We start from the raw sequence: 110,851 nt of genomic DNA, 5'->3' as shown, positions 1-110,851 counted from the left end.
CATCAAAACCCCAGCCACTCCTCAAGCTAGCATATCCAGTCCATGGCCTTTCTCGCAATGGGAAATTGACATCCTGAGACCTTTCCCCAAAACCACGGGGCAGAGGAAATTCGTAGTGGTGGCTGTAGAATACTTCTCAAAATGGCCAGAGGCAGAAGCAATAGCCACAATCACAGCTCGCAAGATGATAGATTTTGTGTGGGGGCATATCATCTGCAGATTTGGCATATCCAGAGTGCTTATTTCAGATAATGGCAGACAGTTTGATTGTAGCACCTTCAGAGCTTTCACCACAAACATGGGTATCTGGCATAAATTCTCCTCTGTGGCTCATCCTCAAACTAACGGCCAAACAGAGGTCACCAACAGAGCCATCCTGCAAGGATTAAAGAAGCGACTAGATGGGGCAAAGACAAATTGGGCAGAAGAACTCAACAGCATCCTGTGGGCACTCCGAACCACTCCTAGAACACCCACTAAAGAAACGCCCTTTGCACTTGCCTATGGTACAGAGGCCGTAGTCCCAGTTGAATTGCAGATTCCTACTCATCGAGTTCAATTTGCTAGTGAGAGCACTAACGATGACAAGCTAAGAAGCAACCTGGATGCCCTTGAGGAAATCAGGGAAGAAGCTCAAATCCGAACTGCTGCCTATCAACAACGGGCAGCACGATACTACAACCAAAAGGTTAGAGAAAGAAGCTTGAAGGTGGGAGATCTAGCTTTAAGGAACCTGGAAGCCACAGGAAAGAGGGCGGCAGCTGGTAAGCTAGCACCGACCTGGGAGGGCCCGTTCAAGATAACAAAAGTAGTCCGGCCAGGAGTATACCGGATTGAAGATATGCAAGGAAACCAGGAGCCTCACGCTTGGAATATTCAACACCTAAAGAGGTATTTCCCCTGATATAGTTGTAAAGAAAAACATTGTATTCTGATAAATATGAAGGAAACAAGTTCTTTACACAAATGAGATTATCTTTATTATTATCATGAATAATATTCCTCCATAAAAAAGATAGGTAGGTGTCCAGGATTCCCTAGATTTCCTGACACCACAAACCAAATTGCGAGCACAAACAGCCGGCGGGGCCCCGAGGTCACCCCGGAACAAAAATGACCAGGATCCCGTAAGATCTCCTGGAACGACAACAGCCGGCGAGGCCCCGAGGTCGTCCCGGAAATACAAAAACGACCAGGATCCCGTAAGATCTCCTGAAGCAAAAAGCAGCCGGCGGGGCCCCGAGGTCACCCCGGAACAAAAATGACCAGGATCCCGTAAGATCTCCTGAAGCAAAAAGCAGCCGGCAGGGCCCCGAGGTCACCCCGGAACAAAAACTGTAATACCCGGCTAGACTCCGGTATCGGAATTCCTACCGTCCGGTGGAACCTCGGATGTCGGAGACCTCTAGAAGGGTAGAATCATGTTTTTGTAAAAATATTTTCATGTTTTTAATGGTTTTAAGTATGAAATTAAATGAGTTTTTGCATGAAAATAGCATTGGAGGAAAACCCAGGTTCGGCCGCCGAAAGTCAAGTTCGGCCGCCGAACATGCATGTGATTAGGAGGCACGTTAGGCCCCCGAAAGCATGAGTGAGGGAATTGCAGGTTCGGCCGCCGAACCTAATGTTCGGCCGCCGAACATTGCATGGATACGGAGGCACGTTCGGCCCCCGAAACGTGGCCTGGCCAGCCACTATAAAAGGGTCCCCTTGGTCCGCACGGGCGAGCTTTTTCCCCCTTCGTCGGCCAAGGTGAGTCTCCGCCGCTCCTCCCTCAATCTTGAGTGTTTTCCTTAGATTTTTCATGGTTTTAACAAGTTTATAACTTTGGTTTTGAAGATTTTTGAGCCTTTAAACCAAGTTTTGGAGCTTTGGGAACTCAGGAGCTCATTTTCGTGGATCTCCAAGTTTAGGTCGTCTCCCTCTCGATCTTCAAGAGGTAAGAGCCGATCTTAAGCTCCTTATGTGTTTTAAGTAAGTTTTATGCAAGATCTATGGGTAGAAATGCATGTTAGGTTATATGTTGAGTTTATGGGTTATATTGATGTTTTGAACAATGTGTGTAGATTTTGTGTGTTTGAAGTGTTGTAGATGGGGTATATGCATGTTTGAGGCCCCTAGGAACTTGTATGCATGCTTTGGTTGAAAAATATGCATGTTTGGGAGGTTTGGAGAAGAAATGTACAAAGGGAGCCAAGTTTCTGCCCTTTGGCAGAAACCAGGTTCGGCAGCCGAAGGTACTTTCGGCCGCCGAACATGGCTGGGGAGGCAGGCCATTCGGCTGCCGAAGTTGCCCCCGAAAAGAGACTTTCGTCTCTGTCTGGCACTTTCGGCCGCCGAAGGTGCCGCCGAACCTAGCTGAGTTTCGTCTCTGTCCAGGACTTTCGGCCGCCGAAGGTGCCGCCGAAAGTGCCCTGTTCAGCCATTTCATGCATATTTTCTGTGATGTTTTCATGATGTTTTAGGGGGTTTTTGGGGGATATTTTAGAGTCATGTTTATATACGTTTGGTCCCTCATTGGAGTCCACCTGTGTAGGTTCGGACCCGAGGAACCAAGGACCCCAGCAGTGAGCCAGCTGCTACAGAGTTTGTCAGAGTCAGCCAGAGGTGAGTGGAACTAAACTTAACCATTTAAATTAAGAAATGAAATGCTTTTATCATGCTTCATGCATCATGATCATATTATAGGTTGTGTGCATTAGAATTCACGAATATGCCGCATTGCATTGTTGTGATAGATGTTAGTGGATGGACATTAGGATGATTCATTAGCCTTCTGAGTACGAAGTCCTGTGGTGCCCATAATCGGGCCGGGCAATAACTCCGAGTACGAAGTCCTGTGGTGCCCATAATAGGGCCGGGCAATACGAAGTCCTGTGGTGCCCATAATAGGGCCGGGCATGGAGTTGAGGGATTTTTGAATCAGTCCATCCGTGGTGTGATTTGTTTGCGCAGTGACGTATTTCATGATGGCATGTTTTAAATACTCTTTTTATAGTTCTACTCACTGGGCATCTAGCTCACCCCTCTCCCCTAACCCCCAGGTTTGCAGGTACGGGATAGATAGAGAAGGCAAGAAGAGAAAAAGAAAGTCATATGCATGTAATAGCTAGATTGTGGACATGACAATTGTATTATGATCAAATTGATATGTGAAAATATTCAGTATGTTATGTAATGAGGTTATTGAGGATAGAGTTGTGCTTGACCATAGCATATTGTTAATCCCTTTTGTATGTACATGATCTTATGTTATGATGTTTATGTAAACTAACTCAACACAGGTTGTATTGCCTTTAAGGCTTGATGAGATCCCATAGAGGGACTATGTTATGTATATGTTCAGAGTATGCACTGGTTGAGTTAGTTGGTGGCAGTATGTGAAAAGAAAAGTTTTAACTTTTATGCATGTTGTTGATCATGTATGGGATTAAACAGGTTCACAGGATGCATGTTAGGCTTGCTACGGGTCCCGGCGGCCTTAAGTCGACCCGGATCCTAGCGCCGGTAGCGGTCCGATTTTCGGGTCGTTACAGAATGGTATCAGAGCCCTAGGTTCATATGGTCGGACCTAGAGTGTCGGGCTCATAGCTGTTATAGAAGGTCAAGCACAATAGGAAAGATCATGTCCACTAGGATAGGATGTGGAGTCCTGTCTTGCATGATGATGTGAAATGCCATGATAATAAGCATGTGCATTAATGATATGCTATGATATGTGATGTATGTGATGAGGGTTCATGTGTGCCCACATGAACCATATGATGTTAATGTTGCTTGTGTTGCGCACTGTTTTTCAGAAAACAGGATGAGAGGAACTCGTCGATCAGCAAGATTGACTGGAGTACCACCTGAGGATGAGGGCATGAGCGCCCGTCCTCCAGCATTGCCTAGGGCAATGTCTAGCAGGTCCAACAGGGACAGAGTAGCAAGAGACCCTAGAAGGTCTCTGGATCTGGGTAGAAGCAGGTCAGTCAGAGGAACAGTTCAGGGAGGAGCGTCAGAGGATATGGGGGATGATATGGACGTAGAACAGAGGAGGGATGGCAGTTTGGGAGTCAGTATGCCGGAAGAAGGGATGGGAGAGTCCCAAGGAGGCACTCAGGCCTCGGGATTTGTACAGCCACCTCACTACCCACATTTCTCACAACATCCCGGGTATTCGATGGGAGGTACATCGGATTACCCTAGTTTCACCCCTTACCCCACACAGATGCCATACCCACCATACTACCCACCGTACCCTCAGTACCCAATGTATCCACCTCCACCCTACTATCCAAATCCAGAAAACCCTACCTCAGAAAATGTTGCACCACCTCCACCACCTGCAGAACCAGCAGCCCCAGTTGCTCAACCTCCTAGATCTAGCTCAGCCAGTTGGAGCAAGGTCAAGATGACAGACTATATGAAGCTGGGTGCTCCCCAGTTCGAGACCGGTAATGATCCGTTCGTGTACTTGGAGCGGGTCAAGGCAATTACAGATGAGATTGGGGCTGATGACAGTAGAGCCATTCAAATGGCCGGGTTCACGCTCAAGTGCAAGAAGGCACGGGAGTGGTTCAAAAATTATGTGAACCCGAGAGTGGACAGCATGACTTGGGAGGAGTTTGCTAATGAATTTGCAGGATGGGCTTTCCCTGATAGTTCAAGGGAATTGAAGATGATAGAATTCGAGCAATTGAGGCAAACTGATGACATGAGTGTAGACGAATATACTGACAGGTTTATGGAGTTGCTGCCATTTGCTGGGCAGGACCTTAGCTCAGATCAGAAGAAGTCGAGGAGGTATATCATGAAGCTCCATCCCAGGTATTCCTCCTTGGTACAGTCAGCAGATAGAGAGAGTTTTCATGCCATAGTAGACATGGCTAGGAGAATGGAGGCTAGTGCCATCGTTCAGGGGACAGTTAAGCAGTCAGTGGCACAGTCTTCAGGTTCTAAAACTCCGGGTGGGGGAAGGTTAGATCCCTCTACCCTGAGTGCAGCAGCTCCAGGCAGTAAGAGATGGAGTAAGCCCAAGGGTAAGAAGAATAAGTTCTGGAACAAGGTCAAGTCTAGTCTGGGATTTGGGAGTGGCTCAAGCTCTGGTGCGGATAATGCAGTTTGTGCGAGGTGTGGTAAGCCACACAGGGGAGCATGTCGGTTTGGGACGAACGCCTGTTTCAGATGTGGTCAGGAGGGGCATATGGCTCGAGATTGTCCAAGAGCAGTCCCGATGGCTCAGTCCCAGCAGACAGCTTCAGGCAGTGTAGCGCAGCCAGCAGCTCCAGCCATGACTCAGGCCAGTGGCAGAGGCAGAGGGAGAGGAGCAGCCTCTTCTTCAGCGGGTTTCAGAGGTGAAGGTCCGTCAGCCCCGGCACGGATCTTCACAATGACACAGCAGGAGGCAGACGCATCCAACACCGTGGTGGCAGGTAATCTCATTATTGGTTGTTCAGATGTGTATGCCTTGATGGACCCTGGTGCATCTCATTCTTTTATCGCTCCGAGAGCCGTGGGGAGGTTAGGTCTGATGACTTCTGGATTAGAGTGTCCTCTCTGGGTCAGTGGACCCAAGTGTGATCCATCAGTGGTAGAGTCAGTCTGTCAGTGTAGTCCAGTTTTTGTTGAGGGGAGATGCATGTCCGCCGACCTTGTGGTTCTAGATTTGACAGACTTTGACGTCATTCTAGGGATGGACTGGTTATCTACCCATGGTGCTACCTTGGACTGCAGGGACAAGGTAGTCAGGTTCAGAGGTCAGGATGGATCAGAGGTCGTCTTCAGAGGAGACAAGAGGGGTACACCTAGAGGTATGATCTCAGCTCTTCAGGCTCGTAGGTTGCTTAGGAAGGGATGTCAGGGGTATTTGGCTCATGTGAGAGAGCTTAGTATTCAGGTTAGAGATCCCGCCTCAGTGCCAGTGGTGAGAGAGTTCGCAGATGTGTTCCCAGACGAGCTGCCAGGTTTACCACCTGCTAGGGAGATAGAGTTCGAGATAGAACTGATGCCTGGAAACCGACCGATCTCTATCCCTCCCTACAGGATGGCGCCAGCAGAATTGAAAGAATTGAAGGAGCAGTTGCAGGAGCTGGTAGACAAGGGCTTCATCCGACCGAGTACCTCACCCTGGGGTGCTCCGGTTTTGTTTGTAAGAAAGAAGGATGGATCCCTTAGGCTTTGTATCGACTACAGACAGTTGAACAAAGTCACTACTAAGAACAAGTACCCATTGCCAAGGATCGACGATCTATTCGACCAGCTAGCAGGAGCGGGTTGTTTCTCCAAAATAGATCTGAGATCGGGGTACCATCAGTTGAGGATCAGGGAAGAGGACGTACCAAAGACAGCTTTCAGGACCAGATATGGGCATTTTGAGTTCCTTGTGATGCCGTTCGGGTTAACTAACGCCCCTGCAGCATTCATGGATCTCATGAACAGAGTGTTTAGCCAGTATCTGGATCACTTTGTTATTGTCTTCATAGATGATATCTTAGTGTATTCCAGGAATGCAGAGGAGCATGCCCATCATCTGAGGTTGGTTCTACAGACCTTGAGGGAACATGGCTTGTATGCCAAGTTCTCTAAGTGTGAGTTCTGGCTGAGGAGCATTTCATTCTTGGGGCATGTAGTGTCAGAGAGTGGAATAGAGGTAGACCCCAAGAAGACAGAAACTGTGGCTAACTGGCCTAGACCCACTTCAGTGACAGAGATCAGGAGTTTCTTGGGTTTGGCAGGTTACTACAGGAGGTTCGTTCAGGACTTCTCCAAGATAGCAGCTCCTATGACCAGACTAACTAGGAAGAATCAGAAATTTCTGTGGACCGACCAGTGCGAGGAAAGTTTTGAAGAGCTTAAGAAGAGATTGACGTCAGCACCAGTTTTAGCTCTGCCATCTAGTGATGAGGACTTTACAGTCTTTTGTGATGCGTCCCGTGTGGGACTGGGTTGTGTGCTTATGCAGAATGAGAGGGTGATTGCTTATGCTTCTAGGCAGCTAAAGAAGCACGAGTTGAATTACCCCACACATGACCTTGAGATGGCAGCAGTAATCTTTGCACTCAAGATGTGGAGGCACTACCTCTATGGGGTAAAATGTGAGATCTTCACCGATCATAAAAGCCTGCAGTACATCCTGAGTCAAAGAGATTTGAATTTGAGACAGAGGAGATGGGTAGAGTTGCTGAGTGACTATGATTGCAAGATTCAGTATCATCCGGGTAAGGCGAATGTCGTGGCAGACGCCCTAAGCCGGAAGTCACTAGGCAGTCTATCCCACATCACGGCAGAGAGGAGACCAGTAGTGAAGGAGTTTTACAAGCTCATTGAGGAAGGTCTACAGTTGGAGTTGTCTGGTACAGGCGCCTTAGTTGCTCAGATGAAAGTGACACCTGTGTTTCTGGAGCAAGTGGCTCAGAAACAGCATGAGGACCCAGAGTTAGTGAAGATTGCCAGGACTGTTCAGTCAGGCAAGGACAGTGAGTTCAGATTCGACAATAAGGGGATCCTCCGCTATGGGAGTCGATTGTGTGTACCAGATGACATAGGGCTAAAAGGAGACATTATGAGAGAGGCTCATAATGCAAGATACAGCGTTCACCCCGGAGCCACCAAGATGTATCAAGATCTGAAGAAGGTATATTGGTGGCCAGCGATGAAGAGGGAAGTGGCACAGTTTGTGTCAGCCTGCGAAGTGTGTCAGAGGGTGAAGCTGGAACATCAGAAGCCGGCTGGAATGCTTAACCCGCTACCTATTCCAGAGTGGAAATGGGAGAATATAGCTATGGACTTCGTAGTTGGGTTACCGGCGACGTCCAACAGATTGGACTCCATATGGGTGATTGTGGACAGACTCACCAAATCTGCTCACTTCATCCCTGTCAGGAGTGGCTATTCTGTGGACAAGCTGGCGCAGGTGTACGTTGATGAGATAGTCAGACTGCATGGGGTTCCTGTTTCTATAGTGTCAGATAGAGGACCCCAGTTCACCTCCAGGTTTTGGCGGAGTCTGCAGGATGCCATGGGTACTAGATTGGATTTTAGCACTGCCTTCCACCCACAGACAGACGGACAGTCAGAGAGGACCATCCAGACCATTGAAGATATGCTCAGAATGTGTTTGCTGGATTTTGGCGGTTCTTGGAGGCAACATCTACCTTTGGTGGAGTTTGCCTACAATAACAGCCATCATGCTAGCATCGGGATGGCTCCATATGAAGCTTTATATGGAAGGAAGTGCAGGTCACCTGTTTGCTGGGAGGAAGTTGGAGAAAAGGCCTTGGCAGGGCCTGAGTTAGTAGAGATCACCAGCAGGGTGGTACCCTTAATCAGAGAAAGAATCAAGACGGCTGCAAGCAGACAGAAGAGTTATGCAGACATCCGCAGAAGACTAGTAGAGTTTCAGGAGGGGGATCTGGTATTGCTCAAGGTGTCTCCAATGAAAGGAGTGGTTCGGTTCGGGAAGAAGGGTAAGCTGGCTCCGCGGTACATCGGACCCTTTGAAGTCTTGCAAAAGATTGGGAATGTATCGTACAAGCTGGATTTACCTGCTTCAATGGAGAGAATCCATCCGGTTTTCCATGTTTCTATGTTGAGAAAGTTTGTGTCAGATCCGGGCAAGGTTCTTAGTGAGCCTGATGTGGAGATCCAAGAGGATCTCACCTATGTTGAGCAGCCAGTACGGATCTTAGACACCCAGATCAGAAAGCTGAGAAACAAGGAAATCCCGATGGTGAAAGTCCTGTGGAACCACCACAATATAGAAGAATGCACCTGGGAGACACGGGAGTCTATGCTCCGGCAATATCCTCATCTCTTTTAAGGTTAGTCTCTATGTGTTTTATGTGTATGATATGTTGTATGCCTTGCATGTGCTAGTTGAGGAACATTCGGGGACGAATGTTCTTAAGGGGGAGAGAATGTAATACCCGGCTAGACTCCGGTATCGGAATTCCTACCGTCCGGTAGAACCTCGGATGTCGGAGACCTCTAGAAGGGTAGAATCATGTTTTTGTAAAAATGTTTTCATGTTTTTAATGGTTTTAAGTATGAAATTAAATGAGTTTTTGCATGAAAATAGCATTGGAGGAAAACCCAGGTTCGGCCGCCGAAAGTCAAGTTCGGCCGCCGAACATGCATGTGATTAGGAGGCACGTTAGGCCCCCGAAAGCATGAGTGAGGGAATTGCAGGTTCGGCCGCCGAACCTAATGTTCGGCCGCCGAACATTGCATGGATACGGAGGCACGTTCGGCCCCCGAAACGTGGCCTGGCCAGCCACTATAAAAGGGTCCCCTTGGTCCGCACGGGCGAGCTTTTTCCCCCTTCGTCGGCCAAGGTGAGTCTCCGCCGCTCCTCCCTCAATCTTGAGTGTTTTCCTTAGATTTTTCATGGTTTTAACAAGTTTATAACTTTGGTTTTGAAGATTTTTGAGCCTTTAAACCAAGTTTTGGAGCTTTGGGAACTCAGGAGCTCATTTTCGTGGATCTCCAAGTTTAGGTCGTCTCCCTCTCGATCTTCAAGAGGTAAGAGCCGATCTTAAGCTCCTTATGTGTTTTAAGTAAGTTTTATGCAAGATCTATGGGTAGAAATGCATGTTAGGTTATATGTTGAGTTTATGGGTTATATTGATGTTTTGAACAATGTGTGTGGATTTTGTGTGTTTGAAGTGTTGTAGATGGGGTATATGCATGTTTGAGGCCCCTAGGAACTTGTATGCATGCTTTGGTTGAAAAATATGCATGTTTGGGAGGTTTGGAGAAGAAATGTACAAAGGGAGCCAAGTTTCTGCCCTTTGGCAGAAACCAGGTTCGGCAGCCGAAGGTACTTTCGGCCGCCGAACATGGCTGGGGAGGCAGGCCATTCGGCTGCCGAAGTTGCCCCCGAAAAGAGACTTTCGTCTCTGTCTGGCACTTTCGGCCGCCGAAGGTGCCGCCGAACCTAGCTGAGTTTCGTCTCTGTCCAGGACTTTCGGCCGCCGAAGGTGCCGCCGAAAGTGCCCTGTTCAGCCATTTCATGCATATTTTCTGTGATGTTTTCATGATGTTTTAGGGGGTTTTTGGGGGATATTTTAGAGTCATGTTTATATACGTTTGGTCCCTCATTGGAGTCCACCTGTGTAGGTTCGGACCCGAGGAACCAAGGACCCCAGCAGTGAGCCAGCTGCTACAGAGTTTGTCAGAGTCAGCCAGAGGTGAGTGGAACTAAACTTAACCATTTAAATTAAGAAATGAAATGCTTTTATCATGCTTCATGCATCATGATCATATTATAGGTTGTGTGCATTAGAATTCACGAATATGCCGCATTGCATTGTTGTGATAGATGTTAGTGGATGGACATTAGGATGATTCATTAGCCTTCTGAGTACGAAGTCCTGTGGTGCCCATAATCGGGCCGGGCAATAACTCCGAGTACGAAGTCCTGTGGTGCCCATAATAGGGCCGGGCAATACGAAGTCCTGTGGTGCCCATAATAGGGCCGGGCATGGAGTTGAGGGATTTTTGAATCAGTCCATCCGTGGTGTGATTTGTTTGCGCAGTGACGTATTTCATGATGGCATGTTTTAAATACTCTTTTTATAGTTCTACTCACTGGGCATCTAGCTCACCCCTCTCCCCTAACCCCCAGGTTTGCAGGTACGGGATAGATAGAGAAGGCAAGAAGAGAAAAAGAAAGTCATATGCATGTAATAGCTAGATTGTGGACATGACAATTGTATTATGATCAAATTGATATGTGAAAATATTCAGTATGTTATGTAATGAGGTTATTGAGGATAGAGTTGTGCTTGACCATAGCATATTGTTAATCCCTTTTGTATGTACATGATCTTATGTTATGATGTTTATGTAAACTAACTCAACACAGGTTGTATTGCCTTTAAGGCTTGATGAGATCCCATAGAGGGACTATGTTATGTATATGTTCAGAGTATGCACTGGTTGAGTTAGTTGGTGGCAGTATGTGAAAAGAAAAGTTTTAACTTTTATGCATGTTGTTGATCATGTATGGGATTAAACAGGTTCACAGGATGCATGTTAGGCTTGCTACGGGTCCCGGCGGCCTTAAGTCGACCCGGATCCTAGCGCCGGTAGCGGTCCGATTTTCGGGTCGTTACAGAATGGTATCAGAGCCCTAGGTTCATATGGTCGGACCTAGAGTGTCGGGCTCATAGCTGTTATAGAAGGTCAAGCACAATAGGAAAGATCATGTCCACTAGGATAGGATGTGGAGTCCTGTCTTGCATGATGATGTGAAATGCCATGATAATAAGCATGTGCATTAATGATATGCTATGATATGTGATGTATGTGATGAGGGTTCATGTGTGCCCACATGAACCATATGATGTTAATGTTGCTTGTGTTGCGCACTGTTTTTCAGAAAACAGGATGAGAGAAACTCGTCGATCAGCAAGATTGACTGGAGTACCACCTGAGGATGAGGGCATGAGCGCCCGTTCTCCAGCATTGCCTAGGGCAATGTCTAGCAGGTCCAACAGGGACAGAGTAGCAAGAGACCCTAGAAGGTCTCTGGATCTGGGTAGAAGCAGGTCAGTCAGAGGAACAGTTCAGGGAGGAGCGTCAGAGGATATGGGGGATGATATGGACGTAGAACAGAGGAGGGATGGCAGTTTGGGAGTCAGTATGCCGGAAGAAGGGATGGGAGAGTCCCAAGGAGGCACTCAGGCCTCGGGATTTGTACAGCCACCTCACTACCCACATTTCTCACAACATCCCGGGTATTCGATGGGAGGTACATCGGATTACCCTAGTTTCACCCCTTACCCCACACAGATGCCATACCCACCATACTACCCACCGTACCCTCAGTACCCAATGTATCCACCTCCACCCTACTATCCAAATCCAGAAAACCCTACCTCAGAAAATGTTGCACCACCTCCACCTCGAAAAGACGCCGACCTCGAAATGACTGCTACTACTTAAAGCCTGGGTAAGAAGAAAAGGCCGAGCTCCCAGTTCGGATAGTTCTGTACCCTAACGTTCGAAGTATAAAGGCCGAGCGAAAAGCCGAGCTCCCTCTATAACAAGGCTCATAAACGAAGAAACCAGCAGGAAGATAAATGAAGGAAAAAAGGCTATACTCAAAACCCAAATCAGTTTGTCTGGAACAGACATCCGAAGTCACAACCAAGAAGAAAGGGCTAAAAATAGAAAAACAAACATGCCAGTCGCCATTAAAAGATATGAGACCTGATCTCTCAGACAATTAGCCAAGAACTGAGCTCACAACCTAAGATTGATTCAGTGGGGAAAAAGCTTATAAATGAGAATACGTAGTATAAATATTACAAGCAGAGATAAATATGAAGAACAAGAGTAGTTCAAGGGAAAAGGAATCAAAGTTTCATTAAAATAATTGTTACAATTTATTTTTCGGACGAGGTGGAAGGAAAAATAGTCCTCAAAGGACTCACATCTGTGATCACATCCTCGCCTACACTATCTTTATTTACTACACCTGGAGGAAGCACGGCCTCCTTCGGATCAGGCCTTTCGACATTAACAACAGGGGCAATCTCTGACCCTAGGGGGGGATCCTCCTTCTCAGAATTAGGGTCGTCTCCCTCTGACCCAAGAACTTCCTCGCCCCCCCCATCCGACTCGGATTCTTCTTCAGAAGATACAGCCAACGGACCTCCAACACGACAGTCCCCTCTAGGCATAGGGAAATCATCTTCCCCATATAACACTGGCTCGCCATCCGAGTCCACTTCGGGCTTACGAAGCTTTTCCAAAGGAATATCAGGAGCGTGTCTAGCCTCCCTTAAACCACGATTGTAACCGGTCACGTACATACGGAAGGCTTTCTTAAAAATAGTCGACTCCATCTCAGCGGAAGCTTTATATTCATCAAGATATGCTTCACAAGCCTCAGCTACAAACGCCTTTAATTCAGAAGAATCTTTGTAGTCCTGAAGGTGAACCTCACAGGCCTGCTCGATCTTCCTCTTCAGTTCATCAGACTCCTGATACTCCGCTATACATTGCTCACGCTCTAGCTGAGCCCTGCCTTCAACATGTTTTACTACCTTGAGAAGGGCTGAACACTTACGTTCCAAGGTTCTGACTTCATGGTTGAGCTGTTGGTGGCGAAGTTGAGACTCCTCCGCCGATGAAGCCAGGACTCTGATACGTTCAGAGCTCATGCTCAGCTCCTGCTCAAGGACTTCTACCCGAGCTAGGGCCCCTTCCTTCTGAGCTTTCACCTCCTTTAGGTGAACCTGCAGTCCTTCAGAATCAGCCTTTAAGGCCTCATATTGACGCTGGACCTCAGTTTTCTGGCTCACAGCCTCATCTCTCTCTCGAAGGGCCTCCGTCACAGAGGACAGCTGCTTTAAAACTTCTGCACAATGAGCCTCCACGGCAGCTGCTCTCTCATCAGACTCCTTGAGAACTTTGCGAGTATGAGACAGCTCTGCTTCTAAAGACTTAGTGTGCTCTGCTGTCTCAGCCGCCTTCTCTTCAGCCTTTTTAATGACCTCCAGCGCAGAGTGCAACTCTACCTGGAGGAACTGGGTATGCTCCCGAGCTGCTGCAAGGTTACCCCTGGCGTCCCTAGTTGCAGACAAATTTTCATCCAGACGCGCCTCTTCAATCCGACGGTCTACAGACTCCCGAAAGGAGCGATCACGAACATCCACCTCCATAAAGAGGCCCGTCACCTAGTAGGGAATAACAATCGTCAAGAGAGAAATAAAGCAAACTAAAAGGGAAGTGGAAAAGTAATTTACCATTAGAAGCATCTCCCTAATCGTTGATCCGAGCTCCTCACGAGAGCGCGACTGGAAGGACGCTTGTTCCTTGGTAGAACTGGCTAAGAGACCAGTCAGGGCAAGAAGACGCGGATCCGAGGCCTCGGTAATTCCGTCGAACATTCGCTCTCTAAGAAGTTCGGCAACAGCACTAGCTGGAGATTCAGACGTAATGTCCGACGCGTTTAGAGCGTTGTCAGAAGAGGACAACAAAGGCACAGCAGGAACACCTTTCTCCACCCTGTGGCGGTCCTGGATTTCTTCCGAGCAGGAGATGGGGAGGATGTTCCAGAAGGGGCTGGGCGCTTATCCCCGGTCTTTAGTGGAATGCCTTCAGATCCCTCAGGACCAATCCCCACAGAGGCAGGGGCACCTTGGGTAGGAACATCTGGGATTTGGTCCTCTGTGAGGATGATCTCCATCCCTGTCCCAGAGGCCTCCTTGTCTTCAGTGACGGGGGACTTAGATTTTCTCCCTGACACCCCTTCAGAAGAATGGACAAAACCCGACTCCACTTGCTCAATGACTTGGGTCTGCTCCACAATGGCTAAGGAGGCTTCCCTCACACCCTCTGGGGAAGCTGGAGTAGATTTAGACCCCTCAGCGGGCTTAAGAGTTGAGCTCGATCCACCACGGCTAGATGGCCGACATGATTTGGCGCCGCGAGAGCTTGATTTAGAAGCTCGAGAAGAAGCTTTGGCAGGAGGTCGGCTAACCTTTTTGGAGGAAACAGCTTGAACCACCTCCGCAGCCGCCTCAGACACCGAACGCCCAGCTGAAAAAGCGTCGAAAACTGCGTGCATATTATCCCGAGATAGGGCAAAGTTCTTGGGGAACTTGATTTCATCCATTTTAACCTCAGAAGCTGCCAAAAAAACACAAAATTATAAAGAGTCAGCATACCTTCCGATATCATGAGCAAAGAAGAAACAGAATCACTGGACAAAGCAATATACCCGTGTCCCGGATATCCCTAAGATTGGACACGAACATACACTTCTCGACGTCATACTTCCTTTCTACGGAAGTCAGTCGAAGCAACCCCACCTGCTCAATAAGGCTCAATTGGGGCAGCTCGTTGCAATCCGGATGGACATCCTCCCAACTTAGATCCACCTCCCACGATCGGGCGGACTCTAATTTTAGCTCCGCCACAAGGAAATTCTCTACCCATCCCTTTATGGAATCCTTGTAGCCCGTGAAAAGAGACAACCCACTACGGGGGGAAAAGTAATAAAAATTCTGAACCGCCCTAACCAGACGGAAAAAAGTGACAAACAGACACGCTGTGGGGGTAAAACCCCAACTCAGGCAGATAGACTCAAAATAGGACAGAAACAAAATAGAATTTGGGGATAACATCCGAGGGGTTACCCCGAAGTACTCGAAAACCTCAATAAAGAAAGGGGTAAAAGGAAACGGTAGACCCTGTAACGCCCCGGAAACCGGACCGCTACCGGCGCTAGGGTTCAGGTCGGCTTAAGGCCGCCAGAACCCGTAGCAAGCCAAACATACATCCTGTGAACCTGTTTAATCCCATACATGATCAACAACATCCATAAAAATTAAAACTTTTCTTTCCAAGCCTAACCTGTGCATACATAACATATCATAAACCCCTCATTGGAGTCCTCATCAAATACCCCAATGGGTAACATAACATGTTAGGCTTAGATAACATAAACATCATAAAAACATTTTTGGATCATATACATAAGGGATTAAAACAAACTCCAGTCAAGCACATTCTAAACTTTCGTTACATTACATCTCATACTTTTACATTACAAATAAACCATGTCTACCACTAGGCTATTACATAGACTTCTCTTACTCTGCTGACTTCTCTATCTACTCTGCACCTGCAAGACTGGGGTTAGGGGAGAGGGGGTGAGCTAAAAAGCCCAGCGAGCAGAAAGATAAAAAAACATGTGATTTAGTTTCACCCTTTTTATGTTTATTATTATTCATTTTATTATTAAGAACATTTGTTTTAGTTCCTCCATTTTTAGGTATATTATTATTCATTTTATTATTAAACTTTTTCTTTCTTTTTCTTATTCATGCTTTCATGAAATGCATCACATCACAGCTAATCACATAAAGGATGGTATTGTCACCATTAGTCCTCAACATCTCCAAGTGCCAGGGGCGTAGAATGGGCCTCACTGGTCTTTCTCTTACATAACATAACATAACATTCCAAGTGCCAGGGGCGTAGAATGGGCCTCGCTGGTCTTTCTCTTACATAGTGCCAGGGGCGTAGAATGGGCCTCGCTGGTCTTCCATAACATATCATCATAACATAACATCAGAGGACTATGGATCACCCAACAACCATCCACATCAACATCAATTTATGCAATGCAGCATATTCGTGAATTTCTAATGCAAACATCCTGGAATATTGCATGGCATAATGATGCATGAGTATGCTTTCAGATTCATTCATTTATTCATTTACTTTACTTTAAACTTAAGGAGTTGTTCCACTCACCTGGTGACTGAAGCTTTAACAACGAACTCTGAACGACTATCTCACAACCGGGGGTCTCGGTTCCTCGGGTCCGAACCTACACAGGTGGACTCAAATGAGGCACCAACAACAAGAACATAACTCTAAACATACCCCCAAAAACCTCCTAAAAACACCTCAAAACATCCCTAGAAAACATGCAAGAAAAGGCTGGGAAGGGCACTTTCGGCGGCACCTTCGGCGGCCGGAAGTCCCTCCAGAGCCGAAAGTCAGGCAAGTTCGGCGGCACCTTCAGCGGCCGAAACTCCCAGACAGAGGCGAAACTCATGCATGTTCGGCGGCACCTTCGGCGGCCGAAAGTCTCGGACAGAGCCGAAACTCCCACTTTCGGGGGCAGGCTTCGGCAGCCTAAGGCTGCCTCCCAAGCTGGTTCGGCGGCTGAAAGTGCCTTCGGCTGCCGAACCTGGTTTCTGCAAAAGGGCAGAAACTTGGTTCTTCATGCCCATCTCAACCCCCTACACAACCAATCATGCATAACCCCATTCTACAACATGCATACTCAAGCATACAAGCTCCTAGGGGCCTCAAACTAACTTAAACCCCAACTACAACACACAAGCAAGCCACATTATTCACAAATCACATAAAACCTAACATTTGCTTAAAAACTCATACATGTCATTCTACCCCATAAAACAACTTAAAACTTACTTAAAACACAAAAGGAGCTTAAGATCGGCTCTTACCTCTTGAAGATCGAGAGGGAGACGACCTAAACTTAGAGATCCACGAAAATGAGCTCCTGAGTTCCCAAAGCTCCAAAACTTGTTTCAAAAGTTCAAAACCTTCAATGCAAGCTTAAAACTTAAGAAAAATGGTGGGGATTTGAAGGAAAAACACTAGATTGGGAAGAGGGAGGTCGGAAGCTAGCTGTGGCCGAAAATGGGAGAAAGCTCGCCCATTTCGGCTAAGTGACCCTTTTATAGTGGCTGGCCAGACCACGTTCGGGGGCCGAACTTGCCTCCGCACGCATGTCATGTTCGGCGGCCGAACTCGACTTTCGGCGGCCGAACCTGAACTTCCCTCACTCATGATTTCGGGGGCCTAACGTGCCTCCAAAACGCATGCATGTTCGGCGGCCGAACTTGACTTTCGGCGGCCGAACCTGGGTTCTCCTCCAAAGACTTTTCATGCAAAACTCATTTAATTTTCATACTTAAAACCATGAAATGCTTAAAACATTTTATGAAAACATGTTTCTACCCTACTAGAGGCTTCCGACATCCGAGATTCCACCGGACGGTAGGAATTCCGATACCGGAGTCTAGCCGGGTATTACAGAAATCCCTCTGCTTGAGAAAGAACACTATACAGCGACCCCTTTGGGGATCCATCAAACCAGGAGGAGGAGGGTTAGGAAGGACTATCCTTTCATTGTGAAAAGGCGCTCGAATAAGATACAGAGGAGTATCTAAGAGCCTCTGGGAAATGTGCTTAGTTATGTTGGAAGAAGTAATATGAGACCTAAGATTAACGACATCGGGGAGCTTTGGACCTTCCATGGAAGAACAAAAAAGCATACCTGAAAATGCAATAGGATGAAAAAAGCAGAAGGAGTTACAGGACAAACAGAAAGCAGAAGAGAGCGAGTTTCCTCAGGAGACGGGGAGAATTCGAAGTGAAAGGCAATAATGAGATGAACCGTTGTTCTGAGCAGTTTTGTCTTGGAGCGGCGCGATCATTAATTGCTCTCAAAGTTTACCCTCTCAACGGTTAGATAATAACCAGCGAGAAGGTAAAGGGGCAAGGAGATGACCGCTGAGCTTCTCCACCCCTACAAAGGACCAAGCCCACGATAATAGCCCATCAGCCGAAGGCCCACACGCTATCTGCATAAGACAAACCCAAATTGTCAAAACCCTGAGACCGAGCTCCAATTGAATCTCTCACTCAGGACGACAGGACACGCAAAATACACATCATCATCACTCAGGCAGTAAAAAATAAGAAAAAAGAGTAAGTCATAGAAAGACCCAAGGAGACAAACAAGGGGAAGCATGATAAAGGTCCGACCAGCCTATCACCTAAGAAGAATCATCATTAAGCAAAGGCTAGGAGCCCAGAACGAAGCGATGAAGACACCTCAGAATCTTACAAAGTTATGGGTCAGAAGCTCAACCCATTGATTAAAAGCAAAGCTCATAGGTCAGTCAGTTCAGCTCGGAAAAAGTAAAATCGAAAGCTAAGGAAACTTAGGGCTCGGATCATTGAACACGGACAGAGCTCGGAGGTCGGATTAGTCTCGCTTGGACAAAGTAAACCGAAAGTAAGCTCGCAGGTCGGTCGGTACAGCTCGAAAAGAGTAAACTAAAAACCCAGCCTGGCTAAATGGATTCCAGGCCGGATCAATTAAAAAGCAAGAAGGAAAAAACAATATCGTAGACTTCTCAGAGAAAACCACGAAGAAAAGAGTCAACATCTCATGCATAATAAAGAACAGTTTGGATATGAACGAAAAAATGAAAATTTCATTACAGCGCGTTACAAATACCCACATTACAGAACAAAAAGCTATCCTTAGAGGATTTACATGACCAGATACATCGTCTACGTTTACATCACTATCACCTATCATTATCCTAATTTTCGATACAGAGAAACTCTTGAATACGGAAAACGAGCTCAGTAGGTCGGCCGAACCCTGCTTTGTTATTATAGGAGAACTGAACAAGTTGATTCCCATAAGCATTTCTCACTGCTCCCCTATGGACAAACATTCGGTTGCCCAAGTGTGATGCACGGTACATTCGAACAAGCTCAGATATTATATGCTGTTCGTATGTCACGCATGAAAAACATAAGTCTTCGAGTTACGGCTTCAAGAAGATCACAGAGCACGTATTCGAAGGCATCGTCGGAAGCTTGACTGAGTGCAGCAGATCTCAGCCTTTCATAATACAGGTACTTCACACCAAAGGGGGTAATAAAGTGATCATTTTCGCCACTTCCATTTATATCAAAAGCAGACAACATGGACATCGGGGAAATTTCCTTTTTGAAGGAAGATAAAGTCAAAACAGACCTCCCAGCAGCCCATAGCCTCTTTGGAGCCCGAACAACAACCAAAGGAGGAGGCCAGCCAGACGATCTGGGTAAAACAGTTTCAACGACCTGCCAAATGACTCCACCCATCGACCGCCCTGCCAGAAGGACCTCAGAAACAACATTCAGACTCCCTCGAGGTAATATCAGATTTTCAAGAGTTTTGGACTGATCCATCTTTATCTCAGGTACTGCAAAAAGTTCCAAACAAGAGAAGTCAGGATAATGAAAGCAAGGTTAAAGCAAATCCCTGAGACAGCAAAGCAATGAAGCCTCCGGCTCACCTTAATCCATTTGAAGAAAACTTCAAATACATCCTCTGCGGAAAAAACAGGAGAATCTCGCTAGAAGGAAAGACTCTTTTTCTCCGACAAAGGGCCTAGAAGTGAAGAAGAGTCAACACTGATATATACTCGAAATCTGAAGTCTTAGCGCAAAGTAACTCTAGACTCTAAGACCACAATGTCAGGATCTTTAAAAGATATTCATGGAAAAGGAAAAAGAAGCACGTCCAGGCGATGATGACAGGGAAGTAAAGAAGAGCAGAATATCTGAGAGGTAAGGAAAGGCCAGAAAGGGAAAGAGGCAGATAGAATTCAAGAAATGAGGAATGACAAAAAGATGAAAGGGAGTTATGAAGGCATTTGTACGTGAACAGGCGCGGTCATAATGGTTCTCGATATTCACCCCCTCGGCAGTCAGAGCAATAACTGCCAAGAAGGTGAAGGGGCAATTGATGACCGCTGGATTTCCCTACCTCCAATCCTGGGCCTAGATTAAGGCCATGGCCCATGAAAGGAAGGCCCGCAGGCTCTCTCAAGTAAAACAGGCTCGGATCTTCAGACCCCTGAGGCTGGACTCCATCAGATTCTTCCTAATCGAGATCGGCTCAGCCCGTGTAACCTCCCCACGGATTCTTTCTCCTCCTGGATTCCGCGTCCAGCCCAGCTCTCGGCCCAGCCCAGGATCCAGAACGAGACTCGTCTTACAGCCTGGCAGATCCGCTCGAGCGTACGCACGGGGGAGAATCAGAGGCCGTTACGCATGGAGCAGGCGCCTGGTATCCTCGTACGCCCATATCTGTATGGCAGAGACGCATGGCCCTATCATAGGAGAGCCGTAGTACGTCATCAGCAAACAGACAGAAAGGATAAAATGGATACCCCTCTAGAGAGATGGAACAAGCTTTATTCTTCAATACCAAAACCCTTGTAAAACCCTATTCTATTGGATCTCAGCTCATCAAGATGTAATTATAAAATCTTAAAATTTGAACATAAATTTATAATTTAAATATCTAAATTCAATAAATTTTAAGCACTTTCATCTTTCACTTCGATCATAATAATATAAAAAGCTGGTAATAAGAACTGAAAAAGCATAAAGAGGCTAGAATTTCATTTCTAAGCTGTTGGCAAGAACCTAGCACTCTAGACGCATGCGAGAGAGGTTAAGATTTTCAGAGAGTTTGAAAAGGTGAAACGGCAGCCAATGACTATTTTTTGCATTTCAGGGTATTAAAAAATAATAATTAAATGATAAAAGTAATTAAAATTTATTAAATATGAATATTTAAATTATGATTTATATTTATTTTAATATCTCACAATTAAATTAAATAGAGATAAAATAAGCATTGCCCCATTCAATGACAATTTAAAAAAAATGAATGAAATGTAAAAGTTAAAGGAATTGGAGTGACTATTATAAAAAATAACAAATTAATCAAAATGAAACAATTTAAAAATGTGGGAAAACGGAAAAAGGCGACTCTTGTTCTTTGATCTCAGCTGGGCCCTAAGGACTAAGACAAATACTGAGTTACAATTTTACTGTTAGTATAATTTTTTCCCTGTTTCTGCCCAAAACCAAATTCACCTGGACAAAATTTAATAATATCAAAATCGTTTCTATTTACAGGAATTAGAATCAAATTTAAGTGTCCTTTTAACTTTGATTATGATTAGATTTTGGAATCAATTTTGATTTTGTTCTGATTCTATTTTAATTAAATATAATAATTATTTCTCTTTTAAAAAATCAATTTTGTTTTCAATCAAACCGACTATTTTGGGGTCCGGTTGGATGACCACCTGTAGACTGTAGTACTGGAAAAGACATGACAGATTGTAAGGCCTGAATTGTCCTGCAAAAATTGACACTTTTTCTTGGGGTTTCCTTCATTTTTCTGATGCATCAAAACCATCCAATTTCAGAAATGATAACATGATGCATTGTAAGAAGGTCATTTTCTTCATGCACCACCATAATTTGTTTGCTACACATGTGATTAGCCCTATTTCATTTTTGAATCCTTGTGTCTAGTAGGATTTTCAATAGCTGCCCATCTCTGTCTATTGTGGAGACCCATTATTAGCACTTCCAATTTGAATCTCTTTTATAAGACCCATTAGGGTCAATTAGTTTCCACATGTTTCACAAGTGATTTCCATTGCTGCATCAACCTAAATAATTTTATCTCTTCCACTTGTGGCTTGATATTTCCATCATCATATTTCAGGGAAAATGATTTACATATAATGACTAATGATATTTTACCTTATCAATCACCAACCATACAAGTAGCATCAAAATCTACTTTTTAGATATCTGAGGCCTAAATCATCAGGAGCCTTCCAAAACTTGTGAAGTTGTTCAAGTATTTCCTTAGAATCTGTAGAGTTTGAAAATTATAAATAGGTTTTATTTTCATTGAAGCATCTGAGAATTCAATGGATAAGCATACACAAGATTCTGCATGACTGGATGAATTCATTTCAGTTGTAAACCTGAAAGATGATTCAAAGCAATCCCAGGTCGTTTATTACTTCTCCAGGTTTTTGAAAAAGTGAGTGGAGTCAATTCCCACAGAGAAAACTAGTGAAGAGAAGCAGCTCATCCGCACAAATTCAACAACAGCTGAAGCTCTTTCCCTGTTACTAGATGCAGGAGATGTACCATGTGGGTTTATTAAGTATGTGATTATCGTTTGTACCTTGTACTGCCTACACAGATTGGCATTAGCAAGTCCATCCCCTCTGGAAAAGCAAACTAATGTGCACTGATTTCTCCAATGGCATCCTTATCACATCACTAGTTGCTTACACTCAAAATACCTGGCATCTTTTTATTTCATCAGTGCTGCAAATTGGCAATCAGAATTGGTCTTTTTTCTTTCTTTCTTGAAGTTGCTGCCATCCCTGCCATTAATAACTTTCAGATTCCAGATAAGCAAATTCAATGGATTCAAACAAAAGACAGTGACCCCCACAAACCTCTTAAATCATCTGTAGACCCCTACCTTTTCCATTGAAAGAGAAAGTAGCTATGCAAATTGGCAGTGGGATACTGGGATATATTGGCTCCATTGATAGACAAAGACAAAGCACAAAAAGGACCGTTCAAAACAGATAACAGTAATAAATGACTGGGACCACTCAAAGAATTAACAGATCATATATTTACAACACTCATTATTGCAAAATACTTATATGAATCTAGTATATGTTGATCATATTAATCATGCCCAGTCCTCCATTTAGTTAAAGCTAGCTTTGGAATTAACTTGATGTGTTGCAATGTCTGTCAGGTCCTTTGTATCCAAAAAATGGGAAGGCGTGCCTATTGTTGCATAGAACTGGAAGTTTCAGGAAGATAAGAAAAAAAGGCTGTAATAAACTTCCAACAATGAGTCCATGTCTAATGATGAACATATAGAGGAAGCACATCATAAACATCACAAAATGCTTGAGAGGGGATTGGAAAGGTGTCCAATCCCAAACAAGAATCCAATAATTACATACATTTCAATTATGCTCAGAAAGCTGCAGACTTTGGAATCATTTCAAGCATGATGAGACTGTACTCAAAATGAGACTGTACTCAAATGTGGTTGTGTTAAGTTCCCTGGTTAAGGATCATGTCACGGGTCTGCGAGTAGGAGAGCTGTCTTCAGCTGTGCCCTTGCCTTTATTACATTCCCTCCTCTTCGGTGGAACCTACGATGAAGGAATATGAGAGCTCAATGGAGGGAGCTATTTTAGAGCTCATTGAAAGAGAGCTCGGGCATTTTAGAGCTCGTTGAAAGAGAGCTCCAAATCTTGAAAGAATTTGGGTAAATAGTTTCTGCTTATTTTATTCATTAGTAATAACCCCTTTTTATAGTGAGGTTTACAATGCAGATAACTAATGAAAGATAAACTTGTACTGTTGATGGACTTTTAATTCTATTTGGAGCTCTTGTTGTAGTACTTACCCATGAACGCATCCATAACATCACTCCCGCCCTGGGAAATAGCTTGTCCACAAGCGGAAAGGAAGGATAAGCATCTTGGAAATGAGATAAGGATTCTATTGAAATATCATATCAGACTTGTGATGGAAGCTGCAAAAGTTGCAACAGTCCAATAGAGTGTAAATTTTCAGTTTTTTTATCATTGGCCGACAATACATGAGGTCATAAAATCTCGAATTGTGAAATGCATTACTTGCTACTAGAAATCTGCCCGTACCCGTTGAAGGGTCTTTTGAACCTCCTCATGTGTGGAATCGTGGATTGCTGCTACAATAACATGAATTAAAGAAGAAGTAGGCAGTAAGTAAATCTTGTTTCGAAAATAAAGCAATCCATCTCGAAAAGCCCAACTATCATCCAATTCACCATTGAGTATCTTATTCCACAACTGCAACAATGTTGGTGTGTTTTTATTTTCTGCCTTCACGTCAGCAAATAATAGAGATGTTGGTTGCGAAATGGCAAACAGAGTACCATCCTGTTCATCTCGATGAGAAAGAGCATCGGTTACCTTGTTTAAAAAACTTGCCTTGTAGTCCACCAGAAAATCAAAACCCAACAATTTACTAATCCAATGTTGTTGAGGAGAAGTGATCAAATGTTGTTCAAACAAGTATTCGATGCTATAATGTTCAGTCCGGATAAGAAATTTTCTCCCCCATAAATAAGGACACCAGTGTTGGACTGCTTTCCCCAGCCCAATGAGCTCGCGATCATACGCTGCTAGTTTGAAGTGTCTTGCGGCCAATTTCTAACTGAAAAAAGCAATTGGATGACCATGCTGTTGAAGAATAGCCCCTATATCTTCTCCAGATGCACCACATTCGACCACAAATTCAGAATTAAAATCTGGCAATTAAAGGACCGAAGAGTTTGCAAGTGTTGCCTTTAATTATTGAAACATCTCTCTAGCTGCAGTAGACCATTGAAAATTATTTTTCTTCAATAAATTTGTAAGAAGACTTATCATACTACCATAATCTTTAATAAACTTCCGATAGTAGCCTGCAAGGTCAAGGAAATTGCAAAGGGCTTTAATAGAAAGTGGTTCTGGCCATTCAGTTACAGCTGAAATTTTGCTTGCATTTGCGGTCATCTCTGTGTCACTTATGACATGACCTAAATAGAAGACTTGTTTAGTACCAAAAGAGTATTTAGAGTGCTTTAGGAATAAATGATGTGAACCTAAGAAAGTAAAAACCTTCCGAATGTGGTTTAGATGCTCATCCCATAATTTGTTGTAGATTAGAATGTCATAAAAAAAGACAAGTGCAAACTTTCTCAAACGAGGAGAAAACACATCGTTCATAAATGCCTGAAAAGTAGAAGACACATTAGTAAAGTCAAATGGCATAACTAAGAATTCAAAATGGCCATAATGCGTGCGAAAAGCTATTTTTTCCACATCTCCAGTATCCATTCGAATTTGGTGGTAGTCAGAGCGCAAATCCAATTTGGTAAAATATTAAATCCCGTACAACTCATCAAGCAATTCATCGACTACGGAGATTGAAAATTTGTTTTTGACAATCTTAGCGTTTAATTCTCTGTAATCCATACAAAATCTTCATAAACCATCTTGTTTTTAACAAGCAATATCGGATATGAGAAAGGAAAGCGGCTTGGATGGATTATATCTTGTTGAAGCATGGATGCACTCGTTGAACCAAATTTCATCCTTTTGAATAAAATTTCTGCCGTCACTGGTTATGCAGATTCTGAAAACCCTTTTACAGGAATTTGTATTTTGTTTTTACAGCTGTGTATAGTATCACTGTATGTTCATATTGAGATATGAGAGAGGAGCAAATATTTATTCATTCTTGTATTGACTGGAAATGTGTTACAGCAAAGGATAATTCTATTTGATACATAGATTTATATTATCCTTTTATTAACTTTGTCTGAGAAAGGTCCATGGAAACAAGTTATTTCTATCTTGTCTGATATGTCAAATGAAATTATATTTCTTCAATGCTTTCTTACAACAACAAATTGCAAAAGAAAATATTGAACTCCTAATCATTAATCAGTCTGGTTTCTGTTCAATGGGTGAAATCACAAGTGTATTGCTCTCATCAGTTCATAACAGAGGGTTTTTTCATTGCACACAATTTGTTGAATCTCAGAATAATTCTGTACAACCACTGAAAAAAAATGTTAACTATTAAAATATTTATTTAATGAAAACACAAAAATTTATTTTTTAACGGAAAATTGCAAAATCACATATTATATATTTTTAAAGGTCAAATATATATCTAGGTTTTTATTTTTACACACAAATTTAGTTAATATCTCATTTTTTCAGTTAATATTTAATATCTAATCTTTCTAACATAACTTTTTAACTCTAAATTTCAACTTTTTAACTCTGAAAAAAAAAAAAAAAACTTTTTTAACTCTAAATTTTATAAAGCGTGAATCCTTGAAATTTACAAAAGCCTGACAAAAAATTTAGCTTTTTTTTTCCCTCAAAAATTTTTTGAAGATTCCAAGGAAGAGTTAGCTGGTGGCTGGTGGGTCGTGGGCTACCGAGTCCAGTTATTTACTTGGGTAAAATGTGTGCCTGTAGCTGCATCATCTGCGACTCCGACTCCGACTGAGGAAGCGCGCGGAATACAACTGACCCTTTAACGATCCGAAAGGACGAGGATTCAGAAGCTAACCCAGATCTCCAAGATCTCCTCTTGGTACCCTAGAGATCCCTGATAAACCACCGATTTTGACGCAATGGCCAAACTTGAACAGCTAGACGATGAACCGAAGCAGCTCAATATCAACATCAAAAAGAAGAAAAGAAATCATGGGTCAACCACTTTCTTCGTTTTTGTGGATTATTTATTCCTCTTTATCTTCCTTGGATTCCTCTGCTTCATTCTCTTCAAGATGGTTGGAATCTAATTTCATCCCTATCAGTCTCTTTCTTAAATTCCTTTTTACCAGGTAATTCTCCAAACCCACTTCCTTTTTTCTTTAATATATATGTATATATTTGCTGCAAATGATGAAAATGTGTCCAGGTTTTAGCCTGATAGGCATTGGTGAAAGAAAAAGTTTGTAACTTCAGAGTTGTGTATGAATCTGTAGATGATAGTAATTATATGAGCTAAAAGACGTGAATTCCCATCTTATGCTATTTCCATTTCATTTTCATTACGATTTTGAACATTTTTCTTTTAATTTACAGGTTGCATTGTCGCTAACCTTGCATTCAAATAGAAATCATTCTAAAATACTTGATTTTTCTACTGACATGGGTGGTAGTTGGTTGTCCATAACTTCCAAGATTTGTTTAATCTTAGCTGTTTTTTTGTGATGGCTAGAAACAGCATAAATATCTACAGGCTAAGGTGTCTGCCGGTAGTTCTAGTAGTTACAACATGAGTTGTTGAATCATTATGGTCATATGGTCCTTGAACGAATTAAAATAGAAGGAAATAAAGTAATTCATGTTTGTCATCAGTCAGTAGTGGGGAAATTGATTTTTTGGGGACTTGGCAAATTCTTACTTCATCCTTGTTTAATGACAAAGGTATGTGGTTGATATTTTTTTCCCTTGCATTTCATTTACGGTGAATCCAATTATGCTGCAAAGGATTTTCCTATTACATGTTTTTCACTCATTTACCCTCTTATTCTCTATATATGAAATTGTGCTAGAGCGTAGAAGTAAAACTATTTACCATAAGAAACCTAGCAGTAAATTTGCTGACTTTGTTCCCTTATTTACCCCATACTTCTGACATATAAGATTGTGCTAGAGCCTAGAGCTGCATCTATTTACTATAAGAAACTCTAACAGCAGATATACAGAGTCCTCCTTGGCCAACAATGAGCATAACTTTGTTGAATTTGTTAAGATTTTGTATGAATCATTCCCTTCAAACTTTTTTACACAATATAGAGAGATTTTCATATCTAATGCTATGCTTTGAAAAATTAACCTTCTTTCTTCTTGTTCTTGCTGGCACATGCATCAAAGGAACTCATGAAAATGAGGAGAACTAAGTTATACAGACTTGACGAATTTTTGTTGACATTTTGGATTCTCACTTTAATGGTTCATGTATCAGCTTTTGTTAGCTTACTTACCTGGAATTATCTTACTGATTCTGCAGGATATGTTTCTTATTAGACATTCAGATATCTAGTAGGATGTTCCAAGTTCCTACTCTAGAGGATTTGCAGTTGTTGTCTTTGTTTTCTTGACAATATCTGTCTTCATGGTGAGAATTTATGTCTTTGTTAGATTCTTGACAATCTCTGTATTCTCTTTTAGCAGATATACTTTTTACATGTATGCCTCCACATGTAGAACCTTATTTGCGATTTGGGATCTTGTGTTACTGTTGATATTCTATTTCATCTTTGGTTTACAAAAATAAACTAAACGTTATAAGTAAAATCCTTGTGACCTCTCACTACTGGTTACTTAGGCTTCCCCTAAAGAACCAAGTTGAGCAATGGACAATTGCAGCATCGAATGTCATTCCCGTGTATTCATTGGGGCGCTTTTAGCTACCAATTTCCTGGCTTTTTTTTTCTTTTTCTTTTTCTTTTCTTTTCTTTTTTTTTTTTTTTTTTTTTTTGGGGGGGGGGGGTGCTTGGTAGTGTGTTTTAACCATTATAAGTAGTACATTACTAGTCAGTGGCTTTGATTTTATTTCATTAAGGGATAGTTTGAGTACCTATATACAGAATATTTCAGTGCACACAAGCTCTTGTATTGAATTCTCAGTCATTGGATTAGATGATAGATTTTAGTGCACGGTTTTTGGGGTGTTGAATCAAACCGAAAAACCGTACTGAAAGGTTAATTTTATATATATTACACTTTATATAAATTACAAATAGTTTAACTAGGTATTATATGTATAATATAATTTGTATTAGTAACTAACTTTAAAACTTAAATGGTAATTCAAGTATGAATTTTCATGAAAAAAATTGCATAAACTTGCTTTAAGTACCGAGAATCGTACTGAATTAAACTGGAATTAAAAAATCGAAAACTATATGGAATCGGAACTGAAACAATAAAGGACCAAATTAGAATCATACCGAATTTTGGTTCGGTTCCAGTTATTAGGTAAACTCAAAAAGAAATCGGAACTGCATACTCCTACTGATATACACACTGAACGAGCTTCCTTATGCAAAAATGGAAAATTAGTTTGTAGTAGGAAGAAGAGGTGAATGTAAATACTGTTGGTAGTTAACAGCACTTAAGCTTGGTTAAAAGCACATATTTATTGGAAAATAAATGAAAAGGTGATCATATATCTAGCAATATGTATTAGCCTGGTTTAAGCACATCATTTAATAAATAAATAAATAAAATAAATAGAAGTGGCCACATGGTCAGCAGCAGCAGGAAGAAAAAGACTTGGTGATCCATATGTGCATTTAAGTTGGTCTTTATCATCCAAACCTAATAAGTATTAGTCAAGAATTGCTTATAACTGAATTGTGTCTTTTTTATCATAATCAATGATGTGTACCCTTGGATTTAGTCATGCAACGGGCTTTTTGCATTTTTAAATTAAAAAAAAAAAATCCTTAAACTCTGGTTCGAGAAAAAAAATTTTCAGAACAGAGTGAAAATTAATTTTACAGCACTTTTATGCGTTTTAAAAGCGCGGTAAATTACGAAGCAGACAATTTAATCTATGGATCGTCCATTTACATAAGCTGGATTTGGCTCTGTTACTCTTCTGATATCATTGATTTGACCTGTATGCAAAACTAATACATGAAAGGAATGTTGGGTTTTTTATCACACAATAAAGTGCAGTCTATGGATTCTTTCTTTCTTGCTTTATTTTCTTCTTTGGTTGATGTAGTGCCCTGTTGTATGTTAAACTACGAGCGCATATTGTTCCTTTGATGAACTGTGAAGAGAATTCTCCGCCTCTCTCTCTCTCTCTCTCTCTGCTCCAGGGTTGATGATAGCATATTTAGAACAATATAAATGGACATGTTTCCTTATGAAGATAGGCATTAGTGACAGCATCTAGATAATCATAATTTATTGATCAGAAGTGCAGACTTGGACTGGTACATCTTGACAATGGAAGCGGGACAGGGTTAAGGTCCCATTCTAATACTAGACTAGTACATCCAACGGTACTTATTTGCATATTAAAAAGAGAAAACTTAAAAACATATGAAGACTTCCATAAAACAAACCCCAAATTCAAACATCTATTACACTAAAAACTTACTCAGCACCTAGCATTGATACTAGCTGCTGTTTATTAGGAAGCAGCAGTGCATTCTCAAGGATGAGCAGCTGGTGTAACAGGACCAGCACTGCCAGGATTTGGGACCTCGTACCCTGGGTTTGGGACGAATGGGTTTGGGATGAATGTGTCATCTCCTCCTGGAACATAGCCTCCAGTGCCTGGACCAGAGCCACCAGTGCCGGTGTATGGACTGTGGGAAGGAACACTAAAAGCGGGTGGCGCCAGCACCCTGCCAATGCCCGGAATGAGGAAGCTATGGTCATCAGCTCTAGGGTGATGATATTTAAACAGAAAATCAGATTGTTTCAAGTTCACATCCTTGGAATCCTGTGGACTTTGGTTGGATTTCATTGGAACTCGGCGCCCAGCAAGTGCTTGCCTGGATATGGCAAACAAAACAAGTAGAGTAATAAGATACAACTTGCTTGTGTGAGCCATTTGAAGAGAACGAATGCAGAGAATAGAGATAGGAAATGTAAATATTTGATGGTGAACAAGAAAGAAGAGTTGGGTCTTCTTATACAAGTTCAGAATCCAACCGAGTTTGGCGGTGATTTACTGGCATGCATCATTCCCTCATGCATGTGTAGCGTAGAAATAAATGCATATAAGCTTCAAGGGAATGAGAAATGATAAGAGAATATATCTTTTCAATGGAACCTTTTAGGGCTGTTAGGTGAGATGATCTTTAAGGCGTTAATAAGAGCTTTTCCTCTTGAAAAAGCCATAAAATGCAGATTTGTCTATGAACATCGTTTTCAGAAAAGTTTCCACTTGAGGTATAGGAAACATTTGTTAACGAATAACTTGATGTGTCAGTTGGATATATAGAGTGATTGAAGTTGAAAGTATTGAGGTTAAACTTCATTACTAACTATTTTTACTTAATTTCATGTCTCCAACTCTTGCGGCCAATAAATTGATCACGTATTTGATTAATTTAATGTGCCTCCGCAGTAGGTGTAGGCCCACAGGATTAGAATATAAACTTGCATGGTTTTATGAGAGGATCGGTGAGAGAATCCTCCCTGTCCTTCGACACAAGATTAGATGCTAATTTCAAACACTTGCAGTCTCCCAAAAATTACCCATATCAAGTGAATCTGACTTTTAGTTACATGCCTCCACCACATAATTAGTGACTGCAAACTTTTACCATAAGCATGAGCATCAGGAAGAATTGGAGCCTCCAGCCTCTTGCACATTTGAAGATTATTCAAATATTGGTCTCATTTTGTTGTATTCACAATGGTTTTGTGGGGAATTGTCTTTTCTTAGCAGAAAGGACAGAAAAAAAAAAATCCATTATATCCTGTTGTGTATGATCACCAATTTACTGTATTTTTCAATCGAGTACAAGTTAGTTGAAGCATCAAAGGGTTTCTGTTCTAATATGATTCATTCATTCACTTTCCTCCTGGTTTGCCTTATTGCATGCAGAAATATAATCCTTGACAGCAAATGAAATCATATTAACACAACTATAATGATTCAGTTCATTTTCTTGATGAAAGCTGTTTTGCAAGGTTTCTGTAATGCACAGCAATACAAAAGGGGTGACAACAATTTACCTGCCCCATAACTTCTGAGAAAATTCCACCAGCCTAAGATTTTTCTTAAATTTAGTGAGGCTCAAAAAGCCAAAATATTACAATTATGTCAGCCCCATTTGTAGCTCTGTAATAAACAACAAAATTATGGGTTTGGTCTTTCCTCAGAAAATCTTGGAAGTTGAACAAGGGAGTTCACCCTTGTGACCCCTTCCAAACCTGACCAACTCTGATCTTCACCTGTCACTGTTTCCCCAGTTCCATCAACTTCAGCTCCTAATTTTCCATAATTGTCATTTTCTTCTGATGATCTCACAGTAAAGTTCCTTTGCAAACATGGCTCAGATTTCTGGCCATCATCTGATTCAATTGCATTACCAGAATGGTTGCTTTGGAGCGTTGCAGAAGAAAAGCACTGTTCCTCATAATCAGATTCTGAATCCATTTTCCCATCCAAAAATAAACAAACTACTGCACAATCATCCATTTTTGAAGTTGGGTATTTGAGCTTCCATTCACGAGCAGCTGAGTCCACCAAGATTCTCGCAGCTGATGACCTCGTCGGGGCTGACGATACGATCTCAACCACCTCTTCATTGCTCAAAACATCCCAAACCTGTAGTAACATCAATATAACAGTTGTAAAAACAGATAGTGATTGCTTAAAACTGAAATTTAGGAATTTAAATGAAAATAGGGATGCCAATCCTTTTAACTGGAAACATAAAACATTACAGAACAGAAAGAAAATGTTCTAAACCACACTCACTAAGCATAACTATATTTGACGTTAACAAGTATCTGAAGATGCATCATTAAGTTCTCGACTATTGGTCTCAGCTCTAATAATCTATCCAGCAATTCCTTCTGTTCCACCACAACCAAGATCATCTACTTGCTCAAAATATTTCATCTAGTTTGATGTTTATAAAGAAATATCACATCACCAACATCGGCTATTGGTCTCAGCTCTAATATTCAAGGGTAACAAACATGCAAAACTCTTGCACAAAATTATGACTCAGCATTACAGCAGCATTTTTCTGATACCTATCATGGAGTTTGCTACTTTGGTTTGAGTTAATATCATCAGTATCCTTGTTCTTGAGAAAACAAGCCACCATAAAATCAGTCAACCACATTGAGCCTTAAGTTTATATGCCTCAAAGAAAGTGATAAGGCTTGATATAAAATCAACAAAACAATTATTATTATTATTTTTCACTGCCATGATGTTAGCACAGTTTATATTCTTAGTTCATAGATTACAGAACATAGCTCAAACGAATTCATTTGGTAGTCAAGACAAAAGGCCTTGATTATTACAAGACATTAAACTTCAGAAATTTCATAGTGATCAATTCTCATCGGTTATGATTTCAATAGAATAAAGAAATTTAGATTCTCATTAACAGATGGAAAATGAAATAGGAGGAGAGAAATTGAGAGATGAAAATCATACCCCATCTGATGCAAGAACAATGAATTGATCTTTCTCTGTAAGTAGGCGGTGAGAAAATTCAGGTATGGAGATCACCCCATATTCCTTTAAACAGAAATCCCCAAATGCCCGTGCCATTGCTAGGCCAGGGGCATCATCAAATGGCAACCAAACTCTTGGTACTTCAGGTTCATCTTGCAATGCAAAGACCCTACCTTTACACCTCTTAATCCTTTCTGCTTCCCCTGTAACAATTCATTTTACATAAATTGTTGAGCTCTGGCATAGAATTAAGAGAAAAGTACAAGAATATACCATGTGATATCATCGATGGTTTACTTTTAAGGTCTGTATTTTAATTTTGTGTCAAAATAGTATTTCATGATATTGTACACTTAACGATGAATGGTAATTTCTAGATTCAGTCCTAATATGAAACTCATATCACATATTATTTGACTATAAAATTGAACCACATATTCCAAAATAAACCACAAACTCCAGACTGAAAAATCGGTAAAACCACATATTACTTTTTTTTTTTTTACTTTTCTCTAGATTCAAATCACCAAAAGATCTAATCACTAATAATGACTTACTTGGCAAATCAGGTTTCAGATCAACAGTCAACTGGATTGCAACCATAGAATCATTGTTATCCTTGGATCCCATTATTGCACGAGAATCTCCAATATATCCCATGAAAAGATTGGAGCCCTTGAACACCACAAATAAACATATATAATAAGCCCAAAGTTAAAACCAAAAGAATATGTAGAGCACTGATGAAGCTCATAGCATACCTGTTTTACTATAGTGACAGCAGTGCTACCACTGCAGAAGCAGTCCAAATTAGGATGGGATCTCAGCTCTTTGTCCATGGCCTTGTAGGACTTGAGGAATGCTTCTCTCCATGCAGAATTCAGTTTATCTTCTGTGGGTCCATCTTTCTCAGAGTCTAGAACATCTGATTTCTTTGAGTTCCCTTTAAAACAGGTTTGACCTGACCCATTTTGCTTTGATTGATTAGAGTGCAAGAATGACAGTAACTTTATTGGCAGGGCATCCCTCACCTTGCGGGCAACAAGATGGCCATGTGGACCATGGCCATCAAACACACCACAGAATGTCATATCTTCTGACATGAAATCCTACACAGATTCAAAGTTGCATAAGCAAATTAACTTTCCAATATTCTTGAATACTAATTAAAATACAATGAACAGAACTCACTTCCCAGACAATCATCGCGTCCTGGTTTATGCCCTTGCGACCCTGCTGTGTGAATATACAAGAAGTTCGGCTCTTTCCATTGGTGAAAATCCTGTTGGGTATAGAGGGTAAATGCTGCAGTGCAGCTATGTGATCAGAGAATGTTCTTTTAGTTTTCTTTTGCCCACAGAATCCAATTCCCAAGCATGGAGGGGGAACTGCATCTCCATTGCTTCTACTACTACTACAAGTACTTCGGCTACTAGTTGAGACACAAGCCCCCATTTGTTCAACAGCAGAAAGAAGACATCTGCACTGTGTGTTTAATGAACAAGACTCCTCCTTTTGACAGAACAGATCTCACATGAAACTCCAAATTTTGCTAGAATGGTCAACCAAGAAAAAGACTATCAAACACCAAAGATTCCCACCCATGAAACCACAGGTCACTTTACACCTCAACCTCTCAATATAGAAAACTGGGATCTTTTTAATTTTAGTCAATGACAATCTGGTGGAGATTACGTAAATCGACAATGAAACCAGCTGAACATAAAGAAGAAGGCATTAGTTAATTGAATTTTTTATCACAAGCATAGAAAACTCCCCTAACAAATCAAACAAAACAGGCATTAAAAAAATCTTCCATGTGACCTTGGAATAGAATATGCTTAAAAAGGTTGTCATAATCCTCTGTTCTCATGTCCAATCACATTAACACACCAGTTGGAGATATATAGAACTACTGAAGCCAACAAATCAAGAGCACACCAGGAAACATGAATCCTGTCCTCTTCTCAAACAATAAAAGCGTTAGAAAGAAATTTTGTCAAACTTTCCACAGCTCATAAACTGCTTTTATACATAGAAAATATAAAGACGCCAACGAGATCTATAATTTAAATTATCTTTTTCCTCAAACGGAGGAATTCAAACCAAAATCCTCCTTCTAAATATTAATGTTGGGAGGTATATTCAAAACAAAATAACAAAAGGAATATGTATGGATAGTTCTCAAATTCTTACCTTTACCTTGAATCCACCAAGAGAACCACACAGAAGAAGAGGTTAAAACAAAGAACAAGGAAAAAGTTATGTCCGTTTGTTTCCACAGAGAATGCTGGATTCTAGAGCAAACTACACATCTATGATCAAATTTTCAATTTTCAATTTTCAAAATTTGGCAGAAGCTTTAGGAAAGAAACCATGTAAAGAAATTTGAAATTTAGAGATCATCCCATTAAAAAAAAGGTAAAAACATTCCATAATTCTAAAAGACTAAAAGTAGACTCTACAAAGAGGGGGAGACAGAGAGAGAGTTTGACAAACTTTGAATTCCCACTGGAGAGAAAAACGAGAAGAGATAAAGGAGAAACAAAAAAGCAGAAAAGGACGAAAGGAAAGTATGATTTTGTCAAAACAGAATAAAAGATGGCCTAACAAGAAAAAGAAAAAAAAAACAAGCTATCAAGAAACTATTATGCGTAATTATCATTAAGAAAATAATTAAAAAAGAAGGCACAAAGATAGTAAAATATTCATCAACCCAGAAAATGCACCAAAAACAGAATGAGAAAGGAAAGAACTTTACCAAATTTCCATTTCTGAAGAGCCATAAAAAAAAATGGAAATCATCAGTCTACCATAAGCATTTGGTGTGGAAACTAAGTAAAGCAAAAGTTTTCATTTTTAGAAATGAAACAAAATAGTCAATAAACCAAGTCTAAAATCATGTAATTTCTTTTCGTTTCCTCAGTTTTCTCAGTAATCAAACAGAGTGTAGTAATGAAGTTTTTTAAAGTTATGAAGTGAAGATCCTTAAACAACTATACATAAACGAAGAACTCATGCATTAAGTGTTTAATCTCTAAACTAACGGTTAAACAAACAAAGACACACAAACACGAAAAGATCACATTGATGATCAAAAGATAAGCCAAAAGAACAAGCTAAATCATGACAAAACAGAAAAAAAAAAAGAAGCGTTCTTGCTGCCAGAAATGGCCACTAAAACAAAAGGGTACCTTTGATCAGGAGCGATTTCACAGTTTAAGGATCAGAATAGCAAAACCCACAAACAGAGAGAGAAGAGAGGGCCTGAATATAATACTAGAGAGAGAGAGAGAGAGAGAGAGAGAGGTGGTGTATGCATTAATTACAAAAGCAAGGACACAGGGAAAGAGAGAAAGAGATGGCCCGTGGCCGGCAGTTACTCTCTGCCCAAATGATGGCAGATACAAAAGTTGGACGCGCCAACATTAGGCGCGTTGTGTGTAATGAAAGGATTCATAGTTGCTGAGCCTTGTTGCAGTTGCTAGCTGTTTTAGTTAATAGTTAATAACTCACAGCTTGTAATAATCATTTCTTGTCTACAGTTTATAAATTCTCTGTTTTTTAAAACAACAAATTATTATCATCATCATTAACCACACAATATCATCTTTTCACACATTCTTTCACTTTAGTTTGTCCAATTATTATGCCTATTTCTGAAATTTTAAAAAAATATTATTAATATTTTTTCCCATTATTTTTTTTCTACCAATTTGGTGTTTTTTCTTCAAACAAATTCTAGATCTAAATCTTTTTGAATCCCTTTTTGGGATTAGTTTTTTCTGATCTATTATTGATAAATGGATCATTAACCATTTATGATTAGAGTTTGAATCTGCAAATATGGATAATAGTTTTTCATTATGTGGTGATGCAAATTCTTTCAAGAGTTTTAGAGAAAATCATCAAATTCACTTGTCTCATTATGAATCACTCCAAACCCAACGAGATGTATTTATTTCTTTAACAAAATTATATTTTACATAAAGATAAATATCCAGCTAAATCTTACTCATATCAGGGGAAAAAATTAATGATTTTTTGAATTTATATTTTTTCTTGTATTGATATTTCTATAAAATGAGAAAAGTTTTACTGTTAAATTCACTCAAATCAAACTAAAAAGCAGTATTAAAAATTAGAACATGAATGAGATAAATTAACTTGTTTAATTTCATTTAAATTTAATTAAAAATTAAATATGATAGATTTTTTTTTATTTTAACATATTTTGTGGGATGATGTGGCATTATTTAATTAAAAGAAAAAATTTTCCAAAATGGAAAAGGTTGCAAGTGGGAGCAAACCCCACTGAGTCACTCATCCTCTGTGACTGTGTGTAAGCTTTGCTGTCTTCCCCCTTGCTTTTGTAGGTCTCTGTTTCTTTTTCTTTTCTTTTTTTATTTTTTATTTTTTATTATAACAAATACACAAAAAAAAAATATAAATGCCTTTTTTGAAGATACGTTACTTTGCAGTGTATTGGAGAGAAAAAGTTGATGGGCCTGGCTCGGCCTTTTATTGTATGCAATATTGCCCTATCCCCTTCCTCCCATAATCATTCATTCCCATTAGAACTCAGCTGCCCACCCACTCTGTAAATAAATAAATAAATACTTTATATAATTTAATAATTATAAAATTTCTCATTCAAGATATAGCTTTGCTGATTTTTTTTTTCACCTCTGAAGTATAGACAATGAGTAATGCATGGAGTTCAAACATATGTTCACTACTCATTATGAGATATTCGCATGAAAAAATAGATTATTTATATAATTTGATGTCTAAGATTTATTTTGATAAAATTAATATGGTTTTTCTTTCTTTTACTTTTTTTTTTCCATTTATTTTATTATAAAATTTTATCCTCTTTGTAAAGTTTCAAATAATCTCAAAGATATTAAATTAGGATGATTTGTTATAAATATAAAATGTACAATAGTGAAAAAAGAAAATGTTTATTGAACCTTAATGAAATTTTTATCATGGACAAAATTTTATCCTTATTTTAAAGTAATTAGGCATTGAGTTTAATATTCATTGCCATTTCTTTCTAAATTTACGGTTAAAATTACATTAATATTAAATCTCGTTTAACGATTTTAAGGATTTAAAAAAATTGTACCACCTATATGTATATAATGAATAAGTAATGTAATACTTATTAATATTAAAATAATTTTTAAACTTTAAATTAATAATAAATTAAATACTAACGAGAGTCATTGCTAGGATGAGTAGTATTCGCTTAAAACTGAAAAAATTAATCGAATCAAATTAATTTAAAATTTTAATTTAGTTTTTTATTCATTTCGATTCGGTTTGATTTTTAATTTTAAAAATTTTGATTATTTCAATTCGGTTCGGTTTTAATCAGAAAAAAATTAAAAAAATTAAATCAAATCGATTTAGTAATAATAATATATTATTTTTAATAATATAAAGAAATTAAATCATATTAAAATTAAAATATTCTAATTAAATTTTAAAATGTTAAAAACAAAGTTTAAAAAATAAAAAAAAAATATTAAAAATTTATATCGATCAAATCAAACTGAATTAAATCGAATCAGACTAATTTTAATTTAATTCAATTTCTGACTAAAATCTATTCAATTCGATTTTTATAAATACTAAAAATTTAATTTTCAATTTATTCCATTCAGTTTCACCGAATGCGCACCCTAGTTGTTGCTTTCTATCATTTAAATACTGGGCATGTATGCCAGTTTGTGTTTTGGTACTTTTTGCTTCACAAGTCACCCGTTCCCTGCAACTTTACCTTACAAAATAAACATCCCAAAACTATATTGTTTAATTTGCTTAATTAATGTCAACTTGTTTGTCATTGCTATAATATTTAATTCTTGAAAAATTAAGCATTTATAATTTGCATTGAGATTAAATAGTTATACTTTTATAAATATTGAATAATGAAAAGATTAAAAATAAATTTAATAAATTATACATTTTACGTCAATTTAAAGTTAAAGTCGAATTATTAATCTTTATTTAGCATTCGAAAATTTAAATATATAGTATGGTTAACGATTAAATATTTACCAAATTGATGTGACGAAAATATTAAAGAGTTTTTGAGAATCCAATTGAATTTCCAAAGGATGAATCTTGTTCTACATGATGTAAAGTGAAGTAGTGGACAAAACTTTTCAATTTTCATACTGCCTTTTGTTTTTTTTTTTTTAATGGGTGTACAAAGATGAGCTTCACCAATAACAAAGAAAATATATTTATTGCTTATACTGTTTGTGGGTTGATTCATCACAAGAATTAATAATCTGTTTCCAAAAACTTTTCCCCATTCCTTTTTTTTTCACTTTTGACTTTCTATGGGGAGATGATACCATATGCATATCCACAATTCACAATTCAAATCTGATTAATTCATTTAAAATCAAAATTGTAAATTAAATTAATCAAATGTTTCCTCTTTTGATTCATTTGTAACTCGATACTCTCATATTTTCCTCTTTCTTAAACCTAATTTCTTATCTTCCTTTCTCATGAGAGACGATCTGCATCAATCGACTATCGATGAAAAATAAGATATTGTTGTCCCTATTAAGAGTTCCAGAAATATTCTGATCGTCATTTATAATTTTTGTATGATGGGAATATTTCTCACATATAATTCAATCAATTTTCAGAATATGTAGATCTCTTTGACAGATTTATGGCATCCTTTAAAGGGAGATGTTGTTGTCCCTGATAAGTTTGATGAGGAGATTGCAACCCGAATAAATCATGATGCTAAAAAAATGCCAAGAAACACTAAACATAACAATGTTACAGGTTTTCCTTTCTTTTTAACAGGATGCCTCTAACAACATTCTTGTGAATGTTAATTTGACAGGTAACAGTGAAACGACTCATCTCGTTAAAGGTCGGGATAGCTGAAAGCAATGATCGTCCTGTAACGACCCGAAAATCGGACCGCTACCGGAGCTAGGATCCAGATCGGCTTAAGGCCGCCGGGACCCATAGCAAGTCTAACATACAACCTGTACACCTGTTTAATCCCATACATGATCAACACATACATAAAAATTTTGAACTTTTCTCATTCATTTACCAAACTCAACCTGTGCATGCACAACTCATGAGCAGAACCATCAAACCCCACACTGGAGTTCTTATCAAATACTCCAATGGGGTAACATATTATATTTCAGGTTTGGTTTACATAACATCATAAAATATTTCATTAAAGGATCATGTAATCAAAAAGGGATTAACAACATACTAGGGTCAAGCACAATTCTAAACCTCAATACTCATCATTACATTACATAGATGTACTATACATTACATCATTCTCATGTCCACAACTAACTATTACATAGAACATAACTTTACTCTTGACTTCCTACTCTATCCCGTACCTGCAAACCTGAGAGATTAAGGGAAAGGGGGTGAGCTACTAGAGTTCAGTGAGCAGAATAATAAAACATTATATTTAAAGTTCATGTTTTCATGAAATGCATCGCATCACATCACAAACAAATCACATTAAGGATAAACTTGTCACCAATAGTTCTCTACATATCCAATAGTGCCAAGGACGTAGAATGGGTCTTCCTGGACTTCCTCTTACATAACATGTCATAACATTCCAATGTGCCAGGGACGTAGAATGGGTCTTCCTGGACTTCCATACCATATCATCATCATACCATATCATACGAGGACTAATGGATCATTCAATGTTCATCCACATCAACAACATAATATGCAATGCAACATATTCGTGAATTCTAATGCAAACAACCTAATATATCTCATGGTATTCATGATGCGTGAATCATGCTAAAACTTTCATTATTTGCTTTGAAACATAAAGAGTCATTCTACTCACCTCAGGCTAGCTCAGACAAGACTCTGAAACAGCTATCTCATTGCTGGGGTCCTCGGTTCCTCGGGTCTGAACCTACACAGGTAGACTCAAATGAGGGACCAAATACACAAGAACATGACTTTAAAATACTCCCCAAAAACCCCCTAAAACACCTTAAAACAATCATAGAAATCATGCAAAGGAAGGCTGAACAGGGCACTTTCGGCGGCCGAAAGTCCCTCCAGAGCCGAAAGTCATGCACCTTCGGCGGCACTTTCGGCGGCCGAAGGTTCCTTTCAGAGACGGAAACTCATGCATGTTCGGCGGCACCTTTGGAGGCCGAAACTCCCTTCCAGAGCCGAAAGTCCACTTTCAGGGGCAGGGTTCGGCAGCCAAAGACTGGCCTCCACAGGCAGGTTCGGCGGCCGAAAGTCCTTTCGGCTGCCGAACCTGAGTTCTTCCAAGGCAGAACTCAGCCTCCAATCATGCACATTTGCCTCCCAAACCATTCAATTCAAACACAACACTTCCACAACATGCATACACACATACATAAGCTCCTAGGGGCTTCAAACTATCCTAAACCCCAACTACAACACATCAAACATACATAACAACCCACATTGCTAAAAAACTCAACATAAACCCATAAACTTAAAATAACCTAAACAAGCATTTCTACCCCATAAACCTTTATAAAACTTGTTTAAAACATAAAATAAGCTAAGGATCTACTCTTACCTTTTGGAGATCGAGAGGAGAGGCGATCTAACTCGGAGGTGGGAGAAATCTCACTCCTTGGGTCTCCAAGCTCTAAAACTTGCTCTTTTTGCTCAAATATCTTTAAACCAAGATAAAACTTGTTAAAACTCGAAAGATTGGAGGAAAACATCAAAAATCAACCATGGGAGAGCATGGACTCACCGTTGGCCGAAAATGGGGAGAAAACTCGCCTGTTTCGGCCATGGAGCCCTTATATAGGGGTTGGCCAGACCACCTTCGGCAGCCTAAAGTGCCTCCAAAACTCATGCAAGTTCGGCGGCCGAACATGGGGTTCGGCGGCCGAACCTGAGCCACTTTCGGAAGCCTAACTTGCCCCCCTAAACTATCCCACGTTCGGCGGCCTCCTTGGTCTTTTTCATTCAAAACTTAATTTCCTTCTTACTTAAAATCATAAAATACATTAAAACATTTTATAAAAACATGATTTTACCCTTCTAGAGATTTTCGACATCCGAGATTCCACCGGACAGTAGGAATTCCGATACCAGAGTCTAGTCGGGTATTACACGTCCTATGTTGGAACTGCCGAAAACTCGGCAATCCTCGGACAGTTAATGCATTGAAGGATTTGATTACCAGTTACAAGCCGAACATTTTATTTTTTATGAAAATAAAAACTCTTAGATTTCGTATGAAATTTTTTCGTAATTTTTTACATTTTAATGGTTGCTTCTTGGTCAATAAACAAGGATTAGGAGAAGATCTTTCGTTAATGTGTAAGAGTCATGTGTTTGTTTCTATGGTTGACCTTTCTTCAAATTTTATTGATTCAGTTGTTTCGGAAGGTAATGTTCAATGGATGTTTACTAGTTATTATTAGTTTCCGGAATCGCAACGACGACGTCAGTCTTGAAACTTTATTCGAATTTTATCTCGTAGAAATTCTCTTCCATAACTTTGTTCGGAAAATTTTAATAATTTATACTTGAGATATGAGAAAAAAGGAGGAGCATATTTGTCAAATTATCTTTTGCAGGAATTTAATTTTGAATAATTATAAATCTTTGTTAGACTCTAAAACTGATATTTCTGTTAGATGAGTTCATCGTAATACTATTTTAAATACTCATATTTTGGTTAGAGAATCTATTAAGTATAATTATCTATTTGTTTGAGATGATATCTTTTTTGTTTGATAAAATTTTATTAATACAATTAATAGTTTTATTTTTAAAAAAAAATTAAATTAGTCAAGTAAAAATCAACTTTTTTTTTATTTTAGAATTTTAATTATATCATTGACATTAAAATTTTAATACAAAAACATCAATCCTATAAATTATCAAAATTAAATTAAAATCGATCATAATATCATATATATCATATTTGGTTAGACAAAATTCAACAATAACTCATAACATTTTTTTTATCGAAGATATCATAATTTACTTCAATTTTTAAACAATATATTATTGAATAGATAATTTATTAGATTAAATACTAAATGTGGTGGCATAATATCATTAAAGAAGAAATTATATAATCCTTTGAATGATCACATTTACTTGATAATGATGATTAAATGATAATATATTTATATGTAGGGAAACAATGAACAGTTTTTCTGACTCTTGTTGGGTTTTTTTTATTTATTCAAATTTACTATTTGTTTTGCAGTCAAAAAGAGAGTGGATATTGGCATTTACTAATGAATCAGTACAAAATAAAATGATGAAGAGAAGAGAGGGTAATGGTAAAACTTTAACTTATCTTCTTTACAAAGGAATCCATTTTTTTAAGTAAAAGAATTCCCTAAAAGCACATTCTCTCTACACAACCCATCAATCCACTCAACTCCATATTTTTAAAAAGTTAAAGTTAAAAGGCAAAACAGAATGTTGGGCCACGTCAATTTGCACATTGGGCTTCATGGGTTTAAACAAAACAAAAGCATTGGGCTCACTGGATTGCTGCAGCATTAACACTTCGTCTTCTAACAACTCATAATTTAAAAGAAAAAGATCGTCTTAGACACGGTGTCTGTCTGCCTATTTCATTATCTCTCCGATAATTATGGCAGAAAATAATGAAATTCCAGGAAAAAAAGTTGCTATTCGTTAGTCTTTACAATAAGCAATCTCTAATTTTTGAAGATATTGATGATTGACTTTTCTCTTCAACTCCTCTCTTCCCCTTATCCTTTTTTTTTAGTTCTCTGCCTAATTTTTGGCCATTTTTGCTATGCCTATTCACCATATTAGCTTACACGTATTGAAATTAAAATTGTTCAAAATAAATAATTCTATAGTATTTTCAATAAATCATTAGAATGAGTCAAATAAAAATATAATTACATTTTTAACCAATTGAAATCCCTGCTGCAAAGGGTAAAACGGTCCTTTTATTAAATTTATGTAACAGCTACTGCTAAACTTCTAACTATCTTATTTGGGGGACAATTAATGAGCTGAATATTTATACTATTTTTTATTATGATTTTTTTTTGGGCATAAAAAATTTAAAAAATATATATAATTGGATGGACGGTTTAATTCCTTCTATCAGAGTTTTAATCTCAATAATTATGTGTATAAGATTATTTTTGTATGTGAAATTCAGCATTAAATTTATGTTTATTTTTTTTAAAAACATTAAAAAAATAGAATTTAAAATTTTTTATATATATTTATCATCCGATTAAATTTATAAATATAAATTTATATTTATTAAATTTAGTATATAATTAATATAAGCTATATATATTTTTAAGTATACATAAATTTGATAGTAAATATTTAATTTAAAGTTTATTAAAATTATTATTATTATATATATAATATTTATGTAAATAATTTAAACTTGAGATTAAATAAACGTAATGAACGGGAGGAGGACAAGCATGAGTGGCTCTTGATAGGCGAAGCAGAATTGCAGAAAATCTACATCGCAAGAGGCAACATGTGATTTGCGTTTACACAGTTTTTGCTGTCGTTTTCCTCTTCTCTCACCATATATAATTATTTTTAGATTTTTTTAAAAATTACTTTTATTATGTATTTCCTTTTTCTTATTTTCTGGTTTTTTCTGGTTGTTTTTCCTCCTTTCCATCGCAATATTTCTTTCCCAATTAATTTCCTAAAATGTCAAATCAAAATATCTAACTAAAAAAAGAGCTCATTCATTTTTTTTTTGCTAAATTTAATTTTGATAACAATAATTTAAAAATTCACTCTTATCTTATATTTATAATTAGTATACATAAATTCACATATTGAATTTACAATAAATCAATAATATTATAATTTATCTTTTAAAATAAGACTTAATTTATGATAAAAAATTATCAATTTATTTAAGAAATGGCACCATCAAATTTGTTTGAGAATGACTTTGTGATATTATCTTCTTCCTCACCCTCCTTGCTTCACAATTTTGTTTCTAAAAAAAAAGAAAAAAAAGTTTCTGTCAATAGTGTTACCGTTATTATTGCATAATGTCATGTGTTGGCATTCAAAATTAAATTATGTGATAATAAATTATGTGATAAGGTTTCGATTAAAAAATAATAAATTTTATTTAAAAAAAACATTCAAATATTTCAGGACTTCAAACACTTTAATTTATAAATTTAAATATCAGCATAACGATTATAGACATCAACCGTCTCATATTTTTTTATTTATAGAATAATCACTCGCGATAAAATTTTATTGTATTAATTATTATATAAATATAAAAAAATTATAAATTATAATTAATTTCTGTATTTTAACATAAATCAATTTATTTAAAATATCTGAAAACAATCATTTTATTAACCTCAATATATCACAAAATAAAGCACTTAAATTAAATATTCAAATTAAAATTATTATTTCTAAAATATTTAACAAATATTGGTTTTTAAAATAAAGATTGAATGACAATGTTTACTATATTTTAGAAAATAATTGTAAATTACTACAAATAAATTATGAGGAGAATTTGACATTGAAAAATAATAAATAAATAAATATTTTTTGTATAATTAATAATTTTTTTTTTTGAAATCGGATAGATATAATAGTAAGAAGAAGAAATGAATTAATTAATTTAATAAAAGGTGATGAATCTGTCAAGGGAGATGCTATGAAAGAAATAACTGGTCAAAGAGGAGGGCCCACAGCATTATGCTTATTAGTTTAGCGCCATGCCGTGGAGAAAAATAACGTGTCGCTTCGTCACATTTATCTTTTCTCTATCACCTTATGACCCCATTTTTTGATTCGGTGTGTTCGTATGCACCTGCACTTTTTTTTAAAAAATCATAGTACAAATAAATTAAATAAATAATATAAATAGACTCATAAAATTATTTAAGTATTTCAAAAAAATTCACAGTGATAAGAAAAAAAAAGTATTCAATTATAAAATTTTAATATTTACGTCATAAATATGATATTATTTGGATTATGTACAATATTAAGAGAAAATCTAAAAAGGTAAAATTTTGTAAATGAGGATCAATAATATAATTTGGTAAAAGATAAAATTAATTCTCATAACATATGTAAATATCAATATTAAAAATAATAAAAATTATTAATTATTTTAAAATTCATTAACTAATATTAATTTATTAAGTTTTTAATAAAGAAGGAAAAGAAAAAGAGAATAGTCAGATGTTAGAGATGAATTTTGATTCAATACCTGCTTCAATTGGGGCGGTCAAAGGCCGTCTGAATTAGGATAGGATAATAGTAAAAATTAAACTATTTAATTTCAAATTTAATTTATATTAGAATTCATTTTAAATTTAATTAATAATTAATTTAAATTATATGAACCTGTTCCTAACTAATTAAAAATTAATTTAAATTTTTAAAATTTATTTTAAACTCAATTATTATTATTTAAATAAAATTTAAATTTATTTAATCTTATATTTTAATTAATAATTTATATAAAAAAATAATTTTCATTTAGAAATTTAATATTTTTTTAAAAATGTAAATTTTAATTTTTAAATAAAAAAATATATAAAATTTATAAATATTATTACAAAATATATTTTTTTATGTTAAATTAATTATTTATATAAATAAATTTGATAATATTACCTATAATTTAAATTCACAATAAATATTATTATTTAAATTTAAATTTATTTTAAATACGATAATAATCATTTAAATTTATTTTATTAAAATTTAATCGGGTGAAATATTAAAAATATTCAATTTATTATTATTTTTAATCCAAATTAAAATTTAACATTTTATTAAAAAAATTTTAAATAAAACTTATTATAATAAATTAAATTGAATAATTCTAAACTAATTCAAGTTCAACTCTGAATCAATCTCTGGTCAAGTCTAATGATCAATTAATAATAATTTCACAAATGAAGTAATTTTTTTTTTCTTGTGACTAATTGAAAGATTCAACTTTTTTTTCTTTTTCCAATTGGATTGCACTACTTGCTGGAGAAGCCGTGGACCCAGTTCTAAATTAAAATTAAATTTAAAAAAAAAAAGCAAATGAAAAAAAATTATAAAAATAAAATAAATGAAGGAAAAATGAAAATTTCATTGAGTTGAGAGAGACAGATGAGTCCCATAAATGATAAATCAGGTGCTTGGATGCCTTAATTATTTGGGTGGGCATCAATATTTTCACTCTCAGTTCTTTCTAGAAATCAAAAGCTCTGTGTTTGTTGCATTCGGATAATCTCTGGATATTTTTCTTTTTTTGTCTCTTTCTTGGATTAAGCACCAGCTCTGCTTTTTTCCTTGAAAGTTGATTCTTTTTACAGTTTTCCATTAGAAGGAAAATTTGCCATCTACTTCCCACTTTAGAATTCCATTAAGCTTCAAATCTTTATCAGGATTCTGTTGAAATCAACCTTCTACTCTCATCATTTACTCATTTTTATCAGATTTCTCTTTCATTCTTGGCTTTGTTGGGGTGGTTTCTGGCTTGATTGAAAGCGTTTTGCTCTATGGGATTTTGATTAAACTTGAAGAATTAACGTTGAAATTTGTGGTGTGTTGAACCAAGTTGTTTTCTTAGATTTTGAACAAGGCAGAGCCAAGAGTTGAAAGAGGATAAGGATATTGAGTTTTCTTTAAGTTTAGAGCAAAGCAACAAAACACAAACATAATTAGAAGAAACAGAACATCCCAAATTATAGCAATCACTATCTCCTTTTTTACTTTCGCCAACGAAAATGATGCCGGAAATTTGTGTTTCCGGTGGCGCTGGATTTTGACAGCATTGCCATTTACCAGCCAAGACTTTCTATTGAAACAGAGAGAGAGATATAAGTTTTGAGTTTTTCTTTTTCTTTATATTTAGCTGTCTAAACGTCAAAAAATAGAATTCTCTTGCAATTCTGTTTCTGCTCATCACTTTCTATCTCTAAAAAGAAATCAAATCCCGTCAATTTCTCCATCTCTCCCTCTTTTTTCTCTCCCTCCATCTCTTTTTGTTTCTCTCCTCTGTTTTTCCTTTTCTGGGTAGGGAGGGAAACTAAATTTCTCTCCTTTCTTTCTCTTTCTCCACCTCTCTCGTCCTCTTTGTCCTCGAAACCATGATTTTTGAGAAGGGGTCAACCCAATCAAACCTCGACTGCTTCCTTCATTGCACAACTCCAGTAGTTCCATCTCAATTCCTCCCCAAGGTTTCTTTTTTTTTCTTCTTCTTTATTTACTATATTGCTTTCTTTAATCTAAATTTTAATTTCATTTGTTGTATCATGTTTCTGTTTCTTGATTGCAGACAGAGATTAGAAACTTAAACCGTTTATGGCACCCATGGGAGAGAGACACAGTTGAGTATTTTACCTTGGGTGACCTATGGAATTGTTTTGATGAATGGAGTGCATATGGGGCTGGAGTTCCAATTGTCTTGAACAATGGTGAAACCTTAGTCCAGTATTATGTGCCATATCTCTCTGCAATCCAAATTTTCACAAGCAATTCCTCCGTGAAAGGTTTCAGGTAATTGCAATCCTCCTTTTACCCTTATTGTTTATAATTGTTGTTGATAGTATTGAACAATTGAAATTGCTTTAAAGCCCCCAAATAAATTAGTTCTTTTTTGGCGAGAATTGCATTCCATTTGTGTTATTTTGCTGTTTAGGCATAGCTTCTGAATCGTTCAAACTGTGCAATATACAAAATTGATTGATGGATTATGTGATTTTGAGGGTTCATTGTTGGAAATTGAAAGAAGTAACCTGTGGTATGTTTTGGGATTGATTTATTAGGGAAGAGACTGAGTCAGGTGATGGTGAGACGAGGGATTCATTTAGTGATTCTTGTAGTGAAGAGAGTGAGAGTGACAAGTTATGGAGGTGGGATGGTTGCTCATCAGAGGAAGGAGGATTGGAGCAAGACAATCTCTGGCGTCTCAATGATAGATTGGGTTACCTATATTTTCAATATTTTGAAAGATCAACTCCATATGGAAGAGTTCCGTTGATGGATAAGGTACTTTTGCTGATTCATTTGGTAATTTTCTGTTGTTCAAACCTTATTGGGAGTTTTTTTAGTTACTGTTGTTTTCTTTAATCAGCACTCAATCTGCCTTGTTTTCCCAAGACCATGTTCGGCTAAAAACAAAATAAAGGACCGTTACGATTGAAGAAAACAACTATAGATTTGTCAAGAATCATTTGAAATCCTTTTCATTATGAGCATCTGATAAAGATGAATTAAACTTTTGACTATTGAACAAGGAACTACATGCTTTTTGTCTCCATAGTTTCTAAAATTTATGCGTTTATTATCACTTTATACAAAACATATTAGATTCATTTTTTCCCGATTTTTAAGTTCATTATAATGTGAGCATATGTTCTGGTGTTTGATCTGTTATTTGTCTTTATTACTTTTACTGTTGTCCTTGATTCCCTTCAACAAGATGAGTTGATCTTTTGGTAGATCATGACCATTTAAACAACAAATTCTTCATGTCCCTTTCACAGCATTAAAGTAGTGTGATTCTGTTGACACCTTATGCGCATTTTGCTTGCAGATTAATGGATTTGCTCAAAGATACCCAGGTTTGATGTCCTTGCGAAGTGTGGAGCTTTCACCAGCTAGTTGGATGGCTGTTGCTTGGTCTCTCTCTCCCTCTCTCCCTCTCTCATACACGGACACATGCACGCGCACACACACACACACACACACACGACACCCACATGCATACACATACACATACACATACACATACACGTATGCAGGACATGTAATACTATTGTAGAAGGCATGTTGTCGTACTGTATATAGATGGTAAATTTTGGTTCTGCTATTGAATTTCAAGGTTGAGTTAGATACCCATTTATACTAACTAATTATGTATATTTTCACAAACATTTGCATCATTATATTAATTTAGAAGAGAAGCATATTAATGAAGAAATGATTCAATGTTCTATTCAGGTACCCTATCTATCACATTCCCATGGGGAGAACCATAAAGGACCTGTCCACATGCTTTCTTACGTACCACACCCTTTCGTCATCTTTTCAAGGTGTCCTTCCAAATACTTGAAATTTTTTATATTAGCTTTCTTTTTCACCTTTATTGATTTTTATACTGAGATAGCTGCGTCTACAAATGAGATTGACTTGCATGGTATATTATTTTGGCTTGATATTTCTGGCTATCCAGATATGGACCTAGACGATGACATTGAGAGTCCAGAAAGGAAGCGAAAGGAAGGGGAAAGCATCTCGCTGCCCCCATTTGGTTTGGCCACATACAAGATGCAGGGAAATGTGTGGGTCTCAGGCAATTGTGGCAGGGACCAAGAAAGGCTGGTGTCACTTTTGAGTGTGGCAGATTCATGGCTAAAGCAACTGAGGGTCCAGCACCATGACTTCAATTACTTCACAGGGATTAGGCGTGGCTAAAACCACTACCTTTAACATTTTAACTTTTCGAAACCCATGAGTATAGCTAATCACTAAAATCCTTCCTTTTCTCGGATTTCTGGTTTCGTGCCCAAGTGGCTTGTGTGTGAGGATTACAGCATGGGTTCTCGCTATCCAGCATCGTTGCATATAAGCTTTGTATTAGAGCTAATCCATGTATTGAAGTTTGATCATGAAAGAGGGTGTGTGAGATGACTTGACCCTCAAATCTTTTTTTTTTCCTTTCTGCTGATCTTAGTGGCAAATGGGGCTTTCCTTTGTGTAGAGTTTCGTGGATGAAGTCCGAGAGAGATAAAGAGAAAATGCTACCTCTTCAACCTCTGAACTCTTTTCTGGATTGTGTAACAGTTTCTTGACCATAATGGAACCAAAGGAAATGAGGAAAGTGTTGAAGTTTTTGCAATCTCTTGGCTTTTATTTTATTTCTTACAGATATTTGCAAATTAGGATTACTTGATTCCCTTCCTCTATTTAGAGCTTGCAGCTGATGGGAAAGTAAAATTTAAATAAAAGGATTTTATGTGGGGTCCTTAATGTTGCTTATAATGCCTCTGGTTTGGCCTGCACCAACCAATGACACCTTTTTTTTTTCCCTCTTCTTTCAGTGCAGGGAATGGAAAATAATAAAATTGAAAATTCTTTATACCCACTATAATCCTGCTTGACTTGTATCTTCCCACACCCATTAGTATCTACACACTTTCACACTTGTGGAATTGTGGCTCATGGCGCAGAAGCTCATATAAGTTGGTGCTGAAGCACATTTAAAAGTTGATTACTGACATAATAATTTAATAATGGTTAGGGGGATAACTCGGCTGTGCTTTTTTGGCACTATATGATTGGTATGTTAACTTGCATTGAATATGTTGGTTGGAAAGTCTTCCTCACAAAAGCATTTAAGTAATCAAGTTTCTTACTTAGGCTCTGTTTTTAAAAGCAATATTTTGAAATTCTATTTAGTAATTCCCACAAAAACTTGGGGGAATGGGATTGATGCCCAATGTGTGGTGAGCTTGTGTTGAAGGAAAAGGTGAATTGAAGATGAATGATAAGGCAAATTGTTAAGCATTTGTTTCCTTCAAGGCACGTTAATTACTCCAACTTCTAGTGACCCATAAATTAACTTTCATTCAATATTCTATTTACCCTTCTCCTTTCATAGTATCTCTGCATTAATGGAGGGTGAATCAACATCAATCCCATTTCACCTTTCTTTCAAGCTAATACAATTTTCCAATAATAGGGTTCACTTTTATATATATTCTGCATTCATTTTTTCTTAACCACATAGATTAAATTACTAATTATGGAATTTAGATATAAAATGATTGATTAGTGGTGGGTAATTTTGAAGTGCAGTTTAAAATAAGAGGTGGAGCTTAAGAGATGTAATAAGGAAACATGATTAGAATTCAAACACATGTCCTGCACATTGAGCTGCTAATGGATTTATTGCATTCCATTGACTTATATATATATAAAATCATAGTGGAATTAGCACTTTGAGGCACACATCTTATCCAATAACATGCAAAATTATATAATAAATCAACAAAAGATTACAACCATATGCTATAAAATTCATACCAACCAATTACAAGTGACAAATGTGTCTAATAGCTCAGATTGCTTTGAATTACACCCATTATTGCCAATAATATTTAGAAAATATTTAAATTATTAATATTGATATAATTAAAGTGTGTAAAATGAATGAACAAATTTTCAATGTAAATAATCAATTGAATTGGTTTAATTCTTTTAGATGGTATTAACCAATTTCAATTTAAATCTTTTATTAAGTTATCTATAAATATCCAATTTTGTAAATTTTACATATCAAATATTCAATTAAAATATGGATTGAGTATTGAATAAAAATACTTTTTTTATATATGACTTTGACAATTCATCTTTCAAAATATGTTTTTAATAGAAAATGCCAAAACAGTAACAGAAACTAGTTAAGAAACTAGTTAGGGTGCGCATTCAGTTGGTTTAATTTAAAATTGAACCGAACTTAATAAATTGAAAATTAAAATTTTAGTATTTATAAAAATCAAACCGAATTGATTTTAGTTAAAATTGAATCGAATCGAATCGATCTGATTTAGTTCAATTCGATTTGATTTGATCGATTTGAATTTTTAATAAATCTTTTATTTTTTACCCTTTATTTTTAGTATTTTAAAATTTAATTAGAATATTTTAATATTAATATGATTTAATCTCTTTATATTATTGAAAATAATATACTATTATCACTAATTGGTTCGATTTATTTTTTTTTTGATTTTTTTTTATTAAAATCGAATCAAATTGAAATAATTAAAATTTTTAAAATTAAGAACTGAATCGAACCGAAATAAATAAAAAATTTAATTAAAATATTAAATTAATTTAGTTTGATCGATTTTTTTGATTTGAACTCTGCTAAGAGATAATCTTTATAATGACAAACTGAATTCAAAGAGAAGCATAAATTGCATAACTATTTTTCATGAAACTTATAGCCTTTAGGGCAATCTTCAAAAAAACGGAACTTCTCTATCAGCTAGTGGGTTGGGTATATAGCAAATCTCATTTGGTAATTTACGTGCATCTTCCTAATGGTTGTTTCCCATGAAATTTAGCACAAAATCTGAAGAAAAAAAATTACAATTTGATCTATAAATTTTTTTTTTATTAATTTATCAACTGATTTTAAAAATTACATTAAAATGTTATTAAAATTTTAAAAATCTATTAATTAATTTATCATTTAATTTTAATAGTTAACTGTTATAGAAAAGTTTATAATATTCTCAATAAGTCAATGTAAAATAATTAATTAGTAGATATTTTTATAAAATTAAAAAATAATTAAAAAATTTTTGTATAAAATAAAAATTAAATAATATAATATTTAAGGATTAAAACTAATAAAAGTATTAAATTATAGATTTTTTCAAATCTCAAAAATATTTTAATATATTTTTAAAATTAAATAATTAATTAATAAGTTTTATATTAATTTTTCTATACCAGATCGATTTGAAAGTAAATTTCTGAAATCAGAATGAAAAATCTATGGGATTTAGGCAATAAGCCTGCCACATTGTCTAGCTTTACATTTTATTTTGTTTCTTTCTTTCTTTCTTATATATATTAGGGGTACTTGAGTTTGAAGAAGTTTTGTATCCATGGGCATAGCCCAAGATGTGTTGGGGGTCTTTAGTATTGATCTCTGAAATGTGTATTTGGGCTATGAGTCCATTTCATTTCTTTCCATTCAACTTGCAAATTTTAATTTATCAAGCAAGGGCCTCAAGGCCTCAAGGCCTCAAGTGTTTGAGATCCAAAGGCTTCAACAAGGTAAAGGAAATTGTCCAAGTTCTTTTTAGAGCCTCTAATCGAGAGATTAATTCAATATAAATGTTTCTTAATACATATGAGAGATTTTATATTCTATTTTTTTAATATTTAATTTTAATTTTAAAAAAAAATTTCTATTTTATCCGTGAAAAAAAAAGGAAAAACCTATTCCTCTTTTCAATTTATAAAATTAATTATTAATAAAAGAAAGTTTATAGGTGCACCTACCTCCAACCAATAAATAATTAATAAAAAGGTTTGATGAGCTAATATGATTAAGTTGGCCATCAATCTGGGTGGCTGATTGCAAAATTAGTTGAAGAATGGGACAACTGATAAAGACAAAATATACTCATTTCATTTTATGATTTTTATTTTTTAATTATTTTAAAAATATTATTTATTTTTTTACACTATAATATAAAATATTATAATTCTTTAATTTTATTTTATTATTAAATTTTTTGAAATATTTTTTAATATTTAATAAATTTTAATATTTTTTAAATATAATATAATTAAAAAATAATTTTTTTAATATGTATAAAAAAATAAAATAAATAAAAATTATAAAATAAAAGGAGTATTACATTTATCAGTAAAAAATCACCTTTTAAACTATATTAATGGGAAGTTATTAAAAAAATAATTAAAAATTTTCAATCATAAAAAATTATAATATTTTTTAATTATCTGTTTAACATCATCTAAAAATATATAATTTTTTTTTATTTTTATAAAAAAACAACAATTTTTGTCCATCAAACTACAATATTAAATAGTGACTTAAAAAAATCCACACCAACTACTATAAGATTCGGATGCTATATTTTGTCATTCTCCCTACGTCTTTTCTGATTAAAATTTTTGTATATTTTATCAATTTAATATAATTTCTTAAAACTTAATAAAATTATCCAAAAATATATAATTGATAGTTTAATAAATAAAAAAATATATTAAAATAAAATATTTTCATTAATGAATAATTTCATCACAAAAGATATAAAAGAAAAGAGAAACACCCACATAAGATCCAAGCATCCAGCATCTAGGGAAATTCACAAATGGGGTAAATTTAACAACACAGTAATTAAAATTCAAATTACAATACAACAGAATCCCTAGCCACATTAACGGCATTGGAGAATTATTGAGGATAGGCTTCAATAATGGATGTTAAAGCTGGAATCTTTATGATATTATAGCGAGGAAACCCACCTTTCTCCAATAATTTCTTCCATTCAATTTCAGTCCTCTCTTTTCCACCAGAGGAATGTGCAATCATCACCAGATCAAGCACCAATCCTGTGTCTTCAAACACTTCATTTCCCTCTGGTTTCAGAATTACTTCAACTATTATCACCTTTCCTTCTCTCTCAGCAATCGCTTTCCTGCAATTTTTCAATATCTTCACACAGTCTTCATCTCCCCAATCATGCAATATCCACTGCAATAACAAGTATTTCTCAACTTTCTAATGTTTCGTGATTTTTAGATAGCTGCAATAAGGCCTAAGTGAAAAAACAAAGAAGAAGAAGAAGAAGAAAATGGGATTTTACCTTGATGATAACAGCATCAGCATTTGGAATGGCCTCAAACATGTCACCACCAACATGGGTCACCCCATTGTACTCAGGTGCTGTAGCAACAACATGAGGTAAATCAAAGTTGATTCCTTTGATGTGTGGATGTGATTTAACAATCTCAGACACCAAATTTCCAGTCCCACCTCCCACATCAACCACTGATCCAATACAACCAAACCCATCTTTGTATCCTTCTAAAATTGCATGTATCGTTACTCTGGAAGTAGAAGCCATCCCACTATTGAACATGGAGTTGAACTCAGGATTTTGTGAAGCAAACTCAAAAACCTCACTCCCATGTTCCTTCTTAAAGGCAAAGCCACCTTCTTTCACACTTTGGCTAAAACGATGCCAGGGATCCATCATCAAAGGATGATTCTCCAGTAGAAACAAGGGTGCCAGGGACTTATCAGAGTCATTTACAAGCCATCTAGAAACGTGGGTCAGCCCGTATAGAGTCTCTCCGCCGTCTGATGGACGATGAGCAGAGAAGATCTTGCGGCGGACCAGCAATCTCATGATGCGTGTGAGGTAGGAGATATCAGGGTGGGAAGAAGAGTCCATAGAGGAAGCTATTTGGGACATTGTGATTGGGGAAGAGTGAGAGTGCATGATATCAGGTATGCGAAGCTCCACAGCACATTTGAGAGCCATGGAGTCTGCAAAGGCAAACATGTGTTGCCACAGTTGAGCTTGGCCTCTCAGCAATTCCTCAGCTTCATGGAGTTGTTCCATTCTGTGTGTGTGTATATTTGGCCTTAGCAGGAAATTTATAGAAGGGTGGGTGTATGGCAAGAAAAAATTCTTGGATTTATTGTAGATGGGGCATGTGATCTATGGAATATCTCACGTCAGATGTGATCTATGGTGTATCTCAATTTAACCATTCTAACATTATTCATACTTTAAAAAACATTATTTGGTTTTTTTTTTCTACATTAATAGTATCACAATATCAATATATTTAATTTCTATAATTTTAAATATTTATATTATTTAAAAATTCAACTAAAATTAAAATAAATATTTTAATTGACTAACACTTTATTTGATAAAAAAACTAAAAAAATATATGAACAAAAGAATTTACAATTTGATAAACTCAATATAAAAAAAAACCTATGATTTTTAAAAAATCAAAGAAGTAGCAAACTAAAACTTTAAGAAGTGTCATTATCTTTCTTTTTCTTTGGATTCTGAAACTTGGATGATTATGAATAAAAAGGGTCAATCGTTTAGCAGCAACATGTCATGAGCTTATGTGTCAAGTCCATTGCAGTGTACAAAGCTCAGATCAGCTATATATATATGAACTCACAAAAAAAGGAAAAGGTTTGTACAGATCAGCAGCTACATAAGCAACTCCAGAGTAGATATTCACAGCACAGTATCATCTCAGTTGGAGAAACATGTCTTCAAGTTCAGATAGTAATAATAATAATAATAACTAATAATGACAATTACAATAATAACATTCTACTGATACAACAGATTGTATGCTGGCAAATTTTTTATTCTATGTACATCTTCTAAAGACAGCTCTCTCTCCAATTGTTCCCTTGTTACTTTCAAAACCTCCTGCAGAAATTAACAGCAGTTCAGAGGAGTTCCTCTGGATTCAGTAATGCTTGACAAATGATTTCAACAGAAACAGAACCAGCAGTGAAAGAATTAAAAGAAGCTTGCTTGATTTAAAACTTGTTGACTGTAAGATTTTAATGAAGAGAGAATTTATACATTAAACTCCATATAAGAAGCATGCATAGCAAGCCACTGAGCATCCATCAGTTCAAAAGCTGAGCAGAACAGTACATCAAAAGCAGTTTCATCTTCTGCAATTGCAGTTAAAAATAGCTTATTATAATCTGAGAGCAAATGGAGTTTCATATATCCAAGAACACGAGAGCGTCATACAACGTGGAGCTGTTGTCTCATTACCTCCCAGTAATTTAACAAAATTTATTCCTGGAAGAGATTTTGGTTTCTCTGCAAAGTAGACAAGAAGGAAAACTGTTGTAAATAACCACAGTAGTAGGTTTTAAGCAACAGAAGTGAGCATATATAAACTTGATGGAACTATAGCTATTAGAATGAAGCAACAGCTCAAAGTTAATCTAGTAATTTGACAATAGTATACAGTAATTATGCTTTAAAAGAAAAATAAAATCTCTTGGTGGAAAACTGTTCAAGAACTTAAATTGCATTGTCCTTGAATGAGTTATATTGTTCTGTCAATGCACAAGAGGTTATGATGAGAAGCAATGGTTCTCCTCCACGTTCCCAGTGTACTCAAACTGGGGGGCAACAATATTAAGAATCTTAGGTTCAATGGAAGTCCAGAGAATTCAACTTTCAAAACTAGTATAACAAGAGAACTAGAATGATCCATTTTCGCCTTATATTGAACATTCATTCTGGTGGTTTGTAACTTCCACTTCTCTGGTCCTCACTCCCAACCCCAACTTTTTTGTAACAAACATGATTTTACTAACCTGACTGTAAATCCAACATCTGGATCAACATAAATGAAACATTAATGCCAGCAACAGCAAATGGATATTCCCAAGTTGCTCGCTCTCCACCCTGCTTGAACAATAACCTACGAAAGGATACCTTCATTTTGTATTTTCATACAATCAGTAATAATCATAGCTCACTTTCTGTGTAAATTCAGGCATTAGGGATTAAGGAAAAAAGATCACAGAATAGGTTCAAAGAAGGGGAAAAATAGATAAGAAATAGTTGCATGAATCCTTGAGATTGTGAAGAAGGCATACCGGATAAGTCCTGGCAAAAAACAGCAAGTTTTCAAGAGAAATAAATCCACAGCCCCTAAGGACAAAAGTTAACTCATTATGAGAGAAAAATGTCTAAATTCCAAAATGCAGAATGAAGTCAAAATAAAGAATAGTGTTTAATTTTATTCATAAATTTTGCTTCTGTTCTTTAGCAAACCCCCTCCCCTATTCTAATGCACTAGGGCAATAAGATCTTAGGTTCAAACCTAAGCACAGAGTGAGGAAGGGTGTTTGGAGTGCCGAGTAATTCTCTTGGTGCTAAAGTGAGGCATAATGGAATTGCTTCTTTGGCATAATAGATGTAATCCTTTCTCAAGTGATTTTCAATGCATGCCAAATGAATTAATGGAAACTTCTATATCAGTACTCCTCTATTTGTGATACTGAAGTAGTCAAGCTATCTAATTCTCTTATTTTCTATAAGTAACATACAAAAGAGGCCCACTTTAGTTATGAGAAAAACAGAGATAAATTTATAGAACTACCTAAAGTCAGTTGATGGATTAGCACCTTGCCACCCCATCTCTTTCCATTGCTCAGAGATCAGGCCTGTCAGAGCAACATCTGGAAAGGCTGCGTCCCACAATGATCTAAGAGCTTCCTGACAATGAGAAAGGAGACAAGTGACAAAGTATCAAAAAGCAATAACAAGTTGCAGAGACAACAAAGTTATAACTTTTATAAACATCTGCCCCCATCAAAAAAATCTCATGATAAAACAAAAATATGTGGATGAAATTATCATGAACTATTAGTTTATTAGTCATCTCCAAATGACAGCTAGATTCAGCATTCATGGAGGGAATGATTTAACAATGCTCTCCATCATGATAAAAACCTATGCACGAATTAACCCTTTTTCTGATCATATTCTCAAATGAAAAATAGAGGATATGGTTCACAAGTGCACCATCTAATATATTGAAAGAATCAAGAGAGTACTTGATGGTCAGGACGAGTCTCATCAAATGGTGTCTGCAATCGCTCTTGAAGCTTTTTAAGTCTTTTTTCCTGATAAGAGTTAAAATGGATCACAAATTTAGTGAAGAAGAGAATGAAAAATCAAGTAATGTTTGAGCACATATTCAAACTTCCATTAGACATTGCAATTTTTATGTTGTATGTTTCCCATAAAAATACTACTTATACTCTTCATCTCTGCACAACTTTGTTGATAAAATGAATTGTAAGTAGATTTTCATTTATACTTTTCTGTATGCATTGTCTAGGAGGGTTTGCCCTTCTTTGGCATGTGTAAGTGATACATTGAACTTGAAAAATAAATAACTGAAATTCATTGTCAATATCACAAGCTAGTACCCAAAAATTGAGGCCCTTGAAGAAAAGACAGCAAGGATTTAATTATTGGCGGTGCCTATTTACAATTACCCTTGTATAGACCAGCTACATTTGTTATTTGGTGGCACTCCGTGAATGAAAAATAAACTTAACATGTCATTGTCAAATACAAAAATGCATACAGACCAGCATAAGAATGCATATGCTCTTTCATATGGTATATGAGATTAGAGGGAAAAAATCGACCCATGATGAAATGGAAGAAGGAACATGTTTACTTATCATCTCTATTCACCTGAAAAGGAGTAAAATTCTCAAGAGATTTCTCAGGGCGTTTATTGGCTGAGCGATTGAAGAGCCCTGCTAACCATGCTCGTGGTCCGACCATAGCAGTAGCTACAACCACCAGAAACTGATTGGTAAAATAAGAAAATGGGCTTTAATGGAATGATTCAAATTTATAATAATATATCATAATCTTATCTTAGGTAATATTATTGATAAAGCCTGAACTTAGTAGTTTCACTATAAAAAATCCATTGTTTCTTCCAGTCTCTACATCCAGAGACAGGGAGAAAACAAGGTGATGTAAATAACAGAAATCAAGTTTTGCACATCATTATGTTCAAGTTGGAAACCAAGAATATCAAAAAAGCTACCGTTAGTCAACGAATAATTATTATTACTTTTCAAAGTAAAAGAAATAAACTATTATATTGCAACCTTGGAACCAATTTGGATTCTGAAAATATTATTCCTGTTCACTTCATATTGAATTTAATCATGGGAATGTTATTCTTGTTTACTTCGTATAGAATTTTATCATGAGTAGTTCATTTCATGATTTCTAAAGCACAATACTGTCAGTGTCATCATTGACTTGTTGGTATAGCAGCTTGCCAAAGGACTAGAGAGTACAGAGGTTGAGAATTCAAAGCAGTCCATGTAATCTCCGAAGACAGGAGCTATTTCTAACTAGGTTTAAGCTACATACCAATGTAAAGAAGAATAAACAAATAAAAATAAGCTACATCTAGGTAAAATAAAAATAACTTGGTGCGTAATTGCAGAAAAATTATATAATATATATGGGAAAACTATGATATAACTTCAACCAAGTGTTGATATAAAAATCTGAGAATTTACTTACTAAAACATTGAGTTAGCTGTGAAATTACGTGAGTGGAATTGTAAGACCATTCCAACTCTTCATTCCTCTTCTCCGATCTCCAATAAACTTCATCCTCATCAACCTACATTTGAATTTTGAATGGATATCATAGTATCAAATGGTTGCATCATACAAAAGACTGCACACATATTGGTATATTGACAAAATCATGAAGAGTAATTGCTCTCCAAATTGAAGTTTAATTATCTGATTTACTTAATTGAAATTTTGAAATAAGAAAACTAAACTCAATCATATGCGCAGTGGCATTGTCCTCAAGCAGGCTATACAGTGACAAAAAAAAAATCATCGCATGGATAGCTTTTAAGCTATTTGGAGGTTGGAGACTATCTAAAGGTCACAGAAATTACAAAACCAATTCAAATAATACAGACAATAAACAACTTCAAGAACCGCATAGCCTTTTTGAGACATAAATTCATCAGCAAATATTTTAGCAGGCTCTTGATAACTTAGGAATTCAATTACTTAAGAAAGACAAAGTATTAGAAGACTCTTGATGATAAATAGCAAGAAACTGTAAAAAAAAATGTTATTGAAGGCAGAAGTGCATATAAGCAGGGAAAATCAATGGCAATACTAAGTACACGAATTATGACTAATTGGTTAGCTAACTGAAGGCACAATGAAGTTGCAAGAAATTGACAATAAACACAAAATTTCCATAAATGCCACTTCTAACTGGTTCTAAACTATCGAGATTAGCCTCTGGAAAGAAACAGATAGAAAGAGTAAGTGAGAATTTTACTCTGCGAAGAGAAGAGCAAGAGGGAAAACATTGTCTACTCTTCTTCAATCTCATGAGGTGACCAAAAATTAAAGTTTCATTCTTGTTACGCTTTTAAACCGAAAGCTAAAGCCAAAAAGACAAAATGGTAATGAAAAAATGGGTGACATATGATTGCAATCAACCCATGCTCACCTATTATTCAACCTCCCATCATAGTTTCTCCCCATTGTGAGAGAAAGAGAGTCAAGAAAAGCAATGATGGATTAAAAACAGAGACACCCAGAAACCAACTTTGAGAGAGAGACAGAGAGAGAGATTAACAGCGCAATCAATGGGATCTTTATGCATTAACTTTTCACTGCAAAAGGCTAGTTACATAAAATAAAGATGGAAAATTTTGGGAAAAAGTGGGGCATGTGTCTCTTCAATATAATAACAATGGCAAACAAATGTCAAATTACAACCAACATAGAATTTACAAAAACAAAGAAAGGGGGAAAAGGAATTGCACAAACACAGAAGTTATAGAAAAGAATAATAATAATAATAAAAAAATACCTTCTATGCCATTTGAGAAAACGGCATGGTGTTGGTGATTGGGTTGTTTGATTGAGGATGGCTAATGGGACAAAGTAATGTTGGGGGACCAGAACCAGGAGGAAATGAAGAGAATGGAATTGAAGAAAGAGGGAAAGAAGGAGATGGAAGAGAAAAGGAAGAATGGCCATTTTTTTACACAGATATTTTGGAATTCATACAAGCAAATAATGGCTTTACAGGGAAATGGTGTCACCAAGTCAGGACCAGCCAATTTCCTATAATTTTGGCTACATCATAGCTGAGCTCTCAGGTCATTTTGGCATTCCCAATTTTGGATGGACTCAGCTTTGGCCCAACACATTTTTTTTTTAGTTGGATAACTCATAACTATAATCAACTGTAATCATTTTTCAGCTGGAACACCTTTGAGACCAAAATTCCCATCATACTCTTCTAATAGAAAATAAATTATAACCCTTATAAAATTGAGATGGCATGGCTTCATTCTCCATTGCAGTGGTTTCAAGTTGTATGAAATATATTTAAATAGAACTTTAAAATTTTTAAACATTAATATATACGTTTTAATTATAAAATTGTAAAAATGGCGTTCAAACAATTAAAAAAACATTTTTATATGGGAATTATGAATTGTACTCGCCTTTTTATAATGATAAGATAAAAATAAAAATAAAAATGTTAGATATTAAAAAATGAACATGAACTCTGTGATTACACAAAGAAAGGCATGATTACAGTACAAGGGAAAATTGGCAAAATTAAAAAACTAAACTAAAAAAAACATGGACTACCCTGTAAATCCTAATTAACCTACAATAGTTACAGTAATACGACAGATAATTAAACAATTAGTTTAAGTAAAGATCATGGTACAGGATAAGACTTGTTTCTACACATGCACTTATAAGCCATGGGACAAGTCTCAGCTTCTTCAAGTGATGCACACACAAAGCTCACCATTACTAGCCTGCATGGTGAGCATGACCCACATGCATGGGAACAATCAGGCAAGCTTGACCCAGCAATCTGCACAGTGTCAGGTCCTCTACTCTTTGTTGCCCTTATTTCTCTGTAGAAATTTGGATTTTCCATTGCCACTTCTTTTGGTGAAGAATGGCGATGCCCATGGCCTGTTAAAAAGAACAAATCTTTCATCAGAATATATTCATCTAAAAATAATAAATAAAAAACCAACGAGAGAGAGAGAGTTACGTGTTCTAGGCCTGCCAATGTGCCTTGCAGGAGTTACAGCAGGAAGACAAAGAAGAGCAATGACTAAGAGAGCAACACAACCACAACTGATCTTCATGGCTTTTTTTTTTTTTTATGAAATATGTATGATGTTTGCTAAGTGTTTTTCTGTGTGTTCCTTTAAGTTAGCTAGTGTGTAAGAATATGCAATAAAAGAGAAAAACTGGGATAAGGGATGAGGAAGCAGAATTGAAATATATAAAGGGTGGCGAAGATGAAGATGAGAAAGAGAGAGAGAGAGAGTACATTGAAGCAAATCACAGGCAAGAGAGGGTGGTGATGATGATGATGAAGGGTGATGAGAGAAGTTCACATGAAAAAGGGTGCACAATAGTCACAGGACTGAAGCAATAGCTATTAGTTAGCCAGCTTTAATAAATTTAGAAGAAAAGAAATTTAAATTAGGTGATTCATGAAGAGAAGCCATGGAAGAATTTAGTGAATTCAAAATGTTTGTTTTACGTGAACCTCTGACTCGAAAGTACGAAGACAATACATATATAGACATAAATGCATGGGAGGGATTTTCAAATTTTCTTGAATTTTTTGAAGAGATTCATTAAAATCTTTATAATAACAATAAATTGGGTACTGAGGATTTAATGTGATTACCATTAATGTTTTGCTGCACCTATTCCATGAGCATCCTTGGACCACCTTTACTGTGCTCTTCTCTTCCCCTCTCTCTCTCTTGAAATATTTCCAAACGAAAACTTAGCTTAAATTCATATATATTTGCCATTTATTTTGTGGGGTCTTTCATTCTTGAATTTTTCAACGAAAATAACTATGTTCCAGCTCCATGATTTATAGATGTTTATTGATTGATTGAGTTTCATCTCCAAAACATATCACCATGTACAATTAACTCTTTATGTTGATTTTTTTTAAATAAAGTTTTAATTTGGACAAATTGATTATAGAAATATTTAAGTATTTGATTTTAAAAATACAGAAATCGATCTATTAATTATACTAAAACTTTAAAATTAAAATGTAATTTATCTAAAAATTTATAACAATTAAATATATTAATCTCATTGGTTTATTTAGAATAGTTTTTTTTTAGCAATGCTATTCCTACAAATTAGCTTCCATAAGCATATTGAGTATGTCCTATAAGCTTAAAACATTGGCTAATGTGAAAAATTATAGAATATAGTAAGACGTTACAAGAGAGTGAATTTAATTTTAATGTAATTTTAATCCGTCAATACATTTTTAAATTTAATAGTATATATGTCAATTTAATAATTTAGTTTACATATTATATATTATTATAATTATTTTAATCCAAACATTTAATTTTTAAATAATGCCCAATATTCATGTTTGACCAGATAATTTTTAAAATTAAAATTAAATAATTTAATTATTAAATATATATAATTTACATATTTAATTGTGATAAATTTTATTTTACAGTAATAATTATAAATATTTTAGAATAATTATATTATTTAATTTAAAATAACTACATATATAAAATAATTAAAAAAATAATATATCTATTATAAAATCTTTATAATTAATAGTTATATATGTAATACCCGGCTAGATTCCAGTATCGGAATTCCTACCGTCCGGTGGAATCTCGGATGTCGGAAGTCTCTAGTAGGGTAAAACCATGTTTTTATAAAATGTTTTAATGAGTTTTATGTTTTAAGCATGAAAGAAAATGAGTTTTTGCATGAAAATAGCATTGGAGGAAAACTCAGGTTCGGCCGCCGAACCTTAAGTTCGGCCGCCGAACATGCATGCGTTGCGGGTGTGCTTTAGGCCCCCCCCGAAAGCATAAGTGAGGGAAGTCCAGGTTCAGCCGCCGAACCTCAAGTTCGGCCGCCGAACATGGCATGCATGCGGAGGCACATTCGGCCCCCGAACGTGGTCTGGCCAGCCACTATAAAAGGGTCCCTTAACCGAAAACGGGCGAGCTTTTTCCCCATTTTCGGCCAAGGTGAGTCTCCGTCGCCCCTCACCCATCTTTGGCGTCTTTCCTCTAAATCTTTCAAGATTTTCATTTGTTTTAGCCTTGTTTTGAAGATTTGAGCATTTGAGCAAAGTTTTGGAGTTTGGAGGTTCAAGAACCCAATCTCTCCCAACTTCGAATTTAGGTCGTCTCTCTCTCGATCTTCAAGAGGTAAGAGCCGATCTTAAGCTCATTGCATGTTTTAAGTAAGTTTTAAGTAGATCTATAGGATAGAATGCATGTTTAGGTTATGGTTATGTTTTTGGAGTTTATGGGTATAAATGTATGTTCATGAACAATGTGGATGCTTGATGTGTTGTAGATGGGGTTTATGATGGTTTGAGGCCCCTAGGAACATGTATGCTTGTGTATGTGTGTTGTAGAATAGGTTTGATGCATGTTTGGAAGGTTTGGAGGCGAAATGTGCAAAGGAAGCCAAGTTTCTGCCCTTTGGCAGAAACCAGGTTCGGCAGCCGAAGGACTTTCGGCCGCCGAACATGGCTGGGGAGGCAGCCTTTCGGCTGCCGAAGCTTGCCCCCGAAAGGAGACTTTCTTCTCTGTCTGGCAGTTTCGGCCGCCGAAGGTGCCGCCGAACATGCATGAGTTTCGTCTCTGTCTGGGAGTTTCGGCCGCCGAAGGTGCCGCCGAACCTGCCTGACTTTCGGCTCTGGAGGGACTTTCGGCCGCCGAACCTGCCGCCGAAAGTGCCCTGTCCAGGCCTCCTTTGCATGTTTTTCTATGGTTGTTTCATGATGTTTTAGGGGGTTTTTGGGGAGTAGTTTATAGTTGTGTTCAGGTATGTTTGGTCACTCATTTGAGTCCACCTGTGTAGGTTCGGACCCGAGAAACTGAGGACCCCAGCAGTGAGTTCAGCTGCTTCGGTGTTGTCAGAGTCTGCCAGAGGTGAGTGGAACTAAACTTAATCTTTTAAATTAAATGTTTTATCATGTTTCATGCATCATGATTATGCAATAGGATGATTGCATTAGTTTCACGAATATGCCGCATTGCATCGATTGTTGTTGATGTGGGTGAATGTTGGATGACCCAATTAGTCCATGACAGGAAGACCATGACCCCATTCTACGGCCTGGCACAGAGTAAGGAAAGACCAGGATCCCATTCTACAGCCTGGCACGGTTATGGGACTCGAAGACCAGGAGCCCAGAGGAGGCCCTGGGGTAATGGTAAGTAATGTATGTTATGACAGGAAGACCAGGACCCCATGTTACGGCCTGACACAGAGTTAGCTTGGACTAATTGGTGACAAGTTCACCCAACCCTTATGTGAATTGTCTGAGTTATGATGCATTTCATTGGAGCATAGTGTTAATATGTTTTATAGTTCTACTCACTGGGCTTTTAGCTCACCCCTCTCCCTTTTACCCCCAGGCTTGCAGGTACAGAATAGAAGAGGAGGTCGGTTAGAGTAAAGCTTGTATATGTAATAGATAGAATGTGGACATGACAAATCGTAGAACGATGTAATGTAAAAGTACAGTATAGTTATGTAATGATGTTTATGGATATTAGAGGTGTACTTGACCATAGAATGTTGTTATCCCTTCTAATGCATGATCTTGGATATTTTATGTCATTTATGCAACCAACTCAACATATGTTATGTCACCCTTTTGGGGGCACTGATGAGATCCCACAGAGGGATCAATGTTTAGGATTTATATTATTTACAGTGCATGCACAGGTTGAGTATGGTTGATGTATATGGAAAGAAAAGTTTTAATTTTTATGGATGTTGTCGATTATGTATGGGATTAAGCAGGTTCATAGGATGCATGTTAGGCTTGCTACGGGTCCCGGCAGCCTTAAGTCGACCTGGATCCTAGCGCCGGTAGCGGTCCGATTTTCGGGTCGTTACAATATATATATAATAATTAAAAAATAATATATTTATTATAAAATCTTTTCATTTACTTTTGAAATTATCTACTATATATTTAATCATTAAATTATTATTATTTTTAGAATTAAATATATTATTTAATTATAATATACGTATGAATTGATATTATTTATATATATATAATTAATTTATATTTAAAAAATAATTATAAAATATTATATTTGACATTTTATTTAAACTCTTATATTTTAATATTATAAAATTAATTAAAGTTACATTTAAATATAAACATTGGATAATAAAATAAAATTTAAATATTTAAATTAAAATAATGTAAACCTTATGTTTTTTTAGTTATTTAGTTATTGATTTATATAAAAGTAATAATAATATCAAATTGAGATATATTATTAAATTTAAAAATTTAGTTAAAATTATATCAAAATATAAAAATGAAGCTAGTTAAATTAAAATTAAAACATAAAAACGTGCAAACATTAAATTTTTTGGATCAATTGGCAACAAAAAATAAAGATAATTCAAAATTACATAAAAAATGCAAAGAGAAGTGTCAACTTTTTACTGTTAGAAAAAACAGTACTAAATAGGTGCAAGAGAGTAAGTTAAATATTAAATCTAAAAAAGTTAATTAGTTTTGGTAATATCTATGCTTACTTTTTTTAAAATAAAAATTAACTATATTTTACAGAATTTTTATATTTTATTATTATTTTTAAATGAGATTGAAGATCGAAAAAGTAGAATTTAAGATTTCTCATATTTACTCAGATACACTTACTATCGAACTAAGTTCGTAGTGTATTTTACTTTAAATTTTTTTAAATTAAATTTATTTTTCATAATCAATGATAGTATAGAAAATATATGATGTTAAAGAATAACAAAAATAATTCTAAAAATATATAAACATAATATAAAAAAATAAAAATTGAAATCTATAATATTTATATTATAAATTTATATGAATAATATATATTTCTGTAAAGTAATTATTTTGTAAAAAAATTATTAAATTAATAAAATATAGTGACATTTTCAAAGATATAAAAAAATTAACATGTAAAATATAAAGATAATAATATCTTTTTATAAATAAAAGAATAAAATATTATTTTCAATACATAATATATTAATTTAATAAAATAACATCAATATATATATAACAAAATAATGACTTTGCAAAATAAAGAATCACCATACATAAATTTATAATAAAAATATATAATTTTCATAAAATTTAATTATTTTTGTAATAAAGTAAATTTACTTTATTTTAATTCAAATAACCATAGAAATACCCATTAGTTTTAATTTAATTCATTATATGATATCTATTGAGATTTTAAGTTGTTAAAATTCATGTGAGATTTTTTAGTTATATTTTAGTTGTATAATGCCACCATAATCAATAAATTTTATAGATTATTTGGTCTAAATACATTTCTTTTCAGTTTCCTACTCTAAAAGCCAAGAGTTTTTTTTTTTTTTTTTTTAAATCATGTAAAAAAAATAAAAATCATGCATAATCAAAAATATTTTTGAATTCAGAATAAGTGACATACTTATTTTGGGAGGTTTCAGATTTCATCCCATCCCCTTATAAAAAAAAAAACTTCTATCAAGCTATTTCTCTTTTTTTAGGGGAAAAAAATAACATGGAATAAAATTTACTAAGTGCATTATTAAAGCAATGATATAGTTGGATATTCCTAAATTTAGTATATATTTGGAGGGGCTTAGCAAATATCTACAATTTGAATAACTTTTTGCCAATAAAAACAAGGTAAAAATGACTTGGGTGTCCAAAATAGAAAAGAGAGTTACCTAACAGCCAAGCAAAAATGCCCAATATTGCTTCATGTCCACACACATGTAACAATGTACTTAATCAATGGTGGAAATTTTCCTTCCACGTCCAAGATTTTTGGCTGAGAAAGAGAAGAGCCTTCCTTTTTTCTTCTCCTTTCCCTTATGGAATATGGTCACCTCAAGGTCCACCCTTCCTCTGACCTTGGGCAGCAGCAATGGAAAATCCACCACCTTACCAGCCAAAATATGTGATGCTGAACAGTAATAATTCAACAAACCTAAGAGCTCCTCCCCAGAGGAGAAATGTTCCTAGGTACCACTCAAGCGATCCTGGTAAATCCAAGGGAAGCTGTTGCCTAAAATGTTTGTGTTGTTGCTTTATCTTCTGGTTTCTGTTGATCATCCTTCTTGGTGGTGCTGTTTATTATCTTTACATTGTGTTGCAGCCTGAAATCCCTCGCTATAATGTTAAAGGTTTCGAGGTCAATGCTTTCAATATTCAGCATGATTTTAGTCTCCATACTGAACTTGCTGTTACTGTCAAATCTGAGAATCCAAACCAGCACATAGGTTTCCTATACGGAGAGGACAGCTCTGTTCTTGTAACATATAACGACTCTATTCTTTGTGCTGGAAAACTTCCCACCTTTCTTCAACCTCATGCAAATACAACTATTATTCAAATTCTTTTGAAAGGAAATAGTGAATTTGGTTCTTCTCTTCAAGAAGCTCTCATGCAAAATCGAGAAGCCGGAAAAATCCCTCTACTTGTTGAGGTAAAAGCACCTGTTGCTCTGGTCATTCAACAGTTCCCAACGAGACTAGTCACGGTTCTCGTCAACTGTTCTTTGGTGGTTGATAGCTTGTCAGCTAAAAAGGAAGCCAAAATTTTATCAAGTACTTATCACTATGGAGTGGAACTTTAAAATCCAAATACTTATCCCCCCTTTTCTTCTTCTTCTCCTTCTGCTTAATATTCTTGATGAAGCAGAAAAGGGTAATATCACTTGGACCCAATTGCTTCCCTCAGAAATGAAATCAAAATCATCAGAGGACTTGGCGATTGGATATCAAGGAAGTTCATCTTACAGACTAATATTTTCATATATCTGCAAGTTTAGATCATATAATATAGGCTCTCGTTGGAATTGGAATTCGTATGTGTTGTTTCTGGAGAGGATTTGTTGTCATACAGATGGCCACCTTATTATTGTTTGAACAATATAGAACTAGAAATGATCAATCTTTTATTCTTTTGCTTCTCTATTAGTATAGATTCCAATCACAAAGCAAGAAAATGTTACCTAATCATTAAAGATTCATGTTGAAAAATTCATCTGAATCAATTCCTTTTAAAATATTTTTTTTTTCAAGTTAAAAGAATTACAGTTTATTCTTTTTAGGTGAAAAAATATTTATTCCTAAGTTAAAAATTCAATGCTTTTAATAAAAATATAATTTCCAACCAGGCTAAATGTTATAATTTTTAATAAAAGAGCGGGGATGAGGGGAACAGTTCTTAGCCTGCCCCGTTCCGTTACCATTCCCGTGTTCTTCACTTATATACGTAAGTTAAAATAAAAGGGATTGGCACTTCACTGATGATATACCATCTTGGTAGTTATTTTAGACGAAAGTGCGCAGACAAGTGGCAACCTCTAAACCCATCAGTTCCTACATTGTTGGAGACAAACTTACTGGCCATTTATAACCTGGAAAAAACAACCCAAAACTCTGCCAGGCTTCTAGCTCGGCTTGGCAGATCCATCAGAGGTCACTAACGTTGCTGCTGTCGTCCCTTTGCACATTTGCATCCCAAACATATTTTCTAGATTTTGGTATAATCCTATTCAATATTGATTTGCACTTTCTTTTTCTTATTTTGAATTCGATCCTTTTTTCTGTCTAACTCAAATATTAGTTTTTAGCTGTTGAACTTCGAAATTGTTGTTAGTTACTGTTATGATTCAAGAGAATCAAATAAATGATGAATGAATGTTCACACACAAAATATTCTTTCATTTTTTTTTTTTTTTATTATGCATCAGAGCATTTCACAAGGCAGAACGTTTTGTGGTTCACTTGAGAAAACAGGACAATTTAGAATGAACCTGTGACAAAATTTGAGGGAGAGGTGCGGTGGGGCATCTGAGATGTACTGGTTCAACTGAATAACATTGTTCACAGAAAAACTTTCTGTTGCAGGCAACAAAGAATCCGAACGAAAATGACAAGCATGATGAGAAGTAAATCATTTGGATGGGCAGGAAATTTATTGTTGATGGTGGAGCTCCGGAAAAGAATACTAACCTTTAGAGATGTCATTGACCTTCCTCTTTGTGATGGTTCTGGTCCCATCCATGAGGTACTCATCTATTTACTTACAGCGGCACCATGAACGTTTTCAATACAAAATCACATTTATTCTTGAAAGCTTCCAATTCTGAATCTTCTGGCAGTTGGTGATGGACACGATTGAAGACCTCCACCACTTATACCCGAAAGTTGTAAACGGTAACTTGTCCAGGAAAACAGAAGGAGCTTCCTTGTATCAGGTTCATTTACCTGAAATACATATCAAACTCTCTGATTAATAGTTCTAAATCTGAATCTGATGAAAAGAAATACATTTGCATAGGCATTGAATCACCTTTATAATGCTTTGAAAGCCATTGGAGATTCATGGGTCAAAAATCATAAGTGGATAAGAACCTCTGGCTATGATACAAATGACAGGATGGAGGATTGCACTTTGGAGCAACTTAGTAAGATGTCTTCATTTATGCCATAAATGCTGAATAAACTGTAGTTTTTAATTCAGAGTGATAAATATTTCACATTGAAGGTCAAAAAGTCCTTGCAAAGCTCAACACCATAATTGACATTGCAAGGAAAATGTTTGATGTGATGGAAGAAGAAGAGAAGAACAATGGTGGCAGGATACAAGATTCAACAAATGGGGATACTTTAAGCAAATCCTACTCAAACAAGAAAAATGGATGTCCTTCTCCAGATACTCCAGCAGCATTTTCACCTGCAATTTCCTTTCCCATGGAACTTGGTGAGTTTGCAAATGATACAAATGCCTCAACTTTGCTGTGGCCTCTCAGACTTCAGGCTGTGGAGAAATTGAGGCCAATTGAAATAAAATACCTTCCATTCAACTTGTTCCCTCCAAAGTCTACTTACCTTCATAGATCCAATATAGTAATGGGTCAAAAAGTTGATGAAAACAAGGTAGATGTGGAAGATGTTTTGCCAGCTAAAATGAGTAATGAAAAGCCAAAAGATTCCACAAATTCTGACAATTTGCCAAATATTTTGAGTTCTAATTCCAACATGATGTCTGATGCAAAAGGATCCTCAGCAGTACCAAAGCCACCTCCACCGGCAGCGTCCAATCCGGTTCCAACGGCACCTTCAAGTGGAAGACCAGCACCTCCAGCTCCAACGGTACCTTCAAGTGGAAGAACAGCACCTCCACCAGCACCACCTTCGGGGTCACCAATTCCCACACCGATTTCAAATGGAACTGGACCACCACCCCCTCCTCCACTTGGTGTGTCAAAGGCACTGCACCCAAAGAAAAACAGTAAATTAAAAAGATCAATGTATATGGGAACCATGTACAGGCTTCTCAAAGGGAAGGTGGAAGGGTATGGTTTACATGTAAAATCTTCTGAAGGGAGACAACCCAAAATTGGACGATCTACTGGGGGGAAACAGGGATTGGCTGATGCATTGGCAGAGATGACAAAAAGGTATGCTTCCAGCTATTGCTGCTCATAGAATGCCAGACTAGAACAGAAAAAAATAATAATAAAAAAAAAGGTTATGGTGCTCTCTCACTTAGCACTTGGTTTTCTTCTATGGGCATCATAGATCAGCATATTTCCAACAGATTGAAGAGGATGTCAAGAAGCATGCAAAATCAATCATGGAGATCAAAGCTGCCATTAGTTCCTTCAAAACCAAGGACATGAATGAGCTTGTAAAATTTCAAAAGTACGTGGAACAAAATTTGGAGAAATTGACCGATGAGACACAGGTGATTGAGATTTGATAATACTCAATTTGCCAATTTCTTCCAAGTTCATTCAATTTCTTGAAACGCAGGTGCTGGCAAAGTTTGAAGGGTTTCCCGCAAAGAAATTGGAGATATTGAGAGCAGCAGCAACACTATATTTAAAACTTGAAGAAACAACTAGCAAACTGGAGAATTGGAAAGTAATGCCTCCATTGGATCAGCACCTTAGCAAGTACGAATCCCACTTTAACAAGGTAAGCTTCACCAGACTTGTGAAAAGACAAATTGAAAATTTTTCAGGCAACCCTGTTTGCCATTGATTTTCAGAATTACTTGAAAGCAGATCAAGGGAGAAATAGAGGCAATTGAAAGAAGCAAAGATGAGGAGTCTAAGAGATTCCTGAGCAACAATATTGATTTTGACTTCGGCATTTTGGTGCGAATCAAGGAATTAATGGTAGACGTTTCTTCAAGCTGCATGGAGGCTGCACTTAAGGTAATTTTTACCATACTGCATCCTTTGCCTGATTAACAATGGGTATAAAAGTGGAAGAAGAAAAGAAATTTAATTCTGAACGTTTTGGTATTTTGATATAGGAATGGAGGAAGGCAAAGGAAGCAGAGAGTGAAGAAAGTGGAAAAATGAGTGAAGGCCAATTAAAAGCAAGTGAAAATATGCTTTGGAGGACTTTTCAGCTAGCGTATAGGGTCTATAGCTTTGCTGGTGGACAGGATGAAAGAGCTGATGTTTTGAGCAAAGAACTAGCTCATGCAATAGAGATGACCACCAGAGCTAACTCTGAGCAAAGAAAAATGATTTAATTCAACCATTCCATAAACAGTGACAACGTTAATCATCGATCATAGTTAGATTTATATGAAATCTATGATGAATAATAAAATCATTGTATATATAATGGTATTGTATTATAAAATTTTTCCTAAATAAGAGATCAATTTCATGCCTACTTTATCGACTTCTATGCCCATGCTAAGTAAAATTATGGCATCCTCAATTTCAGTATGTAGATTGAAATCTCAGGACAAATAAAATTTATTATCTTTATTATTACAATTTATATATAATTTTTTAAATTTTTATCATTTTTTATTTTTTTATAACTTTTTTAATATAATATATTAACCACAATAAAATAAAAATTTTAATATATATATTTTATTTTTATTTTTAACAATAAATAAACAGTGAAAAAATTATAACCAATATTACTAATTAATTGATGCTAAATAAATATTTAACCCTATATAATTATATCATATGACATAAAATTATAATTTTTTATATATTTTTAATTTTCTTTCTGCATAAAATAATAATTAATATATATATTAAACACAATTTATTATTTTAGTATCATGACTTTTTAATTTTTGATATAATAAGTATAATTTATTATTTCGATGGTTACTAATATTTTAATTTTTTACTACTTTTTAATATAATATATTATTGATATTATAATAAAATTTTATTATATTTTATTATTAAAAAATTATTGTATTTTTTATTTTAATAATAAATATAATATTAAAATATATTTATAAAAATTAGATAACTACCATATAAAAAGATATTTAGATAAATATATATATAAGTCTATACTAAAATATTATATGAAAAATTTTTATTTTTTTAAATATAATTTTTTAAAATAAATTTTACTATGAATATTAATAATATATGATAATAAATACTAAAATTTTTAATTTTTTTATATAATTAAATTTATTGATACATCGTGGGTCTTTTAACTTTCTTACTCTATAATTAAAAGTCTATGTTTATTGGTTGAATTTTTAATTTTTCTTTACAGTTATTTTCTTTATTTTATGATAATAAATTATAAATTTAATTAATAATTTTTTTATATTATTTTAAATTCTAAGAGATAAAATAAAATATTATAATTTATTTTCATCGATGAATAGTTTTAAATTTGAAATTTGAATATAAAATAGAAAATATTTTACTCTTCTAGATAAGTGAGTGAATACATAAAAAAATATATTATTTTATAAAATAATTTTATATTATTTAATATAATAATAATATAAAATATTTTAATATTACACGTCATGCAGTCCAACGACTAATTAATATATACTTTTGACAGATAAATAAAAGACAATAAGAATTAACTGGATTGGTTTAAATTGAAAATTTTAAATTGAATTAATTTAAAATTTTAATTTGATATTTTTTTATATTTTTAAGATCAGTTTAATTTTTATTTTTAAAAATTTTAATTAATTTTATTTTATTTTATTTTAATAAAAAAATTTAATAAAATTTAATTGAGGTATAATATATTATATTTTATAATATCAAGAGTTAAAATTTAGAAATATTTTAATTTAATTTTAGAATATTAAAATTAAAGTATAAAAAATATAAAACCATTAGAATTTTCAACTGACCTATATACATATATACTTTTTAACAAACTAATATAATTTTTAGGCAATTTAAATTGGTTCCACTCAATTTATATATTTTTTTATTTATTTTATATTTTTCCGAATGTGAGATTCTTCTCCAACGGATTACAAAAATGTACATTTATATCATTGATCACGATTAACTTGTATATTTAGTTTTTCTTTTTCTTAGTTTTCTCCCTTCAAATTCATCAAAAGACACCTAATCTTATCCTCATTCCGCATTGGTCAAATATTTAAAGGAGAAATGAAATGAAGCCCTCAAAGGCATATCAACAAACACCTACAAGATACCCTCTTAAACAAATTGAATGATGGATTGGATCATTGTGAACCAATCATTACAAAAACATTCTCGTTTGTCCCTCAAGAAAACCAATTTAAGATTAACTGAATAAAGAAATGAAGAGAAATGAAGAAGTTGTCAAAGTCTATGACTCACTTTTGTGTGTTTGGTTTGGCCCTATCATCATTAGGTCCCCATAGGGTTTCCTCCATGCGTAAGCAAGGACCCCACTCCCAGCCCGCCTTTCTGCACAGTTGCATGCCAATTGCAGATGCCAGAAGTTGGTCACCAGCAGAGAGAGAGAGAGGTGGGTTTGATTACCAGTTTCTTTGACCCCAGAGCTAACAACTGCGCAGTGTTTTGTTTATTAATTGAGGTTCTTGTTAGTTTATATTTGAGCTTTATCCAGCAGGTCAGCTTCCTGTGTGAATTAAGTTTCAGTTTGTCCTATCTATGTCTGGTTGATCCCAAAGTATACACGTGATGTTTTTAATTAAAAAAGAAATTGCAAAAAAAGAATTCAAAATTATTAAAAATTTTGAATTATAAATATAATAATTTTTTTAATTTGAGGAGAACGATTTTAAGATTTAAACCATTTAAATGTTTGATTTTAGTCCGGTTTAAAACATACTCTTAAAAAAGAGAGTGAGGATTTTAAATAGAATCATAGGGTACTGTTTTATGAAAATATCATCCTAAATTAGCTATTGAAAGTCCAATAACTTTTAAATAATGAAAAGCAATGCCTCAACAATAACACAATTTCTAATCAAAACAACTAAGCTAGACTTCAATTGGCCATCATGCATTTCCCTTTCTCATGCTTAGAATCAAGAGTATTGGATCGTCACTCCCACTAACTCCTGTAATAGACTCCTCTAGAATTATCCAAGTGATCTAATTTGTGCAAGTTTTAGTCAGACAACTATCATTAATAATCAAATGTCTCTTTTTTTAAATTTCATTTTAAGAGAGAGTTTGAGTTCATAATTTTATAATTCTTAATTAAGTATATATATATATATTAGATTTAAAAAAAAAAAATTAAACAAAGAGGCCCCTGTTTTGCTCTGTTTTAAATGAGCCAAGTGTCTGAACAACTGAAGAAAAAGAAGCAGTTTTTTTTTTCTCCAGGGTGGAAGGAGAGAAGTATGCGCCACTCCTTTCCTGATTTTTTCAAACCCACTTCTCCTAAAACCAACTCCTAACTGTCTTACACTTCATGTCCCATGTTGATTCAGTTAGCTCTTTTTCACCTTCTCCTTAAAAGATTCAATCTTCTTTCCCCAGCAACATGTGAACTCTCACTCCCAACTTCAGCTTTCCATTGATTCTACTTCTACTTCAACATGTTTGATTTCTTGTTTGGTTGGCGAAAAGCTTCTAAATGGTGAGTTACTAGTAATGGGTTGAGTGAGTTTCTTGAGCTTGTTTCTTAGTAACAAAGGTTTCCGTCTGTTTCTTTGCTTGCAGCAAGAAGCTGATCAAGCGAGTTCAGTGCCGACTCAAGCTGCTGAAGAGCAAGAGATGTTCAATTGTTAGGCAGATAAGGGAGGACTTGGCTCAGCTCATCAAGAGTGGCTATGAAGATATTGCCTTTAATCGGGTATATTTCATTATCAAAACCCTATAGCTAGCTACCCAATTCCTAGCTTTCTGTTTTAACATGAATTCTCTTCTGTGGTTTTCTCATTTTCAGGCTGAGCATCTTTTTAGAGATGAAACCATAATGGAAATTTATGAATTACTGGACAATTTCTGTGAATTTATCCTTGTCCACCTATCATATATCCGCAGGCACAAGTATGCAATATTGCTTTGTCCCCTGTTTGATCCTCCTGTAATGTTTTCTAAAACCATACATCAATATTTCTTGGAAATTTGTGGTCTCAGGGATTGTCCCAATGATATCAATGAAGCAGTTTCAAGTCTTATATTTGCCTCTGCAAGATGTGGAGATCTGCCAGAGCTTCGTTCTATCCGCAAGCTCTTTGGAGAGCGCTATGGCCACAGATTTGAAATGACTGCTGTTGAACTATTTCCTGGCAATCTTGTCAACCTCCAGGTTTTTATGGACTATGGTTTTGTTATATCAATATATCAACATGGATTTTTTTTTTCGGCCTTCAATAATAAATTTTCGCTTCAGGTGAAAGAGAAGCTTTCAATTAAATCAGTTCCTGACGATGTGAAGCAAAAAGTATTGGCTGAGATTGCTAGAGATTACTGCCTCAAGCCAGAGATTTTTTCACTTGAATACACTTCTGAACTTCTGCAACAGGTATTGCTTGATACCCTGCCAATACTTCCAAATTCACGTAGACTACTTATATAAATTTAGTTCAAGTCCTTTTTTTATCTGTAATCACAGGCAGTAGATATAGACTTTATAACTTATGATAAAGAGGGAAAGGCTATATATTCTGATCCGGCTTCTACTGCCATGAGTTTCACTATACCAGTCACTGCTCATCAGGATGACATAATGAGTACTTCTGTTACTTCTTCTATAGTTGAGCAATCTTCATCAGATATAATGGAGCCTCAGATGAATGGCCATAAATTCGAAGCTGTAGCTCTCGGTACTAATGAAAGTCAGGAAACTGGCAGGGATAACATTTCCATCCCAGACCACAAGGAAGACCGAAAGACTACAGCTTCTTCTTCAGAAAGTTTACCTCAACTTCCAGAGGAAATGATAATCTATCTTGACGATGTAGAAGAGGTTCAACAATCTGTTACGAAAGAAGTAAGCTGCCAGGATCAAAGGATTTTCAAGTTCAAATCATCTGTGGTTCCTACAGATGGAATAGCTGAAGATAGTTGTGATTTCTCAAGCTCATGTAGCACATGCAAGAAAAAAAAGCCTGTCAGGAAAAGAACAAGGAGAAAATCTTTCTCCCAACAAAATTCAAGTGTGAAGGACATTGAGTACTTGATTTATTACAACAAGGCATACACTAGATCTAGAAGTCCTGGATCCCATCATCACTATAAGCATCTCAGGAAGAATGCAATACAAAAAAGTGAACATACATTTCATGAAGAGAAGAGGCAGAAACAGCCTCACTCCTGCTGCTGCTTTAATCTTGAGGCTGAATGTTGCTGCCATCCCTATTACTTTTATACTGATGAAGATGATCAGGAATCTCCATATCCGAAGCAGAATGACACGATTGCCAGTGCATTTAGCCCTGTAACCAATTCAGATTGCCAGGCTGATAAGCAGAGCAAGGTAATGAAAGGAAAGGTGGAGGAATTTGATGCTCTAGGCAGCCATTTTGCTTCTAATAATTCATCCCCCAAGGAAAGAAAAGCACCAAAGCCCCCTTATTTGAGAGCCGTGACAATGCCCCAAGAGCGGTGTAAGGGCAATCAAACTGAGAACATGTCGAGGTCCAGTTCTTTTCCTATTCAGTCACCTAATCATGTCCACCCTAAATTGCCAAATTATGAGGACATAGCAGCTAAGTTCATGGCTCTTAAAAAAGAGCATCTGCAGAATAGACAACAATGAATAGTAGCCTGGAAAAATTGGCACTGTTAGGAATTGTATGATCGGCAGACTTTGCAGTCTCCAAAATAGAGTAGACTGATTCGTTTCTGCATTAGTAATGGCTTGAAATTATAGAGATTCTTTCCTTTCTGTGCCTGAAATGTACAAAGAAAAAGGTGATTTTGTGGGTCAATGCCATGGCTGATTAGATCAAATGCCATATATTAGCTGCAACTAGAATTATGAAACACAAATGCATCTGTAATAATAAAAACAATCACTCAAGACCTGAAAGCAGCTGAGACAGACACCTATTCAGACCCAGAAGTGGCCCTGTCTAACCACGACTGGAGTTCCAAGGACATGAACCGGAATCAGACAATTCTCTCTCCCCTTGGGCCAGAGCGAGGTTGGAATCTGTATGATTCAAACTAGGATTTTTTTTTTTCCGGCCCGTTGGCTAGTCCTACCTACTAGAACCTAACCTTTCTTGGTGTCGAAGAAACGCTAATTGAGTCTAGCTTTCTTATGACCAATTTACACCAATCAAATCGCAAGAATAGAAAAATAATTTCCTGTGCAATGAGCAAAATGCTGCCTTAATTAATTCATTTTGTCAATAACCAAATCTTCCACTGATCAAAAACTTCATCAATAATGCTTCACATGATCTCTTCTAGAGATGGAAGTTTACATTTCAGAACATAGCTTATGAAAAAAAAAAAAAAAAGAAGAAAAGATGAAGGCAAAATCAGTTGCCACAAAATTGCATTTCAGTTGTCTATCTTAAAACAATTATGAGTTTGCAAGAACCCCTTTATAAAAAAATTGGGAAGAGGACAATGAACTCAATCCAGAACCAAATTTATAAAGCAACAATGGAGAAACAGTAGAACAAGGCATAATTACAAGTCCTAAATTAATACCAAATCCTTAGGTACGGTGGTTTACCGATATTTCGAGCGGTTCCAGCTCATCTCACATAGTAGACTTGCATTGTTTACCGGTAGACTTGCATTGTTTACTGGTATGTCAGGCGGCTCCAACTCGTCTCACACAGATAGACCAGCATAACTGTTCTGACTCAGAGTGACTTAGATACTAATTAAAACAGTTAGGCCAAATAATTTTTTAAATTTATTTTATTTAAATAATTAATTTAAATTATTTAATAATTTTATAATAACTATTATATATAATTTTAATTTTTCATAAATTACCAATTTGGGATCTTTTCCGAGCAAGAGTTGAACTTCACAGGATAGGAGTTGATTCCGGTCTTGCCGAGATCAGCTCTAAATGTCTTGTCAATTAGATTATGCGAGGCCAAGCCACAATGTTTTTAATTGAAATTGGCTTTTTACCTCTTCCTCTCTTTTTTTCCCTCTTTTTTTCTTTTTCTTTATGATGACTATCAAGGATTTAAAACTTCTGGAAGTTCAAATTCAGAAATTTAAAAGTTCTACATACACAAATACTAGAGAAAAGCTTTTCAACCATGTGATTCATTCTTGGAATGAGAATTCACAGTGACGTAGATTGTTAACATCTTAGAAAAGTAAACAATTAGGCAGAACAGGAGGGAATAAAAAAAAAGCAGCTGGATGCACAAGTCCAACTTGTGGGCCCCACACTAACCCTCAAGAGCTTCTCTCCAGCGTTCCATTTCTTTACCATAATTTTAATTGCTGTATTCATGTGTCGTCCTAGTCAGAAATCAGCCATTTCCATTTACAAAAAATAATTTATATTTCAATAAAATAATTTATTTTTATTATTTAATGGCAATATTAAAAAAAATAAAAACTAATTATATTCCAGATGAACAAGACAGGAGGACCTACGAGTCCTGAATACATTATGGAACACGTAAGACTTTCATTTATTAGGATCGTATCCCTCCTGGCGGCCTCCATTAAAATTCTGCCACCCACACCAACAAACACAAAAGAAGAAGAAGAAGAAGATGATTAATCCACCACTCAAATTCTTGTTCCTTCACCTTCTCCTGCACCTGTTACTAGCAGCCATAGCAACAGCAGATGTCACACCAGGCTCAACTCTCTTTGCCTCTAACACAGATCAGTCTTGGCCTTCTCCGAGCCAAACTTTCTCGCTTGGATTCATTCCAGTCGGCCCCCAGAGTTCCCCTCCTTCTTTCCTTGCTGCCATCTATTACTCCGGCGGCATCCCCATTTGGACTGCAGGTACCAGCCCTGTTGACTCCGCTGCTTCTTTCCATTTCCTCTCCAATGGAACACTCCGTCTCCTCAATGGCTCCAGCCATATCATCTGGGACTCTAACACAGGGAATCTTGGAGTCTCCTCTGCTTCTCTAGAGGACACAGGCAATCTAGTTCTCAGAAACAACACTGCCACTGTTTGGTCCTCCTTTGACGACCCAGTTGATACGATTGTCCCGTCACAGAATTTCACAGTTGGTAAGGTTTTGAGATCTGGGCCTTACTTCTTTAGTCTTCTTAGCTATGGTAATATCACTCTAAAGTGGAACAATAATATCACATATTGGAGCAAAGGTTTGAATTCCTCGTTTAACAGTGAAAATACTAGTTTAACTTCGCCCAGTTTGGGATTGCAATCTATTGGAACTCTATCTGTGTTTGATGAAACATTGCCTTCTACTGGAGCTATCGTAGTGTATAGTAATGATTATGCTGAAGCTGGTGATATACTAAGGTTTCTGAAACTAGATAATGATGGGAACTTAAGGATTTATAGCTCTCAAAGGGGCAGTGGGACTCAAACAGTGAGATGGGCAGCTGTTGAAGATCAGTGTAGAGTTTATGGATACTGTGGGAATATGGGGATTTGTAGTTATAATGATAGAAGTCCAATTTGCGGGTGCCCATCTCAGAACTTCGAATTTGTTGATCCAAAGGATAGTAGAAAAGGATGCAAGAGGAAGATGGAGACCAAAGATTGTCCGGGGAATGTGGCAATGTTGGATTTGGAGCACACTCTGCTCTTGACTTATCCTCCACAAAGCATATTTGGTGGTGATTCGGAGTCGGAGGTTTTCTTTATTGCTGTATCAGCATGTAGATTGAATTGTCTTAGAGATACAGGTGGCTGTGATGCTTCCACTGTGTTGTCTGATGGAACAGGACAGTGTTACTTAAAAAAGCCTGGTTATATTACTGGTTATTCGAGTCCTGCACTTCCTTCAACTTCACATATAAAGGTTTGCTCACCAGTACTCCCCAATCCAACTGACAAGAACAATGGTTGGAAGGTAAATGGCTGGGTTTTAATCGTTGAGGGAGTAGCTCTAGTTTTAGGTTTGATCAGCTTGGAAGCTGGTTTATGGTTGTGGTGTTTTAGAAAAAGCCCCAGATTTGGAAGACTATCTGCCCAATATGCTCTTCTTGAATATGCTTCTGGTGCGCCAGTCCAGTTCTTGCATAAGGACCTTCAGCGAGCAACCAAAGGTTTCAAGGAGAAGCTTGGAACTGGAGGATTTGGAAGTGTGTACAAAGGAGTTCTCCCCAATGGAATGGTTGTTGCAGTAAAGCAACTTGAAGGAATTGAGCAGGGGGAGAAACAGTTCAGAATGGAAGTTGCCACAATAAGCAGCACCCACCATTTGAATTTGGTGAGACTAATTGGTTTCTGCTCTGAAGGGCGCCACAGGCTGTTGGTATATGAGTTTATGAAAAATGGGTCACTTGATCAATTCCTTTTCATCACAAACAATCAAATGGGGAAGTTGTTGAATTGGGAGCAAAGATTTAGCATTGCCCTTGGCACTGCCAAGGCCATCACATACCTCCATGAAGAGTGCCATGACTGCATTGTTCACTGTGATATAAAGCCTGAAAACATCCTCTTGGATGAGAATTACACTGCGAAAGTCTCCGATTTCGGTCTTGCAAAGCTGATAAGTGCCAAGGAGCATAGGTACAGGACATTGACAAGCATTAGAGGCACTAGGGGATATTTAGCACCAGAGTGGCTTGCAAATCTTCCAATAACATCAAAATCTGATATTTATAGTTATGGTATGGTTTTGCTGGAGATTGTGAGTGGAGTTAGGAATTTTGAAATGTCTGCAGAAACAAATATGAAAAAGTTTTCATTGTGGGCATATGAAGAGTTTGAGAAAGGTAATATCAGGGGAATTATTGATAAAAGGCTAGCTGATCACCAAGAAATTGATATGGAGCAAGTGATGAGGGCGATTCAAGTAAGCTTTTGGTGCATTCAGGAGCAACCTTCACTGCGGCCAAAAATGGGAAAAGTGGTGCAGATGCTTGAAGGGATTGCAGAGATTGATAAGCCACCTTCTCTTCTGACAGTGCCTGAACAGCCTATTACTGGATTCACTACAAGCTTGAGCAGCGAGATTAGCAATTTCTCTCACACATTGTCTGCACCTCCTCCTACTTCATCTTCATCATTCCAAGCTGCAGGTTCAACTCCTGCTTCTGAGGGAAATTTAGAAAGGGCTTCTTCTTCTCTTCTACAGTCAAGATGAACTGCCTATTCATGCTAATTTTTCATATCTGACATTGCTTTTTCTTGCATTTATTTTATTGAGTTTATGATTTAAACTAGTGATAATGCTTTGATTAAATACTTGAAATCGGAAAAGTGTTTTCTCTGAATAACAGTTTTGACGATAATGGTATGTACATCTCAATTATTCTAGTTGTTGGAGAAGCAATCCAAATAGCTTTAAGGCCAGTTTGGAGAAAATTACTATATCAATCTCAATTCAACTTCATTAAAAGTCCAATATTCTCACCGCATACAGACTTCAATCAGGCTCATCATCAATTTCATAATGTTAAATTTGAAAGTGTCTAAGCCTTTTATACGTGTATCTCTATCTCAAATATGACGAGCGATTCAATAAAAATACAAATACAAAGTTAAAAAGATTTTTTGGCGAGCTGAGCTAGTAATTATAAATTAGATTCATTAAGTTAAAAATGTTAAAAGTTTGTGAGCTCTTAGATTCAAGAAAAGTATAAGAGTATAAGGTCAGAAAAAAAATAAGAAGAGACCTAAAGCCTCTTGAATTAAGCCGATTAGACTTGAATGAAAGTGTTTGGAGAAGTGAAAATTCAACACCGGAAGAATACAAAATACATGAAGAGTATATAAATCAAGTTGCATTGAGACCATTGGACCTGATAGAAATGTCGGAGAAGTGGAATCCCATATCAAAAGAATACAAAATAAATAACAATCCAAATAGTTTAAGAGTATTTTGGAGAAACTTATCACATTTTTTCTATACATTCATCTAATTTAATTGAAGTGAAATCTTAAAAGATAAGTTAAATTAATCAACACATACATAAATCTACCAAAAGGAAAAAAAAAAAGAAAAAAAAAAAGAAAAAAAGAGCTAAGCTATTATAAAATTCACTGAAAAAATTGAATATGAATTTGAACCCAAACACCCAAGAAATATTATTGCGAAAAATAACTATAAATACCCAGATGATCAAGGATGTCAACTACGTGTTTACGGCCCATCATGTTTGCCCGTTGAATAATAAGCCCAATGACTTCAATTTGTATATATTTTGGCCCAAAACTAAAGCATAACCCCGTAGCCCAATTCATTGCTAACTCATATGCAAGTACGGGATTTTCTAGAATTTTTCTTTTTTCAGAGATAAGATAATATTACTAAAAGGCCATAAAGGCCAAAGGTACGGAATCTGAAAAAATAAAACTTGAAGAAACAAACGTGACTCAAGAATCTGACCCGACAGCAACAAGCAAACGAGCACTACTCTCCTTTCTGCTAAGACACTAGCAACATTGCTGATGGTAACCACAAAGAAGCCAAGGCCAAAGGCTATACACAACAAATGAAGGGTGAGGAGATCTCTTTTAGTCAGAGCGAAAAACAGCCACAAGAACCATAGAAGTATATATGTAATACTGAAGGCAAAGGTAGACGATAAGATCCAAATTGTGTCGAAAAAGAATAAAGACTTATTATGACATATACGTTACTTTAAAACCTTACTCTTCTAAAAATTTTCTCCAAATATAATGTTAAAGCACTCTTAGTTAAGCTCTACGGATACAATCTCATCAATAAGTTACTAGTCAAATGGCTAAAGCCGAAATATCTTTAAAGGCTGCATGCTAGGTTAGCCACCCCACATGAAGAAATGAAGGTGGCAGAAACTGTGTATGTAGAAAGCGTTTCTTGCACTCTCAAACTCCTACAAAAGGAAGTGTGTGTGCTGGACCACCATTCATGGTCTTGATTGTATATAACAGAGAATAGAGAATAATATAGAAATGCACATATATAAAAGAAAAAGAAAGAGAATGAATATATTATAATACGAGAATTTTAAATCAAAGCACAAAATTCCAAGATGATCATTTTAATTGAGTTATCTAAAGTATCTGAGTATATATTTTTTTATTACTTTAGTTATTTTTTCATTTGTTCATAGTAAACTCAAAAATTTTTTTAGAAAAATACAATGAAGTGAATATATGATATAATTATTGCCACTGTATATGTGGGTCATGGTCTCAGTTTGTAGGAAACTTTGTTCATTCACAATGGCTATGATCAGTGTTGTGAAAGATTAAATTTCCGTGTATTCGCCACTTATTTCTTCAATTTGATAAAGACAATAAGTTTAAAAGTTGAGCCGAAAAAAACAAAACATTGTCAAAAAAGAGAGCTCTTAACTCACTTGAGATATTCATGCATGTTACCCTAAAACTCTATGATTGCATTGGTGGAAGGTCAAAGAAAAAAGCTCTTAAATCCTTTTCTCCATCTACACGTGAATGGCTCTCAAAGCTTTCATAGACTAGATTTTTATTTTGTTTCTTCTTATTATATATTATTTTATTCAGCCACAATGCTGGAATGGGTACCACGTGTCCCTCATACTTTAAAAACCAACTTCAGTGGAAAGTTTCCTTTTTTCTTGGTCATCGATTAAGCAAGCTACATGCCTTTGATATTTCTCCCTTTTCAAGACTTTATTATATTTTAAAAAGGCTATTTGTATGCTAAGAATTAATCATACATATTGAATACCCAAAGCCAGAGTGCTTCTAATAATAGAATAGAAATATATTAGAGGCAAGATTAAATGATATAAATTTTTTTTTTATTAGAGGTTTCAAAGATGTAGATAGGTGGGCCACCGACACGTGCCGATTAGCACCGACTTTTCAAAGAAAACCGTGATGCTTTTGGTGGACGTCAAATCCCTTCCACCGAAAGTTGATCACTGCCACATCCCCCTCTTAATTTTCTTTTACCATTTCAAACTAAAAAATTCCCCAAAATTATTCAATATAATCTTTTCATATATAATAATTTAATTTTGATTGATTATGCTAAATTTCATTATTAATTACAGTTAATAAAAATTGCTGTAATTAATAATAAAAATATATAATATAATTCATTAGTTATAAAATTGAAGTTGAATCCAAATTCCAATAGTAAGTTTAACTAGTTGTTGTATTGTTTAATGTAGGGTGTAATGTTTTTGGCTTTTGGAAGTCCAACATAGTACCAATCGAATAATACTATATTATAAAACCATGTCGTTTAAGTCCTCGAAATGGCAATTAGCAACAATACCAACAGAGCATACTCTCATTATATATTTTAATAATGTGAGCAGTAACATAAAGATATGTGGACCATCGATACCAAAAAGAAACATGTCAAAACAGAGAGTGGGAGAAGAGGAAATTGGAGTGGAAGCAACGAAATTGAGAAGACAATTAACATTGCCGTGTGCATGTGAGACCCTATCAAAGCCAACCAACCACCATACTTCTTCAAATTCTCGACTATCTCTTTCTGCGCCAACGGAAAAAGTCACATCTTTTGCTTCCTTATAAACCCACCTCCCCTGCTTTCTTCTCCTCTCACATTAACACCTTAAACAACAAACAGAGCTTTCCCCTGTTTTCTCCTCTTGGGCTCTCGCTCTCTTCCAGATTCTCTCCTCAGTAGCCAGTCTCATTTGGGTTTCTTCATCTTCCGCCGCCTGCTCGCTCTCTTTGTTTCTGATTATTGATTAGCAAGTGACTTAAGAGATGGGTTGCTCAAGATTTGACACTTTTGGTATCCGATTCTGTTTACCGGATTCTCGAACTTGATCTTGTTTTTTTTTTTCAGAATCTTTTGATCAAATTAGGATCTGGGTGTTTTTTTTTTTTTTTTGATACATTTGATTCTATCTGTTCTTACCTCAATTTGCTTGGTGGCCCATCTCGAAATTCTCAATCATTCATTTCCTTATAAGATCTTTAGAGAGCGAGCGGGTTAGTTACATTTTCCGTAATGGCTGCAACTAAAAATAACGCAGGAAAATCCAGGAAGGGTGCTGATGAAAAGCAGAGGTTGACGAGGCAAGATTGGGAGCTTGACAGGTGCAAAGAGGAAACTAATCTTAGCTTCCATGAGAGGCAGCAGCGGAAGCCAGTTTTTGGTGAAGCTTCCGCGGCAGAAAGACCTCTCAAGAAGATCCGCAGTCCTGAACGTCAAGAACCAATTCAATTCTCTGCATTTTCAACTCACCAATCCGTAGCTTCCTTCTCTATTTCTCCTAGCTCTTCTTTTTCTTCTCATCCACCTACTTCTTCTTCTTCTTCTTCTTCTGCCTTGCCTTCTGGTTCGAGCATTCAATTTCCGTTTTCTTTTGAAGGTTGTAATCAACCTATGCAATTTCCTCACCAGTTAATGACAAACCCTTCTTTGCCTTATTTACTTTCACTAACTCAAGTGGCACAAAATCAACAACAAATTATTTCTTATGCTCAAAACCAGCAGCAAGGCATCGCTTGTCCTCAGCTTTTTGCTGGAGAATCTGCATTGGCACACAAACAACAGCAGCAACAGCTGTTTCAGTACTGGAGTGATACCCTGAACTTAAGTCCAAGAGGAATGATGATGAATAGGCTGGGGCCAGATGGGAGGCCATTGTTTAGGCCACCAGTTCAGCCTATAAACACAACAAAGCTTTACAGGGGAGTAAGGCAGAGGCATTGGGGGAAATGGGTAGCTGAAATTCGTCTCCCTCGCAATAGGACTCGCCTTTGGCTAGGCACCTTTGACACAGCAGAAGATGCTGCCATGGCTTATGATCGCGAGGCTTTTAAGCTGAGAGGAGAGAATGCAAGGCTGAATTTCCCTGAACTTTTCCTCAATAAGGATAAAGCAATCACCACTGCTCCAACTTCGACAGTTTCGTCTCCACCAACTCCGAATCAAAGTTCATCACCAAAACAAACAAAACAAATCCTCGACTTGCGGGCTTCAAGTATGGAAAACATGCCGCCACCACCTCCGGTACCACCGCCATCACAACCGTCTCAAGGAGACAATCCTGACAATGATTCAGGAATGTGTTCAAGTGGGGCTACAGTGAGTGATGAGGTTCAGGCGGTAGCAGAGGGTTGTAGTGGAGGAGAAGACATTTCAGTGTCTCAAGAATTGGTTTGGGGAGACATGGCAGAATCTTGGTTCAATGCAATTCCATCAGGATGGGAACCGGGAAGTCCAATATGGGATGATTTTGACACCACTAATAATCTGTTAATGCAAACACACCTTCCTTTTGGCAATCCAAATCAACAACAGTTTAATGATTCTTCTGAGTTACAGAGACAACAGCACAACATGAGCTTAGCTTCTTCTTCTTCTTCTGCTTCTTCTTTCTCCTCGTCTATTCCCATGAAGCCATTCTTTTGGAAGGATCAAGACTGATAGGTCTCATCTCCATAAGTGGTATACCAGGTGCCTCTTTGTTCTTTTTTACTTCACAGTTTGTTTTTGGACCACCCACTAGATTTTTTCACAGATTGCAGATTTTTCAAGGAAACCAACCTGTGACTCTTTAACTCAGCCATATATGCTTGGAAGAGTTTGATCTTCAAGCCCATCTCCTTTCAGGTTGCAGATTTTTCACAAACAACCTGTGACTTTCCTTGGAGCTTTGCTAGTTTTTCCTATCAGGATATGCAAAACTTCAAAACCACCTCCTTTTACTTCTATCTTTTTCATTGAAAGCCTTCACAATTTATTCTTTTTTTTTTTTCTTTCCTTTCAAATTCTCCCTTCATTGCATCTGCTCCAAAAGGCTGCATATTAACCAGGCCTTGACAATTTAGCTTCATGCTTCACAGGTCATGAACTTCCATTTCCAGGAATTTCTTATGCTATTTTACAGTTTTTTTTATGTTATATTGAGGATGTAGCAGTAGCAATATAAGTAGAATCAATAGTGCAGGACCAGCATATGATAGGAGACAGTTTTGTGATCTCCTTTCAATTGGTCTGTCTAGTGTCTACCCATCACAAGCTTTATTTTTCTGCTTGGAGGGTGGAATCAAATATATGTAATCTTTGTACATTAGTGGAGTTTGTTGTGATCTTAGCTTTATAATGTAATGTTGTGTTATGTCTCCCTTCTCATCAACAGTATCTATAAACATAGTTAAGCAAATTGCTGCAGCATCGTCGTTCAGAACCTTAGCAAAACCTTCTCTCGAGTTTTAAATAGTATTTATAATTAAAATTTGAACCCGAAACCACAAGTTAAAAAATATTATGCGGATAGATTTACATTGAGCAAACCCATTAAAGTAGTAAAATATTCTGTAATTAAATTTTAAACTAAAAAAATGCTAGTTCAGAGAAAAAAAGATTTTATCATTTTATTTCATCTCTGAAAAGTAATCAATGTAAAGATTTCATACAAATCATTATATTTTTCTATCGGTTCTTATATATTTACACTAAAATAAATCGATTTAATTTTTTCAAATTGAAATTACTCTCACTGTTTTAGTACTTTGATTTCCTTTCGTGTGCTTAATTCACTAATAAATAAAGGCATCTCAAACAAAACAATGTACATAGCACATCGTGACAGGATCCTAGACTTCACAACCTCAGTGGAATTCAAAGAAAAATTATATTAAGCATATTCTGCACAATCTAATTCCAACACAAGTTGCATACTTTACAATTGATCACTTTAGCCTTTAGGGAATCTTTCAAATTTAGGAAATGAAAAGGACAAAAAAAAAAAAAAAAAAAACATGTTATCTTGACTTTATAAATATTTATGAGATGATGAGATCTCATACGAAAAAATTATTCCATCCAACTGATTTAAGAATAGTTTTATCTTCGATCATAAACCTTTTACCCTATTAATTATAGAATTAAAAGCTTTATTAGAGGAGGGTTATTAAGTAAATGACAATGAAATGTGGTGGGGTGCCAGCAGCCGTCCCATGAGATCATCTCCATTTCTTATTTGCGACGGCACGATAACGATTGAAAGAGTAAATGATAAATCTCATCATCATTTTTAACTAAAACTCTTTCCTTTTTGTTTTATTTTTTAAACTTGTCAATTGTCTGAATTATTAAAGTAATTAATGTAAATATCTATGATGATAGGAACGGCAGACATGGATTTAATCAAATTATGTATTCTTATCATCTCAATAAGTAATCATTTCCCTTGGCTGGACATGGATTTAGGGGTGGCTGCTTGTGAATTGACAGCCAAAGTCTGACCAGTAAATTTATAAATGAGTTTAGAGTTTAATTCAATAACATTAAAGTCGTTTTTAATATGTTTATGAAATTTGTTGGAGTTAAAATATTTATGAGAATCAAATGAAAAGGAAAAAAGAACAACTTTAAACTTTGTCTGCCCCATTAGTTGGTCAGAAACAGGCTGAGCCACATTCAATGGACTTGATCCCTAGTTTGATTTTGAGGACTTTATTACAAGTATTTGATCCAAGATCTTCAAAGCCCAACCCATATTGGACTGTAGAATGTAGAATCATCTAGATGGCCAAAGGTCATGTTGCAAATGAATATGGACATGTACTATATCTGAAAAAATCTGAAGCTCATATTTTCATTGGACATTAGAAACCCATGTGGCATATCTTGTCAGCACCCCCCATAACCTCCTCTTATCTCTCCTACATGCATTCACAGTGTAAGAAATCCCTTTGCTTCTTTCTCAAAAGAAACCTCTAAAAATAAGAAACGCTCAGCTAATCAACTTTAAAACTGCTTCATGGCTTTCAAATCAGCTTCTATACTTCCTTCTTCCATCTCCATCTACAGAGAGGTCACAAACTTATTACATTGATTTTTTCTTGATACTTGTTCTTGTTCTTCTTTATCATCTGGTTCAGTTAAATTGTTGTGGTGACTGTTGACAGGGCAAGTCCAATGCTTCTCTTAAAGAAGCAGGTTTCTTTGGAGTTTCAGTTTCTCTTCCAAGCTACCTCAAGGCTGATTGCAATTGTTATCTAATAAGGAGCAAGGTGAGTCTTCATGTCCCCTGTCCTCTAATCAGGTAATCTTTGAAAGGACTGCTTATGAATAGTTGAACAACTTCAGAACTAGCAAGAACAAAGCACAACAGTGAGCTTCTGTAAATGTGTATAAGAGAAACAGCAACAAAAAGATAGTCAAATGGGGCAAAAAAAAAAGGAACCCTAATAACTAAAGACCATTGCAGCTGATATTTTCAAAACCCTAATACCTCAAAGTAGATGCTCCATATAATCAATTGGAATCATTGCCTGCAGGAACTGAGGAGAAGTGAACTTCAACTGCCTATTGGAACCATTAAAGCTCAGACAGCTACTACAACTCCAGCAATTGATGAGGCAGCACCAGAAGCAAAGAAAACACGGAGAAAGGGTAATGTGATTATCACTGGAGCCTCCTCTGGCTTGGGTTTGGCCACAGCCAAGGCTTTGGCAGAGACAGGTCAATGGAATGTAATTATGGCATGCAGGAACTTTCTCAAGGCTGAGAGGGCAGCTAAATCAGCTGGCATAACTAAAGAGAACTATAATGTTATGCATCTTGACCTTGCCTCCTTTGACAGCGTCAGACAATTTGTAGAAAATTTTCGTCGATTGGGCATGCCACTTGATGTGCTAGTGTGCAATGCTGCTGTCTACTTACCTACTGCCAAGGAGCCATCTTTCACCGCTGAAGGATTTGAACTCAGTGTTGGGACTAACCATCTTGGTCACTTCCTGCTTGCACGGCTGCTGCTTGATGATTTGAAGCTATCAGACTACTCCTCCAAGCGCCTTATCATTGTTGGCTCCATCACAGGTAGTCTTGGCTCTCCAAACCCAACATTGGAAGAGAGTGTTTCAGGGAGGAAAATATTTCTGGGAGATTAGAAGCAGGATGACAATTTATAGCACAAAGAAAACACAGTATCATATTAGTGTACTTGAATAAAGAACCGCTTGCAGCATTATTTGGAACCTGAACTAAGTAATGATACTGTTATTGCTATTGTTTAAGAATTAACCTTGACAAATCCAGGAAACTTGAGAAAGAAGATCACTCTCATTATGCTGTTTTCTTGTATGTGATTGCAGGAAACACAAACACATTGGCCGGCAATGTGCCTCCAAAGGCTAACCTCGGAGATCTGAGAGGCCTTGCAGGTGGTTTGAATGGGATAAACAGTTCACCAATGATAGATGGTGGAGAATTTGATGGAGCCAAAGCCTACAAGGACAGCAAAGTCTGCAACATGCTTACCATGCAAGAGTTCCACAGGCGCTACCATGAGGAGACTGGAGTCACGTTTGCTTCTCTATACCCTGGTTGCATTGCAGAAACAGGCTTGTTCAGGGAGCACATTCCCTTGTTCAGGCTTCTATTCCCACCATTTCAGAAGTACATTACTAAAGGATATGTTTCAGAAGAGGAAGCTGGGAAAAGACTTGCGCAGGTACACTTATTACAAAACATATAAACTAACTTGCAGTAATCAAATATGCAGAAATTAATTTTGTTGTGTTGTATGCATATTTCTGCACCAAATTCAACCTAAACAATGGCCTCTGTGATTCAGGTCGTGAGTGACCCAACCCTTGCAAAATCAGGAGTTTATTGGAGCTGGAACAAGTACTCTTCTTCATTTGAAAATCAACTATCAGAAGAAGCAAGTGATACAGAGAAGGCACGAAAGCTATGGGAGATGAGTGAGAAGCTAGTTGGGTTAGCTTAAATGAAGTACCAAAAACGATAACAACGATAAAGCCCTGAGATGTTTTCTGCTGTTGTAAATGCAAAAGTTCTTTTGAATGAGATGGGACAATAAGCACATCAATTTCTACACTAGAATGGTTTGTGAATTTGCATGTCATATCTCCAAAGATGGAACTCAAGTGCTCAATCAGTGAGCAATACAAAATGAGAACGTAGAAATCTGTTCACCAAGAAATTGTAAGGTTCACCAAGTTCAAAGGCAAACTTTTACTCGTTCGAACCAAGAAATACCTACAGTTATTGAAGATCCTGAATGCTAGTGCAAAAGAGTCACCAGCAACACCTTTGCCTTGGAAAAAGAAACACAAATTGTATTGCAGGCATTAGAGGCAATTACTGCTAGCTAAAGTCGCAACGCACCATCTGCAGGCCTACATCTAGTGCCCCTGAATTTCGAAAGAATGGTAGGCGCTTTACGATCGAATCTAAAGTAATATGGGTGAAGAAACAACTTTGCAGCTTTCAAGAAGCTTAGGCAAATATTCAGAATCAATATTTTCATCATCCAATATAATAGAGTTCCACAATTTTTCATTCTTTCACCAGAAGGGGTTTTGAATGTCTTCAAAATCAAGCACTTGGCAATTGCATTCAGGCTTAACATTCACGTGTTAATTCGTTAGCCTGCAGTTGCATGGTCTTTTGAAGACAAATTTGAAAGATTGATAGGAAAATCCTGTGAAGCAATAGAAAAAAGATCTAAACCAACATCCAAATCCATAGCGTTGCATAACGAACCAGAGTCAATAAGCACGCAAGTACAAATCCGAATTAGTGGAAAAAAAATATACATCCTTCGTCATAGAAAAAGCACAGAATAGTATTATCATCACAATTCTAAAATCCAATGCACGCACTTCTACATCCTTTTCAGCCTCCTCGAACGTATAATAGTTGGGTAAATTGTTACACAAGGAAAACTCACAATGAGGCACATTGCAAATACAATAAGTAGCAGTAAGAGGCTAAGCCACTAATCATCTACCTGCGACCAAACAAGGACAGGCTCAGCCAACTACAAGCTTACAATCAATTATGTCTATTATTTTCAGCATTCTCTTCCTTCCCAAGTGCAACCACAACTTTCTTCAGAATAGCTTCTGTTTGCTGGTGAGCATTCTCCACAGCCTTTGAAATTGCCTGCCATTTCTCGCCATGCTTTGGTTCGGCAGCGATGCACCTCTTTAAAACATCCTTCTGATTTTCCTCAGTCCCATGCTGAAGTTCAAATTTGTAATATAGAGCCCAGAAATCCCCAATATCTGGAGCAAGAGTAACTGCCCTGTTCAGCCAGGTTCTAGCTTTATCAACCTTCCTATCATGCCAGAACAACTTGGCCACAGCAGAAATAACATGAGGATCATGATCACATTTCTTGAGGGCATCCATACTCTTGCTTTTGCGTTGTGGACGGGGAACCATCTCAATTGATGCTGCCCACAATATGCCACTGTTAGGACACTCCTGTAAAGCCTTCGCCATCAATATATCAGCTTCCTTCTTATTCGCATGCCTTGATTCAGCACGGACAGCAGCAAGCCAGAGTTCAGGGTTTTGAGGATTCTTCTTCCTTGCCATGGTAAGTACAGCACGTGCTTTACTCAGCCCATTCATTTTCTCTTCAAGGTTAGCAAGAGAAAGCCAAAGGGGTATACAACTTGGGCAGTGCTTCAAACCTGACTCGTAAGCTTCCTTTGCCTTCTCCAGTTGACCAAGCCGTGCCTCAAGCTGCCCAAGCATCAACCACAGTTTGAAGAATGAAGGGAAGCGTTTCAATCCTTCATCAAGCAACCTTCTCTCCTCCTCAGTATTGCCCAACTCTCTTTCAACAATGGCAGACTTCATCCACACTCTTTCTGTGCCACCTCTTTCTCTAGCCTTAGCAAGCAGCATTCTAGCTCTTTCAGGTTCATGATTCTCAAATTCAAGCTTAAAAGCTGCAAGCCAAATTTCCTCAGAGTTCGGTATAGCAGCATAAGCTTCTTGAAGAATAGCCCTTGCAGCAGGCACATCGCCAGCAAGCCACTTCTCTTTAGCACCCATAAGCCATAGAACTTCAGCTTGAGGCCTATAAGTAACTGCCTTCCGCAATAAAGCATCAAGTGACTCCCTTGTCCCATGACTCTTCTCAAGCTGCGCTGCTTTAAGCCAAATACTCTTCTTAGTCAAGAACACAGTTAGCGCATGAGCATAAATAGCTCTAGCAGTCTCAATAGATCCCCTCTTCTTACACTCCTCTGCATCTGCCACCCATGTTCTCTTCCTATCCTCTTCCTCCACTCCAATTCCAATGGTGTTCTTAATAATTGCTTGACAAGTCACCACAGAACCTGCCCTTTCTGCTGCCTCAGCCTCCTTCATCCATGCCTCCCTATCTATCACCACTGCTTCTCTTTGCAAAGCTCTGATACCTCTCTCAATAATCTTTCCCACCATTGACGTATTAGCATTTGCCTCCTCCAACTTGGCTGCAGTTATCCATATAGCAGGCTCCTTAGGCAACTTCTCCCTGGCCCTGTTCAACACCTTCTTTGCATTATCATAAGTCTCCAATCTGGCCAATGCCAACCACAACTCCACGTGCAATGGACAGCATTCCACTGCTCTGTGAAGTAAAATTCTAGCATTCTCCTCATTAGACAACTCCACAACGGATTTCCACAACCTAACTGAATCAGGAATGTGCTCTAAACCCTTCCTTAAAACCCTACTTTTATTCACATCATCGTGTTCCAGTTTTGCAGCCTGCAACCACAACTTAACAGAATTGGGTATACTCTTCACTCCCTTTGCTATAACTGCTTTGGCTTCATCAGGGCTAGCCAGCCTACAAGCCTCTAGCCAAACATCCTCATTTTTAGGACATTCCTCACACCCCCTTTGTATCAACTGCCTTGCTGCCTGAATCTTCCCAGCCACCTCTTCCAACCTTGCAGCAGCAATCCAACCAGGCGGGTGTTTTGGATTAGTCTGAGTAACACTCTTCAACAACAACCTCGCCTTCTTAATATCCGAAATCTCTGCATCACTAGTAATCTTCATACTCTTCAAATCAGTCAAATATCCTTTTGGATCCACCACAGTAAGCCCTGAAACAGAATCTGATAATCTATCTAACTTCAATGACAACACAGTGCCTCTCCCTTCACCGACAGCAGTAAGGTCAGTGACTGGAGTCTGTGACCATGGCGTTTCTGTTCCACCAGCAGCTCTGGTCTTTGGATCCAAAGCAGTAACATGCTCCTGCTCTTGCCTCGCCTTCTCAAGAAGGGTATCGGGTACTGGCACGAAGCTCTCAAATCTCCTCTTCTTGTTTCTCAACGAGTAATCACCGATGTCTGGTATACTCTCCCACTCTTGAGCAGATAACGTGTACAATTTCCTCTTCAAATCCGCAAATTGCTCAGTGATCTTCGGATTAGAAGCTCGGTACTTCTCGATCTCCTGCTTCAATCTTGCCTCCCTCCTGTCCTTCCTCCGTGAATCCATCCTCTTATCAATTGCCTCCCACACAGCATCCGCTTCCTTATCGTCCTCATCATATTCAGCCGAAGCAAACAACCCGACATCGTTGCCTTCAAATTCATCGAACTTCTGGTTCTCGTCGTAACCCTTATCATCCCCATCATCCTCGTCTTCTTCGTCGCCTCCTTTTCCGCGGCCACGGCCGACTCCAGAGCCGGCAGCAGATGCTCCTCCAATGGTGGTAGCAGATCGATCAGGAAGATCGGGAGCAGCACGAGCTGGACCAATATCGGACCGGGTGGTGAAGCCAGTGGCACCACGCCCAAGACCGGCGACATAGTTGGGAGGAGGCTTGGAATTTAGGAAATCAAGACGGGGCTTTGGCGGCGCTGGAGTTTGGGTGCCACCAAGAAAAGGTATATACAGAGTCAAGGTGGAGTAGGGGGTGATACCCAGCTGGGAGAGGAGAACTTCGTCGGAATTTTGGGTGTCGCTCGGATTATAAAGGGGATTAAACGACGGCAACAAAAAGCGCTGGTGAGAGATTGGAATTTGGAATTGGGTGTGAATATGGTATTTGAGGGCGGAGAGAGTGGTAGTGTTGGGGTTGAGGTGGAAAGAGAGTGTCTTGTTGTCTGAAGACTTGACGAAAACCATTTTTCCAATGAAATGAGATCAAGAGCTTCGGGGCTTTTTCGATACCCAGAATAGATAATTAGGGTTCAGGTGACTGTCCTATAAGAAAGAGAGAGAGAGAGAGAGAGAGGGGCGCCGTGGCGGTGGCACGGATTTGATATCGTTAGCAAGACAAAAGACCGGTTCGGACCGGCATGGGTCAAGCCGGCTGATGGGTTTTGAGGATATTTTCGATCGAGCTCACTAAATTTAATTTTCTTTGAAAAAAAATAAATTTGCATCAAAAGTATACAGAAGGTAAAAAAATGATAAATTATATTTTTCCATTTAAATTTATTTTAAAATTATTATTAAAAAATTAAATAAAACAATCGTTTATTAAAATATATATTTTATATTTTAAATAACTTTATTTAATATTTTAATAATAATTTAGACATAAATTTATGTTAAAAATTAAATTTAATATGTTTAACCGCAAATAAGGTAACTAAATTTTATTTTGATAATTAAAGGTGGTGTTTATGAATGTTTTATTTATTATCGTTATTTTCTTAGCTTTTAAATATATATTTTCTATTTTATTTTCTTACATGTTAATTTTATTTTTAAAATATATTAAAAATTAAAGGCCTATTAAAAAAAATTTAAATAAGTCCATATCTTAACTTAAAAATTTTTAACAATAAAATCAATTCTTTTAAATTACCTTAATTATTTTTGATAAAAAATTTATGATTCATATGTCATGCATTTACGTTAATTTATATTTATATTTAAAATTTTAAATTTTAATAATAAAATTAAATCTGAATTAAATTGAATATAAAAAAATTAAAAATAAATTATAATATAATCTCTAAAATTTTATATTAATAAATATATAGTTTTTTAATTTAAATTTTATATTAAAAATAAATTTACTTTATATTTATCATATATAATATTAAATAAATTTTTACTATAAATAAATTTTCACTATATAAAATATTATATATAAATATTATATATTAAAATATTTCACTGAAATTTTATATTCACTATTATAAATTATGTACATATCTTCTGTATATAAAAATTTGTATTTTACATTTATTAAATATACATATTTTATTATGTAAATTCATCTTTTTATTATTTTTATATAAAATTTAAATATATTAAGTATATCTATCTCATGAGTTATTTGAGATATTCAATAGTTTTATATATTAACTATATTTCTCTGATAAGTTATTTTATTCAATATTTTTATTTTACTTATCTATATAATGATTATATTATATTAATTTATTGATTGATCCGATAAAAAATTATATTTTATATAAAAAAATTAAATAAAATAAAATATTATATATTTTATACCATAATTTTTTTATATTTTAAATTTTTATTAAATTACAATATGTGTATAAAAAAGTAAATAATGAGATTAATAAAAAAATATTTTGTTGAAATAAAAATATATATTTTAAGGATTATTTTATTAGTCAAATAAAACTTTAAGATTATATTTTAATTTTTCATATTTAATTTTTTTCTCTTAGTTGTAATTAAGACAAAATGAAAAATTTTTAATTTTTTTTTTTGACATGGGGGATGGGGGATTCGAGATCTATCAGGTTTAACCGGATGCACTTACCATCAGGCTAAGCCTGGAAGTGCGAAAAATTTTTAATTTTATTATTTAAAATTTAGAGTTTTGAATATAAATATAAATTACCGTAAATATTTTGATTTTTTTTATCCAATACACTTTTAAAAAGTAATTTTACATGATATGTCGTATGTATTAAAATGTTTTGATCAAAATTAATTAAAGCAGATGACTAAAATTAAAACAGCTTTATTGTCCAAGATTATAAATATGAAAAATAATAAATGTTTAAATTTTTTATTCAATAAATAAAAATTAAAAAATTTATTAATGATAGGAGTAATTAAAAAAAACTGAATAAAAAATATATTAATAAATACAATATAAAATTTATTATTTTAACTATATGAATTATACCTTCTTATTTTATATTAAGATAATTATAAAATCTATGTTTATAAAATAGGAATATGTTATTGATGTTGATATTAGATTGATAACGTGACTGTAATGAAATTGTGCTGAAATTGACTAGAACCTCTAAACGAGAAGATGTGAGGCGGTGATGGATGTTCATTGCAGTCGTTACAATGCTCAAGTCAGCATCCTGAAAAATAAAGAGAATGTAATTAATTATTTAGAGTTTGAGTAAATTAGAAAATAGTATATTTATATTTCTGTCATCCTTCTTGTTTTATACTCTAGGTGGTAATATACAAAAATTTTTAATAATTCGATAATAATGTAGCCGTCTACTTAATAAATCGACAATGTCACGGTTATAGGTGTAATGGGTATATGCTATATGATGTATTTTAATGGTAATCTTGTGCTGAAACTTGTCCATTTGAGAGAAGAGAGAGTTTTAACGTCGTATTGGGTTTTATAGTGTTCAAATCTTTTTTCACTTGGAGCGGACAATATTTTCTACTCACATGATCCTTATCAAGTGAACCTATATCGTGATGACAGTTTGTAATTTATTTTGAATGATTGTTATGAGTCATAAATTATTATTATGATTATTATATGATGATAATAATATTAACAATGGATATAAAATATGTATAAAAATAATTTTATTTAAATATGAATAGTGGTAATATTATTAAATTTTGTTCAAATCCTAAAAAAAATTATCATAATATATTTTAGATAAAAATTATAGGTCGGAGTTGAATAATTTCTGTGTATAAAGTATCTGTTTATGGTTTAATTTGCCGGTAGATGAATATTACTAATTAATGAAAATAATTTTATAAAATAATTTTTGAGTAATTTAAGAATTCTTTTTAATGCAACTTTCGTTTTAGAAAATAAAAGAGTTAGGACCAATTATATAAAAATTTAAGTTTTATTTATTTTATGAAAAATATTTTTCAAAGAAAATAAATATTTTATATTTTATAGCATTTAAAATATTAATCAATTGAAAATATTTTATTGACAAAAAAAAATAAGTATTTTAATAAAAATGATTTTTTAAAAAATTATTAATACCTCTAGTTTATTAAAATATTTTATTTTTTTAAATTAAAATTAATAAAAAATAAGCTAATTTTGTTGATATTTTTTTGTAATTTTTTTAAATATAAATTATATTTCCCAAATAATTGGAGCCTAACTTGTATTTAGAAAATAAAATTTTATAGAAAAATTTTTTATAAAAAATATTTTTCAGACAAAATATTTTTTAAGAAAATAATTTATTTTTTACTGTTTAATTTTAATTTAAAGAATAAAATATATTAATAAATTTATATATAAAAATATTAATAAAATTATTAAAATATAGAAAAATAACTTTTCATTCGGAAAAAAATTATTTTTTGAATAATTTAATATTTTAATGAAAAAATAATTTCCGTAAATAACATAGAAAATCTAATTAAAGAGAAAATTGTGAATGAGACTAATAAAATTAGGCAAATGAAATGATAAATGTGGGTTTCGTAGGGTAATTTCACATAACCCTCTTGCAGCCAGAAATTGCGGCTCCTACTTAATTTTTCTTTTTTTTGTCAAAAGATAATTCATTCGTTAAAACCGCAAGAGAAATACAGGGGTCAACCCATTATGAAATTCACAATCTCACAACAATTCATTTATCATGAAAAATGATCGAACTAAGACCTATAAATTAAACCAAAAAAATGTAAAATAAGAGCTTCGACTAGAAAAAAAAAATAATTATTTGTTGATTTTAACTTTGAACTTTACATATCTTCCAAAATTGAAATACTAATATTAATCAACTTATATAAATTTAGCACTAATATTAATCATGTTGGAATGAACTGCCTAATTAGAAATAAATTACGTAATTATAGAGATTTATACAATTAATAGATTTGATTAGAAGTAAATTACGTAATTATAGAGATCTACATAATTAAGAGATCTGATATATATTATTTCCTATACAGTCTTATCTTGTTTTTTTAGAATATGATTGCTTTCTTTTTCTCTTCTGATTTTGTATTGTAAATGTATATATATATAACTTTTTTTCCAGAGAAGAATACACAACAACTGAATCATTCACAGATTTCATCGTTCAACATGGTATCAGAGCAATTCTCATTCTGAAAGAATTGCTTCTCGAATTTCATATTTTGAAACCACCACCATAACTTACCATCTGCAATATCGTATTTTGTATTCCCCAACACCATTATTGCTCAGCCACCATCTGCATTCTCATTTTTTCTTTCCACCAAGTCATTGCCCAAACACTATTCTGGACCTAAATGGTTGAGACCAACTCCATTGTCCCAGCTTTACAAAACAACCAAACACCACCGATTATCATCAATCAAGACAGTTGTGCATTTCCCACCAGTGTTATACTTAATGAAACTAACTACCCATTATTGTAATACCCGGCTAGACTCCGGTATCGGAATTCCTACCGTCCGGTGGAATCTCGGATGTCGGAGACCTCTAGAAGGGTAAAACCATGTTTTCATAAAATGTTTTAATGTGTTTTATGGTTTTAAGCAAGATAGAAATGAGTTTTTGCATGAAAACAACCTTGGAGGAAAACCCAGGTTCGGCCGCCGAACCTCAAGTTCGGCCGCTGAACATGCATGCATTTCGGGTGTGCCTTAGGCCCCCGAAGGCATAAGTGAGGGAAGTCCAGGTTCGGCCGCCGAACCTCAAGTTCGGCCGCCGAACATGGCATGCATGCGGAGGCACGTTCGGCCCCCGAACGTGGCCTGGCCAGCCACTATAAAAGGGTCCCTTAGCCGAAAACGGGCGAACTTTTCTCCCCATTGTCGGCCAAGGTGAGCTCTCTGCCGTCCCTCACCAATCTTTGAGTTTTTCCTTCAGATCTTTCAAGATTTTCTTGAGTTTTTGCTTTGTTTTGAAGATTTTCAAGCTTTGAGCAAGTTTTGGAGTTTTGAGGTTCAAGGAAACTCAACCCCTCCCATCTCCGAGTTTAGGTCGTCTCTCTCTCGATCTCCACGAGGTAAGAGCCGATCTTAAGCTCATTGCATGTTTTAAGTAAGTTTTAAATAGATCTATGGGGTAGAATGCATGTTTAGCTCATGGTTAGGTTTATGGGTTTTAATATGTGTTTATGAACAATGTGGATGCTTGATGTGTTGTAGATGGGGTTTAAGGTAGTTTGAAGCCCCTAGGAGCTTGTATGCTTGTGTATTTGTGTGGTAGAATAGGTTTATGCATGATTGGAAAGTTTTGGAGGCAAATGTGCATAGAAGAGCTGAGTTTCTGCCACTATGGGAGAAACCAGGTTCGGCAGCCGAAGGAACTTTCGGCCGCCGAACATGCTTGTGGAGGCAGCCTTCGGCTGCCGAAGCTTGACCCCAAAAGGAGACTTTCGTCTCTGTCTGGGAGTTTCGGCCGCCGAAAGTGCCGCCGAACATGCATGAGTTTCGCCTCTATCTGGGAGTTTCGGCCGCCAAAGGTGCCGCCGAACCTGCCTGACTTTCGGCTCTAGAGGGACTTTCGGCCGCCGAACTTGCCGCCGAAAGTGCCCTGTCCAGTCCTCTCTTGCATGTTTTTCTATGATTGTTTCATGATGTTTTAGGGGGTTTTTGGGGAAGTAGTTTAGAGTTATGTTCTAGTTGTTTGGTCCCTCATTTGAGTCCACCTGTGTAGGTTCGGACCCGAGGAACCGAGGACCCCAGCAGTGAGTCAGCTGCTCCAGTGTCTGGTCAGAGCTATCCAGAGGTGAGTAGAATAAACCTTTACGTTTTAAAGTAAATCAAATTGTAAGTTTTGAGCATGTTCATGCATCATGAATGCCATGTGATGATTTAGGTTGTTTGCATTAGAATTCACGAATATGTTGCATTGCATATTTTAATGTTGATGTGGATGAATGTTGGATGATCCATAGCCCTCGATCTATGATGTGACGATGTGATATGTACGGTACGGAATGTAAGACCAGTGGGACCCATTCTACGTTCGCTGGCTGATCAAGCATAATTTAGCCACATTTTTATTATATTTATTACTGTTTATTTACACATTTTTCTAGCTTAATTTGTGTTTTTGTCATGTTTTTGCAGAAAAGGAAGAAATTGGAAAGTTGGAGAAAAAGTGAAGAAAAAGCTGGAAAAGTGATTGGGTCTGAGTGATTTGGCCAAATCACTCGCAGGAACTGGCCAAATCACTCGCAGAGACAGAGACAGAAACTGGACTGAACCCCAGGAAGCGATTGGGGCAAAATGGGCAAGTGACTTGCCCAAGTCACTCGCAGGATTTGCCCAAGTCACTTTAATAGCAGAAAATACAGAAGAGGCGGGAAAAGAGCAGAAATTAGAAATTCAAAGAAAAGAAGTCCAAGTCCACTTCAAACACCACAAGATCAGTCCCAAGAGCCACGCCCTTCACTTAGAGAGTTCCATTCTCAATCAAATACAAAATCCAAAGAGGAATCAAAGACTACAAAGAAGACCAAATCAAATTGAGATTCCAAAACCCTAATCAAATTGGAATTGGGATTCTCCAGCTATATAAGGGCAACATCCAAACCAGCATAGCATCATCTTTCAGCATCTGCCATCATCGGAAATTCTCCAGCAACACAGCAGAAACTTTCTTTCTTTCTTTTCTTCTTTATTTTGTGTATTTTAGTCACCATGAGTGGCTAAATTCATTATTTTCTAGTTGAAGTTGAGAATATTCAGATTTGTGATGAATTGGGAGGTTTAATACTCCATTGTTGAACTCTTGTTTGTTTCAATATTTATGCAATCTGACCTTTTCTTTAAATATTACTTTGCTTTTAGAATCAATAAGGGCCCATTGCTTTTAAATTGCTTAGTAATATTGTTTGAATGATTTAGGTCCGTAATTGCTTAGATTGTTCAAATACACATTTAATCAGGTTGTATGATCTAAACTTGACCACGCGGTTGGCAAGGATAGAATTGGGTTTCTCTAAGTCTTAATGCAATCAACAGTTGTTCGATGCTACAATGCCCCAAGGACGTTCCTTGGCAACTTGTTGATTAGTGTTTGATTAGCGAACGTTTCCTAATCAAACTAGAACTAAGGAGAAATTTGGATTGTGAGAAGCGTCTTCCACAACCAAAACTAATTTATTGAAGTCAAACAGGAGTCTTTAATAATCAATGATCAATTCTGAACAAACTGAATTAGGCTCATACTTCAGCTAGAATCACTTTCCCATTGATATTCTCACTTATTTAAATTATTGTTCTCTTTTGCTTTTAGTTTTTAAACTCATCAAAACAAACCCCCTCTTTTACTTATTTGTTATTACTTGCCTTAGTCATTATTAGGAAGATACTTGGTGTCAATTCCCTGTGGTTCGACCCTATTGCCACTATCTACAAATTTATTTGTTGATTGATAATAGGTTATTTTTGACGGCTTCGACAACCGCTTATCAAAAATTGGCGCCGTTGCCGGGGATCGATTTAAACTAACATATTTTCCTTTTATGACCAGGTCTGGCCGTAAAGACACTCTTCTTTACGACCCTGAGATTGAAAAGACTGCCAAGAGCCTAAGGAAGCAAGCAAATTTGAGGAACCAAGCCTCAAAACCATCTTCATCAACAACTCCACCTCACAGACCACCTACTGCCCCTGTTGAAGAAATTTCTGCACCAGCAGAAACTTCCACCACCGCACCTGCTGATTTTGCACCAGAAACTGAAATTCTGGTTATGGCAGAAAATCCAGCAATGGCGGCACCACCTGCTGCACATGTAGAAGCTGAAAATCAAGCAAGAAACATGCCCATCCAAGCACCCCAGCCACGGGAAAGAACTCTCGGAGAGTTAGCTGAACCAGCAGGAGATCTAGCACCCTTATGCATTGCATATCCCCCATTGACAGCACCTTTTGAGCTAAAAACAGGTCTGATCCATCTCCTTCCCAAATTCAGAGGCCTTGAAAATGAAGATCCTCACAAGCATTTGAAGGCATTCCACGTTGTGTGCTCAACCTTGAGACCCCAAGGTATTCCAGAAGAGGATATCAAACTTAGAGCCTTCCCTTTTTCCCTTGACGACTATGCCAAAGAATGGCTATTCTACTTACCACCCGGAACCATCACATCATGGACTGATATGGTGAGAGCATTCTTGAAAAAATTCTTCCCTACCTCAAAAGCCATTGGCATCCGTCGAGAGATAAGTGGCATAAGGCAAAAGCACTCTGAAGGCTTGTATGAGTATTGGGAGAGGTTCAAAAAGTTATGCACAAGCTGCCCTCAACACGATATTTCTGACCAATCTCTCATTGAGTACTTCTATGGAGGTCTACTACCCTCAGAAAGAAAGTTTATTGATGCAGCCTGTGGAGGATCAACTGAGAGAAAATCACCTCGAGAGATGAAGGACTTAATTTCCACCATGGCCGCAGCTTCTCAGCAATTTGGAGATCAAGAGCTGCCAACAAGGAATGTAAATGAGGTGAGTAATTCCACTTTATCATCCCAACTTTCTGAACTCACCAATGCTGTCCGTAGCCTTGTTGTGAGTCAAGCCCAACAAGTCCAGCAGATTCAGCAGCCCAAGCCATGTGGAATATGTGCCAACAACCACCCAACTGATCTATGTCCTTCCCTTCAAGAGGAGGACCAGCAAGTCAATGCTGTTGGAGGTTTCAATGGGCAAAGAAGGTATGATCCCTATGCAAATACTTATAATCCAGGTTGGAGGGACCATCCAAATTTTAGCTATGCAAGGGGAAATCAATATCCAAACTATCAGCAAAGGAATCAAGCTCAAGCTGCACCTCAGAACTCCAAAGTACCTCTTGAAGAGATTGTGCAAAACTTAGCAAATACTGTGCAAAGTCTTGAGAAGCAGGTGAGTCAAATGGCCTCCTCAATGAGCAAATATGAGTCTCAAGGGAAGCTACCCTCTCAAACTGAGATAAACCCAAGGCAAAACGCTAGTGCCATCACATTGAGGAGTGGAAGGGAGTTGCAAGACAGTAGGTCTGAAAACTTGCAAAAACAGGCTATGAAGGAAAATCTGCCAGAAAGTGATCAGGGCAATTTCTGCGATCGATCTGCCCAAGTCACCTGCGGTAATCTGCCCCAATCACCCGATCAGGGCAGTTTCGGCGATCGATCTGCCCAAGTCACCGGCGGTAATCTGCCCCAATCACCAGAGCAGGCAGAAGTCGATCTGCCCAAGTCAACAGATGAGGCAGAATCCAGTAAGAAGCAGAAACAGCCACCAGCAGAAAAATTTAAGGTACCTCCTCCCTTCCCCAAAAGATTTGCAAGGTCTCAGAAAGAAAAAGAGGAGAAAGAAATACTTGAGACATTTCGCAAGGTGGAAATCAACATTCCCCTTCTTGATGCTGTAAAGCAAATTCCAAGGTATGCTAAGTTCCTCAAAGAGCTATGCACCAACCGAAGGAAACTTGCTGAACGTGAAAAGGTGAGTGTGGGGGAGTGTGTCTCAGCTGTTATTCAAAGAAAAATTCCAGTCAAATGCAAGGATAGAGGGATGTTCGCTGTTTCATGTAAGATAGGCAACGTGGGGATCAAGAAGGCCATGTGTGACCTTGGAGCTTCAATCAATGTCATGCCTTTCTCTATATTTAATCTATTGAATGCAGGTACACTCAAAGGTACCAGCATAGTAATTCAATTGGCTGACCGATCGGTTGTCTATCCCAAGGGAGTACTTGAAGATGTGTTGGTGCAAGTGGACCAACTAGTCTTCCCAGCTGATTTTTACGTCATTGACATGGAGGAAGACAAGAGCAACACCACCTCTGACATCCTACTTGGAAGGCCATTCTTGAGCACAGCAAGAACCAAAATTGATGTGCATGATGGCACATTAACCATGGAGTTTGAAGGGGAGATTATCAAATTCAATGTTTATGATGCCATGAAATTCCCCAATGATGTTTCTCCTGTTTATGGCCTTGATGTCATTGATGACTTGAGCCAAGAAATCTTTGATTTTGATCTGGAGGAAACACTCCATGCTGATTTGTGCAGATATGAAGAGATGGACAGAAACTGCTCAGAGACAGACCAGATAGTGATGTGGGCAGATTCTGCGAGTGATTTGCCCAAGTCACCCAGGCAATCTGCCCAAGTCAGTGAGCAGACAGACATGACAGAAAGTGATTTGCCCAGATCACCGGATGATTTGCCCAAATCAACAGGAAATCTGCCCCAATCAACCAGCAGACAGCAGGCTGAGACAAGGTCAGAAAGTGCACCAGATCTGAAGCCCCTGCCAGATCATCTCAAATATGCCTACTTGGGGGCTGGAAATAAACTCCCAATAATCATTTCCAGCCAGCTCAGCCAAGAAGAAGAGGAAAAGCTCCTTGATTTGTTGAAAAAGCACAAGAAGACAATTGGGTGGACCTTGGAGGACATCAAGGGCATATCACCCTCAACATGCATGCATCGAATACTTATGGAGGATGAGTGCAAACCTGTTCGTGAGGCACAGAGGAGGCTGAATCCACCCATGATGGAGGTTGTGAAGAAGGAAATAGTGAAGCTCTTAGACATTGGAGTCATCTACCCAATTTCTGACAGTAAATGGGTGAGTCCCATCCATGTGGTGCCAAAGAAGACTGGGATTACCATTGTCCCTAATTCTGAAGGAGAGCTAGTGCCCACTCGAGTACAAAATGGGTGGAGAGTTTGCATGGATTATAGGAAACTCAACACAGCCACAAGGAAGGACCACTTTCCCTTGCCCTTCATGGACCAAATGCTTGAGAGACTTGCTGGAAAGAGCCATTACTGCCTCCTTGATGGATATTCAGGCTTCTATCAAATCCCTGTTGCACCTGAAGATCAAGAGAAGACCACCTTCACATGCCCATTTGGCACCTTCGCATTTAGGAGGATGCCCTTTGGCCTTTGCAATGCACCAGCCACTTTCCAAAGGTGCATGATGAGCATTTTTTCTGACTATGTGGAGAAGATTATTGAAGTCTTTATGGATGATTTCACGGTGCATGGCAACTCATTCCATGAATGCCTAGCCAACTTGGAGAAAATACTTCAAAGGTGTTTGGAGACAAATCTGGTTCTCAACTATGAAAAATGCCACTTTATGGTCAGCCATGGCTTAATCTTAGGCCATATTGTTTCAGCAAAAGGGATTGAGGTGGATAAAGCTAAAGTTGACACCATCAAAAATCTGCCCTACCCAACCAGCATTAGGGAGATTAGATCATTCCTTGGACATGCTGGTTTTTACAGGAGGTTTATCAAAGATTTCTCCAAGATAACTCAGCCCTTGTGCAGGTTGTTACAGCAAGATGTGCCATTTGAGTTTGATGACAGCTGCAAAACAGCTTTTGATTTGGTCAAGTCACTACTGATTTCTGCCCCAGTCATCCAACCACCTGATTGGACTCTCCCATTTGAGATCATGTGCGACGCCAGCAACTTTGCTGTAGGAGCAGTGTTGGGACAGCGTGTAGGAAACTCTCCTCATGTCATTCACTATGCCTCACGCACCTTAGATGCTGCACAATGCAATTATTCTACCACCGAAAAAGAGTTGCTGGCTGTGGTCTTTGCATTAGAGAAGTTTCGGTCCTATCTACTTGGGACAAAGGTGATTGTCTACTCAGATCATGCTGCACTAAGGTATTTAATCAAGAAAAAAGAGACCAAACCTAGGCTGGTGCGATGGATATTGCTTTTGCAAGAGTTCGACTTAGAGATTCGAGACAAAAAGGGAAAGGAGAACCTAGTAGCTGATCACCTCAGCAGAATTCTGACCGAGATGGAGACTTGCCCCATCAATGAAAAATTCCCTGATGAGCACCTCTTTGCTGTCCAAGTAGAGGAACCATGGTATGCTGATATTGTGAATTTCCTTGTCACAGGGAATGTACCTACTGATTTGCCCAAGTACATGAGAGATAAGATCAAGAAAGATGCAAGGTATTATGTGTGGGATGAGCCCTACCTATGGAAGCATTGTGCAGACCAAGTCATAAGGAGATGCATCCCAAATCATGAGATTTCTTCTGTCCTAACTTTCTGCCATTCTCACAGCTGTGGAGGTCACTTTGGGCCACGCAAGACAGCCTTGAAGATCCTTGAAAGTGGGTTATTTTGGCCTAACATATTCAGAGATTCTTATTTATTTTGTAGGTCATGTGCAAGATGCCAACAAACGGGCAATCTTGGCAACCGAAGTGAAATGCCACAAGCACCCATCATGGTGTGTGAAATCTTTGACATATGGGGCATTGACTTCATGGGACCATTCCCACCTTCCTTTGGCAACACCTACATTCTTCTTGCTGTGGACTATGTGTCCAAATGGATTGAAGCCAAGGCAACAAGGGCTGATGATGCAAAAACAGTAGTTGACTTTGTGAAATCCCATATCTTCTCAAGATTTGGTATGCCCAAGGCCATTATCAGTGATCGAGGCACCCATTTTTGCAACAAGGTAGTAGAAAATCTCCTTAAGAAGCACCATGTCATCCATAGAACCTCTACTGCCTATCATCCTCAAACAAATGGGCTGGCCGAAGTGTCAAATAGGGAGATCAAGTCAATTTTGGAGAAAATAGTCTGCCCAAGTCGCAAGGACTGGAGTGTGCGCCTAAATGATGCTCTATGGGCATATAGAACAGCCTATAAAACCCCAATTGGGATGTCTCCATATAGGCTGATTTATGGGAAAGCTTGCCATTTACCTGTGGAGCTTGAACACAAAGCCTATTGGGCTGTAAAGAGCTGTAATCTTGATGAAAAAGAAGCTGGAGTCCACAGAAAATTACAAATTCAAGAGCTTGAGGAGATAAGACGTGATGCATATGAAGCTTCAGGGGATTACAAAGCAAAGACTAAAGCCTTCCACGACAAAAATATCTCCAGAAAACACTTCCAGGTGGGAGATAAAGTCTTGCTCTTTGATTCCAGGTTCAAATTATTCCCTGGGAAGCTTCGGTCTAGGTGGATTGGGCCATTCTTGGTTGAGCACATCTATCCACTTGGAGCTATTGACATACGGAGCCCACAAACAAGCAAAGTTTTTAAGGTTAATGGGCACCGTTTGAAGAGATTTTATGAAGAATTCACTGCCCATCTTGTGGAAGAGGTTCCCTTGGATCCCCTTTCCCAAACTACTGAGTAAGATACTGCTGTCCAGCCCAAGACAGAAAACAGGGCGCTACTGGGAGGCAGCCCAGATGAAGCGATTTGCCCAAATCACTGGGGCGATTTGCCCAAATCACTGGGGCAATTTGCCCAAATCACTGGGGCAGATCATCTGACTGTAGCATAGTTAAAAGTGATTGGGGCAGGTGATATGCCCAAATCGACAGGCACATCGACAGGGAGAATAAGCTCAAACAAGTCGGTCGAACCCAATGAGTGATTTGGCCAAGTGATTTGACCAGATCACCAGGCCAAGACACCCATTCAGCACATCATCACAAGGAGTACCGACATAGCACT

General features: G+C 36.6%; 12 protein-coding genes and 1 long non-coding RNA gene across 23 annotated transcripts; 9 read left to right on the top strand and 4 right to left on the bottom strand.

Moving 5' to 3' along the window:
• The first annotated feature begins 26,020 nt into the window (after positions 1 to 26,020).
• On the top strand, positions 26,021 to 28,040 carry LOC110629468. The gene is made up of 2 exons (XR_002490211.2): positions 26,021 to 26,578; positions 27,754 to 28,040. It is a non-coding gene; the product is annotated as an uncharacterized LOC110629468 (long non-coding RNA).
• Positions 28,041 to 31,352: 3,312 nt separating this feature from the next.
• On the bottom strand, positions 31,353 to 36,385 carry LOC110629985 (probable protein phosphatase 2C 52). 6 transcript variants are annotated; one of them, XM_021777246.2, is made up of 7 exons: positions 36,108 to 36,385; positions 34,738 to 34,876; positions 34,105 to 34,629; positions 33,675 to 34,022; positions 33,471 to 33,588; positions 32,893 to 33,116; positions 31,353 to 32,046 (listed from the first exon to the last, which is right to left on the bottom strand). In XM_021777246.2, exons 3-7 carry the CDS (start codon positions 34,366 to 34,368, stop codon positions 31,576 to 31,578), a joined length of 1,425 nt encoding a protein of 474 aa, XP_021632938.1. In that variant the 5' UTR covers positions 34,369 to 34,629; positions 34,738 to 34,876; positions 36,108 to 36,385; the 3' UTR covers positions 31,353 to 31,575. The 6 variants fall into 6 exon arrangements, with proteins under 6 accessions (XP_021632938.1, XP_043805465.1, XP_021632937.1 ...); XM_043949530.1 differs by having other exon boundaries at positions 34,738 to 34,869; XM_021777245.2 differs by lacking the exon at positions 36,108 to 36,385 and adding an exon at positions 35,110 to 36,082.
• Positions 36,386 to 47,121: 10,736 nt separating this feature from the next.
• On the top strand, positions 47,122 to 50,821 carry LOC110630358. The gene is made up of 6 exons (XM_021777813.2): positions 47,122 to 48,158; positions 48,257 to 48,477; positions 48,747 to 48,969; positions 49,517 to 49,602; positions 49,924 to 50,015; positions 50,156 to 50,821. The coding sequence occupies exons 1-6, from the start codon at positions 48,069 to 48,071 to the stop codon at positions 50,395 to 50,397; spliced, it is 954 nt and encodes a 317-aa protein (XP_021633505.1). The 5' UTR covers positions 47,122 to 48,068; the 3' UTR covers positions 50,398 to 50,821.
• Positions 50,822 to 54,732: 3,911 nt separating this feature from the next.
• Positions 54,733 to 56,210, bottom strand: LOC110629358 (xanthohumol 4-O-methyltransferase). The gene is made up of 2 exons (XM_021776285.2): positions 55,338 to 56,210; positions 54,733 to 55,225 (listed from the first exon to the last, which is right to left on the bottom strand). Exons 1-2 carry the CDS (start codon positions 56,097 to 56,099, stop codon positions 54,926 to 54,928), a joined length of 1,062 nt encoding a protein of 353 aa, XP_021631977.1. The 5' UTR covers positions 56,100 to 56,210; the 3' UTR covers positions 54,733 to 54,925.
• Positions 56,211 to 56,676: 466 nt separating this feature from the next.
• Positions 56,677 to 63,614, bottom strand: LOC110630455 (ELMO domain-containing protein B). Of its 6 annotated transcripts, none has more exons than XM_043949455.1 (11): positions 63,157 to 63,614; positions 62,902 to 63,074; positions 60,612 to 60,714; positions 59,757 to 59,857; positions 59,105 to 59,173; positions 58,673 to 58,763; positions 58,142 to 58,196; positions 57,857 to 57,963; positions 57,303 to 57,350; positions 57,102 to 57,196; positions 56,677 to 56,942 (listed from the first exon to the last, which is right to left on the bottom strand). In XM_043949455.1, the coding sequence occupies exons 1-11, from the start codon at positions 63,251 to 63,253 to the stop codon at positions 56,841 to 56,843; spliced, it is 1,041 nt and encodes a 346-aa protein (XP_043805390.1). In that variant the 5' UTR covers positions 63,254 to 63,614; the 3' UTR covers positions 56,677 to 56,840. The 6 variants fall into 6 exon arrangements, with proteins under 6 accessions (XP_043805390.1, XP_043805389.1, XP_021633657.1 ...); XM_043949454.1 differs by having other exon boundaries at positions 57,857 to 57,977; positions 58,648 to 58,763; positions 63,157 to 63,610; XM_021777965.2 differs by lacking the exons at positions 62,902 to 63,074; positions 63,157 to 63,614 and adding an exon at positions 61,942 to 62,446 and having other exon boundaries at positions 57,857 to 57,977; positions 58,648 to 58,763; positions 59,757 to 59,873.
• Positions 63,615 to 68,843: 5,229 nt separating this feature from the next.
• Positions 68,844 to 70,155, top strand: LOC110629775 (NDR1/HIN1-like protein 6). Its single transcript, XM_021776882.2, has one exon. The coding sequence runs from the start codon at positions 69,074 to 69,076 to the stop codon at positions 69,782 to 69,784; it is 711 nt and encodes a 236-aa protein (XP_021632574.1). The 5' UTR covers positions 68,844 to 69,073; the 3' UTR covers positions 69,785 to 70,155.
• Positions 70,156 to 70,932: 777 nt separating this feature from the next.
• LOC122721230 (formin-like protein 20) lies at positions 70,933 to 72,969 on the top strand. Its single transcript, XM_043949386.1, has 5 exons — positions 70,933 to 71,223; positions 71,318 to 71,440; positions 71,497 to 71,623; positions 71,704 to 72,619; positions 72,741 to 72,969. The coding sequence occupies exons 1-5, from the start codon at positions 71,086 to 71,088 to the stop codon at positions 72,919 to 72,921; spliced, it is 1,485 nt and encodes a 494-aa protein (XP_043805321.1). The 5' UTR covers positions 70,933 to 71,085; the 3' UTR covers positions 72,922 to 72,969.
• LOC110629317 (uncharacterized protein At4g04980) lies at positions 72,924 to 73,885 on the top strand (the record flags this gene model as incomplete). The annotated part of the gene is made up of 3 exons (XM_021776224.2): positions 72,924 to 73,139; positions 73,229 to 73,381; positions 73,483 to 73,885. Coding segments are annotated over 3 exons (594 nt in total), but the record flags the coding sequence as incomplete, so codon positions are not given.
• A 2,816-nt stretch (positions 73,886 to 76,701) lies between these two features.
• Positions 76,702 to 79,656, top strand: LOC110630442. The gene is made up of 6 exons (XM_021777948.2): positions 76,702 to 77,024; positions 77,108 to 77,240; positions 77,334 to 77,437; positions 77,528 to 77,699; positions 77,784 to 77,915; positions 78,006 to 79,656. Exons 1-6 carry the CDS (start codon positions 76,984 to 76,986, stop codon positions 79,149 to 79,151), a joined length of 1,728 nt encoding a protein of 575 aa, XP_021633640.1. The 5' UTR covers positions 76,702 to 76,983; the 3' UTR covers positions 79,152 to 79,656.
• A 1,327-nt stretch (positions 79,657 to 80,983) lies between these two features.
• On the top strand, positions 80,984 to 83,755 carry LOC110629967 (G-type lectin S-receptor-like serine/threonine-protein kinase At1g34300). The gene has a single exon (XM_021777211.2). The coding sequence runs from the start codon at positions 81,097 to 81,099 to the stop codon at positions 83,623 to 83,625; it is 2,529 nt and encodes an 842-aa protein (XP_021632903.1). The 5' UTR covers positions 80,984 to 81,096; the 3' UTR covers positions 83,626 to 83,755.
• A 3,056-nt stretch (positions 83,756 to 86,811) lies between these two features.
• Positions 86,812 to 89,579, top strand: LOC110629052 (ethylene-responsive transcription factor ERF053). The gene has a single exon (XM_021775899.2). The coding sequence runs from the start codon at positions 87,448 to 87,450 to the stop codon at positions 88,870 to 88,872; it is 1,425 nt and encodes a 474-aa protein (XP_021631591.1). The 5' UTR covers positions 86,812 to 87,447; the 3' UTR covers positions 88,873 to 89,579.
• Positions 89,580 to 91,107: 1,528 nt separating this feature from the next.
• Positions 91,108 to 93,770, top strand: LOC110630037 (protochlorophyllide reductase). Its single transcript, XM_021777343.2, has 5 exons — positions 91,108 to 91,267; positions 91,362 to 91,466; positions 91,734 to 92,274; positions 92,550 to 92,908; positions 93,032 to 93,770. Exons 1-5 carry the CDS (start codon positions 91,214 to 91,216, stop codon positions 93,185 to 93,187), a joined length of 1,215 nt encoding a protein of 404 aa, XP_021633035.1. The 5' UTR covers positions 91,108 to 91,213; the 3' UTR covers positions 93,188 to 93,770.
• A 257-nt stretch (positions 93,771 to 94,027) lies between these two features.
• On the bottom strand, positions 94,028 to 97,511 carry LOC110630036 (protein STABILIZED1). Its single transcript, XM_021777342.2, has one exon. It carries the CDS (start codon positions 97,348 to 97,350, stop codon positions 94,258 to 94,260), a length of 3,093 nt encoding a protein of 1,030 aa, XP_021633034.1. The 5' UTR covers positions 97,351 to 97,511; the 3' UTR covers positions 94,028 to 94,257.
• Between the last annotated feature and the right edge of the window lie 13,340 nt (positions 97,512 to 110,851).

This window comes from Manihot esculenta, chromosome 13, assembly GCF_001659605.2.
Source record: "Manihot esculenta cultivar AM560-2 chromosome 13, M.esculenta_v8, whole genome shotgun sequence".
Lineage (NCBI taxonomy): Eukaryota > Viridiplantae > Streptophyta > Magnoliopsida > Malpighiales > Euphorbiaceae > Manihot > Manihot esculenta.
This window is presented reverse-complemented; position numbering and strand designations above follow the sequence as displayed.

Excerpts from the sequence above, each read along its gene's own strand:
- LOC110629358 (XM_021776285.2), bottom strand. The coding sequence starts at position 56,099 with ATGGAACAACTCCATGAAGCTGAGGAATTGCTGAGAGGCCAAGCTCAA. Across the intron at positions 55,226-55,337 it reads CTGATGCTGTTATCATCAAG|TGGATATTGCATGATTGGGG; the intron begins GTAAAATCCCAT and ends TTGTTATTGCAG.
- LOC110630455 (XM_043949454.1), bottom strand. The coding sequence starts at position 63,253 with ATGAAGATCAGTTGTGGTTGTGTTGCTCTCTTAGTCATTGCTCTTCTT. Across the intron at positions 59,174-59,756 it reads AGAATTTTACTCCTTTTCAG|GAAAAAAGACTTAAAAAGCT; the intron begins GTGAATAGAGAT and ends AACTCTTATCAG. Across the intron at positions 57,197-57,302 it reads TTTTGTTAAATTACTGGGAG|AAGATGAAACTGCTTTTGAT; the intron begins GTAATGAGACAA and ends CTGCAATTGCAG.
- LOC110629052 (XM_021775899.2), top strand. The coding sequence starts at position 87,448 with ATGGCTGCAACTAAAAATAACGCAGGAAAATCCAGGAAGGGTGCTGAT.
- LOC110629775 (XM_021776882.2), top strand. The coding sequence starts at position 69,074 with ATGGAAAATCCACCACCTTACCAGCCAAAATATGTGATGCTGAACAGT.
- LOC122721230 (XM_043949386.1), top strand. The coding sequence starts at position 71,086 with ATGACAAGCATGATGAGAAGTAAATCATTTGGATGGGCAGGAAATTTA. Across the intron at positions 71,224-71,317 it reads GTTCTGGTCCCATCCATGAG|TTGGTGATGGACACGATTGA; the intron begins GTACTCATCTAT and ends ATCTTCTGGCAG. Across the intron at positions 72,620-72,740 it reads TTGGCAGAGATGACAAAAAG|ATCAGCATATTTCCAACAGA; the intron begins GTATGCTTCCAG and ends TGGGCATCATAG.
- LOC110630036 (XM_021777342.2), bottom strand. The coding sequence starts at position 97,350 with ATGGTTTTCGTCAAGTCTTCAGACAACAAGACACTCTCTTTCCACCTC.
- LOC110630037 (XM_021777343.2), top strand. The coding sequence starts at position 91,214 with ATGGCTTTCAAATCAGCTTCTATACTTCCTTCTTCCATCTCCATCTAC. Across the intron at positions 91,268-91,361 it reads CCATCTCCATCTACAGAGAG|GGCAAGTCCAATGCTTCTCT; the intron begins GTCACAAACTTA and ends GACTGTTGACAG. Across the intron at positions 92,909-93,031 it reads CTGGGAAAAGACTTGCGCAG|GTCGTGAGTGACCCAACCCT; the intron begins GTACACTTATTA and ends TCTGTGATTCAG.
- LOC110629985 (XM_021777246.2), bottom strand. The coding sequence starts at position 34,368 with ATGGGGGCTTGTGTCTCAACTAGTAGCCGAAGTACTTGTAGTAGTAGT. Across the intron at positions 34,023-34,104 it reads ACGCGATGATTGTCTGGGAA|GATTTCATGTCAGAAGATAT; the intron begins GTGAGTTCTGTT and ends GAATCTGTGTAG. Across the intron at positions 32,047-32,892 it reads TTGTTCTTGCATCAGATGGG|GTTTGGGATGTTTTGAGCAA; the intron begins GTATGATTTTCA and ends ATGTTACTACAG.
- LOC110629967 (XM_021777211.2), top strand. The coding sequence starts at position 81,097 with ATGATTAATCCACCACTCAAATTCTTGTTCCTTCACCTTCTCCTGCAC.
- LOC110630442 (XM_021777948.2), top strand. The coding sequence starts at position 76,984 with ATGTTTGATTTCTTGTTTGGTTGGCGAAAAGCTTCTAAATG. Across the intron at positions 77,700-77,783 it reads GCAATCTTGTCAACCTCCAG|GTGAAAGAGAAGCTTTCAAT; the intron begins GTTTTTATGGAC and ends TTTTCGCTTCAG. Across the intron at positions 77,916-78,005 it reads CTTCTGAACTTCTGCAACAG|GCAGTAGATATAGACTTTAT; the intron begins GTATTGCTTGAT and ends CTGTAATCACAG.
- LOC110630358 (XM_021777813.2), top strand. The coding sequence starts at position 48,069 with ATGATTTTTGAGAAGGGGTCAACCCAATCAAACCTCGACTGCTTCCTT. Across the intron at positions 48,159-48,256 it reads CATCTCAATTCCTCCCCAAG|ACAGAGATTAGAAACTTAAA; the intron begins GTTTCTTTTTTT and ends TCTTGATTGCAG. Across the intron at positions 48,478-48,746 it reads TCCTCCGTGAAAGGTTTCAG|GGAAGAGACTGAGTCAGGTG; the intron begins GTAATTGCAATC and ends TTGATTTATTAG.